We start from the raw sequence: 144,179 nt of genomic DNA, 5'->3' as shown, positions 1-144,179 counted from the left end.
GGAGCGAGGGTTTCAAACCTAACCTGGGATCGCACCTCGAATCCCCAGACATGCACCCGGAGAACCCATTCCAATGGTAGGATATCAAGTCCTGAAGTTCGAGTTCAAAGATCGCAGTGCAATGTGCAAACTAAGCATGGGCGAATTTTGGGAATTCGCAAAAAAATCCGCGAATTCGCAGATTTCCCCGCGAAATCGCAGATATTTTGGCAATTGCACTAGACTCAACTGGAGTACTTTCTACTGGCTAATCAGTAAGTGCTACCTCGTTGGGTAAATGTTCGTGCTTTTCCTACACTACAGCAGCGTAAAGGCCCGGTAGAGTTGTCTTCAGTGACCCCGTGTGTCTGTAACTTTGCCACCGCGCCCATAGGTGCCGAGGTCCCTCGAGTGAGCTGTCCATCACAGTGGGGGAAAGGGCGGGAAGAGGTTGCATAACCTAGTATGTGTGGGGCCGGGCTTCTGTGCGAGTTCACATGCCTCTTGTTTATAAAGGTCAGAGACTGATCAGAGCAGCAGATAAAGAGAAAGCAGCAAGTGCTACCTCGTTGGGTAAATGTTCGTGCTTTTCCTACACTACAGCAGTGTAAAGTTGTCTTCAGTGACCACGTGTGTCTGTAACTTTACCACCGCACCCATAGGCGCCGAGGTCCCTCGAGTGAGCTGTCCATTACAGAGGAGGAAAGAGAGGGAAGAGGTTGCATAGCCTAGTGCGTGTGAGAAGGGGCCAAACAGGCGGGACTTCTGTGCGAGTTCATATGCCTCTCGTTTATAAAGGGTCAGAGACCGATCAGAGCAGCGAATGAGGAGAAAGCAGTAAGTGCTGGTCACTGGAAGTACAGGAGCATTCCGCTTGAGAAACTTGTGGATGCCTAGACCCCATCACGGTTTACAGCTAATTGTAGACAGTAGATCTGGGGAGAAAGCACACCTGCCTAGCATCGACCGTGCTCACTAGATTCTTGGGCTGATTATAATGCGTTACTGAATTTGAGCTTCAACTCGGCACCTGCTTTATTTATATCTGTAAGTGCTTCCTGCTGAGGTTTAATTTTTGTGAAAGGAGCCTTGTTGCCTAATTGTAACTATTCTCTGACCCTGCTTCGAGGGTCAGAGCAGGGTCAGAGAATAGTTGCAAGTAGGCAACGAGGCGACGCTCAGGAAGCACCCACAGGGTTACAGCAGGTGCCCAGGTTGAAGTTAATTTCTTGGTAACCATTTTGTAAATGGTTACAAAGAAATTAACTTCAACTTGGGCACCTGCTGTAACCCTGTAAGTGCTTCCTTAGCAAAATTCGTCCCGCTCGCGGATTCGCGGATTTTGCCGTGATTTCGCGCGATTCGTGGATCTCGAAATCGCGGAAAATCCGCAAATTCGCGAGCGGAACGAATTTTCCGCCCATACTTAGTGCAAACTATATGTGGCCGAGAAAGGTCCGTCTGTTCTAGGGTGGATGGATCAAGGTGACTTGGGCATACAATTAAATCCAGGAGGGGACACACAAGTCCTGATGACCAGCACAGAACATCTACCGAATTTCAAAAAGATGAAAAGCAAATTCCCCAATGTATTTGGAGGAAAAGTGGGTAAGCTAGCGAAATTCACGCACAGAATAGATCTTAAGGAGAACGCCTCGCCGGTTTCCCACAAAGTAAGGAATATACCCATAGCGGTCAGGGATGCAGTACAACAGGAGTTGCAGAGATGTGAAGACAACGTGATCATCGAACCGATAACCTGCTCAGAATGGCTGGCCCTGTTCGTAGTGGCGATGAAACCCAATGGCAAAGTCCGTCTATGTGTGGACTTACGCAAACTGAACAAGTGCATCATCGTGGAGAAGTTTCCGTTACCAAGGATAGTAGAAATTCTGGCCAAAACAAAGAGGATAAGATGGTTTTCCACCATTGATCTCACTTCAGCCTATCACCAGATAGCTCTACACCACACAAGCCGGAAACTGACATCCTTCATAACACCTTTCGGATGCTACCAGTTCCGTCGGATGCCCTTCGGCCTGGCGTCAGCAGCGGCAGTGTTCCAAAAACCTATGCACAGACTGTTCAGAGACATAGAGGAGTACAGTACTTCCAGGATGACATCTTGGTGATGGGCAAGGATCAAACTGACCATGACAAAAAGCTGGCGAAGGTATTGCAAGTTTTGGAAGAAAATGGTCGGACGGCCGAGTGGGAGAAGTGCCGGTTCGGAATGACGTCAGTCACCTACCTAGGGTATGAGATCAGTGAACAGGGCATTACACCCAAACAAACCAACGCCAAGGCGATATGTGAAGCACCCGCACCGAAGAACAAAGAGGAAGTGCGGTCATTCTTAAGGATGGCCGAATACTACAGTAAGTTTGTACAGCACTTTGCCACCAAGACGCACCAACTGAGGCACCACATATGAGACAAAACAACATTTAAATGGACAGAAGAGAAACAAGGAGACATCCAGAAAATCAAGGATGACATCAGCAAAGCAGTGCCCCTTCAAGGATATGATCCACAGTGACAGTCCATATTGACTACTGATGCAAGCGAAAGGGGACTAGGGGCAGTCCTTATGCAAGAAAGGAATAATGGAGAGATGGAGACCATCAGTTTTGCGTTCACCCACAGAACAGAAATTCAGTGTGATAGAAAAAGAGATGCTGGCAGTCGTGTGGGCCATGGGGAAATTCCGCCAATTCTTATGGGGCATGAGGTTCCAGCTCAAGATAGATCATAAGCCCTTGGTCAAAGTACTCACGTCCTGCAGTCATGCTAGCGCCACACCCCGCATCGCCAAGATGACGCTGAAGCTGTTAGACTACAGATATGATGTGGAGTACATCCCAGGAACCAGGAATAAGGTCGCTGATTATCTCAGCCGAGCCTCAGCGATGGAAGATGCCCTGACCAGCGCAAACGAGGACGAAGTCCGTGTTACTTTTGCAGAAGACCCGGAGAAAGTGATAAGTGGTCAATAATTGAAAAAAGCCTATGAAAATGATCCAGACATCAAAGATGTCAAGGACTTCCTGCTACAAGGATTGCCCAGAAAAAAGCATCTCAGAGCAGAACTCAGGAAATTCTTCAAGGTGCGTGAGGAGTTGTCCGTAGGAGATCAAAGACATTCCTGTTTAGAGGGAACACAGTTGTTCCGCCAGCGTCATTGATACCGCACCTGCTAGCTGTATTGCATGAAGGACACCTGGATATCGTGAAAACAAAGATGAGAACATAACAGGTGTATTGGTGGCCGGGAATGGACATCCAGATCGAAAGGCATGTAAGGGAATGGGACCAGTGCCAGAGAGCAGACAAATCTCAGACCCTACTACGGCCATCCCTGGGGAAGTTCGACAACCCTGCCAATCCTTGGGAGGAGTTATCAATAGACCTTCTGGGACCAGTATTGGATGCACAGGTAACTCCGAAGTATGTGTGCGTTCTCATCGATAGGTATTCAAAGTGGCCAGAAGTAGACATACAGGAGGAGATGGACACGGAAACAGTCCTCAGATTTCTTACGGCCACTTTCCTCAGAGAAGGCATATCCCGCTCCATTCTGAGTGACAATAGACCCCAATTCACCTCAGAAAAGTGGTGCAAATACATGGAACGAAACGGAATCAAGGCAAAGCACACATCCATATACCACCCGGCGGGCAATGGTCTGGCCAAAAGGTTTATTTGGGTCATAATGGGTTCCATACAAGCCGCCATAGCAATGGGCAAGGATTGGGAAAAGGAAGTGCGGAGTATGCTGTGGGCCTACCGAATTACACCCACGGGTACGGGGTACGGTCCATTCCAAATCCCAAGAGGATGCGACCCTTTCACCAGGGACAATCTGGCGTGGAAGGAAAAGACAGTCACTAGTAAATGGTCACCAGCAGTGGTTCAGCACAACTTGGAGAGAGCACAAAGAGTATACACGGAGCACTACATAAGAGACGCAATGTGAAGGAGACCTCGCTAGAAAGAGGAGAGTGGGTCAGAGTCAAACTTGCCCAGTTGAGAAAGAAAGGGAACAGCAAATACAGCCTGCCCCGACAAGTAAAAGAGGTGTAGACAGAGCAGCATTGCTTAGCGACGGAAATGTCTGGTCACAGGATCGCATGTCCAAATGCAACAAGATATTGCAGTGGACCAGAGAAGAAGGATCAAGGACACAACAGAGCCAAAGCTCACCTACAGACAGCGAGTTAAGGCGCGGAGGAGAAGAAGACCCAGGAGATGAAGGAAGAGGAGTTGAGCATGAGGGAGGAGACAATCCAGTTGTGGGAGAACATCTGGAGAAGACTGGTGATGCCACGGAGAGAGAGAGTCCTAAGGGAGCTGGAAGGAGACGGTGAGCCAGGCAGAGAGCAACTCGGAGAGTTTCGCCTTCACTCCGGTAAGACGTACGAGGACAGGGAGAACTGTAGTAAGGCCTGCCAAATACAGAGACTATGAACTGGGGGAAGCAAAATAACTGTGACCCCAGAGAAATATTTCTGCAATACGTCTTTTGGCGTCACGTTGTGGTGCTGTCATCATGCAGACAACGTCCCGTAACCAGGAAATATAATGCTACACGTGTGGTGGACATTCCTGTTGAGCGGCGTGACAAATGCACCGGATACAGAGCACCTGATGAGAGTACCAGCAGGTAAGCGGAGCGATAGTTGTAGACTTATCGGGCCCAACCGTATGATTTTTTCAATCAGGGGCAAAGGTATTATGCACTCTAACCATTTTAATTAGGTCCATGATTAGTCAACATGCGAGCGAGGCACGGTGTTGCAACCCTTTTTCTGAATGTGGGACTGCCCGGTTATTCGCAATATAATTATTTTTTCAAATTCAACTACCGACATACTATAAGACAGGAGGCAGGCAGACGGTTGAGCAAAGGTATACAACGTCTTGTTTAATGTTATGTCTAGGTTTAGACATGGGACATTGAGCATTACCATGACACGCAATAGTGGCACTTGTTAGCAATGTAGTTCCTGTTTTCACAACTATTTGCTGCCAACTTGTGTCAATTTGGTATAACCTGATATGAGGTGGGCTACTTTGGTCTCTGAGGTCCTTGTTACTATAGGTATATTATCTGCCATTTCAGCCACAGCAGACAAATTATAAACACCATCTGTGTGGCTTCACAATTAATAAACACACCAATGTCTGCAATTTTTGGCCTATGTAGGCAATACTAATGAGAAGTGAATCTTATTATATGTATCATGTCTTCAGACTGAAAATGTTGACTGAGTATTTCCCCCTTTTTGTTTGTACCTGTGATTACAAAATAAGACTGGAATACTAGGATAATCTGGTAACCAAGCTCTCGCACAGCGAAAATAGGTCCGAGTCGACATGACCTGATACTCTATGGCTTAGAAAGAAACATATAAACAGGTGTGTATATGTGTTCACACACTGTCTAAGTTATGTGTAACAGATGGGACTGACTTGGTGATGGAATATGGTTTACCTCCTTCATATAATTAAAACAAAAATGCATTTTTTGATCCCTCTATACGGATTGGTGATATTCCATAATTAGCAAGATGACATGACTGACAACTACCTGGCTAACAATATTTTTTTGAAGTGAGACGGTGCAGTGAGACCTCACTATCATCATGTAGATATAAATAGGTATTAGCATATTGACTCCTGTCGCACCTTTGAAAACAACGGGGCACTCCTAGGTGTGTGCTGCATACACGGTGGTGCTCCGTGTTCAATATGCAGCTCCAGAACCCTCTCTCCCAGCCGGGTAAGAAGAAGCGGCACTCACGGGGTGATCGTCAGTTACAGTTTTATTCACAACGCTTCACAAACGTGTTTCGGGAAACTCCCTTCCTCAGTGTGTTCACGACATGTGAACCGAGGTAGCAGATACTTATAAACAACGTGCAAAGAGTATGAAAGTCGAGGTAGGACTTCTCACCCATCTCATTTGGTGAGCTGCTAATTGTAATGTGCAAATATTGCAGTTTTCGCAATAAATACAATATATACATTAAATACATTATAATTTCCAATCTATGCAACAATATACATCAAACATATAAAGACATATACTGATATGTTGTTCAGCTGGATGCTGAGATTTAATTCCGCACATTGTAAGTTAAGATCTAGCCGTGGATCGGCGTTTGGCGGTTCCATGGAATGGAGCCGCCATGTAACCTCTAATTTTGAAGGCGTATATCGGCATCTCATACATACTCCTCAAATTGTTTCTACTTCTTTGTGGACATAAATTATCAGAAATTTATAGGATGGGATGACTTAACTTCCTAGGTGGACAGCCAGTTCTTCTCCGCTATTCAAACCTGTAGGGTTTTTTTTGTGCAAATCAATGATGAACCTAGATTCCAACCTTCTAAGTTTCAGTGTCATATCCCCCCCTCTTATATGTACTGGGACATGATCCAATCCAAAGAATTGGAGTAAATCCCGATTACTTTGGTGTTTGATGGCAAAATGTCTCGCCACCGGATAAGTCATATCCTTGTTTGCAATTGCACGCATGTGCTCCAAGATTCTTAGTTTAACAGAGTTTATCGTACTCCCTATATATTTTAGCTTACAGCGGCAGATTAAACAGTAAACTACATGCGTTGTTTGACATGTGATAAATTTGTTAATGATCTTACGTTCTTTTAGTCCCGGAACATCATAGCCAAGCACTCTTTTGCTAAATGCGCAGGCTTTGCATTTTCCACACGCAAAAAAGCCCTTCATTTCTGCAAGCGTATTTGGTCTTGTTTTTGGAATGTCTAGGTGACTATGAACCAGTTTGTCTTTAAGGGACTTCGCTCTCTTGAAAGTCACTAAGGGCCCTGATGGAATGTCCATACCAATAATAGGGTCCGTTTTCAGTATATGCCAGTTTTTACGTAATGTGGCCTTCAAGAAGTTGGTGTCCTCAGAATAAGTCGTTATTAGACGGAACTTACCTTCATTTGTCTTTTTATTGCTCTCTTTCTTCAGCAGTTGTTCCCTATGTATTCTAGTTACTTTCTTCAGTGTATTCTTAAGATGTTTGAGATCGTAGCCCCTGGCTACAAACCTCTCTATGCTTTCTTCTGCTGCTTTCAAAAATTCACATTCATGGGAGCAGTTACGTTTAAGGCGCAACAGCTCCCCATAGGGGATACTCTATTTTAATTTTACCGTATGGCCGCTGGCAGCATGCATGATGCTATTGCCAGCGGTTGGCTTTCGATATAAGGCTGTGACGATTTCCTTGCCCCTAATTTCGATCCTCAGGTCGAAGTAGCTCAATGCCACCGACCTAATCTCGCCTGAGAACCGAAGATTGATGTTATTATCGTTTAGATGGTCTACATATTGTTTTGCACTCTCCACCGACCCCCTCCACACTAGGAAGAGGTTGTCAATATATCGATGCCAGGTAACGATGTTACTCGTCCATGCTGCGTTACCCGCGGACCAGGCCACCTGCTCCTCCCACCAGCCTACGGATAAATTTGCGTAGCTGGGGTGGCGAAGCAGGTGCCCATCGCGGTCCCCGAGATCTGCCTGTAAAGGTCCCCCTGAAAGAGAAAGATGTTATTTAACAGACAAAATTCGGTCATTTCCAATAACATTGTGCTGTGTCTAGCAAATTTCAATGGTCTCTTTTTAAGAAAATATTCTACTGCTTTTAAACCTTGTGAGTGTTCTATACACGTGTATAAACTCATGTCTCCCCCTCTTACACCTTCATCTGGACTTCTGCATCCTCTTCTGTTGAGTGGTGCTGCCAGAAACCATAACTGATGGGAATGCATGTGGTAGCCGCCCTCCCCAAGTTCTGCTGACACTGTGGGGCTACCCTCAGTGAATGGTCTCTTGGTACAGACCTCTGGGAACACCCCAAGATCTGGAGCTTGAAATAGGTATCCTGATCCTCCGCCCACCCCCACTTGTCCTCGTTCTCTTAAAATGGATTTGGGACCCAATCAACTCAAGGTTCTCCTTCTCTGTTGTTGCTTACAGCCTCCTGACTTCTTCATTGGCTCTGAGGGCTATCTGTAGGTTTGTTCTGGAAGCTTTCTTGCCCATATTCAGCCCCCTCTCCTTGTTGAACTGCCTCAGCTCATTCCCAGTGTAGTATGCTAGACAAGGTATCACAAGTGCAACAACACAGAGTCCCACATTGATGAAGGTGAAGCAGGAGTCGAATTTAGAAAAATTACCAATGGTAAGAAAATTGAGAAAAAAAAGCTGTAATGGTCTTTTTATAGCATTGTAGTGAACAATGAGTTACTATATGGTATTGCACAAACACAAGTCATATTCTCATCACTGATCATCATTGTTAGTAATGCGATTCCTGGTTGGCTGAGGTATGCACCCAGACCATGTAGGAACCACCACTCTAGTCAGGGTAAACTAGATACACACTAAACGATAACCTGTGCTCACCCTCTGATAGCTTGGCACAAGACAGGCTTATCTAAAGAGGCAATGTGTAAAGAATTTTTGCAGCACACACACACAGTAAAACGTTGAATACACTACAAAAAGACTCCACCCAGGTTTAAAAAAATAGAGAATATTTTTCTGAGCAAAATAGGGTGGAAAAGACAAAAATCCGATCACTAGTAGACGAGATATGAACATTTAAAGATTAAATGCAAAAATAGTGCTTAGAAGTCACTAGTGGTAAAAAGGTTACTTGAGGTTGCAAGGGACCGGTGCAAATCCAAAGGTAAGGCTAACCGTGATGGAGGGCAGGCCAGCCAGAGGATACACGCAGGGCCCACTGGTAAAGTACTTTGGGTGGAGCTAAGTGTTGATGCTGAGGGCTCGATGCGTCGATCCTTTCCATGCAGTCGGGTTACCGCATTATCTTTCAGCTTCGCTGAAGTGAAGCCAAACCATGCAGAGCGGCGTCATTAGGTGGCGCAGGCTGTAGAACTGCTGATGTCAAACAGCCTCTGCGTCCAATGACGATTTTTCGGTTCTGATTTCCGCAGTGGTGACAATACGTTTGTTCTGTAGGAAAAAAGTTGCAGAGCCCACTTCTGAGGCCTCGAACTTGGAGAGGCCACTTTAGGCAAGGGCAGGACTCACAGAAGGTAGAGTCCAGCAGCATCAACACCAACAAAATTGCAGTTAGTGTTTTGTATTCTGGACACTTCAAAAAACAAGAAGCAAGCTAGCAAGCCATGGAGATCACGGGGAGGGAAGGCAGAGTCTGGCTCTCCTTCAGCAGAGTCAGGGAGCAGCAGGCAGGAGACATCAGAGCCACAAGCAGAAAAGCAGTCCTCCCAGAAAAGTAGTCCTGTTCAGTATTTTAAGTTTCAGTTCAAGAAACAGAAGTGTCAGAGACCCAGTACTTATAACTAAAATTGCATTTGATCTAGGGGGTGACTTCAAAGCAGCTCTCTGAAGTTCTCAAGGATCCCTTTCAACCCGGTCTTGTCCACCAGGCCATCTTTGTGGGGTAAATCAGTGCTTTGAATGTGAACAGGACACTATCTATTGAAGTGTAAGTGTAAGTGTCAGCCCCTTCCATTCCTCCCTGCCCAGGAAAGACCCACCAGAATGCAGATGAATTCAGATGAGTGCTCAGAATGCAGGAGTCTCACCTTCCTGCTCTTGTGACTGTCTAGAATGAATGCACAAAATGTATCTGTCGCCCAAGCCAGACATGTATTGGAGACATGCTGTCAGGCACATAGAGCGGTAAGTGCAAAGAAAAGCCCACTTTCTAAAAGTGGCATTTCTAAAACAGTAATGTTAAATCCAACTTCACCAGTAAGGAACATTTATCGTTGCTTTCCAAAGATGTGAAACATGAAACAGCTACTTCTCCCTGGTCAGGAATTTCAGCTTAAAAGTGCATTAAGGAATTACCAATGCTGGACTATGAGAGGGGTAGACCTCACAGTAGTGAAAAACAAAATAGGTTGTTCGTCACTACCAGGACATTACATGGCACCCTGCCCTTAGAGTTACTTAGGGCCTACATTAGGGGTGACTTATAAGTAATAAAATAGGAGTTTAATGCTTTGCAAGTAGTTGTAAATACCAAGTTGAAGTAGCAGCAAACTGCACACACAGGCCTTACAATGACAGGCCCGAAATAGATTTGAAAGGCTACTTAGGTGGGTGGCACAATTAATGCTGCAGACCCACTAGGGCCCTGAGGGATAGCCTACCATATTCTCAGTTTTTGAGACTAAGAAGGAATTGTTTCAAAAAAGAGGATTACTTCTGTGAGGCCAATACTTTATTTGAGAAACTCATTTCAAGAGGTTACCCAAAGCGCTTGATTAAGAACTCTATGAAAAGAGCCTGGTACTGTCCTCGCGAAACTCTTCTCGAGCCCAAACCTAAACTACCATCTGAAAAATTGGTATGTGTAACCACCTACTCACCAATCTCCAACCGGGTAAAGCAATGCGTCAAAAAGAACTGGCACATTTTAAACTCAGGGTTGTTAAATTGGGATACTCCCCTCTTTGCCTTTAAGAAAAATAAAAATCTTAAAGATCAGCTAGTGAGGGCGGCATTACCTACAGTAAGAAATGTTACTCTCCACGACCATTGGCAACTACCACCACTCCGTGGCCACTCTAGGTGTGGAATGTGCATTGTGTGTGACTTCTCAGTAGATGGTAAAGAATTTGTCTACAAAGATGTGAGAAATGTATTAAAAACATTCACTAATTGTAACAGTCAGAATATCGTGTATGCCATTTTTTGCCCATGCAATAAGATATATGTGGGCCAAACCAAACAGAAAATTAAGCTGAGGATATCCCAACATCGGAGCCACATTCGCTGTAAAACACCCAATGCCCCATTGGTTGAACATTTCCTGGATAAAGGACACACGGAGAATGATATTCGTTGGACTGTAATTTCTCAGATCACCGTCCCACCCAGGGGTGGTGACCTCACCCGACTACTGAACAGAGAGGGGCTCAAATGGATATTGAAGACTGATAGTCTTAACTCTGGTCTCAACCTGCAAGATGAATGGACTGCTTTGATTTAACCTTAGGTTCTGAGTCTATCACCTTCTTACTCTACTGTATTAAATGTACTTTAATGTGATGTCTAGATGTTGTTCTTAAACATGTCACTGGCACTTCACTTCTCCACTATGCCCGTCGATTCGAGCCCCTCTTCTGTTCCTATGCCCTCACTCACCACTTCACTTTCACAACATGGCGGCTGAACGAGTCCGTTATCTATTTTCATGCCCCATTCCATTCCTTGACCAATCAGTGCAATTTATATTGCCTGCTTCCCCACTCGCTTGTGAGCACGCCAGGAAGGAAGATCCTCTACCGACTGACCCGGTAAGTTTACCTTTGGGTCCACCGGCAAACATGGCTAACTCCCCGGTCCTTATCCCCGTTTTTAATGCTTATTATTGCCCCCCAGGTTCCCCTGGCTGCCGACGGATACTGCTGAGTTCCGCGGCTCCCGCCGCCCGATTGTGGTAAGACTGTACCTCCAGGCACATTATTCACTACCGAGCCCCAAATCTGTTGACCTTTTCTTTTAATTCTTGCTCCCTTCCTTATCGTTTAGGGCGCTCGTTATTTTCAGCTGCCACCTATCTAGGAAACTGGTAAGCATCACACTCTCGGATCTTCCTAAGCGCACAGTCACCTAACGTGACTAGTCCGACTTTTTAATCACCTTGCCGTATTTGCCGCCACCTTCCCCGGACACACGATCTCTAATGGCTAGCTCGTTCTTAACTCTCGAACTGTACTAGCGTACAAATACGTTCTTTCCGCATTTGATCACCATGAGCTCGCCCACGATGCATGCGGTCAGTTTGCCTCGTACTCGCACCCCTGCACTTCGCCCCGTACTCACCTCTGTTCCTATTAAGGATAGCTCCGCTCCTCCTGCAACGTGAAGGGAATAGCTCACTTTTCATTAGCACCCATGCGCCGACTAGCATGACTTCACGCACTTTCAGCCTTAAAAACTGCATTAGCGCAATCCTTACCCTTATGTCATTTTGAGTCACAATTTCAGCCACTTAGTAATTCACCAATTCCCTCGTACCTAACTAGGGTCCACAGTCGTGTCGCACACTGGTCACCTTAAGTCACTTATTCTTGAAACCATAGTCCATGTAATTAAATGTACAATTTTCCCCTTTTTTTCCCCCCTTTTGGCATTTAGAGGCTATATCATTGTTAAGGCTTTCACTGTAACTGTCCTGATGATGGTCCCCATGATTTACCAGGGGTCCGAAACGCCGTCGACCTTTTAAGCACTAAAACAAAAACTTGATTACTATGTGTTCTGAGGTGCTTAGTTGTGATACTCTGTACAATTGCATTTATGTCAGAGAAACGTGTTTTGCCTTATAAAGCCCTTCTTTGCTTTCTATATCCACCCTTTGTACCCGTTCTGTAAGTGCTGGGCACAGGCTTGTGTTCCACACTGGTTGACCTGTGGAAGGAAAATTGAGTAAAAACTCTGAAAGATCACTGTCCGGCTGGACATGTCTCTCTAAATATAGATTGACTCTGTCTATGTTTTATTTGCTCTCAACTATTCTGCATGCATGGGACCAATGTTGTTTGAAAAAAGTATGTTCCCGAGGTCCCGGCTGACTGATTTGGGGCCCCTTGTTGTTGTAAAATTAAGCAGACCCACTAGTAGCATTTAAAGTACAGACCCAGGGTATATGATATGCCAATTTATATGGGACTTACACGAAAATCAAATATGCCAAACATGTATAAACAAGTTATACCATGTTTAGAGGAGACATTGCCTGCATTTTAGCACTGGTCAGCGGTGGTAAAGTGCACAGTGTCCTAAAGCCACCAAAAAGAAGGTAATAAAGAAGGTAATAAAGAGAGGATGAAGGCAAAAAGTTTGGGGTGACCCTACAGAGATGGCCATTTTCCAACAAGTTGTTATATGTTTTTGTAGAAACTATTAGAGAGCCAATGGGTAGTGGTGGGAAAATGGAGAATATTTACTTCTATGTGGGTGAGGTTAATGGGAATTTTAGGAGGAATTTAGTGAGACACGTGCCAATACCAAAACACTCCAGTAGTACTACTGACTAAAAAGGCTCAAATCTGCTTCTGCCAACCCTTGGAGTAAGTGACGCACCACTCTAAATCAACCACTGGTACTGCAACGCACTCTTATACAAATCAATGCGGGCAATATATTAAGAAAAATAAATGTACAAATATTTTTGAATGGCTAAATATTTTTATTTAAAAAAAATATATATAAATAGCTATGTTTAGGTACATATAATATAAAATACATATTCCACCAAGACGTCAAACCCATGTTTCGCATCTGTTACTGCTAGTAGGGGATGAGAGTGTAAATCAGGACTCTGCAGACCCATTAACAGGTGAAACTCAAATCTACATCAACTAATCACACACAGGCACAGGCAAAGAAAATCTGTTTTACCACACAAAATAATTGGCTCTCAAGTCAGACAACTCCACACTTGGGGAGGAGATCTCTACCAACAACAAGAAAAACAAACGGACATTCAGAATCAGGAAGAAAGCCATTCTGGAGCCATCCATTGCCCAAAGCACGATCCTTCTCCATCCTGCTGCTTCTTTTGCCTTATATTTCCCCAAAATGACAGAAAATCTGGAAGAAAGGGTCCATAGTTTTCCCCAAGAAAATTTGAAATCATCAGTGAGAGCGTCCACCAAAAGCATGTTTGTGTGTATGTTAGGGCAAGACAGCTGAGTAATCCAGAGCTTCACCAAATGTAATTGGATATTGGTGGGGTACAAGGTACAGTGTAATGGATGATTTCATGCGGAGAGCAAGGGAGTGCCTCAAGTGCTGGGAGGACCTCCTGTACTAGGCATGCGTGAAGGCGCAGGAGGTGCCTCTTGTACTCTCACAGCCACATAACCATTATCCCAGGCTCACACCACTGCACATAAGGGTACTGGAAACAGCATGGCAAATTCCCCATGCTCATCTGGAAGCCTATGAGCAACAGAGAGGTGATACATTTTATATTTGTCATAAAGCGTAGGTTAATATATGGATTGAAAGTCTTTTCCTGTCTTTTCACATTTTGTATGTCTTTTGTTCATGTGCATTTTACCTGCACTAAATGTATTCTGAATTACCTGTACTAAACATTGGACTCTAAATTCATGATTTCTTTTCATTTGGATTTTTGGATTCTTTAATTGGACTTGTGTTGAACATGTAGCAGGTTTCTTGTAAATTTGAATGGCAGGAGCACACGTTTGCTCAATAAACTAGAACTGGTGATTTTTAGTGTTTTTTTTAATAACGTCACAGATCATTTTCAGCCAATTCCCCTGATACACATAGCCTTTGGCTTTCTGCAGTGGGGGTTTAGCCACAGGGTCTCTGCACCTAATCTCCTGCATTTGGTTAGCCCCCTGCTGTGCACAACCAAGCCCCTACTGTGCTCTGCCTTAGTCGTAGTCTTAGGATGTACACACTGGGGGTCAGCCTAAGGTCCTGGTATCTGGCGAGGCTCTGCACCCAACCCCTCATAGACTGCCAATCACCTGCTGCATGCAGCCATTGTTTGTGCATAGTGGGGGGTTGCTGTAAACCTGGTCTCTGGCTAACCCCTGCACCTAACCCCCACGGGCCACTAATCCCTCACTGACCGATTCCTGTAATGCCTGCTACAACATTTTCTTCTATTTGGAGGCTGGCTAATCTGCTTGTCCGGTACCACATCAATAAAATACAATGGGGTGACCCACTTAATTGCAGAACCTAGGGATTAATACATTAAGTGAACAGTGGTTCTGCCACCTAGCAAGCTTTCAGAGAGCGAAAACACATTTTATGTAATATTTCTCTATTAACCCGTTTGCCGCGACCGCAATTTCGCTACAGTGCGGCACTGCCGCAAAACGGGCGAGGCCAAGTCGGCCGTTGGACGTGCGCAGCACTATGAAGGTAGTGCTCGCCACGTCCAACGGCCGACGGCAGCACTTAAGGGGTTAAGATGAGATTTTCATTTAATGATAAACATAAGAGCAACTCATAACTAAAGAAACTCTACCATAAACTAATCATACAATTCTGAATAGGTTTAGGATTTTTATGACAAAATCATAAAAAATAAGCAAAGCGGAAGGACTTTTGTATACACACAGATATATAGTGTATAACTACACTTATTAACGAATATGAGATGTGAAGTGAAAACAAAAATTTGTTTCCATATACATCACCACATAGTTAAGACATAACCAATACATATATAGCAGTCAGTCAGTCAGTCAAAAGCTTTTATTATCGGTAAAATACCATAAAAAGACACGATTACAGATAAAAATACACTATAAAAACTAATAGAGGAGAAATTTAAAAGTTCATACATTACAATTCAAGCAGACATTAAAATTCTTCAGGTAGTTAAAAAAGAGAGATATGAGATGTGTAGATCCATTATAAAAAGAAAAGGGCACAACCGTTAGACAGTCACTGACCATAAAGCATCATAGAAAATCCACATTTGTTACCATAGTATTCTACTTCGCAAATGGTAAACTGAGGGCATTCGATTTTAGTATTACACACCTCTTGTACCACATAGACTGGAGAAATCTAGCTGTAGCAAACACTATCAGGGGGGTGGTGTCATATTTAAGGAGTCTAAAGACCTTCCTGTAGTCCCTAAGACCCCTGGACCTATATAATTGCATGATCCATTTCTTACTTGCCCTGGCATAGGAGGGGCAGAAGAGCAGAACGTGCAGATCTGTCTCTCTGCTACTCGAACACCCAGGACATGAGCTCACAGGAGTTAGGGCATTCGACCTCTTATGTGTTGCAGCCCTCAGACGCAATGACCCGTGTCTAAACTGAATAAAAAGTTTCATAACCAGGGGAGGCTGGATGTCATCCAAAAATTCTTCAAAGCGAGGATGGGCCTTGATATCCAAAAAGATGTTAGTCAGCCTACCCTTGGAAGAATTAGTTATTGTAAGTTCCATTCGGTAGCTCCTTAGAGCCACATTCAGTGATTTCTTAGAGTACAGCGGACAGGTCTCTTGAGGGAACAACCACATGTCCCCCCCTACCTAGAGCATGGCAAAGATGCTTGATGTAGTTTAGCCAGGGAATTTTACCCAAGGTCCCCCTGAGCAGAATATCTCTCAGGTCCTCTCTGTAGCTCGAGAGCTCGGGGGTCGACCATAGGCGTCTCCAATACAGGAGGGGACGATTTGAGACAATCTCCTGGATGGGTACCAAACCTAGGTCCAACCGAAGGGGAGTCAGGGGGTTGCTTATAGGGAGTCTCAGTAGACGCCTGATAAAGCTGTTCTCAGTGAGGGATAGGCGGGCAGCACTACCATGACCCCATAGCTCTACGCCATAAAGCGCACCCCCTCTTGCCTGCGCTTTATATATCTCCAGAGGCGGGCTCATCATTTTGGAAGAGGTATTGTTAAAAACTTTTAAGAAACCACCAGATGATTTGGCCAGCTTCAGGTTGGCCTTAGCCATATGGGACCCCCAGTCCATTCTGTCATTGAGTGTAACCCCCAAATAATCAAAGGTAGACACTCGATCCAACACCGTTCCATCCATATGGGGGCAAGGGCAGTTGGCCAATTTACTGTTGTATACCAGGAAGACCGTCACCCAGGCCCTCGTCACCAGCCGACTGGACTACGGCAACGCCCTCTACGCCGGTACCACCGCCAAGCTCCAGAAGAGACTCCAGCGGATCCAGAACGCCTCAGCCAGACTCATCCTCGGCATCCCACGAACCAGCCACATCACCGGACACCTGAGAGACCTTCACTGGCTCCCCGTCAACAAAAGAATCACCTTCCGCCTCCTCACCCACGCACACAAAGCCCTACACGACCAAGGCCCAAGCTACCTCAACAGCCGGATCAACTTCTACGCTCCCAAACGCCACCTCCGATCAGCCAACCACGCCCTCGCCGCCGTCCCCCGCATCCGAAGAGCGACTACAGGAGGAAGGTCCTTCTCCTACCTGGCCGCCAAGACCTGGAACTCCCTCCCGACCGACCTGCGTCTGACCCAAGACCACCTCTCCTTCAGGAAGAAGCTGAAGACCTGGCTGTTCGAGCAGTAGCGGCACCCCCCCCCCCCCAGCGCCTTGAGACCCTACGGGTATGTAGCGCGCTCTATAAGTGTCACTGATTGTATACCATGAACTTTGTTGTGGAGAGCTTCATCTCTAAGTTCCTCAATCAGCAAAAGGAACAGAAAGCCTCTAATGTACGCTGTATGCCCGTAGATGATTTTGACAATAGGAGAGTGTCATCAGCGAACATTAGGGCAGGTATCATTTGCCCTGCTAAGCTAGGAGAGTCCAGGTCTCTAGCTCTCAGAAGGTGGTCTATCAACCCATTAAGGAAGAGGGAGAAGAGGGTAGGGGCCAAGACGCACCCCTGCCTCACTCCCTTTTCCACCGGCAACGGAGCCGACAGCTCCCCACTCCTCCCATACCTCACCCTGGCATAGGTGCCTTGGTGCATGCGTTTAAATAGGCGACACAAGTAGGCCGGGGCGCCCATCTCCAACAGTATAGCCCAAAGCTTGTCCCTTTGGACCAGGTCAAATGCGGACCGAAGGTCCACAAATATCAGGTACAAGCTACCAGCCCCAATAGAAACCATCTTCCAGTAGACCAACTGTAATCTAAACAGTTGGTCAATGGTGGAAACCTTTGCGCGAAAGCCCGCTTGGAGGGAGGTTAGGATGTGTTGTTCATCCATCCAACTCTGCAACCTTGTTAAAAGTAGGCGGGCAAACGTTTTCTGGATGGAGGACGTCGATCAAACTTATGGGGCGGTAGTTGGCCGGGACAAGAGGGAAGCTTTTTTGTGGATGGGGATTATTTCAGCTCCCAGTCAGGTGGGGGGTATCTCGAGGCCCTGTAGGATGGCAATAAAATAGACCCAGATGTATGGAGCCCAAACCTTTTGTTCACTTCGAAAAAGGTCGCCAGGGATCCTATCAAGGCCCGGGGCTTTCCCAAGTTTCAAACTACTGAGGGCCACCTGCACTTCGTGGAGGGTGCAGGGAAGACAAGCAAGGCCCAAGGCCTCTGGGAGCACTGGAACCAAAGAAGTTATTTGGGTTAGAGACTCTACTCGGAGTTCAGGATCACTAAGTGAATAGAGGGGCTTGAAGTGACCCAACCAAACCTCTTCACTAAGGTTAGGGGTGATGGCAGACGTCCCTTCAGCCGACCCAACTCTCACAAGATTCCAGAAAGACCTATAGTCTCGAGCATCCAAGGCTGCCTTAATATTTTCCCACCTTGCGGCCTCCCATTCGAACCTGGCCTCCTTAATCAAACTTTTGTATGTTTCCCTAGCGTTTCTAATGCTAGACTGGGACCCCTATTTTACCTCCTTTATCAGAGAATTATTCGCTAGCCTACAATTATTGTTAAACCAATGGTCTCGCTTTTTTACGCTTAGGGTCGGTGGAATAAAAGTAACCGGCCAGGGAGCAGATAAGCTTATGGATACACTGCAGACCCTAGGGGAGAAGATGGGGGAGATTGCAATTGGTGTTCAAGAGGTAAGAAACCTCTGTAAGAGAGCATACGACATGGCGATATAACTCCATATATATAAAAAACGATACAATTAGACACTGCGTGAGATACATGAAAAGTGTGATTCAACACAACCAGGAATTAATCCTCTTATTCACTCTTGGTCTAGTTGATCAATAACACTTGTAAGTATGCATCGACGTTTCGACCCCTGGGAATTGGTGTGATTGGGAAAACATTTACTCGGGGTCTTCCTCTGGACTAAATGAAATGATTAATTCCTGGTTGTGTTGAATCACACTTTTCATGTATCTCACCCTGTGTCTAAATGTATTGTTTTGATATATATGTATTGGTTATGTCTTAACTGTGTTGTGATATATATGTAAACACATTGTTTGTTTTCACTTCACATCTCATATTCGTTAATTAGTGTAGTTGTACACTGTATATCTGTGTGTATACAAATGTCCTGTTGCTTTGCTTATTTTTTATGATTTTGTCATGAAAATCCTAAACATATTCAGAATTGAGTTTCCTTAGTTAAATGAAAATCTCATCTTAATAGAGGGATATTACATAAAATGTTTTTTCACTCTCTGAGAGCATGCTAGGTGGCAGAACCACTGTTCACTTAATGTGTCCGGTACCACAGGCCAGATACCAGTCCCTCAGTACAGAAAGGGCCAAAAGGGAGACAGAACCTTCCTTGGCCAATTAGAGAGTCCTATTTTTGTTAATTTTAAGTACCACTGCACCATCCAGATACACCTATTTTGTAAATCCTTTCATGACCACCCAGAGCACCTCTTTAAACACACATTTATTTAAAACGCCTATACGAATTTAGACTAAATCACAAAAAGCATGCTTTCTGAGGAAAGTGCTAACTTTTTGCGATATTTGTTAGACTTCAGTTCAGTAATTTTTTCTGTACCTGCAACAGAAGTGTCCATGCCCTGAGCTGCCCTTCTTAACATGGAAGCTACCCATCATGCACAGCTTCCACTTTACAAATAGATATCTCACCTGTTGAGCCATCAGGCAGCAGCTGTCACAAACCATCGATACATCTTCTTGTGATTCAGGGTAGGGGACTTTCACTCCCCTCTTCCTTGAAAATTGGAAGGAGTTTCATTGTGAACACTGTGATGTGCAAACCTATTTTTTACTCGCTGTATCCATTTAGTACACAACAATTCTGTTATTTGCACTGAAACAAATGGCTTTCTGCTCACTTAAGGTTTTTTAATATAAAACATGCTTTTGCTTTGTACATCGGGCCTTCCTACCAGTGCCAGAGGGCCACCAATGTAAACAACAAAATATGTATTATCATGTAAGATAGTCGAACTCCTTTCCTTTTCTGATGATGTTTGCATTCTTCTACCTCTCTTTACCAATTGCAAAGCCAGCAGCTCGAATCCCAAATGTATAGTTTATATTTGTATCTAGTATAACATATTTTTGCCATGAATATTAATACATTCAAAATATAGGCAATTCACAAAAGACTGTTATCAATATTTAGTTTTTTGAGACACTGATAGATCTTTCTCCTTGCAATAATTGGCATATCTATCTCTCCATATGTGCATGAAGATCCCTATCGGAGACAGCAACACAGCATCATCAGCAAAGAGCAATGTAGACATTTTCTTATTACATATTTTGGGTAAATCAAGGTTGCACATGCCCAGATGGGCCTCTATGGGAATCCAAAATCTATCAACACATTAGCCTAGCAGGCAATAGTGGGCTCATGCCATTGTTTAAAAATGTAGTCCTACCAATGCTATCAGAATAGATTCATTATTTTGCAGCACGCTTGACTCATCTGTTCACCAGATTGAATGCTGATATAAGTCCTATAAATGTCAAATATAATGGTAGTCTTTTAACTTTGATGTATTAAATATGTATCATGTGCAATCAGATCGCCTGTTTGACTGACCCATTGACCTCTCTAAAGCCTGCTTGTAGTTTAATGAAAATATTTTCTGAATCGATTCAACTTTGTAGTTGGTTATGAAGCGCTCAGCCAAATATTTAGCAAAATCTGGGCCTGATTTAGATCTTGGTGGACGGGTTACTCCGTCACAACGGTGATGGATATCCTGTCCGCCGAAAAATATCCCATTACCTCCTCGTTAGTCTTCCTCGCCACATGACTTACATAGTGAGCATCAGCTCCACGACAGAACCCTCCAAAGCAAAAAAAGCCTCCCACCCCCTCCCAACATGGCCGACCAGTCCCACCTGACCTCTATAAGAGGCGGGCCGGCCCAACCAACAGCCTGTTTTTTTTGTTCTGCGCAATTCTCTCCAGAGGCGCTGTACAGGTAAGATGGGCCGGCGTTAGCTGGCCCTTGGGTTTTTGGGTTGAGGATCCTGCTCTAGCGGTCCCTGGTGCCTTTAAACCACGAATCCCCCCCCCTCTTCCTTCCCCCGGTCCTGTGGGGCCGGTTAGGTGCTGCTGTAGCGTGCCAGGGGTTTACAGGGGGGGGGGGGGGCGGCCGGGGGTGTGGGGTGTTGGTGCATTCTCGTGCCTCCCCCGGTCGTGACTGAAGGGCCCTTGCCCGTTGTGGGCTTCGGGGCCGGCGCTGGAGGTTCTCCGGGTGTGCTGGGGCTCCGGTTGCTGTCAGTGCGCAGGTGCGTGGGATCGCGCTGTTAGTGCACTGCCGCCCCTGCCTGCCGCGTACGCATGGCATGTGAGCAGGTATGCTTCTCTTTCCTCGCCATGACATTAGGCGAATTTGTGATCTCCGGGTGTCCCGGTTCTCTGTCACATGCCTGTGGCCTTGCGTGGGGCGCGTCAGTGCGCGATGCTCATACGGCGGGGCTTGCACTGTGTCTGGCCGGGCCTCGGCGTGCATGCCTTGTCACATTTAAACGGCGCGTGCCGGTCTGAAGGCTGCGGGGGCGGACGCGGTCCTACCTTGGTTTTCTGCGCCTCGGCGGCTCCGCTGACCGGGTCCGGCCTCTCCTGGCCTGGTTATCAGACGGCGCTGGTCGCTGCCGCCTGCGTTCGAAAAATTTTTGGCTTCCCTGGGGCCCGCGGCTGCTTGCCGCGCTGGGGTTGGCTCCGGGCGCGTCCCGCCTCTTGTGGGCGGGGTTGTGTTTCCGCCTGGGCCTGTGTTTTGTCCAATGGGCCGGTGGCTCTGTGTTTGGGCTACAGCCCCGGAGGCCGAGGTCTCGCCCGGGCCTGGGTTCGGAGGCTGGCGGGCTAGCCTTCGGGGAAATGCCGAGTTGCAAGGCCGAGACTCCTGTTGATGCGGGGATTTAACCCGGGGCCTCTGCCACTGAGCTGCATCCCCTCGACTACACACGGTCCGGACCGAGGGGAGGTCGCTACTGGCTGCGGGTTGCCTTTCCTTGGCGGCACGGAGCTGTGCTGGACGCCCTTGTGGTCCGGTGGGTCGCCTCCCGGTAGGTGATTGTTTTTTTGCTCTTCTTCCGACCACCTCTGCATCTTGGTTGACGTCCTCGGGCGGCTATGATTCTGCACGGCTGGGTTCCCCTGCTGGCGCGGCCGTTGGGTGTCACTTCTGCCACTGTTTGGGCGGACGAACGTGGGTTCTGCTCCCACTGATGCCGGTCCGTTCCAGCGTCCTGGGGGCCCGTGTTTCCCCCGGTGGGGGGTTGTACTGGGTGGTCGGTTCTTGGCACGCCCTGGGCAGTCAGGTTGGCTGAGTGTTCTTGGCTTCTGTGGTCCTGTGCCTTCTGGTCGCCTCTTGGTGGCGGGGGTCCTGGTTACTCATCGGTCGCCGTCAGTGGGCGCTTCGGCGTTACATAGGCGAGATGTAGTAGTGGAGTGGTGTGGCTCAGTGAGGGGCGGCTGGCCCTGGTACTGTGGTCTGGCCCGGGACCTGGATTCGGTTCCCTGCCTCGGCGGGTCTTGGGGTCCAATATGTTCCTCTGCCCAGTAAAATCTCGCCTAGGTGCCTGCTCCATTCTTGAAGTCCCACTCTGCGTCTCTGGGCTATAGCTTGCTTATTCTCCACACCGGCCCCCACGATTCTATGGATGCCTGGCCTCCTCCTTGGGGGTGTCCGGGTGTGGGCGCCTCGGAGGGTGTGCTGGGATTCCACCACGGCATGCGTTCTTGCACCTTGAGCGCCTTGGGGGTGTGTAGTGCGTGATTCTTGTTCCGATTTCCGCTACAGAGCTGATTGGCATGGCCCCTGCGCTGGGATGACACGCATTGTTCGTGATTTGTTCCGCGTTATGGCTTGTTGTCCCTCCACCGGCGGCGGTGGTGGTTCCCGGGGTTTCTCGGGGTGCGTTCTCTACGCATGTCTCCGGGCTCCCTTCCTCTGCCTGCGTCCGTTGTGCCTTTGTCACCTTTCCCACTCTGGTGGCCGTGAGGCTGGCTCGGCCGTCTGGTCTAGCGGCGTCCTTGTCGGCGGTGACGGCGTTTTCGGCGAATGGCCTACTCTGGCTGTCTCCGGTCCTTTCATTTGGGGCCCGCTCCCCCGGGCGCGGCCTTCCTTCGGACTCCCCGTCCGCCTGTGGGTGTGGGCGTCCTGCCCTTGCTGGGGTGGGGTCCTTCGGCCTTTCCACCCGAAGTCAGTCTTCACGGGGTGCGTTCGGGTTTGGCTTCCGGGCCCGAGTTTCGGCTCTTCCCGGTCTCGTACTGGTACTGCCGCTCCCTTTTTCGCCCCTAGATCCTGGCTTTCGGCCCTCTCACTCCAGGGGGTCCCCTGGGGGGGGGGGCTGTTGCCTCCGTTGCGTCCCATCTTGGGACGTGGCTGTCCCGGTTCTTGGGCTCTTCGGGACTTGCTGGCCGGTGTCCGGTCTTGCTGGTCTTGCGGACTTTCCGCGGGGCCCCACCTTCTCGACGGGGGGGGGCCTGCTCCTTCCTTTGTCTCGCCTGTAGGTTTTTTCGGAGACCAGGGGGTGGCCTGTGGGGCCGGCCTGCGAGTGGGGGTTCCCTCTCTCGGTGGCGGGTACTTCCGTTGGGCTTGCCTTCTGGCCCGTGGGTGGGAGCTGTGCTCCTGGCCCGCCTGGTGGATCTTCTTCGCCGGGTGTGGGTCTTGGTGTTCCCTGTCGGGACGTGTGATACCTCTCGGCCTCGTCTTTTTCGTGGGTGAGGCTTCACGTCGGGCGGTGTCTCTCCTCCGTCGGCTCCCTACTCTAGGTGCGGTGGTCCCTTCGGCTTCCGTCTCGGGCTTGTCCTCCTTCGGGGGTCGTGTGCCTGGTCCCGGTACTTCCCTCTGGTTCATTCAGGGGGGGGCGTCCTTTGGCAGGGGCGTTTGGGGGTCGTTGGGATCTCCTGCAGTCGCGCAACTCCTCGTGCTTCGGGGGTTGCTGGCAGTCCTCCTGGCCTGCCGTCTTTTGCACCGGTGCTTCAGGGTCCCCATGTCTTGGTCGGGTCGGTCGACCGGGTGGTGTTGGTGTCGCCGGTCCTGTCCCTTCGGGCTGTCTTTCCCCCGGGGTCCGACTAGGTGGGGGCGGATCGACTGAGTCGGATCTAGCCTTCGTTGCCTGGTCTCGCCCTGACCCCGGTGGTGTTTCGGCGCCTGGGGCCTCGACTCGGTCTGCCTCCGGTGGCTCTGTTCACGGAGGGGGACTCGGCCCTCCTGCCCAGGTTCTACTCTCTCCTCCCGGGTCCTTGTGGTTGCCCTGTCTTTCGCTTGACCTTTTCGGTCTGCTGTACGCGTTTCCCCCGCGCCCTCTGATGTCACGGGTCCTCTGCTGGATTCGCTTGGGCAGGGCCGGGGTGCTCCTGGGTGCTCGCTTTGGCAGCGCATGGACTAATATTGGGACGTTACAGAGAAGTTTAGCTTGGCCCCTGCGCATGGTTGACACGCAAATTCGGGAAGCGTTCCTGTTTTTGGTTCCCGGCGGGGTCCACCGCCCCTGGTACCCTCTCCTTTTGCGAGCTGGCGGTTCGGGCCTACTGGCCGATCCCGGATCTTCCCGTTCTGTGGTTGGGTCCCCCGCTCCCGGAGTCGGTGTTGAGCCGGCTCTTTCTGCTGGCCTGACTCCATCTGCAGGCCTGATTCTTGAGCGGATGGCGCTGCTTGCTCGGGGTTGTTCTTCTGGGGTTGTGGTTTGGCTGCTGGGCTCCCGCAGGTCTTCCACTTTCTCTTCCTGTGCCTGGCACTGGGCTCCCTTCTCGCGTTGGTGCGGTCGGCTTGGTGCTGGCCCCGCCTCCGTGGACCCCTTGCGGGTCTTGGATTTCCTGGCTGTGGGGTTTTCCTTGGGCCCGGTGGGCTGCCTTGCGGGCCTTCCGCAGTCCGGTGTTCGACGGGCTGGTTTCCCTGGTGGCTCGCTTGGCTCCGGAGTTGGTTTTCTCCGTCGCCCTCGGACGCTCTGCCTGTCTCCCCCTTGGGTTCTCTCTCTCGTTCTACGAGCTCTTCAGGGTCCGCCCTTTGAGCCCCTGGCCTCGGTGGCTTTGCGGTTCCTCACCTTTTAGGTGGTTTTTTCCTGGTGGCAGTGGTGTCGGCTGGGCGGATGGGCGTGCGGGGGTCGTGCCTCCGCTCCCCTCCCTTCTTGCGGGTTTTGCCGGACAGGTTGTTCCTCCGGCATGTCCCCCGTTTCCTTCCCGGGGTTCCTTCCCTGGTGTCCCGGGCTCGGGTGGTGTCTTTACCGCCTTTCCCGGCCGACAAGGTTCCTCTCTTGTCCGGGCTGGTTGTCCGGCGTGCTGTTTTGGCTTCTCTTGACCGCACGTCTTCCCTTTCCCGGGGGGGGGGTGGCCTGTTTGTATCTTTTGGTCCGGTTCGTTCGGGCCACTAGCCCTCTCTTTCCGCCTTGGTTCGCTGGCTTACACAGGCTATCTCCCTTTCCTATGCTTCGCTGGGTTCGGTGGGTCCGGCGGGGGTCCAGGGTCGGTCCTCGGGGAGTGGCTCTGTGTCCTGGGCCCCCTTCTTGGGTGTCTCCTCTGTGGAGATTTGTCGGGCGTCGACGTGGTCGTCCCCCACCTTGTTCATGGAACGCTATCGCATTGTCTTGGGGGGTGCTGTCCCTGGGGACTTCGCTGGGGCCGTTCTGGGTGCAGGTGCTGCGGCTCCTGGTTGGCCTACTTTTCCTTTATGTCTTGATTCCAGGTTTCCTGTGATCCCTGTTTTCGTTTCATTTATTCTAAATCGACCTTGTGTTGGTTTCTCTGCATCACCGTGTGGTGTTGTTCTTATGGTGGTCAATGAAGCCTTGTTGGCTTGGGTATTTGCTCACTATGTAAGTCATGTGGCGAGGAAGACTAACGAGGAGGTAATGCCCCGGTTACTTACCGGTAATCTTCATTACTCCGAGTATAGTCTTCCTCGCCACATGAATTCCCTCCCCCCCTCCCTGTCTAGCTATCGGCTTCATTGTTTGCTGGTAGTTCAGGCTGTTGGTTGGGCCGGCCCGCCTCTTATAGAGGTCAGGTGGGACTGGTCGGCCATGTTGGGAGGGGGTGGGAGGCTTTTTTTGCTTTGGAGGGTTCTGTCGTGGAGCTGATGCTCACTATGTAAGTCATGTGGCGAGGAAGACTATACTCGGAGTAATGAAGATTACCGGTAAGTAACCGGGGCATTATATCCTATGGGATTTATATTTCAGCGGACGTGATATCCATCCCCATTGTGAAAGAGTAATCCATCCACCACAATCAAATTCAGGCCCTCGGTCTAACAACAACATTTGTCAATAATTGGCAGGGTCCCTATTGCTGCCTTTTTAGGTTTCGCTGCACAGCACTTGCACTGTGCTTGCTAAATCTCTTGTAAAGAAAAAAAATCCTTAAGGGGCAGAGCTCTCTCATTACTTACCTTTACTTACTATTGGTTGGCTCCCATGACACTCTCATTTCCTTGCTTCCTATTGGTCTGTGCTTCCTCCTCTCCTCCATCCCTGCCATGGAGCAAGGACCAAGTACAGCTTACTGTGGCCAGTGTCCACTGGCCACAGGTTCCTGCAGATACTCTTTTGTTACTTTTGGACATGCACTCTTATTGAGGGAATGTCCAAAAGGAACTTTCCATCATGCCGCTGTGTTTCCCTCACCACATCCGTCCTCCATTCTTTTTTACCTACCCAGCGCTTGCTGTTGTCTGTCACCCACCCCCTGCCCTTCTCCCACGCTCCCTTGTGTTTAGGCACCCTTCCCATTTGTTGCTTTTGTTTATTCATGTTCACGTGGCAATGTATGTGGCACAGGGGTGGTCCAGTTTTGGTTGATATCAAGGCTGGGCATGGAGAGAAGGTAACATTTGTTGTTTAGGGAGTTAGTTACCAAACACGTGCACAGAGCTGAGCCTCTGCATATGTGCAGACTTTACTTAACGTGAGATTCATGTGTCATTTTGGCGTGTGTTTTTCTTATGATTGCAAACTAATTTTGGAGGTGGGGGATATTTGAAGCTGAACTTCTACGTTATAGGCACAGGGTTAAAGGCGTTTAGGTGGGGTTGTAGGTGTTGGATGTAGCTGCCAAAAATGATTGATTTCATGGTGTGAATTAAGGTGTTCTGCAATGTGTAAATTCACATGTGTTGATCAAAACAAAAAAACCCAGGGCGGAGGTATAATGGACTTGATTTAATTCGAAGGAATTAAGTCGGAAACTCTCTCTTATTTTGGAGCTATTCCATTGCAATTGCCAAAAGACAACTCTATATAAAGTATAATAAATTCAAGTCTGAAGTTGGAAAATCGATTCCTTCCCATTTGGTTTATAATATCACAAGGACTATAGAGTCATGATACTTTCGCAAATAAATTAATTGGTTACACACGGCCAGTGGTTCTATATTTTAAGGGTCTAGCTGCTTCAAAGACACTATCAGCCTAATTCATGAAGCTGAATTCGGCTCGCAAAGGGCCAGATTCTGAGAATCTGGTCCTTTGCCAGTGAGATTTTTGCATTTGGGATTCATCATCCCAAATGCAAAAATCGGTAATTGCGTTTTCGCAAATTTGCGATGGATTACATTTAAGGAATCTCTATTTGAGATTCCTTAAATGCAATTCATCATCCATTTAAAAATTGCGAAAACGCAATTTCGGGCCGCTATTTACCGCGAGGTCAAACCTCGTGGTAAATAGCGATAACTCAGAAAAATGCTTTTAAAAGCATTTTTCTGAGTTGCATGTTGCACACACACATGTCCTTTGGACATGTGTGTGCGCAACCCCTGTTCATATTAGCATTTAAGGGGTGCTACAGGGTGTCCTTTGGACACCCCTGGCACCCTTTCAATTGCTATCTTATTTGCGATTAGCTAATTGCTAATCGCAAATAAGGAATACTCCCCATTCATTCCTATGGGCCTTTTGGCCCTTAGGAATGAATGGGGAGTTATTCCTTATTTGCGATTAGCAATTTGCTAATCGCAAATAAGGAATTAGTAGGAATCGCATTTTTTTTGCATATTCCTACATGAATCCCGTTTTGCGAGTCCTTAATAGCGATTCGCTATGAATCGCTATTAGGGGCTCGCAAAACGGGAGTATGATGAATCAGGCTGTATGTATATATATAAAAAATACAACTCGCAAAAATAAACCCTAGAAGACAAATCCGTCCTCCCTACTCTGCTTCCTATTTTGGGAGACTAAATATATCTTCATGGCCTGACTGACCTGAGAATATAAGTCCGAAAATTCAAAATAACTTTTTGTTCATCCAGCACAGATTCTTCTCAGTGTTTGCAGCACCAGCTCGGAACTCCTAACAAATGTCAGAACACATCACTTTCAGGAAACAACTAAAACACAGTGATTACTCACGTTCTCTTTAAGACCTATCTCCACAACATGTGCTTTTATCAAGCCTGTTCCCTCTTTCTTCCCTTCACCTGTTTCCTGAGATATGAAGTATCACAGAACTTCCAAAGAAATGCATGTTGTTCTCTTAGGTAAATACTATGCGCCATTTCACTGTGTAGTTCGTTTTTCACGTAATGTGCCTAATAAATAGATTAATACATTAAGACAAACATTTTAAATATTAACAGTGATAATGGACTGCAAAGATGCTCTAATCAATACGTAGTCTAGCAACACTTGATAAATAAGTAACAAGCAGTATATGTTTGTAAATGGTATTTCCAGAGCACAAACCTATCCAAAATGCAGCCGAGCAAGGACATGTTTGCCTCTCTGTCCCTGTTTCATTAAGTTCTTAGCTAGGAAAAAAATAGCTAAACAAAGGCAGTAGAAAATAAGAGTTCTCGATGTACCTCCTAATTCTGCGGGTTTTGATTCCATTTGTAACTGAATCACCCACCCTAGTTAATCCATACTTTTGTATCCAATTTTTTTTATTTGGTTTTAATTTAGTAGTTGACAAATGATCATGTGCAAAATTAGTCTGTTTACAGCATAAAAGCAGTTCTTATGGTCATTCTTTCTGACTTTGGTTTTTGCTTTTTCATATTTTCGCTGTGCCGCGCAAATCTCGGAGGGTCAGTCGCGAGTGAGCTTCAGGACATTACTCCTTCTCAGCAAGGAATGAATCTCAAAAGAGACTTTTGAGTCTCAAATCAAGGTGAGCATGTTTTTAGGCTTCAGATCCTCTGTGCGGTACATCCTTTATTTTCTAAAATACATTCTGCATGAGCAAAGCAAGTCTTTGTTAGGTACAAGACATATTACAGTCTGTTGGAGTTTTTGGTGAGGGTGAAAACAATTCGACATTTCTTAAAATATAAATGCACACTTATATAGTACACAGAGCAAGCAGAATTGCTACTTGGAAATTAATTACGAGCTACTGGTACCACTCACCACCCTCAACGATAATCATTTTATTAACCTCTCATACAAGAGAGGTTGGCATCCAGGTTACAATCAATTCTCTACCTTGCTGACCACACCCACTGAGCAACCTCATTGTCTATGTGAAGTATTCTCTTCAAATGAGGATACAGGAAGCTGGTTGCAGTAGTTAAATAGGTTTATTGGGAGAAAGGAAATAAACCTCTTACAAGCTTGAGCCAACCGATATATCTGGAACCCTGGAACAACTCTTCACTCCGAGTGTTCCAGGTTCCAGATAGGAATGGAGAATACCACACATCCCCCTTCCTAGAAAATGAAAAATACACATAAGGCTCTAAGGAAAGGGTGAAACAGCACTCAACTATATAAGGAAAAAAACAATAATGCAAACATAAGTCTAAACCATAATAATATACAAGAAACGTAAGTCTCCGAGAAAATCGCAATATGAAGATGGATAAAGAACATTGAACATTCTTAGTAAAAATAACAGATCACTTATACATAACAAAATCATTGTGCCGTGAGGGTGCCTGTCTAGCTCTTGATCTCAAATATTCTCAGGCACTAACCGCACTTGAAGGATCTTGACTTTTCTTGCGCCAATTGACATCAACAGATTTACCTTGACCTTTGTTAATTGAAAGAGGAGAAGACTGGGAGCCATTAACATTAGAAACTCTCACAACTTTTGAAAGGCTCCAAACATTCCCATCAGTCAATTCCACAACCTGCTTACCAAGCCTGACCACCTGCATAGGGTTTGAAAAACGTGACTCACCACAGCGAACAAACCTACCTTTTTTAACACGAACCCAATCACTAACTTTAAAAAGTAGAGAACAAGAACTGTCAGAAGTCCTACAAGTGGAGGCCCTACAAGAGCTATAAGGTCTCCTTGGCATGGAGAAATTGTCAACTTTATTTTTAGAACTAAGCAAATCCCTCATCCACTGCTGATTTAAATTGCAACATCCTTTCCTTCCACGCATTTTCTCAAAAGGTGATAAATCACCGTCACTCCGAGGGGTATTTCTATAATTCCACAACAACTTGCTTACAGCATCATAACAGTTTTTACCATTACACAAGGCAAGTTGCAAACCTTCCTTTAGAACTCTAATCCAACGTTCCACAATACCATTAATAAATGGATAAAAGTCTCACTGCTGAATGTTGAAAAGCGGGACTTTCGGCAATCAGCAGAGAATCGTCACGATGAACTTCGGTGATACTGAGAAGAGAAACGCCGGTCAAAAGTAGATAACGGTAATCTTGATCTGCGCGAAAGCAGGGCTTCAAGCTTGTAGCTACTTCAGTCGTATCCCATCCTCGTCGCCAGTGAAGTATTCTCTTCAAATGAGGATACAGGAAGCTGGTTGCAGTAGTTAAATAGGTTTATTGGTAGAAAGGAAATAAACCTCTTACAAGCTTGAGCCAACCGATATATCTGGAACCCTGGAACAACTCTTCACTTCGAGTGTTCCAGGTTCCAGATAGGAATGGAGAATACCACACTATGTCAGTGAAAATATGAAACAACAGAGATGAATACGACAGCATTATATGGTGAGCAATGCCATTAGTATGTTTAATCTTACTTAATTGATAGAGTACTTTAAAATAAATGCTGTTTCAAAGTACCTATGGTTAGTACATAGCCAACCTGCTAGATAACAGATGTCCATGTATGCATCACATGGCCTTCCAGATACAGAATCTTAGAGGAACACGCATACAGACTATAAAATATGAGTTTATATATAGAGCAAAAAGCCTAACAAGATGGCCTACAACATACCAATGTTTGCTCAAATGAAGAATTTAATTAGCCAGGTACCTATGCTCGTACTGAGAGCCAAATAAATATTTTTCTACGGGTCTGAAGAAGTCCAAAGCAAAGCAGCAAGCCGCTAACTTCTTGGCCTGGACTCTCATGGATAGTCTTTCATCTATCCAAAACTCTAGGCTCTTTACTGCTGGGGCAGGAGTGGGGAGGGGCCCTAAGTTAGCTGGGTAGGTGAGCTCACTCCAAAGGGAGGGCTTGTTTCCCATACCACAAGCTAATTTTTCTCTCCGTTCAGTTTTAAACCGCTGTCCGACATCGAGTTGGTGACGTGGTTAAGACATGCATTTATCTAAAGGTGTTCTTGATGTTGGTAGACAATGAGATTACAAGTTATGTTTCATCTGCAAAGGAGACTAGTGCGAACCTATGGCTCTGTTCTATTTCTGCCAGTGGACATACATAAAGGTTATAAAGGGTCGGACTTAGCAATGATTCCTGGGGTGCATTTTAAAGCTTAGGTTGCGCAGCTTGAGGAATCTCCCTGGAATTGGAAACTTCTCTGGTCTAGGAAGTTAGATAGCCATTTATGGGCGATTCCACCTATTCCAGCCTCTTTTTATCTTCTGATAAGGATTGGATGTGATACTGTGTCAAAGGCTGAACTTAGGTCAAGTAAGATCCTTGCTGCTGAACTAACCTGATCAAGAAGAACCCTCAATTCTTCTGTTGTTGCTAAGAGGGCAGTGGGTCTGAAACCGGTTTGAGTTGGGTGCAGAATGTCATGTGTTTCTGGGAAGTTGGAAATATGTTTGTTCACAGGCTTTTCCAGGATCTTGCTTACCCCAGGTGGAAGTGAGATGGGGCAGTAGTTCTCCACCAGTTGTCAGCAGTGTTTTTTTAGAAGGGGTTTTACCACAGCATGTTTCCATGTCCAAAGGACCATTACGCTGTCTAGTGCCTGATTGGGAGGTCAGGACATTCTTCCAAGATGATGCTTCCCCCTTTCCCTAAAATGTCTGGGGGACTGGGTCAAAGGGTGACCCTGATTTGATCGACTTTAGGGTCTCCTTAGTAGTATCAATACTCAGTTGAGAAAATGTAGTTAATGTGAAGTTTGGCATTACTATGTCTGTGCTATATATTTTTTGAGTGGAGTTTGTGGGGAGTGTTAGTAAGATGTTGTTCACTTTCCTCTGAAAGAAGTTAGCTAGCATGTTACATCTATCATCAGAGGGTGTAGGCTCTGTGTGGGTCTTGTTCGGCATCGTAAAAGTATTTAACAACTTGAATAGTTTATTTGAGGAATTTTGAGCATTTTCTATTTTGGTGGTAAAGTACACTACTTTGGCTTCTCTAATGGCATGCTAATATTTTTTCATTGAGTTTTTGTAAGATGCCTTACTTACCACATCATATGATTTCTTCATTATCTTTCTGCTCATTTGGCTTCCTTTTTGTCCTTGGCCATGTCAGCTGGAACCACAGGGCACAACGTTATGGGTCTCCTGCCCCTGTGGCGTTAATAGGGATTGAGGAGTACATCAGTGAGCCAGTTTAGAATTCTTTTTTATATCTTTTATCGATCCCTCCTTTCCTTTTTGGAGTAATTTCTCCTAGGGAGCTCTCTCATGTTGTGGCATCTAATTTGGACCAACAACGTTTCAGTCTGGTGGGTTGGGTTTGTTTTTCTAACTACCCTAAGAAACTCAGCTTACAGGGAACTGAGTGGTGGTTTGACTAGCACATAGGGACAGAAATATCTGTTGAAAGATCCCCTGTGTTGGTGAAAATGGGGTCCAAAATATGGCCTAGTTTGTAAATGGGCAACTGTTTGAACCATTTGGATTGCAGCCATATCTTGTGTGACATTTCTTATGTTTTCAATGTTAACTTTATCAAAATGTATGTTAAGATCACCTAGCACTGTAAAATCGTATATATTTAGGCCGATCTCTGCAATCATTTCTGGGAGTGCTGAGTTGAACTAGCTTGTATAGCCAGCGAGACAATATATTAGGATGCTTAGAGGCTTAGAGGCATGGAACTCCAATGGAAATTGCACACACTTGCTTCCAAGAAGCTTTATAGGGGAAAAAATGCCCTCTTATAAAGTTTTTAAATATTATCGCTACCACCCCCCTCCGCTCCTGTCTTTGTGGTTGCATCTTTTGATGGCATGTCCTTGGGTAAGAGACATGGTTATACATGGCTGAGAGTCCTCTTGCAACCAGTCTCTGTAATAAAATAAACGTCAGGTTGCTTTTCTTCTAGTAGTATATATAATTCTATAAAACGATTGGGCATAGAGCAGCAATTTAATATCATCATTTGCTGCTCTTGTGAAGGCCTTCTCAAATGAGAATGTATAATACTACATCGTGTAGTCTCACTATTTCCTGGCTTCCATTTACAATGGCTGCAAACCATGGATACATTTTCAGGAATCAACGTGTGCTGGCAAGGCTCACCTGGTGAGGTATTAAGGGCAAGGTGTTGTTCGTGGAGAAGATCATTCTCACTGGTGGCTGATGGGTGCGGTTCTGGCCCATGGCCCCGGCTGGCCGCAGACGGGCATATTCGGGCGTACCTTTGGCGTGCCAGCGGCGCATCTGCGTCCCGGGCTGCATTAAATACCATGCAGAGATTAGGCAAAAGAAAATAAGCTAGACCGCAAACCCAATATGGTGACTCTAATGATTATTGTGGCACTGAACGCGGCCAATAAGGGTTTAAAATGTTAACTAGTGGACCACCCTCCCATTAAAATACAAAATGTTTGTTTGCGTTAAAGCTTAATGTACACCAAAGTGCAGATGTGCGGTTTTAAAAGGAGGGCTTCAAAAAGCGACAGAAGTGGAGAGTAAGAAAATAAAAAAAAGCTAACCTGTCCTTCTCCAACAGATTCACTTTTGATGGAGGTTTTAGGAGAATGCACTAAATGTAACATCAAATGCAGTGCAAGAGCAGATCCTGGGCTGCAACTTTGTGCAAATGTGCAACACATAGCCTCAGAGTGATACAGTAATTACTGGCCACATGATAGCGCTTTGTTTCTATTTACTTTGAGCCATGTAGCACAGCTTTCTGTGCAGCCCTGCAATATCTTTAAAAAACATTGACAGCGCAAATAGGTATTGCGTAGGCGAAACCTATTAGCTTTGCCAGGGCTTGCTTGTGTGGGGAAATGATATTTGCAGGTTGCCATAATGACAAAATGTATTAGATGACAGGATTGCATTAAAGTCCTTTATTAAATCTTATCCCCATAGTCTAGGTTCAGCAGGTCAACAGAAATGAAGTCTGTGCCAAAAGTTTTATTTGAATTTTGTTGTATAAAAGCTTTACCTCTAAGGGTGGTATGGACAAAGAAGGATTGCAGTTAGCTTCAGGAATCCCACCATGACATATCATGCTCACATTATTATACCATTGTGCTACTTTAACCATAAAGCTTCTTGCAATGTGTGATCCATGCATTTGCACCAATATGGCGCTCATGTTATATTACTCCTCCGCAATACCCATATAATACAGCTTCCCTGAATGTTCTCACATTTTGAATCCTTGCAATGAGTCTTAACTAATTCCACTGTATTTCTTGCCCATTATATTTTTTTCTGAATTACATGATCATGACATGGAGCCACCTCAGATGGAATGTTTTTCAAAACTGATATACTCACCAGCTGCGACTGGAATACCTACAACCCTCTCTGTGCCTGACCTGATGATCTAGGACCACCTCCAAATATGTCTAAGGAGGTAAAAAACCTTGGAATTATCCATGATAATAAACTGTCAATGAATCCACATGTGAATAAGGTAGCTAAATCAAGCGTTTTTTGCAATATAAATACTGCAACTCATTTTCTGGCACCTAGGATTCCCACACAGGGTTCAAGCTATAATATCTCTTATCCTATCAAAGCTCGACTACCCTAATGGGCTGTATCATGGCTCAACTTTGTCAACTATAAGAAGACAACAAAGATTTCAGAATGCTGCCAGTAGACCCCTCCTCCATGTAAGGCCACAAGCACACATCTCCCCTGATTGAGGGTGCCACTCTGGTCACCAGTTGCACGCGGATCCTCCTTCAAGCTGCTTTCTGTCCCACTCAAAGTAATGCAAGGCAAAGAAGATAACCAAATTCATATACTCCAGAATAGCTCCCCATCTTACAATTTCTGCATGCAAATAAAAAACCACGGGTAAAACATCTTTCTCTGTTTAAGCAGCCAAACTATGGAATTCTTTACCCTCAAGCATAAAATCTACAGACAACCATCTCCATTTCAGAAGATTAGACAAGAGGTGTCTCTTCCCTACATGTCGAATTTACTCACAAATCAAAAATATAACACAAAGGAATACTCAGAGATGACAAACTATACGTCTCATAGTATGGAAGAGAGCTGTTGTTATACATGTACACGTCATTGTACTTTGATCTTTGTCTCATGTTATAAGTATATACATTCATAGAAGGGGAAAACTATACATTACACCACAAGATGCATGTGTAAATCAGACAATGTCAAAATTGCTATTTCTATGTACATTTAGGTGCATATATAGAGGGTAATGCCTGTTTCTAATAACTACTAATGACTACAATAAGTAACATCTATTTTTATGTTTACATAAGTTAATTTCAGTTATTTGAAGCTTTAAAAAAAGTACCAAAACATAAATGTGGACAGCAAAACATTTCAATATTGCTGCTTCAATGTACATATGGATATTTATATAGGCGGGTTTCATCAAGCAAACAAAACTTTACCCAGCATCATGTATATATATAAATATGTAGATGTTATTTACATTTTGCTATTAAAAACAAAAAAAACTTCCATCCTTCACAATCCTCCTCTCTCTGTCTCATCCCAAACCTTTATGACAACTATGAACTCCCAATCATCCTTCTCAAACTTTCACCCCTCCTTTTTAGCCATTACGTCCAACTAACAAGCACACATGATCACCACTTACAAAAAAAGTACTACTTCTCCTTTTAAATTCCATTCTTATCAATGTATCCCTACTCCAAGCTCTCCCTTTTCAAATTCATTTGTATCATTCCATCCCTGATACAAACTCTACTAAACACAAATTAAATCAAGAGCACAAACCTAACACAACTAATATACAAGAAAAAACAAAACAAATTTTACTTACTTACTAACTACTAATCTTGGGTTCCGGAGTAGCGTGTTACTTGCCGAAAAACCACTTCAATGCCTCATCAGGGGTAATATGCACTATATAAATACATTTAAAATTAAAATTAGAATGACATAATCATTTGTATGACCTCCCCTTCTCTTCCTATAGAGGAGTGCCCATGGATTGAGAGGTACATTCATATCAGTAGCCTTGTACCATGTTGTTGGCTCTCTGGTTATTAAGGCGGGAGGAAGTAAGGAGGTTAGTGCTTTTGTTTTGGAGACTGATACTTCGGTTATAATGTGATAATTTGAGATGATGCCTGAGATTTATATGCTTTTTTAGGTCGAGCCTCGTCAGCACTTGCACTGTCTGCAAGACCTGTTGTATCTCTTCAATCAGCTTTGGCACACCCACCGATTTCCATTGGTTGCTATCTGTGCCCTTTAGAAATGCAGTCTTGTTGTTGGTGCATTTGTTTAAATGCCCCTCCTTTGTGTGCTTAGCTCTCTCCCTGGCAATTTCACTACGAGAACATTTTTTTTGGCTATCACACTGTTATAGAGTGTAATGGCCCCTCCTCCCTCCTACTAAATGGGCATTGCAGCTTTTTGTCCATCATCACTGCCGTCTCGGAGATCCTCACCTTAGCTGCACGATTCGTTCCTTCCCACTGTCGTCATGAAGATCCTCCCATCTGCTGCACGATTTGCTCTTTGAAAATAAACTTCATGTTTAAGAGTGGCAGCCAGTACCTCTCTTTTATCGGCACAGCGCCTCCTTAATGGCCACCACACTTCATGTTTAATAAAGAACAGCGGCCATGAAGTGGATATGGAGTTGATAAAAGAAAGCACAGCACCCGCTTGTTGTCCTTGTTTTCATTACCTACCTCGTCCGTCTCCCTCATCACAGTAACATAGGAGCACCCAGTGATCCAAACACAGCATTCACCCAATCCAAAAAGGTCCTCACCCAAGATGGTCGCCCTGCAGGAAGTACCTGCCAGCTGACCTATAAGGGTGGAACATATATATATATATATATATATATATATATATATATATATATATATATATATATATATATATATATATATATATATATATATATATATATATATATGAAATGAAATAATTTTGAAACAATTGACTTATTAGTTTTGTTTATCTCGACAATACCAACTAGTCTCAATTTTCATTTCAGTTTATTGGCATTTGTATCAATGCCCACTTGGGCAGGATGTGATGAAAATGGTTGATTATATAAACATATTGCCACGCTCCATGAACTGTATGAGCTAAGCTGATATCGAGCAAAATAAGTTTGGTTGTCTCTATAATACTATGAGGCTCTGTTCATGCATTGTACATGTTATTTTAACAGTCACAACATTAGAGTAAGATATATGGTTGTAAAGTGTTGCCACAGTTTAATTTAATTTGAAGTATCATTTTTCAACAATGGACTTATCAACAATGTTAAAATCTCTGTTCCAACATGTCCGCTGCACTTATTTCACTTGGGGGTATGCACAGGAAGTCCTTCCTCTATGACTATTCATTGAGAATGTAAAAGGACTATTGTTTTGAATTCACAACAAACGTGAACAAGCCGTGTGGTGAAACGCGTTGTTTGTTTTTTGCTGCCGATTAAATATTTGAAGCACAGCAACTCCTGGCGTGTCGTTGTACGTTTCTACGTATGGGAGAATCTTTGGTTGGAAATATTGGGTTTCCGGGACCCTAACAACGACCCACTCGTGAGTGGGCACTGGCTGATCACCGGAACTCTGTGTTTTGTTGTTTACTTTTGCCGGTCCGCTCCCCTGCTCGAAACAAACCTTTTGAGACATCTCTTATTGGCGGTAACAAGTGATAGTGGAACCGCACATTGCCATTCAAACAGAGGAAGCAGCGATTTTTTCATCATTGGCGAAGACGACCGAAGGTACGGAGGATTGTGGTCCTGGTAGTTCCAAGTCGCCGACGAGATCCAACGCGGAAGAGCGAGCTGGGGCTGTGGTCTACCTATAAGTGAGTGTGCCGGGGGCGTGCGAGTGAGAAGGATTGCGGTCCCTGTAGCTTGCGGCGTCCGCGGCATCCATAGCGGAAGGTAGGACTGGAGTTGCGGTCCGCAAGTACGTGCGGATATTGGAAGCGGGCGGACACAGGGCGCTTACAGCAGAGGTAGAGTCCGACTAATAAAAGGAGGAGGCGTCCTCTGAAGTCAGCAAGAGTTGCTACATTCTCTTAGTGCGATATATTCATAATGGCAGCAATGGACTCGAGACGCAAAGCGACAGCTGACAAGCTATTTTTCATGCAAGGTGGGATCTCTACGGATCCAAAGACACACGCAGTAAACATCAGCAAGGAAGTACACATACAGACTTTACTTTCCAAGTTGGAAAAACTATACAAAAAAGAACTTGGGAAATGGTGGGAGGCGGAATCTCTTCAACGATACATCGACGCTGGAAGAGTGCCACGAGGCCTTAGAATTTTCACTGTCCCCACCTTTGAAGATCCAGACCCTGACATGCTGGACGAGTGGTCAAACAACTCCGCTGCATGTTCAACAACTATGATGCGCATCCTGGTCAAATATGCGCTAAAAGATCGAAAGAAACTTTTAGAGCAAATTGAAGTACTGATTGCGGAGATAATTCCTATAAAGGGAAAGGATGCTTTTCATGAATATGCAAAAAATCTTGAGGTTAAGATTCAAAAACTAGAGGAAGAAATCACTGCAAAGAAACAGCGTAAATTCCTACGGGACTATAAAGATTATCAGGCGGGCCGTACTTTAACCTTCCATCGAAAATATGATCACCTTTTTGACAAATCAGCCCCTAAAATGACAAAAAATGCAACAATAGTGACGCAAGTGGAATCGGAAGAAAGCGATGTTTCAGATGGGAGCTTACAAGATCTCTCTACTGCGGGTTTAAATCAAAATGCTGTGGATGATCAAGAAGAAATAAGGAAGCGTTTTTTGTTACAGTTCCAAGTATTAAATCAGGGACGGACAGATCAACAACAAGACCAGGGAGGTCAAAGAGGACGCGGCAGAGGAAATCGGGGAAGACCGAAAGGAATAAGAAAGCAAAAATCCGACAGCAACGCCGCAAAACAGCCCGTGGGAATGACGACAAGGGGCAGCAAGACACAAGTATGACGGTAATTAATCTATCCACCAGGGGTTTAAATGTACATGAACATGAGGTACTTTCCTTGGGATTATCGTTTTGCCCCTCTAACAATCTAGATTATGCTCAAACAAGGATTGACTTGTTTTATTTTTCAAGAAAATTGAAATTGAAAAAGTGGTTTGAAACTCATCCACCCAATCCTCCGCCCATTGGGGGAACTAATCTTGAAAATAATTTGGATCTAAATGACATAGAACTGATGAAAATTATTTCCTCTGGCAATATTGATGGTAATGAGTTTTTAACTGATGATGAAGTGAAATCTAAATTTATTCCTCAGATTATGTGTGAGGCAGTTGAAGTTTTTGAGAAGGGTGTTCTTTACGGCCTGAGAAAATTGAGATCTGACCGTATGCCTAACAACAAGAAAAACCTGTCATTTGAACACCATAAAGCGATTAAAAGCCTAAAAGAGGATGTTAACATTGTTATCCGCCGGGGGAGGAGCCACGATGGCGGCCAAAACGCCCGGCTCCGCCGATCGCCCTCGCCTCCCGCACCATCCTGGCGTACATCCTGCATCCCGATTGCGGCCTTATACAGTTGAAGGTGTGTGGAGCCCGGCTGTGTGACTCCGGCACGGAATACACTCCTGATGGCTGAGAACCATCGTCCCAAACTTCCCGGCCCTTAAAGTGAGCGAGCCGGGACCTCGAGTGGCGCAGCGGCCGGCACTGGATTGAACAACATCGGCTCCGATCGGCCATGTTAGTCCGGTGACCCAGACCGGGACTTGTGAATGCACACGGCCATGGACGGTCGATCAAAGCCTGGCGCTGGAGCCCCCGAGCAGTCCAACAAAGGTTTACGCCGGTGCCTGTGATTGCGTGCAAACTCAGCTGCACCTTTCGACACACGGCCAGGATTTGACCTATTTCGGAGACTGCCGGTGGCCGACCAATCTCCTTGAAATGCTGGTTTCTATGGGAGACTCCGACTGCAGCAAGTAAGCGACTTGCAGCGCGGTGGGTGTTCGTGGACCGAGTCTGCCTGATATGACTCGTTTGTTTGTTACGAGAAGTGATTGATTTCCCGGCTGCCTGTGGGGCTTGCTTCCTTTCCTGATCGGAGGTTCCCCGGAGGAGAGGTTTGCTGCGTAAATCAGTGAAGGGGCGATGGAACCTACAGTGCAGGACATCCTTCTGGCCCTCACAGATCTGCACTCGGCTTTGAGATGTCGATGGATGGTCGTGGACGACCCACAGACGGCGGCAAGGTACACAATGATGGGCGGACAAAATGTCGATCGGGAGCCCGACCTTTCCCAGCTTGCTGATGCTGAGGACTCCCTGGAGTGCGTAGAACTGGAATGTGGAATCAGTGGGTCATGTGGCCGAGCCTGTGTGTCTGCTGACTCTCCTACCCTCCAGCCGGTTGTCTCCTCTCCTGCTTTGCAACACCCAGTTTTTCCGGCGACTAATGTGACATGGAGATGCATCATCACATCGATTCTTTTGCTTTTATTTGCAGCCGAGCTGGCTCCGACAGGGATTGTGGACTCACATAACTTGCCTTTCCATGTTGTGCGGCGCTTTACTACCTCAGTTCGGACCGGCCAGGGCTGAACCTGGTCTGTTTATGTACTTGGTGGATGTTTCTGGTGCCGGACTGTAACATGGCTTGTGACGGTGACTCAGAGTGATTGGGATGACTGTACACTGCTGTTTGCCCTCCATCATGGCGGGCTTACATGTTTTTCGGGATGGGCGTGTTTGGGGCCGGAGCTAGGGCCCTCCTCCTTATTTCCCTTTTTCAGGATTTTCTGGGGCGACAGGCATGCCTATGGGGGGGGGGGTGAGCCGTGGCCTTCCGCGGCATGCAGGGTGGGTGGTGGGGGACGGGACGTATTTTTGTTTCTTCTTTGTCTCTATGGCCCTACTTTTTCTTTCTTCTTTTCTTGTTCTTTCTTGGTACATCTTCTTTTTTTATATATATTTCTTTACAGTTGGAGACGGGGGTTCGGGTTCCTTGGGAGGATTATTGCTTGTGTCCTTTAAAGCTACGGAATTTTGTTGTTGTTACTCGCTTTCACGAGTGGGACACTGTGGTTCGGTGTGATCGTTATTGGCTTTTTATCCTTCTATTGTTCTCCCAATGATGCGTCCGATCGAAGGCTAACATCCTGTCATGTGAATTGCTTGGTATGCGATGCTGTAATATTGCCTGATGTCCGATCCTTCAACTTTATTATAAATTGGACTCCTCCTATATCCTGTAATATTGTGGACAATTTTGCTCGTCGATCCTGATTTAATGTGGCTGGTCTGGCCGAGGAACACTGTATTATTATCCCTTGCTGCGTGATATTTTGACATCTGGAATGATATTGCTTAGTGGCCCCTCGGCCTATACCTGCTTTGCACACGATGTAATGCTGAGGTTTTCCAAATAAAAAAATTTCAAAAAAAAAAACATTGTTATCCGCCATGCGGATAAAGGTGGAAATGTTGTTGTATTGGACAAAAATAAATATCTAGCGGAAGGGTACAGACAGTTGGGAGATGGAAACTGTTATGAGTCAAGCTCGTTTTCTGATTTTAGACAGACCAAAAGCCTGTTTGAAATCAAGCTTCAGAACTATAGAGACAAAGGTTTACTCACATGGGAGGAATATTTGTTCCTCAAATGTAATCATCCCAAAATCCCTTATTTATACCTTCTCCCCAAAGTGCATAAAAACGCCACGAATCCACCAGGGAGACCTATAGTGTCCTCTATGGGTTCGTTACTTGAGAAAACTACACAATACATTGACTACTATCTTAGACCCTTTGTAGTAGCCCTGCCCACATACCTGAAAGATACTACTCACTTTCTGAAAAGCATAGAGGGTATTGTCTGGGAGCCAACTTACATCTTGGTTACCCTAGACGTTAGTAGCCTATACACGTGTATCAAGCACAGCCTGGTACTACAAGCAGTGAGACATTTTTTGAAATCTAGATCCATTGCATTTCTGGAACATTCTAATATGCTGCTAGATTTGATTGAGTTCTGCCTACATCACAACTTTTTTATCTTTGATGAGTTGATATACCGACAGTCACAGGGCACGGCAATGGGCACCTGCTTCGCCCCCAGTTATGCCAACCTTTTTATGGGTTGGTGGGAGGAGCAGGTGTCCAACGAGGTCGCCGAATTTAACAACCAGGTTGTCCTGTGGCTTAGGTATATCGACAATATCTTTCTGATCTGGGACGGCACTAAGGAATCGGTAAATAGATTTGTGTGCCAGCTTAACAACAACACACTAAATCTTAGATTTACTGAACACATACATGGATCTAAGATTGAGTTCCTAGATGTCACCATCGAGATACAAGGGACTACGATGACTACTAGACTCTATAGAAAGGCCACAGCTGGCAACAGTCTCCTGAGTGCAAGAAGTGCACATTCAAGAAATCTCATTGACAGCATCCCCTATGGGGAACTGCTACGTGCTAAACGTAATTGTAGTACAAAAGAAGCATTTGAATTAGAAAAAGAAACAATGATCAAACGTTTCAAAGAACGTGGGTATAACAACAAAACCATACAAGGAGCTGTTGCTAGAGCAGATACGAAAGACAGGAAGGACCTTCTGGATACTAATAGAGAGAGTAATAGTGAATCTAACATCAGATTCATTACAACCTTCTCAGGCCAGGCAGCTGAAGTAATAAGGATCCTTAACAAGCACTGGCATGTGCTGTTAACCGATCAACACCTTAAACCTCATTTGAACCACAAACCAGAAATCACTTTCAGAAAGAGTAAATCCCTGAGAGACGAGTTTAGTCCAAACTCTGTAACCAGTACTACCAAATCCAAAGATATACCTGGCTTCAGGTGTTGTAGGTCATGCAAGGCATGCCGTAACAGCATTAATTGTAAAGAAGTAATTGTACCCACTTCGGGAAAAGTCTTTACTATACAGAAGACCATGACATGCAATACTATGTACTGTGTATACTTGCTTATCTGCCCCTGCAATAAGTGGTATATAGGAAGTACCACTCTGAAAGCAAAGGAAAGAGTGTTACAACACCTCAGAGCCATTAAAAACAACAATGCACAATACCCTGTGGCCAGACATTTTTTCGAACATCACTTTCAAAATGAAAATCTGCTAAGAATGGTAGTAATGGACAAGGTGGATCTGGGGATACGTGGGGGGGATAGAACAACATGCCTCCGCAAAATGGAATCCAGATTCATTATAGATTTTGAATGCATGTTCCCTCAGGGTTTGAACAATCATGAAGAACTTTCTGTCCATCTTGAAAAATGAACAATGAAAAATGGTTATTGAAAAATGAATATTGATAGAATGATTCTGAAACTGAGCAGGTGTCTCACTCAAAGCCGTCTTTTTAAACTGTACATTTATGTTTTAATTCACAGAATTGATTTTTTGCACTTTTGGACACTGGAGTAGTAATAAACAAGAGAGTCCATTAAACCAATAAGGCCAGGTGGCACAGGAGATACTTACCAACCATGGTACAAGCAAGAGAGACTGAGACTATAATGAACCATAAAACATCGACACCATAAACTCTTTGATTATAGGAACTTATCATGTTAATAATTTGGGACTTTTTTGGGACGAGATTCCATGTGGTCATTACTACAAACTTTACTTGTGTGCAATCATGCATTCACGTATTGTATAATGAAATCATTGCATGCCCACTTGGGCTTAATTTCAAAGAAATGAAATAATTTTGAAACAACTGACTTATTAGTTTTGTTTATCTCGACAATACCAACTAGTCTCAATTTTCATTTCAGTTTATTGGCATTTGTATCAATGCCCACTTGGGCAGGATGTGATGAAAATGGTTGATTATATAAACATATTGCCACGCTCCATGAACTGTATGAGCTAAGCTGATATCGAGCAAAATAAGTTTGGTTGTCTCTATAATACTATGAGGCTCTGTTCATGCATTGTACATGTTATTTTAACAGTCAAACATTAGAGTACGATATATGGTTGTAAATTGTTGCCACAGTTTAATTTAATTTGAAGTATCATTTTTCAACAATGGACTTATCAACAATGTTAAAATCTCTGTTCCAACATGTCCGCTGCACTTATTTCACTTGGGGGTATGCACAGTAAGTCCTTCCTCTATGACTATTCATTGAGAATGTAAAAGGACTATTGTTTTGAGTTCACAACAAACGTGAACAAGCCATGAGGTGAAACGCGTTGTTTGTTTTTTGCTGCCGATTAAATATTTGAAGCACAGCAACTCCTGGCGTGTCGTTGTACGTTTCTTCGTATGGGAGAATCTTTGATTGGATATATATATATATATATATATATATATATATATATATATATATATATATATATATATATATATATATATATATATATTCACTAAAAAAACCATAGGTTTTAGGCCTTATATAGTTAGGAATTAACATATAAAAAACCATTGAAATTCCTCCTATATAGTTAGCTGGACATTTTATTGATATAAAACCTATGAAATTCGACATATAGTTAGGTCCACTAACTATATATTTCGCGCATCCGCAATCCAATGCTGATGATGTAACATATTACATCATTCATGACATCACTGATGACATCACTGATGACAGCTCATTTAACATCAATAATTACACCACTAATGATATACTTCATGTGATAATAGAATGCACCTCCTTACACTCTAATACACCTAGTGTAAAATACAAAGTATCATTTTTGAAACTATTGACACACAATACCATTTACTACATACCCACTAACTAATTCCTATGTCTATGTGATAATACAATGCACCTCCTTACACTCTAATACACCTAATGTAAAATACAAAGTATCATTTTTGAAACTATTGACACACAATACCATTTACTACATACCCACTAACTAATTCCTACGTCTACATGCACATTCATTCATTCACCCATAAGGTCATTCGTACATACTGTCACTCATCATTGCAACACTATCATATGCACTCATACACCTATGCAGACACTCACACACTGCCACTCATCCATGGAGTTACTCACACACCTACTCAGTCCTGTAAAGAATCAATCACACTTTGATTTCTTGATCTATACAGTTAAACACAGAACAGCTTACATTTTCACAGATATACAAACACATACTTACTCACTTATACAATCAAATCCTTCATCCATACTCTTATACATCCTCTCATTCTTCAATATGTAAAACATATTTAAACTTTACAAAAACACACAGACACTGGATGATGTCATCAGTGATGTCATCAGTGATGTCATGAATGATGTAATATGTGACATCATCAGCATTGGATTGCGGATGCGCGAAATATATAGTTAGTGGACCTAACTATATGTCGAATTTCATAGGTTTTATATCAATAAAATGTCCAGCTAACTATATAGGAGGAATTTCAATGGTTTTTTATATGTTAATTCCTAACTATATAAGGCCTAAAACCTATGTTTTTTTTAGTGAATTACATTGGTTTTTTAAAGGCTAATTCCTAACTATATATAGTGTATAACCTTTGGTTTTTTCAGTGAATTTCATTGGTTTTTTAAATGCTAATAAATATATATATATATATATATATATGAGGAATTTCAATGGTTTTTTATATGTTAATTCCTAACTATATAAGGCCTAAAACCTATGTTTTTTTTAGTGAATATATATATATATTTTTATATATATATATATAAAAAATTAAGGGAATAGATTTCCAGCAAACTTGGCAAAATTGTAGGGACTGTTTGTTTGATGTGCCTTTGCAAGGCCTCAAGATATGTGCACGTGTGGATTTTGTCTAATTAAGGTTAAAAAATATATATATATCTGTAAGCGTGCTCCGGCACGCTTACGTTACGGGTTTTATTTGCGCTGCAGAGCCGATACGTCATGGTTATGCGACGCGCCATGAGGCGTCTCACGTGGCTACGTGATACGTCACGTAATAAAGAATATATTTTACAGCTATAGATATTAGCTTTTAAAAAACCAATGAAATTCACTGAAAAAACCATAGGTTATAGACCATATATAGTTAGGAATTTGCATTTACAAAACCTTGAAAATTCACTGAAAAACCATAGGTTAGAGACCATATATAGTTAGCTGGACATTTTATTGACATAAAACCAATGAAATTCCATATATAGTTAGTTGCACTAACTATATATCGCGCACCCGCAATCCACTGCTGATGATGTCACATATTACATCATTCATGACATGGTCAGTGACATCACTGATGACATCACTGATGACATCTCAAATGACATCACTGATGACATCACTGATGACATCACTGATGACATCTCAAATGACATCATCTAGTGTCTGTGTGTTTTTGTAAAGTTTAAATATGTTTTACATATTGAAGAATGAGTGGATGTATGGAAGACTGAGTGTGTGTGTGGCTGGCTGGGAGGTGTGTGACTCTGTGCATATCAATGTGTACTTGTATCAGTGATTGTATAAGAGAGTAAGTATGTGTTAGTATATGTGTGAAAAGTATGGTGTTCTGTGTTTAACTGTATAGATGAGGAAATCGAAGTGTGATTGATTCTTCACAGGACTGACTAGGTGTATGAGTGCATATGATAGTGTTGTAATAATGAGTGACTGTATGTATGAGTGATTGTATGGGTGAATGAGTGAATGTGTGTGTAGACGTAGGAATCAGTGAGTGCGTATGTAGTAACTGGTATTGGTGTGTCATGATGTCATCAGTGATGTCATTTGAGATGTCATCAGTGATGTCATTTGAGATGTCATCAGTGATGTCATCAGTGATGTCATCAGTGATGTCACTGAAGTATGGTGTTCTGTGTTTAACTGTATAGATGAGGAAATGGAAGTGTGATTGATTCTTTACAGGACTGACTAGGTGTGTGAGTAACTCCATGGATGAGTGGCAGTGTGTGAGTGTCTGCATAGGTGTATGAGTGCATATGATAGTGTTGTAATAATGAGTGACTGTATGTATGAGTGATTGTATGGGTGAATGAGTGAATGTGTGTGTAGACGTAGGAATCAGTGAGTGCGTATGTAGTAACTGGTATTGGTGTGTCATGATGTCATCAGTGATGTCATTTGAGATGTCATCAGTGATGTCATCAGTGATGTCATCAGTGATGTCATTTGAGATGTCATCAGTGATGTCATCAGTGATGTCACTGACCATGTCATGAATGATGTAATATGTGACATCATCAGCAGTGGATTGCGGGTGCGCGATATATAGTTAGTGCAACTAACTATATATGGAATTTCATTGGTTTTATGTCAATAAAATGTCCAGCTAACTATATATGGTCTCTAACCTATGGTTTTTCAGTGAATTTTCAAGGTTTTGTAAATGCAAATTCCTAACTATATATGGTCTATAACCTATGGTTTTTTCAGTGAATTTCATTGGTTTTTTAAAAGCTAATATCTATAGCTGTAAAATATATTCTTTATTACGTGACGTATCACGTAGCCACGTGAGACGCCTCATGGCGCGTCGCATAACCATGACGTATCGGCTCTGCAGCGCAAATAAAACCCGTAACGTAAGCGTGCCGGAGCACGCTTACAGATATATATATATTTTTTAACCTTAATTAGACAAAATCCACACGTGCACATATCTTGAGGCCTTGCAAAGGCACATCAAACAAACAGTCCCTACAATTTTGCCAAGTTTGCTGGAAATCTATTCCCTTAATTTTTTTTTTACTGTTTCTCTTGGTTTTCCCCTTGTTACGCTTACCGGGACGCTACCCGGTACGCGAACCGGACGCTCCAAAAACACAAGATGGCGGACTCCCGTTACGCTGCCGGTTAGCTGCCCGGTTCGCGTACCGGGAAGCGCCTCTACCGCGAAAAATCGCGGGGGACTTTAATATCCCCCTCATCAATCCTAGGGGGTCAGGAGGGGTTTACCTTGCCCCCTTTCCTTCATCTCCCCCTTCTTTTTTCACCACATCTTGTCTCTCGAACCTACCGAGAGACAAGATGGCGGCCGCTCCGGACTGTTTACAATGTTGACAGCTACGCTGCCGGTTAGCTGCCCGGTTAGCTGCCCGGTGAGCTGCCCGGTGAGCTGCCCGGTGAGCTGCCCGGTGAGCTGCCCGGTTCGCGTACCGGGACGCGCCTCTACGGCGTAAAATCGCAAAAAAAAAAAAAATATATTTTTTGCCCCGCGGGGCACTTTAATATCCCCCTCATCAATCCTAGGGGGTCAGGAGTGGTCTACCTTGCCCCCTTTCCTTCATTTCCCCCTTCGTTTTTCACCACATCTTGTCTCTCGATCGTACCGAGAGACAAGATGGCGGCCGCTCCGGACTGTTTAGAATGTTGACAGACACCGGAGAGCCAATCAGCTTCGCTTCGCGAAGTTCCGTTACGCGTCAGGTACGCGAACCGGGGCGCTAACTGGACCGCTGTCACAGATATATATATTTTTTTAAACGTTCATTTCTCAAAATCCACTGGAGCACATATATTGAGACATAGCAAAGGCACGTCGGGCAAACCATATCTACAATTTTGCCAAGTTTCATGTAAATCTATTCAGCCGTTCGAGCTAAAAGTGAGTCCAACCGCCCTATGGAAAAATGAATGGGAAAAACGCGTTTTGGGACCCCCCTTTTTTCTCGGCCCCCCTTGACGAACCCCCCCCCAAATTTTCAGGGGCTGCTCAGAAACAAAATGTGCCATTTTCCTGAAAATTTCAGCCAATTCCGTCCACAAACGCCAAAGTTATTAGACATAGAATTTTCAGAAATCCCATAGAGAAAAAATCCTAACTATATATACCCACTGGCTATCGCCAGTAGGTAATATACATATATAGACATATATAATCTGCATATCTATATAAATATAAATGCATGCATACATATACATATATGCATACATATGCATGTTATTTACATGAAAGTTTTAAAAACACTAATAAAAGCAAAGCTAAAAAGCCACCTCATTACAAACAGAATGGCTTTAACTTAAACGAGGGCGAGATCTATTGCATTTTCAATGCTTGTTTACTTTGGTTCTACCAAGAAGGCATTCAGATGTGTCACACATTTGCCATAAATTCTGAATGTTAGCACTCTAGTTGCTCATTAGATCACTGTAGTAAAGCTAGTGCTCACCAGGGAAGTCTGCTGCTAATCATGGTTTGCAGCCATTTTCCCGCATTTTTTATCCCGCAGACTTTCAGTCCGCATACCATTATCCCGCAAGGTCATTGACCTCGCATACCATTATCCCGCATTGTTTCAAAACGCATGTGCATTTATCGCGCATGCCTTTACAAAGAATTACGTTTTAAAGGCATGTATGGTAAATGCATTTGCGTTGTGAAAACCACGATGACGAGAGAGGTAAGTGGGTTTGTGTTAATTTTTTCGTGGGTTAGTGATTGTGTAGTGTAGTGTAGTGTTGTGTAGTGTAGTGTTGTGTTAGTGTAGTGTAGAGTTGTGGTGGTTGTTTAGTGTAGGGTCATGCTGGGGGTAGTGTTTTAGGGTTTAGGGTTGTGTTGTAGTGTTTGCGTAGTGTAGGGTCATGCTGGGGGTAGTGTTTTAGGGTTTAGGGTAGTGTTGTAGTGTTTGCATAGTGTAGGGTCATGCTGGGGGTAGTGTTTTAGGGTTTAGGGTTGTGTTGTAGTGTTTGCGTAGTGTAGGGTCATGCTGGGGCTAGTGTTTTAGGGTTTAGGGTAGTGTTGTAGTGTTTGCGTAGTGTAGGGTCATGCTGGGCGTAGTGTTTTAGGGTTTAGGATAGTGTTGTAGTGTTTGCGTAGTGTAGGGTCATGCTGGGGGTAGTGTTTTAGGGTTTTAGGTAGTGTTGTAGTGTTTGCGTAGTGTAGGGTCATGCTGGGGTGTAGTATTTTAGGGTTTAGGGTAGTGTTGTAGTGTTTGCGTAGTGTAGGGTCATGCTGGGGGTAGTATTTTAGGGTTTTGGGTAGTGTTGTAGTGTTTGCGTAGTGTAGGGTCATGCTGGGGGTAGTGTTTTAGGGTTTTGGGTAGTGTTGTAGTGTTTGCGTAGTGTAGGGTCATGCTGGGGTGTAGTGTTTTAGGGTTTTGGGTAGTGTTGTAGTGTTTGCGTAGTGTAGGGTCATGCTGGGGTGTAGTGTTTTGGGGTTTTGGGTAGTGTTGTAGTGTTTGCGTAGTGTAGGGTCATGCTGGGGGTAGTGTTTTAGGGTTTTGGGTAGTGTTGTAGTGTTTGCGTAGTGTAGTATCATGCTGGGGCTAGTGTTTTAGGGTTTTGGGTAGTGTTGTAGTGTTTGCGTAGTGTAGGGTCATGCTGGGGGGTAGTGTTTTAGGGTTTTGGGTAGTGTTGTAGTGTTTGCGTAGTGTAGGGTCATGCTGGGGGTAGTGTTTTAGGGTTTTGGGTAGTGTTGTAGTGTTTGCGTAGTGTAGGGTCATGCCGGGGGTAGTGTTTTAGGGTTTACAGTAGTGTTGTAGTGTTTGCGTAGTGTAGGGTCATGCTGGGGGTAGTGTTTTAGGGTTTAGGGTAGTGTTGTAGTGTTTGCGTAGTGTAGGGTCATGCTGGGGTGTAGTGTTTTAGGGTTTTGGGTAGTGTTGTAGTGTTTGCGTAGCGTAGGGTCATGCTGGGGGTAGTGTTTTAGGGTTTACGGTAGTGTTGTAGTGTTTGCGTAGTGTAGGGTCATGCTGGGGGTAGTGTTTTAGGGTTTAGGGTTGTGTTGTAGTGTTTGCGTAGTGTAGGGTCATGCTGGGGGTAGTGTTTTAGGGTTTAGGGTTGTGTTGTAGTGTTTGTGTAGTGTAGGGTCATGCTGGGGGTAGGGTTTTAGGGTTTAGGGTAGTGTTGTAGTGTTTGCGTAGTGTAGGGTCATGCTGGGGTGTAGTGTTTTAGGGTTTTGGGTAGTGTTGTAGTGTTTGCGTAGTGTAGGGTCATGCTGGGGGTAGTGTTTTAGGGTTTAGGGTAGTGTTGTAGTGTTTGTGTAGTGTAGGGTCATGCTGGGGCTAGTGTTTTAGCCAATTCTGTCCTTAAACGCCAAAGTTATTCGACATAGAATTTTCAAAAATCCCATAGGAAAAAAATCCTAACTATATATACCTACTGGCTATCGCCAGTAGGTAATATATATATATATATATATATATATATATATATATATATATATATACATATATATACATATATATACATATATATATATATATACATATATTACCTACTGGCGGCAGCCAGTAGGTATATATAGTTAGGACGGTTTCCCATAGGAAATCCTCAACATTCTATTGGGAATAACTTTGGCCCTGGTTGATGAATCTTCGCAAATTTCTCAAAGAAGATGGCTCGCTCCGCTCCGCTCCTTCCCTGAAAATTTGGGGGGGATTCGTCAAGTGGGGGCTGAGAAAAAAGGGGGGTCCCAAAACGTGTTTTCCCCATGTTAATTTCCATAGGACCTTTAGACTCAGCTACAGCTTGAACCGCTGAAGGGAATTACACCAAACTTGTCAAAATGGTAGTGTCTGGTATGCAGATCACACTTTTGGTAAAATAGTGTAAATCCCTCCAGTGGTTCCTGAGAAAATTAGAAGAGAAATCAATGATATATCTATAAGCGCGCACGGGTGCGCGCACCCCGCGATTTTTCGCGATTTTTTTTGGGGGGGGGTTGGGGGGATTCTCTCTTTCATTTTTATGTTTTTAATTTAATTTCGAGGGTGCCCACCCCTCGTTTTGCACCTCGAGATCACCGCCGCCGCCCGAGCCGCCTCAAGATGGCCGCCGCCGCATGGTTGTGGGCGGGGCCGGGAGGACGATTTTGATAGTATATAGTTGCTGCTGCCATTGGCGGTCCATGACTACATGAAGAGACAAAGTCATTGTACTTGCACCTCCGGATTTGCTACCAGTGGGACAGGTTGGCTGGAAGTAGGGGCCAAAGACTGTTTATTTGCCCTGCATTTTTTTAAGAAGTGTGGAGACAATTGAGAGGTGTTGTGATGGGAGCCTGCTTCTCCCCCAGCTATGTGTGTTTACACGTGGGCTGGTGGGAGGAGCGGGTTCTGAACGTGACACATCAGAAGTGGGTGCAAGAAAAGATCATTAAATATCTTAGATATATAGATGATATCTTTATAGTATGGCAGGGTGATTAGAAAGAAGCTATCACATTCATTAAGGAAATCAACAACAATTCCCTTAACTTAAAATTCACTTCTCACATCAATGCCAAACACATTGAATTTCTTGATGTTAAAATCTATATCGATGTATTCAATAGATTGCAGACCACCTTGCACAGAAAGCCTACCGCAGGCAATACTACTCTGCATGCTTTAAGTGTTCACCCCAAACATACTATTTACAGCATTCCTTTTGGTGAAATTATACGGCTCAAAAGAATTTGTAGTTCTACTGATGACTTTGATAGATGTGTTAATGAATTACGAGACAGATTAAGAAATCGAGGCTATTCAGACACTATGTTTGAGCAGGCTTTGGCTAAAGCCAACTCAAGAACAAGGGCCAGTCTCTTCCCGTCTGAAACTATCAATAGTGAGGCCACTATATCTTCACCCGAAACAATCGATTTGCAAAACGATTGCCCTAGATTTATAACGGCCTTTAGTGATCAAGAAGCTAAAATTAGACAGATAATTAACAAGAACTGGTCTATTGTACTCACAGACAATATTTTAGGGCACATGTTACCAAACAAACCTTTGATAACCTTTCGCAGAGCACGCAGCATGGGAGCCAGCTTGGATTTCAGCAGTCCGGAACTGAAGCATAAGACTAACTGGTTACAACCTGCAGCCGGGTTCCGCAAATGCTCCAGCTGTCGGGCCTGCAAGTTTGGCATAAATAAAACCCATTATTGTACCCCCTTTAATTGTACTGAAATTCCCATCACAGGCAATTACACTTGCAAAACTGAGTTTGCTGTTTATGTCCTGACGTGCACCTGTGTGCCATTCTGCATAGCGATCCTGCCTACCCGGTGGCTCGTCATTTCCTTAGTAAACATAATAAGGATGTCAATTGCCTGACTTACTACGTAGTGGCAGTGGTACCAAAATTATTAAGGGGAGGTAATAGAGAGTTGAAATTGAGACAACTGGAATCCAATATGATCCTTGAATTTGACAGTAAGTGGCCGAATGGTCTCAATAATACTGAGGATTTACATAACTTCTTGTGATGTATATTATCTGGATTCCAATCTCTAGTTTCCTTGCTCTCTTAATGTGCCCCTAGCCCCACGGTAGTCAGGTTCCCTGTTACCTGTGGGGGTATACTTAATGTCTGTGATCAATTGGATAATGCTCTATTTTGGATATTCTGGTTCATATTGGCTAGTCAGGTTCCCTGTTAGTCATTATTAGGTTATCAACAGCGCTACAGTTACCTCCAGTGTATATAGATATATTTATTATTCTGGTTTTTATCAGATTTGGGTATATATGGTTTTATACACTAGGTGTTTTACTCACTTTTTTATCATGATAAATTATTCAACCAATTTTGTAATGTTTTAGCCTTCATTTAACAAAATGTGACATTGTTTGTTCCCAATTGTTAATATGGCATTTATCCATTGCAATTACAGGTTTATTTTATCATGCACTACAGCACTTTATCCCACTTTATTTGCACATTAATTACAATTTTTCGCACTTTAGGCATTGACTAAGTATTACGATAATAACACCAATAGTTCTCCTGTTTTGCCCTACCATCCACTGGTATTGTTGATATACATATGTGCATAAACATCTTTTTACTCGTGCTATATTAGAACACCGTGGTACCGTTATTAGAAATAAGGATTCACCCTGTTATAATAATCTGTATTGATGTTATAATTATGTTTCTGATTTTATTGTTAATATATATTTATATATGGTTAACTTTTATAATTTGTTATTTTGCTCATAAGATATTGAATGCACAGTATGTTTTCCATTTCATGGTCACATGACCATTTTTGGAGGCGGGCTACAGGAGGGTCACTAGCATTACAAAAAGCAAAAAGTTACATTTGGTCTTTTGCATGTGAACAAGGGCTGTTCCAGCCCGAAACGCGTCTCGCCCTTCTACCCAGCTGAGAATGCAATAAAGAAACCTGTAATTCATCCTGGTGGTCTGTCTCCTGCTTGCTTCGCTGATCCGATTTAGGGTTGGAGGTGGCGTTTGGAGTTTTCGTGTATATATATATATATATATATATATATATATATATATATATATATATATATATATATATATATATATATATATATATTCAATGAAAAAACCATTGGTTTTAGGCCATATATAGTTAGGGATTTGCATTTACAAAACCTTATTTTACTCGCATAAAACCATTGAAATTCCATATATAGTTAGATGCGCTAACTATATATCGCGCACCCGCAATCCACTGCTGATGATGTCACATATTACATCATTCATGACATGGTCAGTGACATCACTAATGACATCACTGATGACAACTCAAATGACATCACTGATGACAACATTCAGTGACTGGAAGTTTCTGTAAAGTTAAAATATGTCTTACATATTGAAGAATGAGTGGATGTATAAATGTCTGGATGAAGGATTTAGTAGGTGCATGACTGACTGTATGAGGGAGTGATTAAATGTGTCTCACTGAGTGCATAGGTTAGTGATTAAACTGTATTAATTTGTGTATCATTATATCTGTTGTTCTGTAAACTGCTGCATGTGTTGATCAGTAGCTATATAAATAACTATATGGGTTATTGATTGGTTGCTCAAGTATTTGTATGGGAGACTGAGTATGTGTGTGGGTGGCTGGGAGGTGTGTGATTCTGTGCATAGATGTGTAAGCAGTTGATTCACTAGGTGTATGAGTTCAAGAGTGCATGTGGAAACAGCTATATGGGCGGTTGACTGTGTGCATGAGTGTATTGGTGAGTGAATGGATATCTCAGTGCTACATGTCAAAGTAAGTACATATGTAAAACACAGTACATGTGAGAGTTAACATATATAAATAACTGTGCATAACAGCCAGTGAATGTGTGAGTGGCTGTATGGATCATTGTGAACATGTATCAAGGATTGTATAAGAGAGTAAATATGTATTAGAATATGTTTCAATAAGTAAGGTGTGTATAACTGTATAGTTGAGGAATTGGAGGTGTGTTTGATTCTTTGCATGACTGTCTAGGTGTATGAGTAACTCCATGGATGAGTGACAGTCTGTGAGTGTCTGTTTTCACTGAGTGTATCTAAGGATATATCAGAGTCTGTAGAGGTTCATCGTATTAACACATGAATGATGTCATCTGTGATGTTGTCAGTGATGTCATTTGAGTTGTCATCAGTGATGTCATCAGTGATGTCATTTGAGATGTCATCAGTGATGTCATTTGAGTTGTCATCAGTGATGTCATCAGTGATGTCACTGACCATGTCATGAATGATGTAATATGTGACATCATCAGCAGTGGATTGCGGGTGCGCGATATATAGTTAGCGCATCTAACTATATATGGAATTTCAATGGTTTTATGCGAGTAAAATAAGGTTTTGTAAATGCAAATCCCTAACTATATATGGCCTAAAACCAATGGTTTTTTCATTGAATTTTCAAGGTTTTGTAAATGCAAATTCCTAACTATATATCGACTATAACCTATGGTTTTTTCAGTGAATTTCAATGGTTTTTTAATAGCAAATATGAAAAGCTTTAAAATGTCAAGTACGTGATAGATAAAAACATTTTCGTATTTATGCACGCTGATGTGCTTTGAACGCTGCACCCCCCCCTCCCCTCTTTTCTCTTATTAGTACTCTCTCTTTGCAGATAGTGAACGGTAGTTAACACAGACCTTTACCCCCGTTGTAATCCGTCGTACCTGCTTGTCTCTCCATTTGATTGATTGTTATCCAAGCATTTACTGTTTTACAATTGATTCTCTTTAGTTCATTCTCTATTTACAAACAAGCACAAAGTCGCAATACTCTGTTTAGTCTTTGCAGATACTGAAAAATCGAGCAAAATCAGTAGGCCACTAATTGGATCTCTTTTTGACCTCGCTAAAATAGAAATATTAGGAACAACCCTTCATGAGAAATACGAAAATAGTGAGATGAACTTAGCTCCACACCATGAGGGCTGCAAGACAGCTCGACTCCGTCACCCACCCCGCCCAAAATAACGACAAACCCTATGCAAATATTAAAAATATAGACAACACACCAGCAAAGAAACAGAGTAAAACATTTTATTAAATAACTATTTACATAACTATTTTATACTTTTTATTGCCCGATCCGGCTAGCTCAATCGATCGAGGATGAAACTCATGCACTCTGATAGCAAGCGTTGCTACTGATGCTATGCAGACCAAAACTGGTTTTCAGTTTGTACATTTTTCTAGATTTTTCAATCCAAGGTTGGTTGACTTTGTAGAACGATGGCTTCAGATTTACAACATACGGTGTGGTGGCGCGGACTGGGAGGGGGCGCTTCGCTCCTGCCCCCTCCCCAAGTAAGATTTTCATACGTGAAAGTACGTTAATGGTTTTGGTCCCTGAGTTGCTTCAATGCCACTGCCATTCTCAAATGGCATAAGTTCTGGATGTTGGGTGCCATAGTTCAGAGTTCTGAGCAGCGCTTGTAACACTGTCTGAAGCTTATTTCCACCTACTGCAGCTTCACTATTCTCAAAGTAAGTGAGTGTCGTTTGTGGACCTGACTGCATTAGAAAACAATGTGATATGAAACCTTCCTAAACAGCTTGACGGAGGCCCCCGAGGGGCGGTGTGATGGCCATGGACTCGGAGAAGACACTTGGCTCCGACCCCCTCCCCAAGTCTTATAGCACCGGTGTAGCCTGAGATCGCCCCCGACATAGGGGGCCGGCTCTCGGGGTCCGGCGGAACTTTTTGCCTTTTGATGACTCTTCTATTCTGGACCTTGTCCCACAATCCGTTTGACCTGAAGACACGCTGTAGTGGGGCGCCCCTTTACCGTTTCAGTTGCCATTCCGCCCGCTTTTGAAACACTGTGCCTCTTCCGCCATTCAGCTGTTTACCGCCCGCTCTTGCGACTACAGCGTCTCGCTCACCATGTAGTTGAGTTGCTCCCGCTCTTGCGGTGCAGCGATAGGCGGCTGCCACAGGACTCTCAAAATGGCGGCCGGCTCTTCGGATTTGGGCCTGGTCCACTAAAATGGCCCTGGGACTCCTTGGAACTCGGACGCTTCCCTGATAGGGCTTGGGTCCCATTCTCGAAAACGTCCCCTCAGCCGTGAAGATTCTACAAAAGTCTTGGGGGCCCCCGACTCCCGCAGGCTTCTGGTGGGGAGCGGCTGCCATGTCTGCTCGTGAAATGGCCACGACGGAGCTACGAGATGGTAGTGCTCTCATGCTGACGCCAGCTTTAGTCTGAAACATCCAGAAACACTGTAGACTACCAATTCGATCAGTTCCGGTAGCGCCCCAACATGACCCGGAAGAGAAGAACTTGCCCTCCCATCTTTGACTGATGGTTCTTGTTGCCTGTCCCCTCTGTTGTCATTTAACAGAACTTTTTGGACTGCTGAAAGGGGTTGTGTTCCGAACGCTGGTTGGTGGAGACATTTTGACTATATTCTTGACCTACGTTGTCGCGTAATGCGTTATATGACACGCCGCGTTAGCGCACCCGGAAGTGATCCGAGGCGCGGCGCGCAGCGCGTAACGTAAGCATAACAGGTCATGTGACTTGTTAATAAAACTTTTCATTGGTTCATTTTACTTTTGTTATTTTAATAATGAAAAGCTTGGTCATATGACCTAAAAATTACGCTTTTCATTGTTTTCGAACATTATTTTTTTTTAAACATATGTTATAATATTCCAGGCTAATGTACTTTCCCGGAAAATTTACAACTGTCCTGCAAGTAAACTATATTCCTTTTTCGAGAAAAAGGGCGTTTCTTCGTTCCATGACGGAGCCGTTGAGTAAAAGAGATTCGGCCTGCTGTCTTAGTCGCCGATACGCCTGACTATCAGATTCTTATCGATCACTTTATGTTGCAGAAATGAAAAACACAACTGCCCTTGACCATTTATCTTTACTGCGTTCCTACATATTATACCTTTTATCTGTCATGTAATTGGACTGCTTTATTTCACTTGCCTTTTACTGATTCGAAAACAGTGACTAAAAGTAAAAACTTTACCAATGTAAATACTACTACAGTGTTTTGTTTTAAAAACCTTTATTGTGAAAATGTCAGTATACAAATACGGGCCTATAACCACATGGGCCGGCCACGGAGCAAACTGAAATCGTATATGATGAGGAGACATTTACACTGTAGAGGAACGTAACGAGCAGGCCATTAGGTTGGAAGAACTAAGGTGTCTAACAGTTGCGGAATCGGTGGACGTACATTTTGTAATTAAAATAAGACAGGGCCACTTACAATAAAATTTTCTAGATATACATTTGCGGGCAAGGAGTTACGAGTCCCATTTATACCGGCGCCATTTTGGGCGAGGCCGGGCAGGTCCAAGATATAGTCAAAATGTCTCCACCAACCATCGGCCAGACCAGAACCCCTTTCGGCCCTTTATGCTACAAGATGGTGTCTTCCATTCAGAAAATATTGTTGGCAGCATTTTGGAAGGAAACAGAAACAGCCGTTCTCCTAGTGAGTTTCACATTGTTACATTCAGGAAGAATGTTGAAGAGTAGTATGTGGAAAATCCGAAGCCATTTTTCTACAAACTCTCAATCAGCCTTGGATGGAAAAAAAATCCTGAAGAATGTACAAACTGAAAACCAATTTTTGTCTGTATAGCATCAACAGCAACGCTTGAGTCAGCTTTGTGTCAAGCCGCCATTTTCATTCAATCAATAGCGTCCCCCTGCACACATTCAGGGACCTGGTCGTGTCTTCAGATGAAACGGATTGTAGGAAAAGAAGCAGAAAGGAAAAGGAAAAAAGTTCCGCCGGACCTCGGGAGCCGGCCGCCTATGTCATGTGCGACCTTTGGCCACACCAGGGCAATAGTGAAGCTGCAGCAGGTGCAAATAAGCTTCAGACAGTCTTACAAGCACTGCTCAGAACTCTCAACTGAGGCACTCAACGTCCAGGACTTGTCATTCGGATCTTGGCGCCTTGTGCTGGTTCCGACCTATTCACACATCGGTCCACTACTGACATCACCTCATAAGCCAACGGGGCACCCCACGCCGACTTTCGGCGCAGCATTGTAGGATGGCCACACCAGTGCGGCAACTCGCTGGACACCACCTCGGTGCCATCCGGATCTCGGCGCGTTCGAGTCACTGTACCGCAAAACTGACCGGAACTCAGCTGGACACGCCGTCTTTCGGCGCAGCATTGTAGGATGGCCACACCAGTGCGGCAAGTTGCTGGACACCACCTCGGTGCCATCCGGATCTCGGCGCGTTCGATTCACTGTACCGCAAGAGTGACCGCAACTCAGCTGGACACGCCGTCTTTCGGCGCAGCATTGTAGGATGGCCACACCAGTGCGGCAATTTGCTGGACACCACCTCGGTGCCATCCGGATCTCGGCGCGTTCGATTCACTGTACCGCAAGAGTGACCGCAACTCAGCTGGACACGCCGTCTTTCGGCGCAGCATTGTAGGATGGCCACACCAGTACGGCAATTTGCTGGACACCACCTCGGTGCCATCCGGATCTCGACGCGTTGTGCTGCCTTCGGCCTATTCGCACATCGGTCCGCTACTGACGCCGCCTCACGTGCCAACGGATTTTCTACGCTTTTTGTAGCCCTATGCCGCATAACAGGTCATGTGACTTGTTTATAAAACTTTTCATTGGTTCATTTTACTTTTGGTTTCCTAAAGATGGAAGGCTTGGTCATATGACCTAAAAATAACACTTTTCATTGGTTTAGAACATTTTTTTTTCCCAAACGATGAAAGCCCCACCTTGTTTCTGGATCATTCAGACTGAAGCTGGCGTCAGCATGAGAGCACCACCATCTCGTGGCTCCGTCGTGGTCATTCCGCGAGCAATCATGGCAGCCGCTCCCCACCGGAAGCCTGCGGGAGTCGGGGGCCCCCAAGACTTTTGTAGAATCTTCACGGCTGAGGGGACGCTTTTTGAGAATGGAGCCCAAGCCCTAGCAGGCAAGCGTCCGAGTTCCAAGGTGTCCCAGGGCCATTTCAGTGGACCAGGCCCAAAACCGAAGAGCCGTCCGCCATTTTAAGAGTCATGTGGCAGCCGCCTATCGCTGCACTGCAAGAGTGGGAGCAACTCAACAACATGGTGAGCGAGACGCTGTAGCCGCAAGAGCGGGCGCAACTCAGCTGGATGGCCGCCACCTGGGGAGGCCCGTTCACGCTGCCTCCCCCACGCCCCCCCCCCCCCGGGCCGCCCCACGCCAATTTTCGGAGCAGCATTGTAGGATACCAAAACCAGTGCGGCAGTTTACTGGACATCACCTGGGTGCCATCAACATCTCAGCGCGTTCTGCTGCCTTGGGACTATTCGCACAACAGACCGCTACTGACGAGGCCTCCCCCCGCACCACCCGGGACGCCCCACGCCAATTTTCGGAGCAGCATTGTAGGATCCCAAAACCAGTGCGGCACCCAGGCGACATCACCTGGGTGCCGTCAAGAACTCTGCACGTTGTGCTGCCTTGGGACTATTCGCACAAAAGACAGCTTCTGACCATTGTTGCTTTTTTGGGTGAAAAATGTTTAAATGTTTTTACAGTTTTTGTTCCGTTCATTATATTTAAAAGTTAATAAAGTTTTATAATGTTACTTTGTTGGAGTGTTATAAAAAAAATTTTAAACGGGTGAATGGGGCCTTGAATCGGGTTATTGTCATGTTTGGGCTTTGCAAGTGTACTGCTACAGGATCGGACATTTCAAACTCAAATGCACGTTCTTTTTCTTACCTTTCCGAAGCATGGAGCGCAATAGCAGGCAGAGAAAGGGTGATGCACGTGTTGAACACTACCTGACCTGGCAAGTTGCTGGCAGTGCCCCCCCGCCCGCTCCTGAAAGAGGGCACACACACACCGCCGCCCGAGTACTTCACAAATCTTTAAAAGACCATGCGCTTGTTCATGAGGCTTAAATGGTTTATCACCTCTTCTAGAACACCTGCATCGACCCTCTGACGTTTCCTGGAAAAAGTAGCACGTAACACAATACCAAGCCCTGTCAGCTGAAACCCCAGAGAAATCATGGGGCATATTATCAAGGGGGTTTATTTCCGCTTTTTTGGCTTTAAAAGCCAAAAAAAAAGAGATAAAATTATCTCCCTATTACCAAGCTGTCGCTAACACCAGTTAGTGACAGCTAAAAGGAGATAGCGACCATCTTGGGCCCCGCTTTGCATGTCAGTGATATTTATCACTAATGACATGCAAAGTGGGCGTGCCAAGATTTTAGCGACTGGAAACAGTCCCTAACCATCGCTATCTCCTATTACCAACTTTTGGAGATATTCGCGCTAAGCGCGAATATCTCCAAAACCTAACACCTGCCCTGAGCAGTTTTTAGCCATGTTATCCAATGGGAGATGGATAACATGGCTAAGAGCATTTTTTGTCTCTAAGCAAGTTAGAGACAAAAATTATCGCTAGTTGTTGGTAATATCCCCCCGGGTTTTTCCTTGCAGGAATCGGGAGGCGGGAGACTAGCACTGAAATCAGTAGTCTCACGCCTGAATCGGGAGGGTTGGCATGTCTGGATACTCTACAGCTGGGGCCATAAACTACATCCGCAGGGCTACGTGATAGCCTGGGTCCGGCCTGGACAATCGGACACAGAGGAAGAGGAGTGTCAGAGGGTGCGTTAGTGAATAGGGTGAAAGGGAGGTGTCGGGCGGGCACAGGGTGTGATTCTCAGAGAAGAGCAGCGCAGATGAGGGGAAGTATATGGCCCATGCATGAGAGAGAGAGCGGGGGTGACCAATGCGTGGGGGAGATGCTTGCGAGGGTGGGGAGCCATGCTGAGGATCGGCGGCGTGCAGAGAGTGGCCCTGGTCAAGGCATCTAAAATGGCTGCCGTGCACGACAAAATTGTGGCATTGGACAAAAACGCACAATGGCGCAGACAATGTTTATCAATAAGGATTCATTTATAACAAAATATTTACTCGCAGTGACAAAATGGTGGTCAACACTTCCTGATTTCCATCGAATCGAACGTTAACAAACGTCACGCAGCAAAAAAAAAAAAAAAAAGCTCACGCACAGAGCAGTTTTTAGACATGTTATCCAATGGAAGGTGGATAACATGGCTAAGAGCATTTGCTGGATAATGCATGAATATCGCTGACTTTTCAGCGATATTCATGCATTGTGGCCGATGTGCGGTGATAATTTTTGTCTCTAAACAATTAAAACGAAGCACAAAATGGCGAATTCCCGTTTCGCTACCAGTTTGCGACCCAGTTCGCGGCCCGTGAAGCGCTTCTACCGTGAAAAATCATTTTTTTTTTATTTTCCCCACGGGACCCTTTAATAACCCCAACAACATTCCTAGGGGGTCAAGAGGGGTATACCTTGCCCCCTTTCAATAAATTCCCCCTTCGTTTTTCACCTCTTCTTCTCTCTCGATCCTACCAAGAGATAAGATGGCGGCCGCTCCGGACTGTTTAGAATGTTGACAGACACCGGAGAGCCAATCAGCTTTCTGCGCGCAAAGTTCCGTTTCGCGAAAAGTAAGCGGACCGGAGCGCAGCCCGGAGCGCTGTTACAGATATATATCTTGGTTTGAACGTTAATTTCTCAAAAACTACTGGAGCACATATATTGAGACCTAGCAAAGGCACATCGGGCTAACAGTCCCTACAATTTTGCCAAGTTTCGTGCAAATCCATTCAGCCGTTCGAGCTAAAAGTGAGTCCAACCGCCCTATGGAAAACTCAATGTTAAAAACGCGTTTTGGGACCCCCCTTTTTTCTCAGCCCCCCCTTGACGAAACCCCCCCAAATTTTCAGGGGCTGCTCAGAAACAAAATGTGCCATTTTCCTGAAAATTTCAGCCGATTCCGTCCACAAACGCCAAAGTTATTAGACATAGAATTTTCAAAAATCCCATAGGGAATTAATCCTAACTATATATACCTACTGGCGATAGCCAGTAGGTAATATATATATATATATATATACATATATATATATGTATATATATATATATATATATATATATATATATATATATATATATATATATATATATATATATATATATATATTATATATATATATATCAATCACAAATTGCCATAAGCATTCGCCAAAGCACTCGACAATGCTCTGGACCATCCGGCCTTCTTTCAAATGCATGCCTTCTTGCTTCACATATATAAAATGCCTGACGCGTTTCAGGGTCGAAGACCCCTCTTCAGAGGCTGCTAAAAACACACACAGGAATCGCTTCACTTCATTTCCGGCTGTATTTAAATGTCAAGCCCCCCAGTGGGCGTTCGTTCATTGCATCGTTACACTGGCAGTTGCTGGGACTTGTAGTCCGTGAGGCGAAAGTCATTAATTCCTTTAGTAGGTTTGTGTGTGGATTTTGAAATCACGCTTTTCATTAAATTACCTTTGTAGGTCGTGTCACATTTCAGCATGCTGCGTTATTTTCAGAGCGCTGTGCCCACGAGTCAAGAGGGTGAATGACTCGAGCCTCATCCTGCTGGATAGCGCTTTTCTTCCAACAAGCGATGGTGCAGTGGCCACGGCCGGGCCGCCGTGCAGAATTACCAATCACAAATTGCCCTAAGCATTCGCCAAAGCACTCGACAATGCTCTGGACCATCCGGCCTTCTTTCAAATGCATGCCTTCTTGCTTCACATATATAAAATGCCTGACGCGTTTCAGGGTCGAAGACCCCTCTTCAGAGGCTGCTAAAAACACACACAGGAATCGCTTCACTTCATTTCCGGCTGTATTTAAATGTCAAGCCCCCCAGTGGGCGTTCGTTCATTGCATCGTTACACTGGCAGTTGCTGGGACTTGTAGTCCGTGAGGCGAAAGTCATTATTTCCTTTAGTAGGTTTGTGTGTGGATTTTGAAATCATGCTTTTCATTAAATTACCTTTGTAGGTCGTGTCACATTTCAGCATGCTGCGTTATTTTCAGAGCGCTGTGCCCACGAGTCAAGAGGGTGAATGACTCGAGCCTCATCCTGCTGGATAGCGCTTTTCTTCCAACAAGCGATGGTGCAGTGGCCACGGCCGGGCCGCCGTGCAGAATTACCAATCACAAATTGCCCTAAGCATTCGCCAAAGCACTCGACAATGCTCTGCACCATCCGGCCTTCTTTCAAATGCATGCCTTCTTGCTTCACATATATAAAATGCCTGACGCGTTTCAGGGTCGAAGACCCCTCTTCAGAGGCTGCTAAAAACACACACAGGAATCGCTTCACTTCATTTCCGGCTGTATTTAAATGTCAAGCCCCCCAGTGGGCGTTCGTTCATTGCATCGTTACACTGGCAGTTGCTGGGACTTGTAGTCCGTGAGGCGAAAGTCATTATTTCCTTTAGTAGGTTTGTGTGTGGATTTTGAAATCATGCTTTTCATTAAATTACCTTTGTAGGTCGTGTCACATTTCAGCATGCTGCGTTATTTTCAGAGCGCTGTGCCCACGAGTCAAGAGGGTGAATGACTCGAGCCTCATCCTGCTGGATAGCGCTTTTCTTCCAACAAGCAATGGTGCAGAGCATTGTCGAGTGCTTTGGCGAATGCTTAGGGCAATTCAGGGTAATGCAGGGTGGGTGGTGGGGGACGGGACGTATTTTTGTTTCTTCTTTGTCTCTATGGCCCTACTTTTTCTTTCTTCTTTTCTTGTTCTTTCTTGGTACATCTTCTTTTCTTATATATATTTCTTTACAGTTGGAGACGGGGGTTCGGGTTCCTTGGGAGGATTATTGCTTGTGTCCTTTAAAGCTACGGAATTTTGTTGTCGTTACTCGCTTTCACGAGTGGGACACTGTGGTTCGGTGTGATCGTTATTGGCTTTTTATCCTTCTATTGTTCTCCCAATGATGCGTCCGATCGAAGGCTAACATCCTGTCATGTGAATTGCTTGGTATGCGATGCTGTAATATTGCCTGATGTCCGATCCTTCAACTTTATTATAAATTGGACTCCTCCTATATCCTGTAATAATGTGGACAATTTAGCTCGTCGATCCTGATTTAATGTGGCTGGTCTGGCCGAGGAACACTGTATTATTATCCCTTGCTGCGTGATATTTTGACATCTGGAATGATATTGCTTAGTGGCCCCTCGGCCTATACCTGCTTTGCACACGATGTAATGCTGAGGTTTTCCAAATAAAAAATTTTCAAAAAAAAAAAAACATTGTTATCCGCCATGCGGATAAAGGTGGAAATGTTGTTGTATTGGACAAAAATAAATATCTAGCGGAAGGGTACAGACAGTTGGGAGATGGAAACTGTTATGAGTCAAGCTCGTTTTCTGATTTTAGACAGACCAAAAGCCTGTTTGAAATCAAGCTTCAGAACTATAGAGACAAAGGTTTACTCACATGGGAGGAATATTTGTTCCTCAAATGTAATCACCCCAAAATCCCTATTTTATACCTTCTCCCCAAAGTGCATAAAAACGCCACGGATCCACCAGGGAGACCTATAGTGTCCTCTATGGGTTCGTTACTTGAGAAAACTACACAATACATTGACTACTATCTTAGACCCTTTGTAGTAGCCCTGCCCACATACCTGGAAGATACTACTCACTTTCTGAAAAGCATAGAGGGTATTGTCTGGGAGCCAACTTACATCTTCGTTACCCTAGACGTTAGTAGCCTATACACGTGTATCAAGCACAGCCTGGGACTACAAGCAGTGAGACATTTTTTGAAATCTAGATCCATTGCATTTCTGGAACATTCTAATATGCTGCTAGATTTGATTGAGTTCTGCCTACATCACAACTTTTTTATCTTTGATGAGTTGATATACCGACAGTCACAGGGCACGGCAATGGGCACCTGCTTCGCCCCCAGTTATGCCAACCTTTTTATGGGTTGGTGGGAGGAGCAGGTGTCCAACGAGGTCGCCGAATGTAACAACCAGGTTGTCCTGTGGCTTAGGTATATCGACAATATCTTTCTGATTTTGGGACGGCACTGAGGAATCAGTAAATAGATTTGTGTGCCAGCTTAACAACAACACACTAAATCTTAGATTTACTGAACACATACATGGATCTAAGATTGAGTTCCTAGATGTCACCATGGAGATACAAGGGACTACGATGACTACTAGTCTCTATAGAAAGGCCACAGCTGGCAAAAGTCTCCTGAATGCAAGAAGTGCACATCCAAGAAATCTCATTGACAGCATCCCCTATGGGGAACTGCTACGTGCTAAACGTAATTGTAGTACAAAAGAAGCATTTGAATTAGAAAAAGAAACAATGATCAAACGTTTCAAAGAACGTGGGTATAACAACAAAACCATACAAGGAGCTGTTGCTAGAGCAGATACGAAAGACAGGAAGGACCTTCTGGATACTAATAGAGAGAGTAATAGTGAATCTAACATCAGATTCATTACAACCTTCTCAGGCCAGGCAGCTGAAGTAATAAGGATCCTTAACAAGCACTGGCATGTGCTGTTACCCGATCAACACCTTAAACCTCATTTGAACCACAAACCAGAAATCACTTTCAGAAAGAGTAAATCCCTGAGAGACGAGCTTAGTCCAAACTCTGTAACCAGTACTACCAAATCCAAAGATATACCTGGCTTCAGGTGTTGTAGGTCATGCAAGGCATGCCGTAACAGCATTAATTGTAAAGAAGTAATTGTACCCACTACGGGAAAAGTCTTTACTATACAGAAGACCATGACATGCAATACTATGTACTGTGTATACTTGCTTATCTGCCCCTGCAATAAGTGGTATATAGGAAGTACCACTCTGAAAGCAAAGGAAAGAGTGTTACAACACCTCAGAGCCATTAAAAACAACAATGCACAATACCCTGTGGCCAGACATTTTTTCGAACATCACTTTCAAAATGAAAATCTGCTAAGAATGGTAGTAATGGACAAGGTGGATCTGGGGATACGTGGGGGGGATAGAACAACATGCCTCCGCAAAATGGAATCCAGATTCATTATAGATTTTGAATGCACGTTCCCTCAGGGTTTGAACAATCATGAAGAACTTTCTGTCCATCTTGAAAAATGAACAATGAAAAATGGTTATTGAAAAATGAATATTGATAGAATGATTCTGAAACTGAGCAGGTGTCTCACTCAAAGCCGTCTTTTTAAACTGTACATTTATGTTTTAATTCACAGAATTGATTTTTTGCACTTTTGGACACTGGAGTAGTAATAAACAAGAGAGTCCATTAAACCAATAAGGCCAGGTGGCACAGGAGATACTTACCAACCATGGTACAAGCAAGAGAGACTGAGACTATAATGAACCATAAAACATCGACACCATAAACTCTTTGATTATAGGAACTTATCATGTTAATAATTTGGGACTTTTTTGGGACGAGATCCCATGTGGTCGTTACTACAAACTTTACTTGTGTGCAATCATGCATTCACGTATTGTATAATGAAATCATTGCATGCCCACTTGGGCTTAATTTCAAAGAAATGAAATAATTTTGAAACAATTGACTTATTAGTTTTGTTTATCTCGACAATACCAACTAGTCTCAATTTTCATTTCAGTTTATTGGCATTTGTATCAATGCCCACTTGGGCAGGATGTGATGAAAATGGTTGATTATATAAACATATTGCCACGCTCCATGAACTGTATGAGCTAAGCTGATATCGAGAAAAATAAGTTTGGTTGTCTCTATAATACTATGAGGCTCTGTTCATGCATTGTACATGTTATTTTAACAGTCAAACATTAGAGTACGATATATGGTTGTAAATTGTTGCCACAGTTTAATTTAATTTGAAGTATCATTTTTCAACAATGGACTTATCAACAATGTTAAAATCTCTGTTCCAACATGTCCGCTGCACTTATTTCACTTGGAGGTATGCACAGGAAGTCCTTCCTCTATGACTATTCATTGAGAATGTAAAAGGACTATTGTTTTGAGTTCACAACAAACGTGAACAGGCCGTGAGGTGAAACGCGTTGTTTGTTTTTTGCTGCCGATTAAATATTTGAAGCACAGCAACTCCTGGCGTGTCGTTGTACGTTTCTTCGTATGGGAGAATCTTTGATTGGATATATATATATATATATATATATATATATATATATATATATATATATATATATATATATATATATATATATATATATATATATATTTATATATATATATCAATCACAAATTGCCCTAAGCATTCGCCAAAGCACTCGACAATGCTCTGGACCATCCGGCCTTCTTTCAAATGCATGCCTTCTTGCTTCACATATATAAAATGCCTGACGCGTTTCAGGGTCGAAGACCCCTCTTCAGAGGCTGCTAAAAACACACACAGGAATCGCTTCACTTCATTTCCGGCTGTATTTAAATGTCAAGCCCCCCAGTGGGCGTTCGTTCATTGTATCGTTACACTGGCAGTTGCTGGGACTTGTAGTCCGTGAGGCGAAAGTCATTATTTCCTTTAGTAGGTTTGTGTGTGGATTTTGAAATCATGCTTTTCATTAAATTACCTTTGTAGGTCGTGTCACATTTCAGCATGCTGCGTTATTTTCAGAGCGCTGTGCCCACGAGTCAAGAGGGTGAATGACTTGAGCCTCATCCTGCTGGATAGCGCTTTTCTTCCAACAAGCGATGGTGCAGTGGCCACGGCCGGGCCGCCGTGCAGAATTACCAATCACAAATTGCCCTAAGCATTCGCCAAAGCACTCGACAATGCTCTGGACCATCCGGCCTTCTTTCAAATGCATGCCTTCTTGCTTCACATATATAAAATGCCTGACGCGTTTCAGGGTCGAAGACCCCTCTTCAGAGGCTGCTAAAAACACACAGAGGAATCGCTTCACTAAATTTCCGGCTGTATTTAAATGTCAAGCCCCCCAGTGGGCGTTCTTTCATTGCATCGTTACACTGGCAGTTGCTGGGACTTGTAGTCCGTGAGGCGAAAGTCATTATTTCCTTTAGTAGGTTTGTGTGTGGATTTTGAAATCATGCTTTTCATTAAATTACCTTTGTAGGTCGTGTCACATTTCAGCATGCTGCGTTATTTTCAGAGCGCTGTGCCCACGAGTCAAGAGGGTGAATGACTTGAGCCTCATCCTGCTGGATAGCGCTTTTCTTCCAACAAGCGATGGTGCAGTGGCCACGGCCGGGCCGCCGTGCAGAATTACCAATCACAAATTGCCCTAAGCATTCGCCAAAGCACTCGACAATGCTCTGGACCATCCGGCCTTCTTTCAAATGCATGCCTTCTTGCTTCACATATATAAAATGCCTGACGCGTTTCAGGGTCGAAGACCCCTCTTCAGAGGCTGCTAAAAACACACAGAGGAATCGCTTCACTAAATTTCCGGCTGTATTTAAATGTCAAGCCCCCCAGTGGGCGTTCTTTCATTGCATCGTTACACTGGCAGTTGCTGGGACTTGTAGTCCGTGAGGCGAAAGTCATTATTTCCTTTAGTAGGTTTGTGTGTGGATTTTGAAATCATGCTTTTCATTAAATTACCTTTGTAGGTCGTGTCACATTTCAGCATGCTGCGTTATTTTCAGAGCGCTGTGCCCACGAGTCAAGAGGGTGAATGACTCGAGCCTCATCCTGCTGGATAGCGTTTTTCTTCCAACAAGCGATGGTGCAGTGGCCACGGCCGGGCCGCCGTGCAGAATTACCAATCACAAATTGCCCTAAGCATTCGCCAAAGCACTCGACAATGCTCTGGACCATCCGGCCTTCTTTCAAATGCATGCCTTCTTGCTTCACATATATAAAATGCCTGATGCGTTTCAGGGTCGAAGACCCCTCTTCAGAGGCTGCTAAAAACACACACAGGAATCGCTTCACTTCATTTCCGGCTGTATTTAAATGTCAAGCCCCCCAGTGGGCGTTCGTTCATTGCATCGTTACACTGGCAGTTGCTGGGACTTGTAGTCCGTGAGGCGAAAGTCATTATTTCCTTTAGAAGGTTTGTGTGTGGATTTTGAAATCATGCTTTTCATTAAATTACCTTTGTAGGTCGTGTCACATTTCAGCATGCTGCGTTATTTTCAGAGCGCTGTGCCCACGAGTCAAGAGGGTGAATGACTCGAGCCTCATCCTGCTGGATAGCGCTTTTCTTCCAACAAGCGATGGTCCAGAGCATTGTCGAGTGCTTTGGCGAATGCTTAGGGCAATTTGTGATTGGTAATTCTGCACGGTGGCCCGGCCGTGGCCACTGCACCATCGCTTGTTGGAAGAAAAGCGCTATCCAGCAGGATGAGGCTCGAGTCATTCACCCTCTTGACTCGTGGGCATAGCGTTCTGAAAATAACGCAGCATGCTGAAATGTGACACGACCTACAAAGGTAATTTAATGAAAAGCATGATTTCAAAATCCACACACAAACCTACTAAAGGAAATAATGACTTTCGCCTCACGGACTACAAGTCCCAGCAACTGCCAGTGTAACGATGCAATGAACGAACGCCCACTGGGGGGCTTGACATTTAAATACAGCCGGAAATGAAGTGAAGCGATTCCTGTGTGTGTTTTTAGCAGCCTCTGAAGAGGGGTCTTCGACCCTGAAACGCGCCAGGCATTTTATATATGTGAAGCAAGAAGGCATGCATTTGAAAGAAGGCCGGATGGTCCAGAGCATTGTCGAGTGCTTTGGCGAATGCTTAGGGCAATTTGTGATTGGTAATTCTGCACGGCGGCCCGGCCGTGGCCACTGCACCATCGCTTGTTGGAAGAAAAGCGCTATCCAGCAGGAAGAGGCTCGAGTCATTCACCCTCTTGACTCGTGGGCACAGCGCTCTGAAAATAACGCAGCATGCTGAAATGTGACACGACCTACAAAGGTAATTTAATGAAAAGCATGATTTCAAAATCCACACACAAACCTACTAAAGGAAATAATGACTTTCGCCTCACGGACTACAAGTCCCAGCAACTGCCAGTGTAACGATGCAATGAACGAACGCCCACTGGGGGGCTTGACATTTAAATACAGCCGGAAATGAAGTGAAGCGATTCCTGTGTGTGTTTTTAGCAGCCTCTGAAGAGGGGTCTTCGACCCTGAAACGCGTCAGGCATTTTATATATGTGAAGCAAGAAGGCATGCATTTGAAAGAAGGCCCGATGGTCCAGAGCATTGTCGAGTGCTTTGGCGAATGCTTAGGGCAATTTGTGATTGGTAATTCTGCACGGCGGCCCGGCCGTGGCCACTGCACCATCGCTTGTTGGAAGAAAAGCGCTATCCAGCAGAATGAGACTCGAGTCATTCACCCTCTTGACTCGTGGGCACAGCGCTCTGAAAATAACGCAGCATGCTGAAATGTGACACGACCTACAAAGGTAATTTAATGAAAAGCATGATTTCAAAATCCACACACAAACCTACTAAAGGAAATAATGACTTTCGCCTCACGGACTACAAGTCCCAGCAACTGCCAGTGTAACGATGCAATGAACGAACGCCCACTGGGGGGCTTGACATTTAAATACAGCCGGAAATGAAGTGAAGCGATTCCTGTGTGTGTTTTTAGCAGCCTCTGAAGAGGGGTCTTCGACCCTGAAACGCGTCAGGCATTTTATATATGTGAAGCAAGAAGGCATGCATTTGAAAGAAGGCCGGATGATCCAGAGCATTGTCGAGTGCTTTGGCGAATGCTTAGGGCAATTTGTGATTGGTAATTCTGCACGGCGGCCCGGCCGTGGCCACTGCACCATCGCTTGTTGGAAGAAAAGCGCTATCCAGCAGGATGAGGCTCGAGTCATTCACCCTCTTGACTCGTGGGCACAGCGCTCTGAAAATAACGCAGCATGCTGAAATGTGACATGACCTACAAAGGTAATTTAATGAAAAGCATGATTTCAAAATCCACACACAAACCTACTAAAAGAAATAATGACTTTCGCCTCACGGACTACAAGTCCCAGCAACTGCCAGTGTAACGATGCAATGAACGAACGCCCACTGGGGGGCTTGACATTTAAATACAGCCGGAAATGAAGTGAAGCGATTCCTGTGTGTGTTTTTAGCAGCCTCTGAAGAGGGGTCTTCGAACCTGAAACGCGTCAGGCATTTTATATATGTGAAGCAAGAAGTCATGCATTTGAAAGAAGGCCGGATGGTCCAGAGCATTGTCGAGTGCTTTGGCGAATGCTTAGGGCAATTTGTGATTGGTAATTCTGCACGGCGGCCCGGCCGTGGCCACTGCACCATTGCTTGTTGGAAGAAAAGCGCTATCCAGCAGGATGAGGCTCGAGTCATTCACCCTCTTGACTCGTGGGCACAGCGCTCTGAAAATAACGCAGCATGCTGAAATGTGACACGACCTACAAAGGTAATTTAATGAAAAGCATTATTTCAAAATCCACACACAAACCTACTAAAGGAAATAATGACTTTCGCCTCACGGACTACAAGTCCCAGCAACTGCCAGTGTAACGATGCAATGAACGAACGCCCACTGGGGGGCTTGACATTTAAATACAGCCGGAAATGAAGTGAAGCGATTCCTGTGTGTGTTTTTAGCAGCCTCTGAAGAGGGGTCTTCGACCCTGAAACGCGTCAGGCATTTTATATATGTGAAGCAAGAAGGCATGCATTTGAAAGAAGGCCGGATGGTCCAGAGCATTGTCGAGTGCTTTGGCGAATGCTTAGGGCAATTTGTGATTGGTAATTCTGCACGGCGGCCCGGCCGTGGCCACTGCACCATCGCTTGTTGGAAGAAAAACGCTATCCAGCAGGATGAGGCTCGAGTCATTCACCCTCTTGACTCGTGGGCACAGCGCTCTGAAAATAACGCAGCATGCTGAAATGTGACACGACCTACAAAGGTAATTTAATGAAAAGCATGATTTCAAAATCCACACACAAACCTACTAAAGGAAATAATAACTTTCGCCTCACGGACTACAAGTCCCAGCAACTGCCAGTGTAACGATGCAATGAACGAACGCCCACTGGGGGGCTTGACATTTAAATACAGCCCGAAATGAAGTGAAGCGATTCCTGTGCGTGTTTTTAGCAGCCTCTGAAGAGGGGTCTTCGACCCTGAAACGCGTCAGGCATTTTATATATGTGAAGCAAGAAGGCATGCATTTGAAAGAAGGCCCGATGGTCCAGAACATTGTCGAGTGCTTTGGCGAATGCTTAGGGCAATTTGTGATTGGTAATTCTGCACGGCGGCCCGGCCGTGGCCACTGCACCATCGCTTGTTGGAAGAAAAGCGCTATCCAGCAGAATGAGGCTCGAGCCATTCACCCTCTTGACTCGTGGGCACAGCGCTCTGAAAATAACGCAGCATGCTGAAATGTGACACGACCTACAAAGGTAATTTAATGAAAAGCATGATTTCAAAATCCACACACAAGCCTACTAAAGCAAATAATGACTTTCGCCTCACGGACTACAAGTCCCAGCAACTGCCAGTGTAACGATGCAATGAACGAACGCCCACTGGGGGGCTTGACATTTAAATACAGCCGGAAATGAAGTGAAGCGATTCCTGTGTGTGTTTTTAGCAGCCTCTGAAGAGGGGTCTTCGACCCTGAAACGCGTCAGGCATTTTATATATGTGAAGCAAGAAGGCATGCATTTGAAAGAAGGCGGATGGTCCAGAGCATTGTCGAGTGCTTTGGCGAAAGCTTAGGGCAATTTGTGATTGGTAATTCTGCACGGCGGCCCGGCCGTGGCCACTGCACCATCGCTTGTTGGAAGAAAAGCGCTATCCAGCAGGATGAGGCTCGAGTCATTCACCCTCTTGACTCGTGGGCACAGCGCTCTGAAAATAACGCAGCATGCTGAAATGTGACACGACCTACAAAGGTAATTTAATGAAAAGCATGATTTCAAAATCCACACACAAACCTACTAAAGGAAATAATGACTTTCGCCTCACGGACTACAAGTCCCAGCAACTGCCAGTGTAACGATGCAATGAACGAACGCCCACTGGGGGGCTTGACATTTAAATACAGCCGGAAATGAAGTGAAGCGATTCCTGTGTGTGTTTTTAGCAGCCTCTGAAGAGGGGTCTTCGACCCTGAAACGCGGCAGGCATTTTATATATGTGAAGCAAGAAGGCATGCATTTGAAAGAAGGCCGGATGGTCCAGAGCATTGTCGAGTGCTTTGGCGAATGCTTAGGGCAATTTGTGATTGGTAATTCTGCACGGCGGCCCGGCCATGGCCACTGCACCATCGCTTGTTGGAAGAAAAGCGCTATCCAGCAGGATGAGGCTCGAGTCATTCACCCTCTTGACTCGTGGGCACAGCGCTCTGAAAATAACGCAGCATGCTGAAATGTGACACGACCTACAAAGGTAATTTAATGAAAAGCATGATTTCAAAATCCACACACAAACCTACTAAAGGAAATAATGACTTTCGCCTCACGGACTACAAGTCCCAGCAACTGCCAGTGTAACGATGCAATGAACGAACGCCCACTGGGGGGCTTGACATTTAAATACAGCCGGAAATGAAGTGAAGCGATTCCTGTGTGTGTTTTTAGCAGCCTCTGAAGAGGGGTCTTCGACCCTGAAACGCGTCAGGCATTTTATATATGTGAAGCAAGAAGGCATGCATTTGAAAGAAGGCCGGATGGTCCAGAGCATTGTCGAGTGCTTTGGCGAATGCTTAGGGCAATTTGTGATTGGTAATTCTGCATGGCGGCCCGGCCGTGGCCACTGCACCATCGCTTGTTGGAAGAAAAGCGCTATCCAGCAGGATGAGGCTCGAGTCATTCACCCTCTTGACTTGTGGGCACAGCGCTCTGAAAATAACGCAGCATGCTGAAATGTGACACGACCTACAAAGGTAATTTAATGAAAAGCATGATTTCAAAATCCACACACAAACCTACTAAAGGATATAATGACTTTCGCCTCACGGACTACAAGTCCCAGCAACTGCCAGTGTAAAGATGCAATGAACGAACGCCCACTGGGGGGCTTGACATTTAAATACAGCCGGAAATGAAGTGAAGCGATTCCTGTGTGTGTTTTTAGCAGTCTCTGAAGAGGGGTCTTCGACCCTGAAACGCGTCAGGCATTTTATATATGTGAAGCAAGAAGGCATGCATTTGAAAGAAGGCCGGATGGTCCAGAGCATTATCGAGTGCTTTGGCGAATGCTTAGGGCAATTTGTGATTGGTAATTCTGCATGGCGGCCCGGCCGTGGCCACTGCACCATCGCTTGTTGGAAGAAAAGCGCTATCCAGCAGGATGAGGCTCGAGTCATTCACCCTCTTGACTTGTGGGCACAGCGCTCTGAAAATAACGCAGCATGCTGAAATGTGACACGACCTACAAAGGTAATTTAATGAAAAGCATGATTTCAAAATCCACACACAAACCTACTAAAGGATATAATGACTTTCGCCTCACGGACTACAAGTCCCAGCAACTGCCAGTGTAAAGATGCAATGAACGAACGCCCACTGGGGGGCTTGACATTTAAATACAGCCGGAAATGAAGTGAAGCGATTCCTGTGTGTGTTTTTAGCAGTCTCTGAAGAGGGGTCTTCGACCCTGAAACGCGTCAGGCATTTTATATATGTGAAGCAAGAAGGCATGCATTTGAAAGAAGGCCGGATGGTCCAGAGCATTATCGAGTGCTTTGGCGAATGCTTAGGGCAATTTGTGATTGATATATATATATATATATATATATATATATATATATATATATATATATATATATATATATATATTTATTCCCATTATCGGTTGAGGATGAGGGAGGTTTTTTCTGGGGATTTTGGTTCTGCTGTCCATGCGGCTGTTTACTGCTTGTGTTTCTTGCCTGCATTGATTAAAATGTTGTAATATTCTGGCATCTTGGTGTCTGTTCCTTGTTCGTATTTCGCTTGGGTATTCGCTCCTATGTTACTGTGATGAGGGAGACGGACGAGGTAGGTAATGACTCGGTTACTTACTGGTAATGTTCATTACTCTGAGTCATAGTCTCCCTCGTCACAGTCTTATTCCCTTCCACCCACCCTTGCTGGGGGGACGAAGAACAATGGGTTTTGCTTTATATTTCAGGATGTTTCCTGTATAGGTCCCACACTTATAGGTCAGCTGGCAGGTACTTCCTGCCGGGCGACCATCTTGCGTGAGGACCTTTTTGGATTAGGTGAATGCTGCGTCTGGATCACTGGGTGCTCATATGTTTCTGTGACGAGGGAGACTATGACTTGGAGTAATGAACATTACCGGTAAGTAACTGAGTCATTTCCAAGCACTGCTTCGACAAAGAGTTTAACTTCCTCTGAGACAGTGCAATTTATCATGTAAGTGACCGGTCTTCCATGGCCATGGCTTGTAGTGTAGTTCCTATATTCCCAATAGGCTCTGCGCATTGGAATAACATAAACAACAAGGTAGACGTAGGACTGAGGTCAACTAGGTCTCTATTGAATATGTTAGACTTGAAATGCCAGCTAGCTCAGAGGTCACTAGAAACTTTCTCGAGTAAACAAGAAGGTGTTAACTTTCTTGAATAGACAAGAAGGGATTAGTTTCTGACAACCGCATAAACATGACAACTTTGCTCCCCCAGAATAAGGAGTACATCTCCAGAGTCGCGGAAACAATAGATAGCTATTTCACTCAGTTAATCGTGCATGCTTAGTTTCACCAGGAGTGCAGAGAAATAGAGAGACGGGCGTTTTCAATAAAAAAGGGTATTTATTGAGCAGTCTTCTTTCTCATGCAAGAGAAGTGAATTGCCACAATTACAATACTTGTCATAAAGTAAAGTGCGTACAGTAAAATGAGTATTATGAAATAATACTGTAAAAGCATTTATATGGTTTCTTAACAAATAAGATACTTAAAATGGATAAAATACATACAATGATTAAATAATGACTAAACGTACTCAACTGGTGTTTCTAAGATACGCTACCCCGGTGTACCTAACCTAAGCCTAGTACAGGGAAGGAGTAGATGAGTTATTGGTTTTGCCAAGAATCTGAATCAAGAATTCTCTATGGGTCTAATCAGCTCCGTACCTTGGTTACAGAATGAAGGAGGTCTTTTATCTCTTTCTCAAGACTCAATCTCCCAGCAACCAGCAATGGTGACAGGGAAACACTGGAGCTGGATTTCTCGGCAGGAGAAAAGACAACATCTCTCTCAGTGCATCAGCAGGGAGGGTCGGCTTCCTTCGGCACTCGCATCAGCAGGGCGTTGGGCAAGTAGATAGCTGATCTGCTCTAAACCACCGTGTGTTGCTTAAGGCAGATGCTGGTATATTTATACCTGGAAGGTGCCGAGTTTGACGTAAGGTTGGATATTAGGCGTCAATAAGAACTCGCAGTTCTTTCAGGACTCCAGGAGTTCTAGGACAAATCCATACAGAAGCAGGGGGAATTCTCGGGCTGCTGGAGGCTTGGTTTGTTTGTTGTGCTTTCTAGGAGTCTATGGGAGTAGCTTTGCCGTATTTGGACTGCATTGGCTATGTCTTAATATGGATATGATGCTTATGCCTGTATAAGGGTATGATTTTATATAACCACATAAGGGCATGAAATCGGGAATATTTACTAGAGTCCTAGAATCATCTACAACAGGCAGCCTTGAATCTTCTTTTGTTTCAAAGTGTCTTCTAACGTCTGACACTGCCTTGATTTTATCGCCAAGGTGCCCACTTCATGGGCTTAACGTTTCAGTGTGCAGCACTTCTTTAGCTTCAAGTTGTCTGTACTTGTAGTGGTAGGGTCCACAGAGGTCGAGGAATGTGGAATCACTCTTTGTCTCTTTGCAGAAAAGCGCTGCAAACTCATCTATTGCAGACTTTTAGAAAACCCGCTGCCCGACAGGTGGGAGTCTGGGCTGCAGGAGCTACATGAACAGCGTATGCTGGGGTTTCCGTTTGGATTAATCAGGTCCCACATCAATCATGGTCACTTCACAGCAGATATTTTACCTTGACTTCTATTTCTGAAGCTGGGGTTGATGGCTCGTCTGACCTCAAGCAGCCTTTAGAAGATCCTGATGGAGAAGAGCTGGAGAGCGACGAAACAGGTACAGCATAGGTACAGTGTCAACATGTGTGTTGAAGACTTCCAAGCTGTAGTCAAACACCTATACCACAGGTCTTTATATTATACACATCCCTACAGAGAAATTGATAGGCTGCACACTCGACAGTACTGTCATCTGTCACTATTGAATAATATTGTGCAGCACACTGAGTTCTCTTATTCACACTGCTTTCTTTGTGCATCAAACAAACTCATGGGTTTATCCACGCCTAACATGGGAGGCCCTTTGTCACATTGTGCGGCCTTTTTGATTCACAGGTTCAAGTTTGTGATATCAGTGGTGTATTTGGATGTAACCTCGAAGATGGGAATCGTGGTTCGGAAAGTAATTTTTTTTATATAGTTTTATTTAGCGTGAACTTCACCCGAAGGTATCAGAGAACTTTCTATGAGCACCAATTGCATTACAGGCGAGACATTACAAAGAGTTATGTATAACATTGTGTGGTTATACTATGCAATTTCCCCCTCATGCTCATCAGTATAGTTGTGTTGTATATTTCTTAACCTTCGTGTCTTAAATAACAGACTCACATGTCCTCTGCTGAAATTAATTTATATTTCCCTTTACTAATTGACCACTAATCCTTTTTGGGATTTGGAGTAGAGTGCTACTCCCTGAAAAGCTTTTCGACTCTTCCTCAGGGGTAGTAAGCGCTATATAAATGCAATTACAATAAGGTTAATATGTGAGGGTGCCCTGCTTCATGTTGTAAAAACAACAATTGATGGACAGAATGCAGAACAATGTCATACATTCTGACATTGTTCTGCATTCTGTCCATCAACTGTTGTTTTTACACGTGCTTCATGTTCTAGCACAGCACCCTCTTTTATCATTACTTTTTTATCACCATGGTGGCGTCTAACCTTTATGTGCATGGGCGCTGCGCTTTGTTTAAGCAAGGGCATCTGCTTTCATATTTTCCCTTTCCCCTTTTTTGAGATGCATGGAGAGAAAACTTATTTGAACATAATAACAGGATGTTAAGCTGAGATCGTCACACAAACTTGGTTTCCAATGTTATAATTTACAGCTCTAGTCGTATTTGCTCTAGAAATAGAGGGGGTCATTGGGACCGCCTGCCATAAGGGCGGGGGTCCCGTGGGGGGTACTAGGATGCGCCCGCCACTGTGGCAGGCGCATCCTTCATTTTTAGCATTGTGGTGGGCGATGCTCTCAGCACCGTCCGCCACCATGCTAAAAATGCATGAATGCATTTGCATTAACAAAGCGGCAGGCACCGCGAGGTGCCTGCCGCTTTGTTAATGCAAATACAGGGGGGTGTGCACCCCCACCTCTCCTTCACTCCGGTGGCCCGCAGGGTTCCCCCGAAGTGAAGACCGCATGCCTTTCCGCCATGGACAGGCATCGATTTTGGCCCATCATAATATGGCTGGCGGTGTCTAATAGACACCGCCACCATATTAAACCTGTTCCGCCCCGGGCCGCAAGGCGACCGGGGCGGAAAAGCGGCAGACGGTCTCTCCGTCCACTGCGGATCCCCCAGCCATCCTAATGTGGGGGTCATTTCAGTGCATATGGAGGGCGGATTCCCCCCGCTAGGGGGGGGTGGCTACCGCCAGCCTGTCGGGGGCAATCCGCCCGCCATCCGAATGGGCCCCAAAGTTTATGCTGCCATTTGATATGGGCATTTTTCCATATTACATTTAAATAATTATGGCAGCATGTAATTTCAACTACACTACATAAAACTTCTCAACATATACTGTTAATAAAAAAACAAAATTGCTGTATCTAACTTCAACTGTTTCTCCAAAAAGAAAAATATCTCACTACTTCTTTGTCTATCTTTCCTCTCTATAACGTATCTCTCTCTTCACTAACCCACTCTTTTCTCTCCAACTATCCCTTTATCCCATCTTTTTCTCTCATTCATTCACACTATATACACCTTATTTCTCTCACAAAATATGTGTTTGCTTTCACTAAGATACACAAACAGCTCTACATCTCATTTCTCTCTCTTTCTCTCTCTCTCACTCTTTTCTCTCTATTTTCTATCTATACATGTTCTCTCATAACTGACTCACCCTCTCAATTATCTCTCTCTGTGCTCAAACTACAGTCCCTGAGACGGCAGGAGGCAAACTGCGGTAACGTTTCAACCAACTCGGGGTCTGTCTTGTTTCCTCATTAGCCCTCCCAGCCTCTTCCTCCTCCTCCCCAGACTTGTTAGGTCCTGCTGTGTCCTTCCTGGGCTTGGGCTTAAGCTCTGCAGGAGGATTGACACTCGAAAGCAACATAACATTTTAAAAATCAGCCCATACATTTGTGACATGGGTTAAGCATCTGCTGTAAAGCTCTGAGAGTAAACATGCAGACATTGGCTCGAATTTTGGCAGGCCTACCTCAACCTTAAAACCATCCCCTGGTCAGAGAGAAAATTGATATTTTGCAGTTCTAACAACATTGAATGGGTGAACAGACAATTTTATTTGTTGCGCAGTGTACCAAGATAAATAATATAGCTGTGAAATTGAATACATCAACATACGTTCAACAACACATATTTTCAATGCACTACATGAATTCCCACCAAACACAGCATACATCCACAACACACTGCAACATACATACTACACCACAACATACATCCACTCCTCATCATACCATACAATTCCAAAAAAACACACACAATTCGACACGACACAAACCACTTCAAATACATTCCACATAATAACACACAACACAACAGAAATCCTGTTCACAAAATTACAATAAAGTCCATACTGTATAAATGCACTCACCATACAGCCACTATATACCACTTACCAACATTCAACATAAAAAAATCAAGATTATTCCACATTATTCCATTCAACATATTTCCACACACTATCACTTATTTCTACACCACACAACTAAACTTCACACAATTATATTAAAACCCTCAAACATTCCACAATACACAATGTCACTACACATCACATATTTTTACAGCACACCACATAACTCCTCTACACACCACATATATTTAAACCACACCACAAAATTAATAATTCAGACTACAAAATATAACAACGTACCACGTAATTTCAATTACACTACATAAAACTTCTCAACACAGAATACCACTCCACATAATTCTACTACATAACACAGATTCACACTACACATAATTCCACTACACATTCCACATAAATAAACTCCATACCGTAACACATTATTACACTCAATATTCTTTCATATGGTGCCACACATTTTCACACCACACAATTCAACTAAACACAATTCCATTCTACCCACATGTATTCCACAACACTTACTTTCACTTCACAACACAATTACCCACTAAACACAACTTAATTCCATTACATATACCCCAATCACCACTTTTTCCAGTCACTTTAACTACATCTAGTTCTTTCATCCCATTTTTGCGAGCACGTTTTACAACGCTTTCCAACAACACCACCTCAGTCTTTCTCCACCTCATTGTCATTTTAAGAGCCTTACAATATCTCTCCAGACAAACACTCACATATCCATGATAATTTTGTTCTAGTTTATGACAGAAATAAGTATACGAATATTGTTCCACATGTTTGCAAACACTTTTAGGTCTAACCTAGGCAGCGCATGCGCTGCTCTGCGAGACATGTTCGAAATCTGGGCTTTAATTCGCCCCTCGCTGGCGATTTGTTCAAATGTGTGGCTTTCACAAAACTTGCTTTTATTTGGTTTATGGCCTTTATTTGTCACACATTTTCAGGTCTCGCTGGTCCCCTAGAGTATTGGCCTATTATGTGTACCCTTTCTTTAAAGGCTTTTTACCTTTCTGTTTGCATGCTAATTTCTTTTTTATGCAGGCTAAAGCAATTTGTAAAAATAAATCCTTTTTGGTCTTATTATATGTCCTCTACACAGTGCTGTAGCTGCTTCTCTGGTTCCAGGGGTTATTCCTCATTCTTAGTCCTCTACACACTGCTGCTAGCTGCATTTCTGGTCTCGTCGGTAAATCCTCTTTTCTAAGTTCTTTAGGCAGCGCTACAGCTGCATCTCTTTTACTAGTGGTAATTCATTATTCTTAGTCCTCTAGACTGCTCTGATAAAAAGCTCTATAATTTACTACTCCAATATCTATAGCTTTCACAAACCTGAGACAGATTGCATTCCAAATGCTTGTTCTTTTTTGTCTGCTTCGCAGTTTTTCTCATTTTCCACCTTTTTGTGTGGATGAATTTAATGAAGTTTCAGCTTGAGTGACGCTATCACACAGGCAACTGTCCTTATGGAGTATAATTAGACCTCTTGCTTGATTTTCTCTTTTCAACTGGTTAACTATATTTGGGTTTGCTTTGACTGTTGTTGAAAAAGCACCCAACTCAGGCTCCGCAAAAAAGCATTATTAAAGAATAAGTAACATTGCTCTACTTCTTATGTTTGTTTTTTGTCCTTATGTTCTTCTTGGAAGAATCAATTGCTGTGCTCATGAGAAGGGATTCAATGATTACTTAATGTTTTGCTTCGTTCCCTGCCCTGTCAGACCCAGTTGAGCCATTGTGCTGAGTACTACTTCTTGTTGTTGGTATTGATTTGTTTGTTTCAGAAGTATTACATAGTTCCAAGCATACTTTTTGCTGAGGCCGCTTCATTGATTAGAACAGTGGGAGTCACTACATCAGATCTCCTGGGAAAAATTACGGCATTGGCTTGAGTTGAGTCATTGTGCAGAGGGTTCAGTGTAGGGTTTTCATGTATACAGGACGAATGGCGCCTGGACTGGTAACAGTAGGTATTTAGTAAAAAGCAACAATAATGAGACCGTGATACAAGTTCAGAGGAGACCCCAAAACCTATGAAGGGAGTGGCAAAGGCCCACTCCGTGAATACAACAAAAGGATTACTTGTTTATATTCTCACATTTTTGGATTTGTTGCACGGTGTTTACCTTCTCTTTAAACTCAAGTTGGATCACTCCATATGACAGTTTGTGTTTCGGGTACATATAGAGGCTTCATTTGTTAGCATTGTTTGTATATATGTTAGAGAGTCTCTAAGTCTAACAGATATGCATGTATATACCACAATTTTACTATCTTTTCATTAATGTCGCTTTTGCATAATACTAGGCCATAGGATATTTACCTACCTAGTTGTTTTGGTGTAACCATGTCCTGATTTGTTCAATCTTTCTTTCTTCGCAGTATCATATTGACTTTTGAGTCTAGAATTTCCGCACTATGGTTTTAGCCTATTAATTGTGCGATGTCACCAATACCATTTCTTTAATATGTTGCTTTCACTTCTATAGGGTTTCCACTCAGGTGAGGTGTTTTTCCGCGCAATTCACTTCTTGGTAGCTAATGTGTCATGTGTATATGTCCATACTGTACCATGTCTTTCATTCTACCCCCAGCCCTGAAGAGTCACAGGTTCACTGCCCAATTGAAAAAACATGTGTCGGCTGGTTGTTTTCTTTGATGTCACCCTTCCAGAAATGAAGGTCCAGTACATTTCATTTTGAAAGAAACCATTCAATTGTGTCTACCTTGTTTCACTTGCTACGATTTTTTTTCGCTTTTGATGACATTTATATATACCTGTATTTATCAATAAAGGACTAGCTTCGTTGTGTATTTAGGGAGACTCAGTACGTACGTATGACGGCAAACCACTTGGTTTGGTTGTTAAGCCCTCACCCACCAACCTAGTTGGTGGCATGCTTCATCATCGGGCCCACCACAGTGACACCAAATGCAACCCGGGTGTGCTTCGACTCCAGATTACTGAGGAGCTGGTATACTTCTCTGAGTGTGCTGTGAGGGGGGTGTGTAAGAAAGTGATTTAAAAGCTATGCAGTGGGTCCCAGTTCCCGAGGGTATATAGGTAACTTTAATATCTGGGCCCCTGCTAGCGAATAAAAAGGCAGTCGGACGCAGTGGAGTGAATTATGAGCTCCCACGTCCTATGTGGTCTACATGTTTCAGCCAGGCCTTTTATATTTACATCTGGCTTTCCTCAGGACCAATGAGTGTGTGGGTGAAAAAACTATAAATTATATAAGGTTATATGTGTTGCTAAAAAGTGTCGCACACGCTAAGGTGCTATACGTGTATGGAGGGGGATTCCCTCCGCTTTACTGTACACATAACATAAAGACACAAACAGACGTACAGGGTAGAGTCAATAAGTATGGTATACTTAACTACACAACGTAGTGCCGGCAGTTTAAGGTGTGTGAACGACCTTTACCGGCAGGTGGAACGTGGCCATGAGAGTTTCATGGCGGTTGTGACTATATAGCTGTTAAAAACGGGGTAAGTGGTGGGCTAAACAGCGAGATAGGCAATGGGTGAGAAACAGGCAAGAAAATTTCTTTTTCCTCACACTTGCTATTTGCTGTTAAAGCCTCCTGGGTCACCTGGCAGGGGGAGAGAGGACCCTAGGTATTGTAGAAGGCAAAGGTTAGAGCCGGTCCTGTTGGGAGAGAAAGCTGCTGCTTACCTAGGCAGTCGCGGTGAGGTTGTCTCTATACTCACGAAATTATCGGTCTGCGAGCTCCATGAACCTGTAGTCCTGCTGCGGTGTCCCGAGTGACTGAGTGGTTATCACGGTCGGGTATTTATAGCCCTTCGGAGTTGCAGCACCTGTGGAGGGGTGGGGAGCAGTGGGCGCAGCCATGTAGAATGCGCCTATTCATTAAGTTTACTGCGCATGTGTGCGTGATCAGTGTAGGTACAGCGTCGCACTGTGCACAGTGTGTGTTAGGAAAGAGCATGCGCATTAGCGCTGGTATGTGGGTAGCGCATTATGGTCACCCATTGTCTATCTCGCTGTTTAGCCCACCACTTACACCCCGTTTTTAACCGCTATATAGTCACAACCGCCATGAAACTCTCATGGCCACGTTTCACCTGCCGGTAAAGGTCGTTCACACACCTTAAACTGCCGGCACTACGTTGTGTAATTAAGTATACCATACTTATTGACTCTACCCTGTACGTCTGTTTGTGTCTTTATGTTATGTGTACAGTAAAGCAGAGGGAATCCCCCTCCATACACGTATAGCACCTTAGCGTGTGCGACACTTTTTAACAACACATATCACCTTATATAATTTATAGTTTTTTCACCCACACACTCATTGGTCCTGAGGAAAGCCAGATGTAAATATAAAAGGCCTGGCTAAAACATGTAGACCACATAGGACGTGGGAGCTCATAATTCACTCCACTGCGTCCGACTGCCTTTTTATTCGCTAGCAGGGGCCCAGATATTAAAGTTACCTATATACCCTCGGGATCTGGGACCCACTGCATAGCTTTTAAATCACTTTCTTACACACCCCCCTCACAGCACACTCAAAGAAGTATACCAGCTCCTCAGTAATCTGGAGTCGAAGCACACCCGGGACGCATTCGGTGTCACTGTGGTGGGCCCGATGATGAAGCATGCCACCAACTAGGTTGGTGGGTGAGGGCTTAACAACCAAACCAAGTGGTTTGCCGTCATACGTACGTACTGAGTCTCCCTAAATACACAACAAAGCTAGTCCTTTATTGATAAATACATATTAACCAGGGGATCCGGACTGGCTTATCCAGTCCACTCTCTCCCTTTTGATTTGCTGATTTATATATACCTACCATAACGTGTGCACAGGACTTTTGTTGAGTCATTGTGCAGTCCACCAGATTTGGTCAGTACTTGTAGAATGGAAGTTGATAGCACAGAGATGTGGTCTGAGCCCTCTCTAACAAAGAGATAATAGAACTAAATATTATTTGCAGTGCCTGCCTTGATTCAGAGACAAATACACCCTAATCTGTGTAGGATAGGTAAGAAATCAGATTCACTGGTATTTTGCTGAATGCTCCTTTCACCATCTGAAGTTCTGTATGTGTTCTGGAGTTAGAAATGAATGTGGCCTATAGCCTTCGACGGATGATGCAAAGAGAAAATTAATTATTTATTTAAATTTCCATTGTCCGTCAAAATCCCCCCTCACCCGGCCCCACCACCCCACTGCTCTTACCTGCTCAGGACGCAGCTGCTAAAGGTCCTATGGGGCATCTGCGAAGTTTACCCCTGGGTGCTGACAGAGTCCAGGTGTGCTCTGTAGGTGAGGGACTGGTTATCTGCTCAGATGCTTCCTGTTGTGCTAGGTCGGGAATGTTAAGGGAGGATCCTTTGTGACCTGGGTCCAGACTGAGAGCCCTGTAACCACCACGTGAAGCACGTCAGGAATATACTTGGAGTTCAAATCCTGATAAAGTTTGCAAGTGTCAGGCCAAGTACTAAGGATTCTTAGATATGTAGTCGCTATGTGGGCATCAGTTTATATATTATATATTTGTAGATTTATATAGCACAGCTTATCACCCCTGAGGGTATCCAGGCACTGCCCATGGGCATGGAGAGAGTAAGTGATCTGCCCCAAATCAAGTCAAGTCAAGTCAAGTCAGATAATTTATATAGCGCGCTACATACCCAGAGGGTCTCAAGGCGCTTGAAGAAGGGTGGGGAATTATTGGTCGAATATCCAAGTTTTAAGTTGCTTTCTGAATGCTGGGTGGTTTTGAGTGAGGCGAAGGTGAGTGGGAAGTGAGTTCCAGGTTTTAGCTGCCAGGTAGGAGAAGGATCTTCCTCCCATGGTAGTTTTGTTGATGCGAGGTACAACAGCAAGGGCTTGGTTGGAGGAGCATAGCTGGCGGGAGGGGGTGTAGAAGGAAAGTCGTGTGTTGAGGCATTCGGGTCCAAGTTCGTAAAGTGCTTTGTGAGCGTGGGTTAGGAGGCGGAATGTTATCCTCTTATTAACTGGGAGCCAGTGGAGGTTTTTCAGGTGACTAGAAATGTGGTCTTTACGCGGGATGTCTAGTATGAGTCTGGCTGATGCGTTCTGGATGCGTTGGAGTTTTTTCTGAATTTTTGCGGTGGTACCGGCGTAAAGGGTGTTTCCGTAGTCCAGGCGGCTCGTGACCAGTGCGTGGGTGACCGTTTTTCTAGTTTCGGTGGGAATCCAGCGAAATGTTTTTTTGAGCATGCGAAGAATGTTGAAGCAAGATGATGAAACGGCGTTGACTTGTCTGTTCATCGAGAGTGAGGAGTCCAGGATGACGCCCGGATTCCGTGCGTGGTCTGTCGGGATGGGTGCTTTTCCGAGGGCCTCTGGCCACCAAGAGTCATCCCAGGCGGCGGGGGAGGTACCTAAGATAAGGACTTCTGTTTTGTCTGAGTTCAGTTTCAGACGGCTGTGCTTCATCCACTCGGCTACTTCTTTCATTCCTTCATGTAAGTTGGTTTTGGCGGTGTTCGGGTCTTTGGTGAGTGAGAGGATCAGTTGAGTGTCATCAGCGTAGGAGATGATGTTGAGGTTGTGTTGGCGTGCGATGGTCGCGAGGGGGCTCATGTATACGTTGAAGAGGGTGGGGCTGAGTGAAGATCCTTGTGGCACGCCGCAAATGACTTCAGTGGCCTCTGATTTGAATGGTGGAAGGCGGACTCTCTGAGTTCTTCCGGTAAGGAACGAGGTGATCCATTCTAGTGCTTTTCCTTGGATTCCGATGTTTCTGAGGCGTTGTAGCAGGGTGCTGTGACAGACTGTGTCGAAGGCTGCGGAGAGGTCAAGGAGGATGAGGGCGACTGTGTCTCCATTGTCCAGTAGAGTACGAATGTCGTCTGTAGCTGCGATGAGTGCGGTCTCAGTGCTGTGTTTTGCTCGGAATACGGACTGTGAGGAGTCGAGGGATTTGTTGGTTTCGAGAAAGGCGGCGAGCTGGTTGTTGACAGCTTTCTCGATGACTTTGGCCGGGAAAGGAAGGAGCGAGATGGGGCGGTAGTTTTTGAGTTCGGTGGGGTCAGCTGTGGGATTTTTCAGAAGGGCACTGAGTTCGGCGTGTTTCCAGATTTCCGGGAAGGTGGCGGAGTTGAGGGAGCAGTTGATGACGTCTCGGAGGTGTGGTGCAATGATGGAGTCTGCTTTTTTGAAGATGTGATGAGGGCATGGGTCTGTGGGGGATCCTGAGTGGACGGAGTTCATCAGGCGGATGGTGTCCTCAGTGGAGATTGGGTTCCAGTCATAAAGGATGTTCAAGGGGGGTGAAGGTACGGCAGAAGGTTGGGTGGGTTGGTCTCCGGGTTGGTTGTTGAAGCTGTTGTGGATGTCTGTGATTTTGTTGTGGAAGAACGAAGCTAGGGAGTCGCAAAGGGTTTGAGAGGGAGTGATGTCGTTGGAGTTGGCTGAGGGGTTGGTAAATTCTTTGATGATGTTGAATAGTTCCTTGCTGTTGTGGGCGTTGTTGTCTAGTCGGTCTTTGAATGCGACTTTCTTGGCAGTTCGGATCAGTTGGTGGTGTATGCGGGTGGCGTTTTTGAAGGCGTCCCTGGTGCTGGTGTTTGGGTCTTTTTTCCAGGCCTTCTCAAGGGAGCGACAGAGTTTCTTGGATTTCTTAAGATCATCGTTGAACCAGGGAGCGTTTTTGCTGCCTAGTTTGCTTTGACGTTTTTTCAAAGGTGCTAGGTTGTTGGCGCTGTTAGTTAGCCATTGAGTGAGGTTAATGGCTGCTTGGTTGGGGTTCGAAGAGTGGGCAGGGGGGTTTTGAAGAAGCGATGAGGAGATCGGGTCAATGGTGATTTTGTTCCAGTTTCTTCGCAGAGTAGGTTGAGGATGGTTGTGGGTTGTGGTCTTTTTGTAGGAAAAGTGAACGCGGCTGTGGTCCGTCCAGTAGAGAACTGTGGTGTGACTGAAGGAGATATGTTTGCTGGAGGTGAAGATAGGGTCGAGTGTGTGACCAGCGTAGTGAGTGGGGGTATTAACAAGTTGTTTGAGCCCGAGGTTGGCGAGATTGTCCAGAAGGGTGGTGGCGTTTCTGTCGTTGCTCTTTTCCCGGTGAAAATTGAGGTCTCCCAATAGAATGTAGTCCTCGGAGGGGAGGGCGTGTGGGGTGATAAAGTCAGTGATGTCTTCACTGAATTTTGCACGGGGTCCAGGTGGCCTGTAGAGGAGGGTGCCTCTGAGTGTGGTCTTGGGGTCGGTGTGGATCTGGAAGTGAAGGTGTTCGGCGATCGCGAGGTTGATGTCTGAGCTGGTTGAGATGCGGATGGAATTCTTATGGACGATAGCGATGCCTCCTCCTGTTTGTTTGGTGCGGTCCTTACGGATGATCTTGTAGCCGTCCGGGATGGCAATGGTGATGTCTGGGGCTGATGAGGCGTTCATCCATGTTTCTGTTAGGAAGGCGACGTCCGGAGAGATGGTGTCTAGTAGATTCCAAAAGTCGATGGCGTGTCTGTGGACCGAGCGGGTGTTGAGCAGGATGCATTTAAGGTGGAGGTTTCTGAGGTAAACAGCATGTAACTCTTTAATTGTACCTCCAAACTGACGTTTGTTTTCTGTACTTCACTATATAAGGGCAGGAGTGGGCCGGTGTTAATGGAAATAGTATCAAAAGTGGGAGTGGCGAGTTGGAAAGATGTATATGCCCCTGCCTGCAACTTTGTAATGCTCACTTCCATATTGCGCTCTTCATAACCCCAAAACCAAATACAGATGGAGTGGTAGGGGAGGTCCAGCAGAGTTGTCTTTTCACATCCTTTTAGCTGCTGTATTCCCAAATATTGAGGAAATCTCTAAAACTGCCCAGTGGTTTTCTGATTTTTCACCTCCACAGATCCCTTACTATCTTGCGGTTTGAGCCCACTCACTGGGGTCTGTATAGGATACATAAATGTACCTACTGCAACAACACCACTGCTTTTGGATTCAACACTCAAATATACATACTACACATCTAGACTAGGCCACACTGACTCTCCATGAGAGGGTCCAAAAGTGCAACTAAATGTTTTGAAAAATAAAAATATTTGTGACATGTGAGCTACTTTTTCCACTTTTGAATGTAACTGTGTACAATTTTGTTACAAGTGGGCCAGTGATGAAATCTTTAGGTGACAAAAAATTGTGTTTCTGCTGAAAGAAGTAGTGAGGGAGTTAAGAAGTCTGAGTGGTTTTATGAGGAGAATGGTGGGAGTCGTATGGAGGGGAATATTTATCCCAAAAAATAGTTTGAGAGTAATGTTTTCTCTGCCTCATTAACTCCGAGGCTTAGTTATCCTATTTTTTCTAGTACAGTATAGATATAGTTCCTAATAGCACGGTAATGGGCGCTAGGTTTGTTGCGACACAATGTTTCATTTGGACAGTGATGTTTCAGCTACGAATCCTTGCATTTTACTGGAAGGAGAATGTTTATTATGGTTTCATGGCTTAGCATTGCGGCTGCTGAAAAGTTAAATACTTGGTTTATTTTGTCAAAATACTGAGAGATTGATTTTCATGAGATTTTCCTGAGAGCTGTCAAAAACCTAGAGTTTAGTATCCTTTTGACATTAACAAATGTGCTTTCAAATGCACAACTACCTGATTTTAATTAACGAAACCTGTGGGTAACTTTCTGAACATCCTATAGTGAAAGGCTTACACATTTAACGAGGATCACACTCTGTATGTTCCTAATTCATGCTGATCACACTCCCAACTGCAGTGCTTAATAGGCTGGGTGCTTTTGGAAACAAATATATAGGAACTATGGGGAGCCGTTTATGGTGCCTGTCCCCCTGTCACAAGTGTCATTGTAGGCTTCCTCTCCTTCCGCAACGGATGAGTCTCACCTTTTTCCCCCTCCTGTATATCCACCTGTCATATTCGTTTAAAACTTTAAGGGCCAATTATAAGAGAGGATTGCATAGCCCTTGCACCACACAAGATGATTCAAAGGCAATGCATGCCCTTAGTGAGACTCATTATGCCACGCAGATCCGCCTTGTGTGGCTCTGCGTGGCATAGTTATTCTGCAGTAACACAACTCAATGCAAGTTGCTACCTTGTGTTACACTGCCCTTGAAAGGCGTTCCGTGGATGGAAAGATGATGTTCCCATGTATCTACCCATGTTTTTGGCACATTCCCAAATTTACTACCAGTAGTAAACCTGGGAATGCACCAAAATTGTATGCCTTCCCATATGAGGCGCAACACGGAGAAATAGCTTTAATTCTCCTGGTTTATTCCTCTTTCCACATGTGATGCATGCAACACACACTATGCTCCCTCATGTACCTACCCTACCACTCACTTATTACCTACAATTACGCTATGCCCAATGCACTCTCCTGTTCTTACCCCTTGTCTTTGTAAAGCGCTCTGATATCTGCAAAGATCATGTTCGCACTATATAAAACTTTCGAAATAAATAAATAAATAAAGAGGAAAACGCCTCTAAGGATTGTTTTTGTGCATGAAGGGATACTTAAAAATCCTGCCTGCAATCTTAGTAGATATAGTGCATTTGCTGCCCTCTGCAGGTGACAGTGCAGCCAGTTTCATGTGCATTGTGCTGTGCCACATCTCCATAAATCTTGCCCTAAGTTCATCCATTCTAACTACTAGGCTCGAAATAGTAAAGGAATCGCTCTCTGTTGCTGCCCGCACTGTACCTCTGCGGTGGGTGTGCGAGAGAAACCTAAGTTGCCTATCCCACTGCCTTGCCTCTTTCCTAATTTTATTTCCATGCTGTTCTGTCATTTCAGTGACGTAACTGGTGAGCAGGTTTTTTAAGGAGTCAGAGGGAATGGGGGTCTTTCTATAAACTCTCTTTTGAATGTGCAAATGTAGTTTGACCCCAGTGATCACGTGGGTCAAAGAAATAAAGGAGTTTGAGGCTAGGCGCGGTCAGTGAGATACCACTTCATGCCTGACAGCGCTGTAAAAAACCTCCCACATCTCCATTTCATCATTTATAGGCCTCAGAAAGAGTGGTACTTACAAACTTCAAAGTACTGAGTCATCATTGGCTGCAACACTACACTGGCGACGAGTGGGTTGTTTATGTGATTCCCGGTATGCACGCTGTAAGCTGCTGTGTACCTTCTAGGGGTGAGTGGTGCTCATGCTGCTCACAATCAGTGTTTCGATCCCCACACTGTGTGTTCACAGTGTTCGTAGCCCTCCTGACCTACGTCTGCTGCGGTCTATCAGTTGCTGTTGCTGGTATCCTGCTGTGCCCCTCGGCTGGTGCCTCACACCTGCCGCTGCCGCCGACAGCCTGGAGATCGGACTGCGGTGAGAGCAGCCATCTGAGCTGTGAGTGTGCCCTCTACTGGCCTGCACCCAGCGTCGGATTGGTAACGCGGGCATCGGGCAATGCCCGAGGGGCCGGCGTCCGAGTTCTGCTGTGGGCTGCTTTTTTAGCAGTCTTGGGGGCCATTTGGGCGCTGTCTCTATTGTGAAAATACAGCCAGCGGCCCAGTGGGTGTCTGAGTGGCCTCTCTAGAGGCAGAGGGGCGTCATTACCTCTGTTTAGCAACAGACAGAGGTGTCACTCCCTTTGTCTAGCTGGCCGGCCCATTAATGTGCGCAGATACTGAGCGGGAACAGGGGGCCTGAGAAGAAGTGGCCTCACTTATTTCACCAGTGTAAACTAACGCGTGCATTTTTTTACCGCCCCTTAAATTTTTTTTTATAAGATTACGCCAAAGCAGTGATTTAAGGAGTGATTATGCAAATGTGGGCCGATTTTATTTTTGCGTGCCCGGGCAGATTTTCAGTCCCAATCCAACCCTGCCTGCACCTCTCTGTACGCTGTACTCAGAGCTGTCCCCTCTCCACTCCGGGCTTCAGTGTTTCCAGCATGCATCCTCGCTGCCGGCCTGCTTTGCTCTCTCTCTCGCCTCCTTAAAGGGCTGCGCTGGCCTGCGCTGCGACGTCATCACCCCCTAAGGTCTGCCTGAGTTGCCTGCAACAGCAGAAGCAAAATAAAAACCAGAAAATAAACCGACGGGGACCACACCCACATTGCCTGCAACAGCAGTGATGGAACCAATAAAACAAAGGGCACAACACAATGCCACCTCAAGACAGACAATAAACCACAAAAGTAAGCTCATCATCTACCAGCATTTGCCCGGCGCACGAAAAAAATAAAAAAATAAAATCGACACTATAGTAATACGTCATTCATGGCTGTCCACTGGCTGTTCTGACTCCTCCCAGCTCGTAGTGTGCTCCCTTCACCCTGTTACCTTTGAAACAACCAGTGCTCCACGCCTTCTTCCTCCGCAATCCTTGCAGAAAGTGCAGTACAGTGGTTTTCACACAACTTTCAGCCATGGCAAACATACCACCTGTTAAGCCATTCACTATTGAATGTTCTCCGTTTCCTCAGGTGCCCAGATATAAGGATTGGGTAGGAAGAGTGCTGCAGTTCTGTGAAGCTACCAAGGTAGAGACTGTGCAGGACAGGCCATGCTCCTACACTTAGGTGGCAATAAAATCCACAGAATCTCCAAGACACTCACAGAAGCCGTGCCTAAAACACATCTTACCCTCATTGCAGCTCTGAATGCCTACTTCGAACCAATGTCCAATAAAGATTATGTGCGGTACATATTTCGGCAAGCCAGGCAACAAGCAGAAGAATCTATTGACATCTTGTACACATGATTAAAGCACCATGGTGAATGCTGCACTAGAGGTACAAGAGAGAAGCAGTGATATAGATGATGATGACAATGAAGAACACACCATCCACTCCATATCTGCTGTTGGCACAGAATCCCAGGGAACATGTCAACTTCCCCATTGCCAAATGCTTGTTGGAGCTGATACAACAACAGCAGTAGTGGACCTGGGGGCGTCCATCAACATAATGTCTTCCAAAGTTATCACACCAGACAACCAACCCTGTGTCGACACCAGTGGTCAAATTAGTACACCTACATTCAAGACAAGCCCCTTGATGCAAAATGAAAGTTGTGAACGATGATCGCATATGGATCTCAATCAGCAGATTCACAAATATATGTTGCTGAAGACAGCCATGACATGCTACTAGGATGTAGAGCAGCGGAAGCCTTTGGCATCGTCTGTTTTGTACTTGGAGTATACCAAGAAGCCATAAACGACACCCTTAATGAGTTCCCCAGAGTATTTGAAGGCATCGGAGTCGGATACCTGCAAGGCATGGTGATAAAATTATACATAGATCTGTGCAACCCATAGCCCTCCTTCACCAACGTATTTCTTATTATCTGAGGCATCAAGTTGAAAAAGAACGAGAAAATCTTGAGGCTGCCGGCATAATTGAGAGAGTGACAGGGACCCCCATGGGGTCTCTGATAGTATTGGCAAGGAAGCCCAAATAACCTAATTAGGTCTGGATATGTGTAGACATGCGTATAGCCAATGTTGCTATATGGAGAGAGTGACATCTAAAGCCAAAAATAGATGACCTCATTGGTGATCAGTGGAGCCAGCTGGTTCTCCAAACTAGATTTGCGCTCTGGCTATCACCGTCCTTGCAGATGACTTCCACCATATAACGACCTTCTCTACTTACATAGCACTGGATGCTGTAAAAACCAATCAATGGGCTGTGTTCAAACACCATTGTGCCCAGCTTACTCCCGATGACAGACGCATTATGGATAGTCTTTATCATGTCCGCCAAGAACTGAGTGCTGATCCAGATAGTTGTTTTTTGAGGGGACATCACTTAGTCATTACCGCCAGCATCCCTGACCGGGTAGTTCAGCTCACCCATGCTGGACACCAGAGTATGGTCAAGACCAAAAGTCACCTATGAACCAAGGTGTGGTTCCCCTTGATGGAGGAAAAAGTCAAAGTAATGATAAGGTTTTGTGCCTGGTATCAAGCGTCAGGTGAAGCCAATCCGCTGGCTCTGGTGATGACTGAAGTAGGACCCCAACAGCCTTGGTGAGTGTTAGCCTTGATTTTGGGAGCCTCCTAGATGGAAGTCACACCATGATTATAATCAATGACTAATCAAAATACCAAAGGTGGAAGTATTCTCCTCTCTAAGTGCAAGTGAAGTACTACCCAAGATTGAGAAAATCTTAGTGATGCATGGCTTGATAACAGTATTACAAACTGATAACGGTCCACCGGTCCAAGGCCAAGAGAAGGCAGCCTAAGTATGGTCACTGGATATAACTCACAAACAAATCACACCCTGTTGCCCTCAAGCCAACATCGAGGTAGAAAGAGTCCGGAGAATCTTAAACAAGGTGACTCAGATCGCATATGCCAGTCAACAAGATCCTGAATTGGCCATTTATTCATTTTTGCGAGATTGCCACCATGCTCCACACTCCACCATGGGCGGGCTCCTGGGCATCTCTCTATGGGTAGAGTAGTAGTGGGCATAATCCCTCATTACCAAACTTGGACACCTGCTCCAATTGTCCTACTGCACATGAAAAGACAGAATGCCAATGATTGAGCCAGCCAACGCTGGCATGCGATAACACCTGCTCTCAAGGTTGGAGACTTAGTTCTCATTAACCACATCGCTGCTGTGGTTATTTTTCCCCTGTGCTGGAAATTGCTATGATCCTGTATTCATGACGAGCTCAGCTCGTCATCAGCACAGCTCAACTGTGCCTCATGACGAGCTGCGCTTGTCATGAGCATGGAAGGGGTTAAGGACCGATTCACAGGAAGCAAATTCAGACTATATTTTGAGTGTTTCCCTTGGACCATTATCCACGTACATAGTACCACACTCGTCAGGGGACTAAAGAGGTCACTTGAAATGTGTCAGAATTTAAGAGATTTCATCCCAGTGCTGAGTTTTCCAGGGACCTTGGTGGAAGAAGTCCCCAGGTGGATGAGCATGATATGGTGTCATAGGCAGGAACTTTGGTTTTCCCTCTGCCAGTGTAAGTTCATGATACTCCTGATCCAGTCTCCATTGCACAAGGTAGTAAGTGAGTTGTGAAGCTAGCACACCCGAACAACCCAGTAATATTGCCACTCACACCAGATATGAATTGAGAGGGAACCCAGCCCTTCCAAGAGGCTGACGGATCACGAGGTGCCATAGATAGGTATATGGATCCAGGTAACAGAAACTCTGATCATTAATGTAAGGACGTGTGAATTTTATTACTCCTTGCTGTGTGGTTCAGTTAAGCCTGGTGTAATCGTGCTTCGCATTTTAGAGATCACTGCTAATTTTTATTTTTCAGGACATTCATTTATTTTGGTAATACCTGTACTCTCTTTTCTATTCATATATTTTGGGGAGGAATGTGGAGTGATATATATGGAGCGCAGGTTTGTTTAAAGAGACAGAGGGACTAGTGGTCTTCGTGTAAACCCGCTTTTGAATGTTTAAATGTAGTTTTACCCCAGTGACCATGTGGGACATGGAAATAAAGGAGTGTGCGGCTAGGGGTGGTCAGAGAGTGACCCGCTGATGCGTGACACCGCTGTAAACCACCTACGTTTCAGTGTCATCATTTATAGGCCTTAGAACAAGTGGTACTTACACACTTGAAAGTCATCATTGGCCACGACACAACACCTGCCTCATTATGGAACACTTACACTGACTGACCCATGTCCTGTACCTGTCCCAGGAAGTATGTTGCTCCATTTCTATCCTATCTTTCGCCCCTTACTAATCAGTGGGAGAGGGATAGGTGGGGGATGGGTAGCCTATAGTTAGCGTAAGAAATCTGCAGCATATACAGGAGATAATAGCATAAGAGCTGCACAATATTGCACCTGTGCTGTCAACATGAGGAGAAATATAGCTGGTCTGCTGTATCGGTGCAATATACCTTGAGCAACTTTGCATTGTTGATTTTTGTCCTGCACTAACATTAGTATTGCCCAGACAAGAACCTCCTAGTGACAGGTAAATAGAATTCCCCAAGCACTGGCAAAAGGTGTGAAGTGCTATGTAATTGGTGTCTGCCACAAGACAATGGGGCTTTTGATTCGGTGGCCACTGCTGTTAGGCAACCCTTAGCAAGATAAGGACATTTATTTACAGGAGATGACACTGCCAAGAGAAACTTTCCTTACACGCTACTAAGCCTTGTACTTATCAGATACATGCAATTAGAAAAGGGAGATATTTACAGCTGGGTCACATAAAGGGAGGCTTGGCCTTCTGCTATCTATCTTTCATGCCAAATAAATGTCTTTCAATTGATACATTGGCACCTCACAATACTTGCAGAAGGCAACAGCTGGATTACCAATTAGTGTTTTATTTTGATTGAAAGAAGGTTGTCCTGATTTGAATTGGTGGAGACAGAGGTAAGCTTACAGAGCTCAGTAGATGTGACTCCCTTGTGCCACTTTGAAAAACTCAGAAAAAGAGCATTCTGGTAAAGCCTCTAGTAGAAAACACTTGATGTCCTATAAAATCGAATGTAATAGATGGAAAAGTATTTCTGCAGAGAAAGGCTTGAAGGTCAACACTAAACCCTCCTGAGTTACCCCTATACCCCTATAAACTGAAGCTCCTATAACCTGTGAATCAGAATGTTCCTGGAACCTGAAAAGGGCAAGAAGAGGTTGTAGAAGGCATACTTCAGTCAAGCGAGGAAGCATCAAGGGAAACCTACTTCTTCTTGAATCTAAACAGCTGAAAACCATTCATATGGGTCAGGGAAACTGACCTTCTGGAAGTCCACAGGAACAAGAGGACTTGTGTGTCTTAGGAGATGAACCAGCAGACATATGGGACTGAACTTTGTAGACCTTGCTCAAGGAAATAGTTGATAAGTCTGTCTCACACTGCAGTCCATTGCTTGTCCTCTTGTAATGGTTCATGAAGGTCTGGGAACTTTAGGAGTGACCAGGGATAAGATATTCAGTTTTTTGTGATGTTAGGCATTTTAACTTTTTGAATTCTTGGAGAACTGTGTCTAGGTGCCAAGATTTTCTGCTGAAAGTGAACTCTTAGATGGTAAGATCTTTGCTGCTAAGTCCAAAGCTCCAACGATGCAGCAGAAACCATATATCTGACCGTAAGAAGCCCTGCCTGACCATGGCTTCAAACTTTGACTTCCTGACATATATTGTGGTCCCAAAAGTTCCAATGAACAATTAATTAGTGAGAAAAAGCATCAAAGTGATCCCAGTGGAAAAGGGACTATCTGGGCTACAGTATTCTGGATCATCCCATTTGTATATGTTGGTACCAAAGCACAAAGTTCAAAGCTTCAATGAACCTTGGATATGATGTATCAAAACCCATGTAGCCCACCTGGGCCACCTTTTTGCCTTGCCCTACTTCCGGATTATAACTTTAATCATAAAGACTAAGTAGTAAGTTTAAAGGTATTGACCAAGGCAATCAATTAGGGTTTTTCATTATCTTGTTCCATCATGGTCACCATGAAAAGATTCTTGGGACACTTTTACTCCTGCCCAATATATTATTTTTGGCTTTTCAGTTCCATATTGAGTTCTAAAAACACTTTATGTCATTCATTAAAAAGTAATATGTCATAAAACCCGTACCTGATTTTTGTTGTTCTCGTGTTGTTTTCATCATTCAAAATTAATCTTTTTTGCCAAATTGATCTGAAAATATTATTTGATTAAATCCCTAATTACAATGTTTTTGTGTGCAGAGACATGCTCACAAAGGTGAGCTGAATATTCCTCAAACAATCCTGCCTCTACCATCTAGGCACTTGTTTGTTCAAGTTTCAGGGAGCTCTGTCAGACCTGATATTAAGGCTAGTCACCAGGGAGAAGCTGGTCTGAAAATCATCGTGGAGACACAGTAGGACTTCTGTATAACTGCTGAAATGCAGAGTGAATCCTGACATAGTACAGCAGCGGACACTTCCGGAAGGCTGGCAGGATCTTGGACCAATTAATTGGTGTTGCAAAGAGATCACTAACTAGTAATTTGGAGTACTGTATCACAAATTTAATTTAATTATAGACTCAACAAAGACACCACTTGTTATCATCCTTTCCTGATTAATACAAGCCCTTTTGGCACAACAACGCTCTGGATCTTCCTTGGATCACTAAAGAGGCCCTTATTTTCCTCTCATTTGGATCCGACTGGCCCATTTCTAACACGTCATCCCACCTATTGTACAATGGTGGGCTTTAGGTTGCTCCCTCCTTGTCCTTGGAAGACCCCACCTCAAGGGTAAATTGGCCTCTCCACCTTCTTAGGGACCAACACGTTGACATTTCTAATTACATCGACCTGTACTGGGATAACCATCCACATCTCTATAACAAGGAATGCATTATGCTGTATCTTATAACTGTGGATTACCATTATATAAAGTGTTTCCAGACAGGCTCTAACTGAATTGTTCGTATGGATTGGCACTTGAATTCCCTATTACTTTCTTATCTACTCACAAGCACTCTACTCAGCACTTACCTTCCACTCATTGTGGAGCAACTTTGTGATATAATATATTGTATAACTTGGTATTCAATACAAAATTGTGAATTCAATTCATTGAAGTGTATGTTATTCAAAGTGTTGGGTACAATTTATAGTTTAGCTTGAATAGTTCCCGTTGGGACAAATTGTGTTTTGTACCATACCTTACCCAGGTCCTACGGTCTACTGGGTTTCCCCATTGATTTGTAATGCTCTTTTTGCACAAGAAGCAGGCAATTTCCCAAAGAATTGTGTGTTAAGTTCAAGTATTACCTACAATTACAAGAAAACAGCACAATAAAATTATAAAACCAATTTACAAAAATGGAGAAAAACGTAATAAGCAAAAATACAACAGTACACCCAAACAATCAATTAAAGTTAGAGAAGGGGAACAGAAGATATGCATTTTTAAAGTTGTAAGCCAAAAAGCTTAGAGAAAAAGTAAAGTGCCAACGTAAGGTATCAGTTTGCAGTTGGCGAGACGTATGAGCAATTTCAGGCCAGCTGCAATGGATGGGTAAGTAAGACACTCGAGTCACACTGTTCAAAGATTTTTACACACCTTTTGGTTCTTAAAGTCTCCTAGCATAGCAAGGTCAAAGTCTGATACCAGTAACAGACAGAGAACTGCCCTATTTAGAGCTCACGGTCAGCCCAAAAGTGATCTCTACTCTTTTAGAGGATCTGCTGCCATGGCAGTTCCTTTGAACTACCAAATGTTTTGTGGAGAGGTGCCCTCAGTTTTGACTCTGTACACCCAACTTTTTGATTTTCAAAAACAAACTCCCAAAGTGGGAGTTTGTTTCTGAAAAACAAATAACTTGTAACTCCCAAGAAGTTATTTCCAAATGTGGTATGTCACTGCCAGGTTATCCCTGATGGTGATAGACAGGAAAAAAGAACATATGACTGTCAGCTCAAAATAGGGTGAGTGGTGTGATGCCCTTACTCCAACAGCCATCAACCTAACTGGAGTGGGCGGACTGAGGGTTTGGCAGACAGAGTACTGTGCCACTTTTGTGACAGAGTACCCTGTCTGCCGAACTCCAAATCTGGTCCTAAGCCTGACTTTTCTCCAACTGCTGGGAAAATACCTCCTAGTCCCTCCTGCAGTCCTTAGTTCCTCTGGCCAGTCTTCTGGGCACCAGGTCTCTCTCTCCATCCAGATCCAGGGGTGGCCTTAGGCATATGCAAGCTGTGCACCTGTACAGGGCCACCAAACCCCAGGGGTCACCACGCCAATATATATCCTTAATGTAATAATCCTCTTAGGATGGATACATATTTGCGTTGCGGCCCCTGGCAGGGATTTGGCGGCCTCTGGCTCTGTTCCACTTCCGAACACCCTGACCCCCCGCCCCCCCTCTTCACTGGCCTACGCGCTCCGCCCCGCCTGGACCCCCTCTTCCGGGGCCCCCTACCTACGCTCCCTGCCCAGGGCTGCCATGAGCCTAGAGCCGCCCCTGCCAGATCCAATACATGGTGGTCAGCTGGGCCTTATTGGAGTCAGGAGTCCTGCTTCTCATGCCCTTACAACAAGGGGCAAACTCCAACTGCTTCTCTATAGGGTTTCATGGTTAATAGCCAGACATGTTTAATTTGTCTTATATCAAATACTTTTCCAAAATGTTCCATAAAAGTGTTGAAATTGTTAAGAAGACAACGGTTTTCATTAATCGAAGTCACGGCCCATATTATTACCTTCTTGTTAAGGTACAAGAGAAGAAAATGTCTGATAAAAAGGGTTGCAGAAGTAAAAATCTAAGTAGAGAGACATCTGACATCCTGATATGGAGAGGGAACCGAATGTATTCCCTAAACATCCTTGAATAATCAGTAGCGTGTGTGATTGTAAAGTTCGACAGTGGGAGAGTGCAACTGATTTCACTATCTCTCGCTCTTCGTTAGTGATCATAAGTAAGTGAGGTAACACTGTCTTGCCTTGCAAGTCGTGCCATTAGCAAGAGCAACAACTCCTGATAATTTCACAGTTTTAAAAGCAGAAAAATAGGCATGAACTTTGTTTCTGCATGACATTCCTCCTCTAATACTATATTTGAGGTAACATCACATTGACTAGATGTGGCATTGAAATTAATGGTTTGTGGTAATACTGTGCACTTTCTGACCTTCTCTAAATGAAACCTTTTCTAAATGAGGGAATTAGATTGAAATAAAATTGACCAAAACTCGCTGTGTATTGCCAGCTCAATAAAAGTATAAAACCACATAATGTATTAAAAATAATGTGGTTATAACATATACCAGCAGTAAAAAAGATTTGTTAAAGGAAGCAACAAAAAAAAAAACACAGAACAAGCACCCTCGTTTATAGCAGTGCGTTTAGCACTATATCACAGTGGTAGCTTCAGAATTTAGCTGTGAAAGCACACAGTCCTGCACTCTTAAGGCTCACGGACACTGCCGTTCGCCAACATAAATGCCAAGCAGACCGCTGTTCTGACAATAAAGGCACACAAGCAGATCTGGAAATTCAGCGCGGATAAAACCTTAGCAGTTAGCCGATAAGAAGCACATAAGGCCCAGGGGTATCACCGCATGCTCCACCATGTAAAACTACTCGGCAGCAGTTTTCCAAGAAACCCTTTTTTCAAGGTATTGATGAAAACGATTGAAGGGCGCATTTCTTGGACTATTACCAGCCAGGGGGAATTACTCGCTTTTTCATTCAGCATGCCACCTCCTACAGAAACCAGCTGTAAGCAAATCAGCCTAGCTTCTGCTCCAATAGGTACAGCCCAGCCTGAACTGCCACACCTGCCGATACCATCGCAGATAGGGGCTCACACTGAAGAAAACACACAATTGATGGGTGAAAAGCTCGAAGTTTTTCCAAGCATGTAGTTATAGACAACATGCAAAAGATGAAGTACACATAAAACTTAAAAGATGCCAGCTTTAAGTGCAAATGCAACCACTCGAGCGACTCCCTGCAGAAGTAATGGAGAAACAATTAACATAACTCAGCTTCAGCCAGCAGGGTACACATCACTTTGACAGTCCACAGAGGCCATTAAATTGCACTTTTAGAGCTGCCTCGGGTTGCTACTCACACCTAAGGGCAGATAAGCTATCAAGTGGATGGTACTTTCAAATGTGCAGCTGAACAAAGCAGGGTAAAAGATGCCCCTATTGGAATTGCTAAAGCGACACAGACCTGCACAAACAGCAGATGTGCAGGCAAGACTAACCTATTCATGCAGAATCCTGTGTCACGGCATGGCATACCCATGTTAAAGGCCAGTTGAGTCTCAATACATGGAAGGAGATATAGATACTGCTACTATGATGTGCGAGGCAAGACAACACCAGGAAACACACAAGTCTCAGGACAAGCATACAAACCTGTTACAAAAATTCATGCTTCATCACTTGCCGCCAACAAACAGCAAATACACATTAAAGCGAGGACCAATGATACCCCATTATGGCGGAATGAGGACATTTATCAGAATGTGCTACTCCCCTGAATTGACTGAGATCTTGAAAAATCACTCAACACATGTCAAATCTATCTGAGGGTAAGGATGGAATTTAGCAAATATACTAGCAATACACTATAAAGTTATGACCAATAATGTCTTATTGCAACCTAAACGCAACCGAACGAACTGCCAAAAGGGGGAATGTTTCAGAACTGGTTTCTCTCCTGAGTGACTGAGATCTTGAAACAACACCCAACCCACTTTTGATTTAACTCCGATTAAGGTTGTACTGAACCTAATTGGGTAGATGGGAACTTTTATAAACATTGTATGGGAATGCCCCAAAATAAAAATAAAAACATACTGTCTAGAAGTTTAAACAAAATGCACCCCTGATACTACTAGGAATATGGGATAATGTAATCAACTAAGGATCCACTGTCGCGAAAAGACGCATCGCTCAAAACATGGGCAGTATAGGAACACTGCGAAAGCAAGACTAGGAGAGAGGAATTAACTGGTGTAAGACGACAGAGAAAGACGTGTTGAGGCAGAGGATGCCCCAATAAATATTAGAAGATCTGTGGGAATTAGGAGCTGGACGGTGGTGGAGACTAAAAGGATTGTGGGTCTCTCCTGTCCACCCCCCTTTTGTTCCCCCCATGAATCCCTGATGAACGGTCTCTGGAAGTAAAACATATAAAGAAGGAGACTAAGAGGATTGCCGGGCTGTCACATTCCATATTCAGATATGCTGGAAAGTAGAGACTGATACACCGTCAATTATGCTTATTATGCGTATCAGTGGATGAATGTATCTCTGAAATGGTGTAAAGTATAATGGGCATATAACGATATTAATTGCTTCTTATTGTTGCATAACTTGAAAATAATAAAAATATTGTTTTTTTTTAAAAAGGTGGTGTAAGGGTAGATTTAGGCTAAGGTAAGATGTTTTACATAACAATCACCAACACACAAGATTAGTCTTAAGACCAAATGTCTCTTCAATCATTCTTCTTTCTGATTGTGTTTTACAGAAGGTGATGTCCCTTGAACTATTTCACATTAGTATTCAGAGACAGACCATTATTTAGTTAGGAAGAGAATCAGTTCATAAAATCGATTTATATCTCTGGTAAACAGAAAGTGACTTAGAACAGAAAACACTGGAAATGTATAAAAGGAGCTGGACTTTTCATAAATTATTTCATATAGTAAATCGTACCCTTAGGCTTTCACCCACTCTTCAGTGCCTCCTTGCTTCCCAGATAGATTTGTTCTATACAAGTACCATCATAAACAAACCATTCATATGCCATTTTCTTTTGCCTGCTTCAATAGGACTAAAAATAAAAACTAGAGCAATTTGGGGAATCTGTTCTATTCTGAGGATCTTAGGCTCAGACATCTATTGTCAATCCTCTGTGTAGACGAGGGAGGATGTGCAGGAGTTGGACTTATGCTATTGAAGAACTGTTGATACTCACTTACTGGGTCTCAGTGGCGGGGGAACCGCCCAAGTCTTCCATACCCTCCTTATTTAGTAAAAGGAGACACAGGAGCCTTCGTCTGCAGGAGGAACCAAGCTTTATTCGAATAGCCCGGGCTATGGAACAGAGTCCCAAGCTTGTTAGAAACAAGACTGAGGAGGCTGCTGCTTCACTCTACAGCTTACGGGCCTTATATACACATTTCCCACCTTAGGAAACCAGTTTGGGTGGGGGCCTGGCGCTCCCGAGTCAAAAATGCAGTTGCACCATTCTTTGTTCAGGCAGGACAGGGGCTGCAACAGATGGTACAAAGATTACAGACAGGTCTTGCAAAACAGGATATGTACGTGAGAGAACAGACAGATCTTGAACAACAGGATATGTGCAAAAAACAAGTTCTGGGACGGTGGCGTGACCAAGTCTTGTGAAACAGGATGGATGAGTGCCCTTTTTCAAAATTGGCTCAACCACACGGAGCAGGAAGGTCAGGGTGGTCGTGACAGCTAGAATTTCAACAGACATCAGCAGAAATGACCAGGAGGGTCGTGCAGAGGTGTTTGACACGAAATGGCAATGCAAAAGCAATGGAGTCATGACACAAAATGGATGCCGACAAGAAGGACACTTTTCCTCAGACGCTCCTTTTGCCACTAAGTGGCAGATACTCTAGGAGATGTCGATATTCATAAGATCATCTGTTTCTTGTTGGAGCATCATCTTCATATTAGTGTCGTGAATGTTAGAAGGGTGAGGCTTGAGGGCCTGAACGCACGTTGCACAGAGCATTGGCAGGCACTGAATATACAAACAGCAGGAGACTAGGGCAGCCACGTCCAAGGCAAGGAACATGAGGACCCTCCATCCCCATTGGTAAAGGAGGCCCAAGATCCAGCCTGTGAAGGACTAGTTGACTTCATCCTGATGAATTTCAGAAGAAAGGTGATGCAGACGTTGGATGCATCATATATTGTGGGTGCGTGATCAGGAATGTACACACAGCAGCTGGAGCCAATCAATTTACACACACCACCACGATCAGCGAGGATGATGTCAAGGACCATACAATTTTGAAGTGTTACAAGGCGATTTTTCTGTAGCTCTGCAGTGATGTTGATGAGAGCACCAGCTGTTTCTATGATGGTAGCCTCAAGGACCCTGGTCAGTCCTCTTATAGCTCGACTGTTTGCCATTGGGTCCCAGAATGGGAGGAAACCCTTAAAGAAGTCCCCGGCTTCCTGGCCTACTGTATCCTCAGCCGATATGACACCCCTACGTGAGCGGCGCAAAGTGCCCTTCATCAACAGGTGGTAATCTCCATGGGTAGAATACATCGGTGGAAGGAAGAAGGCCAGATAGCAGGTACCAGACCAGTTACGGGGAGCCAAGTGTAGGCTGCTGTGCCACAGATAAAGTAGGTGTTGGGGGACACCACAAACTTTGGAGGAGACATAGAGTTCAACTTTTTAGTGATGTCACAGATACTAGTACCAACTTTCTTAGTTCCTAAGCCATGGATGCAGACACGGCCTGCTCATTTATGACATTTAGAGTGTTTTGTAAATCTGGTAGTAGCCCTCTGGCGCGAAATTTGGTAAATGTTTGTCGAGAAGTTGAGTTAAATACCACCATATCACCGAGCTCATCCAGTGGTAATAGCAATGTGGATGAACTGGTCAGGCAAAAAGGGGTATTGGTATTGCCAGACCTGTTTCGCCAGAAGTCATCTCGAAATGTTCCAAGGGCAGAATTGGCAGTACCATTGACAGTATGTCAGGAATCCTGTTGTTGCCACTATATTGGGTAAAGAAAAACAGCAGGTCACAAAGAGGTTTAGAACAATTATCAAACCTAGCTTGTTAAACATTTGGAAAAAGCTTAGCGTGAGGAATTTCACACAGTAAGATGGCCGCCGTGTTTTCTGCAGTCTAATTTTCATTTTCAAAACACCTGTGAAGTCACTAATGGTTAAGACAGGTGTGCGCGCTTCCCGTGCGCACGCGCTTCCCGTGGCGCACTTCAACTGAAATCTGGAGAGAGTAGTTTGGTTTGCGGTTCCTCCGCACTTATTTCAAGTGCGTAGGTTTAGAGTTCATAGTTTTCACGAAGTTTACCTAGAGGGTGAATTCCGACATTTCCAGAGTACTTACGGGTTTCCACGGAGGCTGTCAGAGAAGTATCTGACGTTTTCGTGAAGTCCGTTTTGAAGCAGCGTTGTGACACGGCACTGGCAGAGAAGCTCTTACCTTCTTCGCAAAGGAGGGTAGTCAGCGTAAGTGCAGAGGAGAAACGGAGCAACTTTCAAGTAAGACGTATTTGCCATACCTGCATTCACCGCTCAGTTTGCTGTAGCAGCCAGTCCCCCTGCAAGGTCTTGGACTGAGACTTCCCCTTGCGCTTTACCTTTTCCTTTTCCTTCTCCCTTCTTTCCTACCATGTTCCTTTTTGCGCCTTGCTTCATCAGCGATTGGAATCAACGTTCGCAACAATGCAAGATACAGAACTATCTAAATACTAAGTCAAGTGTATATAAATATCAGTTAGGTCATAAGGAAACTCCCCGTCAGGTTTACAGGTACAACACATTTCAGTATCGTTAGTCTATTATGCTTTCATTGCATAGTCAAACATTTATTGTCGTATTTTCATTTGCAGCTGCAGGGAGTCAGTCACAACATTAAGACAACTTTAGAAGAGGGGCCATAACTCTTTCTAAGACTGGTAGGAAACTCTCTGCTTATGGTAAATGGCATATAGAGTTGTAGGAGAGAAGTTGTTTATCTTTTGCCCCTTTTTTGCATTAGGTATCTTCTCCTTCCTGAAAACTACAAGAAGAAGATCTGGGAGCCGAGAGTGAGGAGCAGTGTCAGAAGGAGTTGTCTCTTCTTTCTCTTCCAATTCCCCTTTCCCCTCTGTTAGTGTACTTGCTCTGTACAGTTGAGCGAGGATACTGGTAGAGGGGCATTGGGAGCTATCGCCACTTCTGCCTCCGTGAAGATTGGAGCACCTTGACAGATTGAAGTGCCCAAGAAGCTTTCTTCACCTGGGTAGATTTGCGGAAGGCTTTAATCTAAAGGCGTTAGGCGCTATATTAGAAGGCATTCAGAAGGAAGTAGGCGCAGTTAGAGAGGAAAATAAAAATTTGAGACATGAGTTATCAGCTTCGTGACAGGAAACTCACTTATTGGCACAGAAGGTAGAAGGGTTGGTTTTGGGTAATCCTGTGTTTCTTCTTCACCTCCACCTCCTGCGCATCAAGCTAATCAACAGTCGGTAGCACAGGTTATACACTCTGTCTCCCCGATTATTCCTTTAGCTCCCCCAGAAAGGTTTCATGGGGATCCACAAAAGGCTAAACTTTTTTTGATGCAATGTTCATTACATTTTATGTGTCGAGACAATTTATTCCCTGATGCGAAGACTAAAGTGGCTTTTATTTTATCCTATCTGGGTGGAGATGCTGCTAATTGGGCAATGCCATTAGTGTTCAAAGATGATCCCTTTCTTTATGATTTTGAGTTATTTAAGACTGAATTCTTGAGAATCTTTGATAGAAGAAAAATTTCCCAGGCCACCGATAATGAGCTGCTGAAACTTCGTCAGGGTTCCAAAGGATTTGGTGACATATTTGACACAGTTTAATAAACTTCTTGTGGAAACCAATTGGCCCGAAGAGAAAAGAGCCGCCCTTTTTTATCGAGGGTTGAGAGATGAAATCAAGGATACCCTGGCTCAAATTCCAAATCACCCAACGGAATTATCTGCTTTAGTGGATTTAGTGCTGGAGATAGACTTTCTTTGGTCGGAAAGGAAAGGAGAAAAGAAAAAGGAATCCAAATGGAACATTCCTCATTTTGATAGAGCTCGCCATGAAGTTGAAAAATCTTCAGAATCTGTTTCTGAAGGCGAACCTATGCAGATTGGAGCAGTACGCGGGCCACTAAGTAAAGAAGCGAAGGAGCAACGTCGAATTCAGAAACTGTGTTTGTACTGTGGAATCAGTGGTCATTTCTTTAAAGAATGTCCAAAAAGACCAAAGTTTCCGGTGAAGGGAAACGCCAAAAACCATCAGTAGACGGGATCGCTCTGGTGGCGCAAGAAGATAAGACGATCCCAGAAACTCATCAAATAATCAACACATTGCAGACTTTAGCCCTCCATTTTGTTCTTCACATGACAATCAAATTTCGTGAACACCAGAATCTTGGAGGAGCTATTATGATTGATTCTGGTGCTACAGGCAACTTCTGTGACCTCAAATATGCTCAGTGCATGGGCATTCATGCTATTTTAACAGAGAGAAGTGAACCTGTTCGTGCAGTAGACGGTACCAACTTATCGTCTGACCCAATTATCAGTCACACACAATCTTTGGAACCTATCCAGGCTGATGGTCATCGGGAAGTGTTACAATTTAACCTTATTGATGCACCCCAATTTCAACTTATTCTTGGATTACCTTGGTTAGCGATCCACAATCCTACCATTGATTGGGAAAATCGAACTGTTGAAATGAAGTCTTCTTTTTGTTCTGAATATTGCTATTGTGCTTCTGACAAATCTCTTGAACCTTCCCAAGCGTCTTTATTATCCTACGGAGGAGATTCTATCGGAGTGTTTAGTACTGTGGAGATTCCTGCAGAATACCAAGACTTTCAAGAAGTATTTAGTGAAGCAGAAGCCAAACAATTGCCTCCGCATCGTCCTTACGACTGTGCCATAGACCTGGAGCCAGGATCCATCCTTCCTTGCAGTTGTATTTATGCATTAACGGAAGCTGAGAATTGCCATTTGAAAGAGTATTTGGATAAATACCTTGCCAATGGGTTTATTAGACCCTCCCAGTCACCGGTTTCGTCTCCTTTATTTTTTATTCCTAAGAAGGAGGGAACCTTAAGAACTTGTATAGACTACCGTGCCCTGAATCGAGTGACAGTGAAGAATCGCTCCCTTCTTCCATTGATTTCAGTCCTTTTGGATCAGATTAAGGAAGCTCAAATCTTTACGAAATTGGATCTAAGAGGGCCATATCATCTTATTCGAATGAAAGCAGGACACGAGTGGAAGACAGCATTTCGAACCAAATTTTGATTGTTCGAGTACTGTGTGATGCCTTTTGGGCTTTGTAATGCCCCCGCTGTTTTTCTGCATTTCATCAATGATGTGATGGGAGATCTCATTGATAAGATTGCGGTAATTTATTTGGATGATATTTTGATTTTCTCTCAAGATCCACAGCAACATCCAGAACATGTGAGAATGGTTCTCAGTTGCCTTCGTTCCCATCATCTCTATGTCACGCTTGAAAAATGTGTCTTCAGCTCTCCTAGAGTGGAGTTCCTGGGTTTTGTTCTTTCCCCTCAAGGAATTACCATGGATTCCAAGAAAGTGTTGGCAGTGGAAAGTTGGCCATCTCCCATGAGCGTAAAGGAGATTCAAAGGTTTCTTGGATTCGCTAACTATTATCGAAGTTTCATTCAGGGGTTTTCTCAACTAATTGTACCCATCACACGTTTACTCAAGAAAGGAGCGAAATTCCAATGGTCCGAAGAAGCTGAACAAGCATTTGCACTGCTCAAGAAGAGTTTCACCACTGCTCCCATTTTACTGCATGCTGATCCCACGGAGCCCTTCTATGTCGAAGCAGATGCTTCAGATCAAACAATTGGTGGGGTCCTGTCTCAACGTCACAAAGAAACGGGGCAGTTGCATCCAGTGGCATTCTGATCTAGAAAATTGAGTTTGGCAGAGATTAATTACACCATTGCTGAAAAAGAATTGTTGGCAGTCAAAGATGCTTTTGAAGATTGGAGACACTATCTGTTAGGGGTCAAACATACTGTGACAGTTTTTTCTGATCATAAGAATTTGAAATATTTGAAGACAGCAAAGACTCTCACTCCTCGACAACTCCGATGGTCCTTATGTTTTGCAGATTTTGATTTTGTAATCATATTCCGCCCTGGAAAAAAGAATGGAAAAGCATATGCCTTATCTCGGATTCTAACTGAAGATCAAGAACATTCTGTGGACCCTCAGCCGATAATCCCTGAGACTAAGATTGTGTGTACAATATCCGTAGACAATATGCATGAGGAGATTCGAAAGGAATTATCTCCTGAAGCGATGGAATTTTGGGTTTCACAAGGAACTGGAAGAAGAATACAAAATAATCTACCCTATTTTAAGGAAGCCTTGTATTTACCCACTGAGGCATTACAAGAAAGAGCTATGAAGGAATGTCATGATCACCCTTTGGCTGGGCATAAAGGCAGAGCCAAAACCTTAGACTTGTTGCAGCGCTATTTTTGGTGGCCTGGAATGTCTTCTCAAGTGAAACAATATGTTCTGACTTGCGAGTTTTGTGCTCGTAGTAAACCCACCAGGCAGGCACCTCAGGGGTTATTGCAACCATTACCCACACCTCCCCATCCTTGGCATACAGTAACTATGGATTTAATTGTTGAATTACCTCTTAGTCAAGGGTTTAACCCCTTCCCTGCTCATGACGAGCTCAGCTCATCATGCAGTACACTGGTCGTGTGCTTATGACGAGCTGAGCTCGTCATGATCAATGGGAAAGAAGGATCTGCAGCGCAGGAGGAAAATCTCCCTAGCAGCCAAAGTGTTAATACCATCCTGGTTCTGGTTGACACCTTCACCAAAATGAGTCATTTCGTCCCACTAGTTGGTATACCCACTGCATCTGAGCTAACAAGGCATTTCAGTGAACACATAGTAAAACTACATGAAGTCCCTAAACTAGTCGTTTGAGATAGGGGTTCGCAGTTTGTGTCCCATTTCTGGAAGGCTTTCTTACAAGGGTTAGGGGTGTAGATTAGACATTCTACTAGTTACCACCCAGAAACCGATGGTCAATCAGAACGTGTAAATCAAGAGCTAGAGCAGTTCCTTAGGCTGTTTCTTTTGGATCAAGGGGGGGAATGGTCTAAGTTGTTATGGATGGCGGAATTCGCATTTAATAATGCAGAGAATATGTCTACTGGATATTCTCCCTTCTACTTGAACTATGGGCGATATCCGAATCCTTTTCAGACTCACATTGATTTAGAGGTACCAGCAGTGGAAGGACTTATGAGAAAATTAACTTCTATTCATAAGTCAGCTGAAGCTAATCTGATAAAGGCAAAAGAGCATTACAAAAAGACATGCAGATAAACATCGTAGGTCAGCCCCTGAATATCGGGTGGGAGATCAGGTTTGGTTATCCTCTCGTAATCTTCATTTAAAGGGTAATCGAAAGTTTCAACCCCGATTTGTTGGTCCTTATCAGATTGAACAAGTGTTGGGCCCAGTTTCACTGAGATTAAAATTACCTACTAGTCTAGGTATTCATCCTGTTTTTCATGTCTCACTTTTGAAAAAAGCTGCACCACATACTAGGTTATTGAAACCTCCAGCTCCCCTAGTTATAGATGGTCACCCAGAATACATAGGTAAAGGCATTTTGGATTCAAGATACACTAGAGGACAGCTTTACTATCTGATTGAGTGGAAGGGATATGGTCCTAAAGATAGGTCTTGGGAACCTGCAAGAAATGTTCATGCCCCTCAATTGAAGAAAAGATTTCACTCACAGTATCCACATAAGCCTGGACCGATGAATCGGTCTTTGAGAGGGGGTACAGTCAGGAATCCTGTTGTTGCCACTATATTGGGTCAAGAAAAACAGCAGGTCAAAAAGAGGTTTAGAACAATTGTCAAACCTAGCTTGGTAAACATTTGGGAAAACCTTAGCGTGAGGAATTGCCCACAGTAAGATGGTCACCGTGTTTTCTGCAGTCTAGTTTTCATTTTCAAAACACCTGTGAAGTCACTAATGGTTAAGACAGGTGCGCGCGCTTCCTGCGGCGCACTTCAACTGAAATCCAGAGAGAGCAGTTTGGTTTGCGGTTCCTCCGCACTTATTTCAAGTGCGTAGGTTTAGAGTTCGTAGTTTTCACAGAGTTTATCTAGAGGGTAAATTCCGACGTTTCCAGAGTCCTTACGGGTTTCCACGGAGGCTGTCAGAGAAGTATGTGACGTTTTCGTGAAGTCCGTTTTAAAGCAGCTTCGTGACACAGCACTGGCAGAGAAGCTCTTACCTTCTTCGCAAAGGAGGGTAGTCAGCGAAGTGCAGAGGAGAAACGGAGCAACTTTCAAGTAAGACGTATTTGCCATATCTGCATTCACCGCTCAGTTTGCTGTAGCAGCCAGTCTCCCTGCAAGGTCTTGGGCTGAGACTTCTCCTTGTGCTTTACCTTTTCCTTTTCCTTCTCCCTTCTTTCCTACCCTGTTCCTTTTTGCGCGTTGCTTCATCAGCGATTGGAATCAACGTTCGCAACAATGCAAGATACAGAACTATCTAAATACTAAGTTAAATGTATATAAATATCAGTTAGGTCATAAGGAAACTCCCCATCAGGTTTACAGGTACGACACATTTCAGTATCGTTAGTTTTTTATGCTTTCATTGCATAGTCAAACATTTATTGTCGTATTTTCATTTGCAGCTGCAGGGAGTCAGTCACAACATTAAGACAACTTTAGAAGAGGGTCCATAACTCTTTCTTAGACTGGTAGGAAACTCTCTGCTTATGGTAAATGGTATATAGAGTTGTAGGAGAGAAGTTGTTTATCTTTTGCCCCTTTTGTGCATTAGGTATCTTCTCCTACTACAAGAAGAAGATCAGGGAGCCGAGAGGAGCAGTGTCAGAAGGAGTTGTCTCTTCTTTCTCTTCCAATTCCCCTCTCCCCTCTGTTGGTGTACTTGCTCTGTACAGTTGAGCAAGGATACTGGTAGAGGGGCATTGGGAGCTATCGCCACTTCTGCCTCCGTGAAGATTGGAGCACCTTGACACAGTATAGGACTCCTGCATCAACATCCACCATGCTAGACAGGGCCCAGAGATGGAGAAAGGATAAGGAAATAATGGAACAAGTTTTGTCATAGCATGTGGCATCAGACCACATACCCAACAGTTGGAAGTATTTATGATCAGCTGATGATGATGTAACATCAGGGCAAAGATGTTATTGAAAAATTCTGCACGGCGGGGCACTTCGTGGGTTGGAAAATGTGAAATACTGATGCTCTACAGGAGGCGGGGTAGGAGTTGGTGGGGTAACAGGATAGTAGATCAGTAAAATCCAGCCGATGATAGACAAGGTGATTGAGACAAACAGCGTCACCACGGGGACCACAAAGCACTTGCTATGTAGGAGACTGACATATTGTTTCTGGACTTGGGTGTATTGGACGGCTGCCATTGTACTAAGCCTGGGACCACTAGCGGCTGTCTGTGATTGGTGGTTGCTTCACTGGATGCAGGTGCCAAGATCCCTATGGCGTACCATAGTCTGACATACCTGCACCGTTCTTAGCCGGGAGATCACAGCCCTACAGCCTGTAGGCACCTGAGCGAAGTCAAGGGCAAGCCTTCCTTCTGGAACGTAAGTTATGTCGGGTAGAAGTAGGCCCGGGAATAATTGTTCCTGATGCTGAGCAGAGTGAGGGGAGTGTTTTCTCTTTCCCTTCAGTAAACTGTCACTCTTAGCTTTCGTAGATGTGGAATGTAATCTTGCTTCACTGAAGGGAACAAACGACGGGACTATTTCTGTCTGTGAGTCTCCTTGTCCTTCTCTCACCCATAGGGGAGAGACAGAGGCACTCGTCTACAGTGAGTGGCGTGGATCCAGTTCTTCCGTCCCTCAACTTTCACGGCGGTGTGGGTGGCCAGTAACACCTGACGGGGCTGTGTCCAGCGGGGCTCGAGGCTCTCAGTAGGTTGAAAGTGTCAAATCAGGACCCAGTCGCCAGGTTGGATAACGTGTCCTGGGCCCTCGCTTTTATCAGGTATGGCGTCCTGCACCTGGTGGTAAAGAGTATGAAAAGTGTTAGTTAAAATGTACAGATAATCAGTCAACATAGGGTATTCAACATCAGACAGTTTCTGGGGCCGTGGAACACCCCACACATTGGAAAGCCTCCTGAACACAATCTCATGGGGAGATAGGCCTATCCTGGTATGGGCCATTGTCCTTGACAAACAGCAGGGCCAGGGGCCGAGCATCAACCCAAGTGACACCTGTCTCGGCTACAATCTTGGCCGTTTTAGTCTTTAGGATGCAATTGTACACCTCCACTAGACCTGCTGATTGGGGTGGTTAGCTGCATGAAATTTTCGTTTTATGCCCCGTGCTCAACAGACATACTCCATTATTTGAGCCGTAAAGTGTGTCCCATTGTCACTCCAGACCAAACGGGGCAAACCAAATCGTGGGAAGTATTCTTTCAATAGTATTTTGGCGGTAGTTATAGCAGTACAGTCTTTGACAGGGTAGGCCTCCACCCATCGTCTGAAGGTACAGACCACCACCAGGACGTATTTTAAACTGTTACATCTGTCCATCTGGATATAATCCATCTGGAGGGCTTTGAAAGAAAAGGTAGGGGGGAGAATCCTCCTCAAGGGGTTACTGTGCCTTTTCCCGGGTTGTACATAAGGCAAATCATGCAAGTTTTGACCATCCTCTCAGCATATGCTGGTATCTTTGAGTTATACCAGGTGGGTTCCAGCAACTTGCAAATCCTTTTCGCACTAATATGAGCAGGGCCATGGGCCATCGTTACTACTGGAGAACCAGGCCTTATGGGCCTGGGGGCGCAGGACACACCTTAAATCCCCGGGTTCACCTGCCTTGTCGAACAGAGACACGAGACACTCTGTTGAGCATGGTAACTAGGTTTATTAGCTGCAGCCAAGCACAGTTATCCCAGAAGTTACACACAAGGTGGGTTCTGAGGAGACTGCCACTTCAATCCGTGGCGCACAATCTTTTATAGGAAACACATTTACAGAATTCACTCCTTACACATACAAAACGGACCAATCAGAAAAGTTGGAAAACAAGCTATCAAGTATCTCAAATACGCCCCTTTCTCAGACTCTGTGTGTTACCCCTCCCAACAATTTAATCAGTAATGGTTGCAACAATCCAATTTGCAGGTGGCAGGACGTATTTGTGTGCCTTTAAGGATAGCTGTGTAACAAGAGAATACAAAGAAAGAATAGTGAAGGCCGGTCGGATAAGATAATGTGAGGAAAGAATAGGAGAAGGCAAATAGTCAGTCGAGACGGGGATCAGACAAACCAGACATGGATTAACGAACTCGGCCAGACCCTGACATCGGTTTCATAAACAAGGGCAATAGAGTTATTCTTTAACTGAAAGGACACGCAGCAGCTGGGAAAAGCAAAAACATCACGTTCGCCGTTCGGCCTGAGTGCGGGCAACACAAAATGGCGACGAGACACAAAATGGCGGCTAGATACGGAACGAAGTCAGAAATCAAAGAACCTCAGACCCTCCTTTTGCCATTATTCAGGCAAAACACCAAGGACTCAAGTTAGTCTGAGTCGATGTCAATGGCGATGAGGTCATCGATCTGTTGCTGTAACATCATTCTAATATTCTCTGTTTTCTGTGACACAGTCTTTGGGACACACATGGTAGCACAAAGACCACAGATGGCAGGTCCACACTGTACACAGAGACAACCAGAGAAAATTATGGGCAAAACCATTCCAAGGAAAGTTAATATCTTCCATCCCCATGTGGACAGTAGTCCCCAAAACCATCCCATCACAGACCACTCTCCTGTGTCCTGATGTATAGACTCGGACATGATATGTAACTTGGAGATAGCTTGGTATACCGTAGGGGCATTATCAGGAATGTAAACACAGCAACTAGACCCGATCAATTTACAAACTCCTCCACAATCTGCAAGGACAATGTCTAGAACCATTCAGTTCAGCAAAGTCATAAGGCGATCAGCCTGAAGTTCGGGTGTCAGATTACTCAAGGCTCCAGAAGTTACATTTATGGTAGCCTCAACAACACAAACTAGTTGTCTAATGTCTCTGCTATTGGCCATTGGTCCCCTGAAAGGAAGCAACCCTTTAATAAAGTCACCTCCTTCTTGTCCTGCTGTGTCTTTCAAATCAATAACTCCTCTGCCATACTTTTTCCTATGATGACCTGAAGGAGCAGTATATGTCGGAGGAAGAAGAAAAGCCACATAACAAGTTCCTGAAAACTAAGTAGGAAGCCATGTATAAGCTCTGTCATGGCAGATAAAATATGTGCCTTGCGATGGCACTAATGGTGAGGGAATCTGAGGTGTATAGACATAAGTATGAGAACAAACACTCCTTTCCTGTTGCTTCTTGACATTCTGACCATTAATTTGTAGACAGAAATTACCTCGATGAGGCACAGTACAAATTGGTGGGGATCTCTTTCGCCTGCCCTTATCCGTGAGGCTAGTAACATAACGAGTTATATTCCAGCCATCATATGCTCTTTTCTCATCCACTGGAATCTTACTAATCTCAGCAATTCTAGCCATAGCCACTATTCCCTTTGTCAAAGAACTATGACTGAAATCTGCTCCACCACCATATGGTCTACCAGGAGGATACCGTAGTTGATTCTGATAGACATTAGAAATCATAGCCAGATAAGCCCAAGCGGAGCCTTCATAGGAAAACGGAAGGACCAAATATGGCATCCCTCTCTCTGTATTATGAGGCATGAGCCCACAGACCCAACAATCAGTGGTATTCATTACCAGTTGATGCTGATGCAATAACTGAATAAATTAATTATTGAAATATTTGGTTCTCCTAATCTGTTCGTGTTCTGGGAATGTATGAAACTGATGTGGAGAGGCAGTAGTAAAGAGAGATAAAGAGACAGAGGTTGGAACAGGTGATGGCTGCATAGTATAAACAACCCAACTTACACACACTAATGAAACACATGAACATATTAAAATACATAATATTATGCCACACGGACTAACCAAGTGTTTCTTAATTTTACTCTTCATTTTCACTTTTTGGTCATTAATTTCCACTTTCGTATCCATACTCTAAGGCGTTGCTCACGGCAATCTTCCTAGATCACTTAGCTGTGGTTGTTAGCCATCCTATGACACTGCAAGTCCTGCAGACCTATGTCACTACTCAGGTCACAGCTTAAGTCTCCTACCGTGACCCTGCAACTTGATGGATAGTGGAAGAAAAAATAAAGTGTCTCTCAAAAAAGGAAAGAAAAAAACGTAATCAGAAAAAGAAAAATTCAACTATCCTTTGCTGTTCTTGGTCGCAAATTATACCGAGTCTTATTAGGGATCGTTTGCTCTTTAAACAAAGTTTCTGGGTTGGCCGTGTTCAATCGCAGGTGTGATGGCACAGCTTCTTGTAACACGTCGTCGTCTTCTTTCCCAGAGTTCGTTTGGTCCAGGCTTGCACTACTGAAAGGTACAAATCGAGGCACTCTTTCGCCTTCACTGTCACTCATGCCCCTACGAACCCATTGATCAAAAGGTAGAGGCAAAGGTACCCTCTTACAGTGCACGCCGTGGACCCAGTTCTTTTTCCCGACGACCTTTACTGCTGTAGGTGTTGTCAATAAAACTTGCCGCGGCGGGCCCCAACGAGCTTCCAGACTCTTTTTACGCTGAAAATTCTTCACGCAGACCCAGTCACCGGGTTGGATGGATTGACCTGGGTCCAGAGAGGCCTCTGGCAAAGCGTTTTGAACCTGTTGATGAAGAACACGTAATTTAGTGGTGAGGTCATGCAAGTAGTCAATCAGCATTGGGTATGGGATATCAGAATACTTTTTAGGTCGAGGGAATCCCCAAACATTAGCTGGGCGCCCAAAAACGACCTCATACAGACTAAGACCTAAACGAGAATGCACAGTAGTTCTCGTGGACAGAAGTGCCAATGGTAAGGCATCAGGCCAAGCAAGACCTGTGCTGGCCTGAATCTTTGCCAATTTGAGCTTGAGAGTGCCATTATAGCACTCTACCAAACCTGCTGACTGAGGGTGGTTTGCCGCATGGAATTTCTGCCTAATACCAAGACCTATACATACTTTCTGCATGATTTGGCCTACGAATTCACTCCCATTGTCAGACCAGACAATGCCCGGCAAACCAAACCTCAGGAAAAACTCCTTCAAAAGGACTTTGGCAGTAGACAAAGCAGTATTGTCCTTTAGGGGGTAGGCCTCCATCCATCTGGAAAAGGCACACACCACCACCAGAACATACTTGAGGTTATTACAACGATCCATATGAATGTAATCGATTTGTAATACCTCGAAAGGATAAATAGGAGGAGCAAAATGACTTGCTGGAGTTCGGGTTCCCTTTCCTGGATTATGCATTAAACAAACAATGCACTGCTTCACCACATTTTCTGCACATTTAGGAATTCCTTCATTCTGCCATACTGGAGCCAAAAGTTTATATATTCCTTTTGCACTGATGTGGGCTGGACCATGCGCCATAGTAACTACAGGTAGTAAATAGGCGTCTGGTAACAGCCAATGCTAATGTTCTGACAATTCCGTCCAACACCCAGTCGAGTCCAACATTCCCGTACTTTCTCTCCACTTACTCAATTCTTTCTCAGTAGCCTCTTCCCGAATCATTCTCACACTTTCTATCGTGTCCTCACACATTCCTCCTTCTCTGACCCATCTTGCAGGGCCCGCAACACACATGCGACGTGTAACATCTCTCGCTGTTTCCTTTGCTACTTCATCTGCAAAAGCATTCCCACGACCCACATCGTCAGTAATCTTCTTATGGGCACTACACTTGATTATTGCTATCTGTGTAGGCAAAGCAAGTGATTCGAGAAGGTCAGTCACCAACTGACCATGCTGAATTTTAGTCCCATGGGACATGAAGAATCCTCTTTCCTTCCACAAGCCACCGAAACTATGAGCCACACCAAAGGCATATTGGCTATCAGTGTAAACATTCACTCTCTTTCCCTTAGCCAACACACACGCTCTCGTCAGGGCAATTAATTCAGCTGCTTGGGCTGAATTCTGTGCAATACGTGCTGTCTCCACTACCGTATACAAGGTGGTGATGGCATAAGCTGCAGTTGTCTCTCCATTTGGAAACTTGAAACAAGACCCATCTACCAAGAGGATCCCATCCGGGTCCACAAGTGGCGTGTCTTTTAGATCTATTCTGCCTCTCATTTCCTCCTCTGTTCGGAGAAAACAGTCATGCTGTTCTTGAATGCCTTTCTCGTCCGGAATGGGCAACAATGTTGCTGGATTCAGAGTATTACACCGCTTGATGTGTATATGGCTGGCCAAGAGCGTCAGCTCATATCCAGACAAGCGAGCACTCGTAAGGTGTTGTGTCTTAGTCCTATTCAAAAGAGTATCTACTGCATGTGGCACCATGACAACAAGAGTGTTATCTAATACCAATCCAGCAGATTGACGGATAGAGATTGCTGCTGCTGCTGCTGCTGTAGCTCTGAGACAACTAGGCAACGCCTTGGCTACTGGATCCATCTAAGCCGAAACATAGGCACATGGCCGTTGTTTGTCTCCAAATTGCTGCGTTAAAACTGACAATGCGCAACCTTCTTTTTCATGAACGTAGAGTGTGAAAGGCTTACTAAATCTGGAGTACCTAACACAGGGGCAGAACACAAGGCAGTACGTAAGTCAGAAAAACTTTTTGGACATTCATCAATCCAAGGAAGAGGTTGTGGTGTATCTTTCAACGTGAGTGCCAATAGAGGTTTAGCCAGCAAGGAAAAAAATTGGGATCCATTGCCTACAATAAGAGGTAATGCCCAAAAAGGCACGCACCTCCCTTTGTGTGGATGGCACAGACATTTGTGCAATTGTTTGAATTCGTTCTGGGGTCAACCGCCTTCCCTCCTTCGACAAGAGATGACCTAAATAGGTAAAATCTTGGCGACAATATTGCAACCTAGAGGGGGACACCTTATGATGCAAGTCAGACAAATGATGCAACAAAGAAACAGTCTCATCCCTACAGATATCCTCCAAATCAGCAGCGACCAACAAATCGTCAACATACTGAATCAAAGTGGCACCTGGGGGAAAAATGAAAGCATCAAGCTGGGATTTCAAAGCTTGACTGTAAATGGAGGGACTTTCACAATAGCCTTAAGGTGCACATTTGAACCTGAAACTTCGACCTCAGAGAGAGAAACCAAAAATGTTCCTGCTTTCCTCAGCAATAGGAATGCTAAAGAAAGCATTCTTGAGGTCGAAAACCGAAAATCATGCCGCTGAAGCTGGTATCATAGTAAGCAAAGCAGTGATATCTGGGACAACAGGAAACTGGGGGACAACAATCTTGTTGACGTCCGAAGATCAATCACAAAGCGATATACAGGAGGCTGAGAAGGGTCAGTACGTTTAAGAACAGGCAAAACAGGACTATTGCACACATTTCCTCTCGTTTCTTCCACCACACCCTTCTGAACCAAATCATAGATAATAGCCAACAGAGCTCGTTCACCATCATTAGAAACCTTATACTGAGGAACACGTGGCAATTTAACATCACTTTTAATAGTAACCACGTAAGGTGGAATCTGTAGCAGACCAACATCATTCGGACCTGTAGCCCAAAGCGTAGCAGGGAGAGATTGCAATTCAGGCGGAAACCGATCTTTTGATAGATATGTAGGGGAGACCAATTTCTCACCCAAGGTAAGATGCACACCAGAGGGGGAACAATACAACGTTGCATGCAGGCGTTTCAATAAGTCCAAACCCAACAAATTTTCTCCGCAACCGGTCGTTAGAATAACCGGAGCCTCCAATTCATAAGGACCAATCGAAAGAGGCAAAGGACAAGAAACCGGGTTAGCAACTGGGGCGCCAGAGAATCCCACAGAAACATTTGTTAAGCCAGACAAAGGTACCCCAGGGAGTTTGGAATGCATGATAGAACTTCTCATCGCACCAGTATCCAAGAGAAATGGCTCTGCAACACCCAATGCAACTACTTCAACATAAGGTCCATTCTGATCCACTAGAACTGAATCGACTCCCTTACTTTGTCCATGGCTGTCCTAACTAGATTGAAAATCCTGAACCTCACTCTCAACACAATAATCGTCATTGTAATATTGCGCAGACTGAGTATTCTGCTGATCAAAATAATTCAATGAATTCTGAGTGGGAAAGGAACGCTGTCCCTGAGGCAACGCACCTCGCCCTCTACCTCTAGGTGCTGATTGAAAACCACCACGACCTCACAACCCTGGAAATCCACCATTACGCTGCAATAAAAATGGACAGCTATTCTTAAAATGACCTTCCTTTTTACAATAGGCACATTGATTAGGACCAGCAAAGGTCGCGGAACAAAAGACTCAGGTTTCTGTAACAACCTCTGAGGCTGGAGAGGCTGTTGAAACTGACGTTGGCCAGAACGAGGGGGATAAGCCTGTTGAAGAAGAATCTTCGTTTTTAATTCCTTAGTCTTCTTCCCCATCTTATCTTTCTCTTCTTTATCCCTATTCTCATAATACTGAGCAGTGGCCAATATCTGTGCAGAAGAAGAAACAGCCCAAGAACTTTCGGAGTCTTTCAACTTATGGGACAATTCAGGAAGTAAATTAAATACGAATTTATCCACAAATAATAGCTGTACCCCTTCAGTACTCATATCCTGACCACTGTGATCAATAAATGTCTACTCAAAACGAGTAAAGAAATCGGAGACACTCTCATCTTTCTTCTGCTTACACGCAGCTAACTTATCCCAATTAACGCATAAGGCAGGCATCATTGTCTTCATTAAAGTGATTATTCTACCAGGCAATTGTGTAATCAAATCATCTGGTTTAGCACCACCCACTTGTGCTGCATCCGCGGCGACTATATCGGCCCAACTACCACCTAAAGCTTGGTCCTGGTCCTCTCTAGGAATCCGAGCCCACAATGCTTGTGGAACTACATTCCCCATCAACATATCAATATCGGCCAAATTCATGATACATGCATCAACAGTCTGGGAAAGCTCTTTATAATATCCAGAAGGATTTTTACGAGGGTCCGGTAAAGACTGCTTAAGTGCTAAACCTTCAGCTCTCTTCCAAGGGACATGTACCCATATACACTGGAAATGAGCAGGAACACCCACTTGCGGAACTGCTTCTCTCCTGACTGGAGGAACTTGCCTCATAGGATAATTCTTCGTTCTCTGTCTAACTGCAGGATCAGGTTCAGGAATAGTCTGGGACGAATATAACGATCTGAAAGCAACAAGTGTCTTTATAGCGTCCTCAACTTCAGAACCCACAAAAAGTCCCTTATCAAACCTGTCCTGTATATCTAATAGACCCTGAGGAGTTAAATCCAACTCCATATCCTCCCATACTTTGACAAGAGCGTCGCACATGACATTAAAAACATATCTCTGCGTAGGCGCATTCCACTGGGAAAAGGTACTCAGAATATCGGGTACGCTATACAGTGGACCACTCATCATCCATTTATGAGCAAGTGAGTTGAATATAACTTGTTCGTCAGAATCTGGAATTTGACTACGGGATTGCCTTCGAGAAAAAGCAGGAGTCCTAGTAAATGACCCAAGAAGGGGAGAGAAAAGACCAGAAACAGTATCAAGGAACCGAGTACGAATCGGGGAAGAAGCAGAGAGTAAAACTGGAGATGCAGTATTAAGCAAAGGAAGAGAAGAACTAGCCATTACAAAAGAACCCGATGGTGAAGGAGACTGAGGTACAGAAGTTGGTGGCAAAGGAGGTGCAGGTGGCAATGCAGGAAGAGGCAATTGTGGAGGAGCCGGAGCACCTGGCTGGACAACAGGTTGCTGAACAGGTGGCAATAATACGGGTGCATTAGTTCCCAGTACATAAGGTGGAGGTAATCTCAACAAATGAGACATTAAGGGATCTTCGTCAGGGTCTTTACTCTGTGGAGAAGTAGGCAACACAGGGTAGCATCTATCTATTGCCATATGATGTTGTCAGTCTAAAACTTCAATTGCTCGCTCAGTCTCATTATCCTTGAATTGCTGGGCAGCCTGTATGATCGTCATATCTTTCGCTTTTCTATCTCTTTTTGCCTGCTTAATTTCTCTCTGTTTGGCTTCCTTACGCCAAAGGCGGAAAGAGTCAAACATTGCCGGCCGGGCTTTTCTTTAAAATAAATTGCTTCTAAATGATCTAAAACATCAGGCTCAAAACTACCATTGTGGGGCCATCGTAAAACACCATCTTTTTTCGTGTATCGGATCCATGCCTCATTAAAGGCAATGGGGCCAACACCATGTTTAGAATAGAGCTCATAAGTAGGAGTTCCAACCGGAGGAATAGGACATGAGTCCTCGAGTCGGGAATCCCTAGTACAGCAAAAACAACAGAGTTTCCTAAATCCGCTCAAACCAGGCATTTTCAAGCACACTGGTCCGTTTACCAACTTCATGGAGTGAAAGCAAAGAACACGGTACAAATGTACTCACCCCTTGGCTTCGGCTACTGCAATAGTCAAAAACAAAACAAAGAAGTGGGCGCTCCCCACGAATACTTAACTAAATGGTCTTCTCACGCCAACAGAGGTCCGTCTAACGTCTCGCGATACCAATCATCACCAGAGGGTCCAAGGCAGGGCGGCAGTCAGGGCAGCAGTCGTCAGCAGCCGTCGGAAAGGAGTAGCCACGCTGCAAAAGACCTTCGGTCCACTTCGACATACAGGGGTCGCTTGACTTGGTCCGCGAATCCTCCGGAATTTTCTTGCGGGGCTTCTCACGACCCTCGGGCAGAACCGCTACCACTGAAACCGCCCCAAGTTGGGCGCCAGTTGGAGAACCAGGCCTTATGGGCCTGGCGGCGCAGTGCACGCCTTAAATCCCCGGGTTCACCTGCCTTGTCGAACAGAGACACGAGACACTCTGTTGAGCGTGGAAACCCGGTTTATTAGCTGCAGCCAAGCACAGTTATCCCAGAAGTTACACATAAGGTGGGTTCTGAGGAGACTGTCACCTCAATCCGTGGTGCACAATCTTTTATAGGAAACACATTTACAGAATTCACTCCTTACACATACAAAACGTACCAATGAGAAAAGTTGGAAAACAAGCTATCAAGTATCTCAAATACGCCCCTTTCTCAGACCCCTTGTGTTACTCCTCCCAACAATTTAATCAGTAATGGTTGCAACAATCCAATTTGCAGGTGGCAGGACGTATTTGTGTGCCTCAAAGGGTATCTGTGTAACAAGAGAATATAAGGAAAGAATAGTGAAGGCCGGTCGGATAAGAAAATGTGAGGAAAGAATAGAGAAGGCAAATAGTCAGTCGAGACGGGGGATCAGTCAACCCATACATGGATTAACAAACTCGGCCAGACCCTGACATCGGTTTCATAAACAAGGGCAATAGAGTTATTCTTTAACTGAAAGGACACGCAGCAGCTGGGAAAAGCAAAAACATCACGTTCGCCGTGCGGCCTGAGTGAGGGCAACACAAAATGGCGGCTAGATACGGAACGAAGTCAGAAATCAAAGAACCTCACTACCGGTAGCACATGACTGTCGGGCAACATCCATTGTCTCTCCATAGTGATACGGGCCAAACAACCATCTATTTCCTTTACCGCTAAATTCTTCATCCACATCCTCAGCTCCTCAGGGGTAGCATGGGACTGAAAATTGATTACACTATGTACAGTATCTTCAACCATGCCCCCCTTTGCCACCCACCTGGCGGGAACTCCCACATACATTCCTTCCTTTTTCTTAAGAGCTGTCTGGCTGGCTGTCTGTCAGCCAGGTCATTGCCTTTTCCAACATCATCTGTCACTTTCTTATGCGTTTTACATTTTATAATAGCTACCTTTGTCGGAAATGTCAGAGAGTCTAATAATCTGTGAATTAGGGGGCCATGTTGAATTTTTGTCCCATGTGAGGTTAGGAAATTCCTTTCTTTCCAGAGTCTCCCAAAGTTGTGAGCCACCCCAAAGGCGTACTGGCTGTCAGTGTAGATATTAACCGTTATTTCTTTGCTTAACTCACATGCTCTAGTGAGGGCCACAAATTCTGCAGCCTGAGCAGAGCACTGCGGAATCTGAGCTGTTTCTACTATTTGGTCTAATGTCGTGAGGGCGTAGGCGGCTGATGTGTTTCTATCTGGCCCTCTGAGATATGATCCGTCCACATACAGTGTACCTTCTGGGTCTGCTATTAGGGTATCCTGTAAGTCAACCCGTCCATTTGTCTCCTCTTCTGTCCTCAATATACAGTCATGTGGATCTAAACAGGCACCCTGAGTATCCAGTGGGAGCAATGTGGCTGGATTCACTACAGTCCATCTCTTAAAGTTAATGAGGTTGAAAAAGAGTGTCAATTCATATCCTGTGAGTCGTGCGCTAGTGAGGTACTGTGTCTTGGTGTTATTAAGGAGGGTATCTACAGAATGGGGAACCATCAGAGTCTAGGGGGAGTTCATGACGATCCCCGCACTCTGACGGACCCTGAGTGCGGCCGCAGCTGTTGCATGTAGGCATCCTGGGAAAGCCCTCGCATCAGGATCTAAGGTGGCTGAAAAATAGGCACATGGCCGATGGTGACGTCCGAATATCTGGGTCAAGACAGCGCATACACAGCCGCCTGTCTCATGTACAAAAAGAAAAAATAGTTTGTTATAATCAGGAGTACCGAGGACTGGAGCAGTACACAGAGCTCTTTTTAAATCCTGGAAGGCCTGCGTATGCTCTCTAGTCCATGGAAAGGAACTGTCTGATAAGTCTTTAGTGGTGAGGGCAAGAAGAGGTTTGACCATGGCCGAAAAAAATTGGAAATCCACTGTCTGCAGTAGGAGGTTAGACCTATGAAGGCTCGCACCTGCTTTTGTGTCCGTGGGGCCGCCATAGCATTGATAACGGCTACATGATCAGCGGTGAGCTGCCTTCCCTCCTTCGAGAGGAGATGACCTAAATAGGTCACCTTCTCTTGAGAAAACTGAAGCTTTTTAAAGAGACCTTGTGGTTATGGAGGGCAAGGTGGAGTAACAAGCAGAGATTAGCCTCTTTACATGTCGGGCGGTATTTGCAGTAATGAGGTCATCAACATACTGCAGCAGTGTGGAATTATCAGGGAGTTCCAAGGAATCTAGTTGACTTTTGAGAACTTGACTTTAGATACTGGGGCTCTCGGTGAAGCCTTGAGGGGTGCGGCAAAATCTAAAGCTCCGCCCACCAAGGGAGAAACCAAAATAATATCTGCTGTCAGGATGTATAGGAATGCTGAAAAAGGCATTTTTCAGGTCTACGACAGAAAAGTGTGCGGCGTCAGAAGGGACCAACGTCAAGAGGGCTGTAATGTCGGGGACAACAGGGCATTGGGAGATCGCTATTTTGTTAAGGGCTCTCAGGTCAATCACAAATCTGTATATTTTAGGGGAGAGAGCATCTCCATTGGTCTTTTTAAGAACCGGAATAATGGGACTGTTACAGATATTACCACGTGTCTCCTCCACTACGCCCTTGTCCATCAATTCAGATATTATTGTTAAAAGGGCCGCTTCTCCTTCCGCGGGTAGTCTGTACTGTCAAAGAGGGGGGAGAAGTGCGAATCGTGAATGCGTACCACATGAGGGGGTATGTTGAGACACCCCACATCAGTGTCTGATGATGCCCAGAGGGAGGAAGGTAAACACTGCTACTCTAGTGGAAGAGGACCGGACAGATACATATAGGAGGCTGCGGTGGGGGAAATTGTTAGTGATACACCTTGGAAACTATATGATATGGTCGCATACAGAGCTTTCAGTAAATCCATGCCTAATAAGTTTTCACTACAACCTGTAGTAAGGACTAAGGGAGCGTCAACATGTGCTGGGTCAATATTGAGAGGGAGGGGTTCAGAGACAGGGCTGGTCACGGGTGTTCCTGCAAAACCAACGGAGACATTCATTTTGCCAGAAAGGGGTTACTTCAGGACTGACAGACGTGCAATAGAAGACCTGGTGGCCCCAGTATCCAAAAGAAAATTCTGATCATTCCCATCAACTGATATTTGAACATACGGGCCCCTTTGATCCACTGGAATTTGCACGCTTGTAATACCCCTTTCCTGGCTGTCCTATGCTTGATAGAACCCTTTCTCATCAACTTCGTCATAATCATCATTATAAGAAGTGAGTGTTGTTTCGTATCCATCAAACCTATTGGCCGGGCGTTGCCGGACAGGAGCATCATCCCTGGACCTACGTTCTTTGTCCTGAGGATGGGGCGGGCCATAGTCCCTAGTAGGCCTCCCCTCCCTAGGAGCGTAAGGCCTAATCTTCCCTGTTCGGATGTTTTCAGCTAATACGGGACACTCATCTATCCAGTGGCCGTACCCCTTACAATAAGCACACTTATCTGTTTGGAGGGCTCTACCGTGTGTTGAGGGCCTGGGGGGGGTAGACTGGCAAACCCTCGGACGGGGTTGGGTCTGAAATTTCCGTGGGCATCAGGACCTCAGGAAGGGTAAGCCTGCTACAGAAGTAACTTAGTCTTAAGATACCTAGCCTTCTTACTTTCCTTCTCTCTATCTTCATTCTCCCTATTCTCGTAATACTGGGCCATAGCCAAGACACCAGTCATAGTCTGGGCAGACCATGTACTCTCAACTTTCTTGAGCCTGGCGGAAATCTCAGGAAGCAAGTTGCTGACAAACTTATCGACAAATACTGGGCTAGAGCCTGGGATCCGGGGGTCCAGCCACTATGTCCCTTATATTCTGTTTCAAAACGGGTACAGAAGTCAGCCACACTTTCATCTTTTCGCTGCCTACAGGCATTTATCTTATCCCAGTTGATGACTGTTTCTGGCAAAAAAAATTCATAAGCGTTATTATTTTACCGGACAAAGTCAGGATGGCAGCTTCTGGCTTAGTCCCCCCTATCCTTGCGTCTTCCATAGCTTCCAGATTAGCCCATTTACTTCCCAGCTCTATTTCATGGTCAGTATGTCCAATTTCATTCCACATTTCAGTAGGAACGACTGTACCAAAGAGCAAGTCGATGTCTTCAAGAATACGTGTACCAGCAGATATTATCTGGCCTAATTCTTTGTAAAAGGCAGCTGGATTTTTTCGAGGATCTGGTAACTACCCTTTCAACTGCATTACCTCTGACCTTTTCCAAGGGACATGAACCCATATCCTGTGCCAGTGTGCTTCGACAGCCCCTCGGCCATTATTTTGGGCATCAGTGAGTGCGTAAACAAAGACAGGGGCTGCCTCTCTCATTGGCATAGCTGTCTGTAGAGGGGGTTTGGGGAAGGCGGTCATATCACGGTAAGCTATCAAAGCAGACATAGCGCCAAACATCCCCTCTCCCTGTACATCGCCTCTTTTTATTTGCGAACTGAGGTCCACTAATCCGGCGGGTATTTGCATAAATGAATTCTCGAATCTCTGCATAACCAAGGTACACATGCATTCAGCCCAGGTGGTCTGTTCCATATTCGTCCACTGGGAAAAGGTGGACCATATTTCTTTAAATGGATAAATATTCCCTCTATTTATCCAACATTCACACTGTAGCTTTTGCAGGCCATCTTCTCGAAGGGACGAAAAGCTGACTGCAGAGCACAAGGTAGCCAGTCGGGGGAATTCAATAATCTATATAAATCCTGCCTAACCGTAGACCACAGGGAAGAAGGGAAGGGGCGGTCTGGGGTAAAGCTGCAGGGATTGGGCGGATGGGGACTTGTTGTCATTCCCGTGGTGAGGACAGGGGTGGTGTGGGCAGTCGGTGTCGTAGGCGTCAAAATAGGTGGGGTCGGTGTGACGGGGGAAAGAGTAGGAGGGGCAGTGGGAGCGGTAGTGTGCAGCAGGGCTGGTGCAGCTGCATGCGGGCTGAGGGTGCCAGCGCAGGGTACATGGGGCATAAGCAGGAGAACTTTCCAAAATGGTATCGAGCAGGGAATCGCCCTCTTCTCCCCTTTCCATAAAGCTTTTTCCTTTCTCTCCCCAGGCCTGGTAGCACTTCTGCACCCACGCCCTATGTTCCCTATCAGCTATCTCTACAGATTTTTCCATTCGGTCCTGTAAGTGCTCCCTAGCATGGTCAACCATGACATCCTCTCTCGCTTCCTTTCTAGTGCCTTTTCCCTCTTTGCTCTCTGCTCAATTTCCTTCCTCCACAACCTGACAGACTCAAACATCGAGGGACGAATCTTCATGTTTAAATAGCTGTTCCTCTAGATTTGCCAGAAATTGTGGGTCAAAAGACCAATAAGGCGGCCATTGCAATTCTGAGTTACTTTGTTTACTGTATTTGGTCCAAAAAGGTGAAAACATTATAGCAGAAGGACCATGTTTAGTATACATGGTGTGACCAGGGGTCACCTCTGGAGGAAGCGGACAGGCTGCCTCCAGCTGGGAGTCCTGCGCACACATACAACAACATAATTTCTTAAACTTAGTACTGACCAGCATGCTTGTAAACAGATAACAGACAACAGCGGGTTTAAAAACTCACCTCACTGTCTTGGCTTTTGCAAAAGTCAATAACAGCAGAATCATTTAGACTCGGGTGATCAGCTCACCCTTACCTGACAGGGGTAGTTCTCTTCTGCAGACGTAGGGCCGTGTCCTGCTCCAGAAACCACTTTGTTAGGGGACTCCCGCGGGGACGCGGTCACGTGGCCCAGACGGGGTAGGAAGGAACAGCGGCCAAGTCGTTCGGCTACCGGACTGCAATAATCCCTTGGGTAGGGTCCCTTCCGTTGGAGTCTCTCCGTGCACCTCCTCACATCCACCGAGCCTGACGTTCGTGCTCGTGGAGTCCTTATTCGGGCGCCATTTGAAGAACCGTTTATACCCACTTACTGGGTCTCGGTGGCGGGGGAACCGCCCAAGTCTTCTATACCCTCCTTATTTAGTAAAAGGAAACACAGGAGCCTTCGTCTGCAGGAGGAACCAGGTTTTATTCGAATAGCCCAGGCTATAGAAAAGAGTCCCAAGCTCATTAGAAACAAGACAGAGGAGGCTGCTGCTTCACTCTGCAGCTTACAGTCCTTACATACACATTTCCCACCTTAGGAAACCAGTTTGAGTGGGGGCCTGGCGCCCGAGTCAAAAATGCAGTTACAACACTCTTTGTTCAGGCAGGACGGGGTCTGCAACAGATGGTACAAAGATTGCGGACAGGTCTTGCAAAACAGGATATGTACATGAGAGAACAGACAGATCTTGAACAACTGGATATGTGAAAGAAACAAGTTCTGGGACAGTGGCCAAGTCGTGGATGTGTGCAGGAGTTCAGTCTGAGGGTGGTGAGGCCAATTCTTGGTTCCCCTTTTTCGAAATTGGCTCACCCACAAGAGCAGGAAGGACAGGGTGGTTGTGACAGCTAGAATTTCAACAGACATCAGCCGAAATGACCAGGAGGGTCGTGCAGAGGTGTTTGACATGAAATGGCAATGCAAAAACAATGGAGTCATGACACAAAATGGATGCCGACAAGAAGGACACTTTTCCTCACTATCCTTCTACATAAGCATTCGGAGCTATCTCTATAATGTTGCACAACTGCATTGGTCCTCCAAGAATTCCAGGTCCATTCTCCTCATACATGGTATTAAGGGACTGTCTCCATAAAGTTGCACAACAAATCTTATCCACGGAAAAGCCAAGATTCATCCTCCTCTTACAAGTGTAATAAGATGACATCTGCATGGTGATGTTCAACTGAATTGATTCTTGAAGAAGTCCAGATTTATTGTTCTGCATATGTATTAAGGGGCCATAAGCATAATGTTGTACAATAGAACTGATCCATGTAAACGTCCAGATTCATAAACATTTGACTTAGCTTCACAAACGCATCTATTTATGGAGACAAATTTCCAGCCTGTTGTGTAGATCCTACTAATCCGTAGGATCTGCATATTGTTTGGACAACATAACTAAGGGCTTGTTGCCTAGACTGATTCTGGACACCCCCGCAGGATATGTTAGCCTATAGACCAGCTAGCTCGCAGTGCCACTGTAAGTCCCCCTAACCTACGAGGAAGCGAACAGTTTCTGGCAACCACTAAACATGACAACCCTGTTTCCTCAGGAATTGGGGAAACAGTACAGAATCTTTCGTTCAGTCACTCGTGCACACTTGTTCTCAGGGAAATATAGAGAGAATACACCGTGGGACGTTTTAAATAAAATTTATTGAACCAACCTTATTCTTGCATTAAATACGTGTGCTGCACTGATTAGGATAAAGAAGCAAATAAATGTGATTTACAAACACCAAAAGAGTGACAGTAGATGCATTTCAACCATGGTGCTGAAGCAATGATTACATGCAGGCATGTATGCAAAATGGTAATGTAACGTACTCCTACGATGCGGACCCTACTCTAAGTGTACCTAGAGTGTGTGTAGGTGTTGATCCAAGAATCCCCCTAGGGATGATCCAACACCATTACCTGATAGGCGAGAGTGAAGTACCCCGTCTGGGTCTCGAGTTGGGCACCACTCACCGAATGTCTGACTGGTGCATGGTGATTTCTAAGCATGCAGGTACCTTCAGTGTCAGCAGAAGTGCCTCCTCTATTAAACTAACGCGATGCCAATGATTTATAATAAATAGCATTGGATTAGTGATGTTATGGATATGTGGATAGCGCTGCCGCCTCATGGACGATTTTTATGCCTAGTGTGTAGATAGACTTAGAACAATATGTTCAAGGCATCGTGAAAATGTTGTGCAAAGCTGGATGTGTAAACAAAGAATTTTCAGAGAAACTAATCCAACACTGTCATGCATGCAAATGTGTGCAAAAGTTCATAGCTGAAATGTTATTTTCTCGGGCAATGTTGTTGTGTGGCGTTTTAAGCTCCGAGTGAATTTTACCGATTCATGCCCTTAGAAAGGTGCAATTTACATTGCCCTTATATAGGAATAGAAATCAAGTCCTTATTTAGGCATAGCCCATGCTACCCAAATACAGGAATGTTTACTCCCACCAGTACCAAACGTCATAACGATTTCTTGGAAAATCAGCTTAAGCAGTTAGGGAACTTCCCCTTGCTTGAATATTGATCTGTTCAAGAACTCAGTTACTTTATAAAGAACAACTATTCCCCAGGGTTCTTTCATGACGTTCATATGCCCGACTTTACGTCAAACTATCGCATTCCTAAACACCGTCAAGGTATAAAAAATACTTACACTTGCTCTAGCAAGAAACGGTGGTTCAGAGCAGTTCGAAGACCTACTTGCCCAACGCAGCCCGCTACAGCAAGTGCAGAAGGAAGCCGACTCTGCAGTTGACGCACTGATCAGGAAGCTGCCCTTCTCCTGCCGAGAATCCAGCTCCAGTGTTTCCGGCTCCCCTTGCGGGGTGTTGGGAAATCAAGTCCCGAGACAGAGATACCAGACCTCCTTCATTCTAGCCAAGGTATGGAGCTGATTAGAACCTAGAGAAACCTTTGGTAGATTCTTGGCAAAAACTAAACCTATGCTACACAATACTTACTTCTTCCCGCATACTAGACTTAGGTTAGGTACATTGGAGTAGGCGTATTTTAGAAGCACCAGTTGAGTATTTTAGTCAATATTATTTATGTATGTATTTTTATATGGCTTAGAAACCATACAATGCGCTTACAGTATTATTTCATATTACTGTTTACGCTGTTCGCATTATACTTTGCAGTCTGCATAACGATTGTAGCAGTTCACTTCTCTTGCATGAGAAAGAAGACGGTTCAATAAACCCTTTTATTGAAAACGCTGTCTCACTATTTCTCTGCAACTCTGTAGAAATGAAGCATGCAAGATTGACTGAGTGAAATACTTATCTATTGTTTCCGCGACTCTGAGAGATATATTCGTATTCTTGGGAAACAAAGTTGTCATGTTTATGCAGTTGTCAGAAGCTAATCCCTTCTTGCGTATTCGAGAAAGTTTTGTGTGACCTCTTAATTAGCAGGCACACACACAATTAAGTTTAGTATATTCGATAGAGACCTCGTTGACCCCAGTCTTAGTCTAATCTATAGGATATATTGTTCCAATGCGCAGAGCCTATTGGGAATATAGGAACTACACTACATGGCGCCCAACGTTTTGGTAAGGCACTAATTTAATGCTAGATACTAAAGCAACTCAGTTGTGCTTTTCTCAGAGACCCCTTTTTCCGTAATGCTCGAATAGACGTCTGGAGTGAGTAAAGGGATAATATCTGCCATAGCTGAGTAGGACGGAAAATCCTATGTATTAGTTTTTGGTTTATTCAATGTTGAAGGATACAGTGTTCCAAAATATTGTGCACCTTATCTTTGTTTCCTTGAAACTTACTTTGTAAACCTTCAGTCAACAAAATGGCCGACAAAGATAATCCCGGGGCCAGTGGAGCTACAGGCGACAACGCCGTACAAACTTTAAACTTTACAGGTCTCCAAGAGATCGACGAGTATGCTATAAGCATTCCAGAAGCCATTACTATAAAACTCATATGAAATGGCCTATTTGCAAGGGTAGTTTTTGTGATAGAGGCACATGAATATCACCAGACAGAGGTATTCTATTCATGGATAGTCTTCCCTGAAGCAGATCCAAGAACAAAAGCGTTTCACTTCTACAAAGAAGATGAACCACCAGAAGAATACATTCCTATTGAGGTTATTGAAATTCCACTAACTTACCAGGAGCATGAGCTCTGGTTTAAAGGCGCCCAAAAACATATACATCACATTATCAGGCTCAGTCCACTAGGTAGACCAGGAGCAACATGGCCGGTATTAGCCAGCTATACACCACGTCCTGCCATTGAGGAAATGTCGGATGAGGAACTATTAGTTCAACTAAAAGAGCTGATAAAAATGTATAGACAATTGGTTCAATATGTCATGCGGACTTTTACTGTCCAAACGGCAATAAGGATTCCACAACACACCCCTTCAGTGGCGTCACTAGGGTTGGTGTCACCCGGTGCGGGTAACTCATGGTGTCACCCCCTGACCACTTACTGCATGGACCTCATGTGCCATCAGCGGGTTTGCCTTCCAGTCTGCACCCTTTCCACTGTTTACCTAGGGGTACCCTGCGCGAGTTTCAGGACGCTCATCTGCGTGTCCAGCGTTGTCCCCTGTATTTTGCGAGCATTTGTGCCTGTATTTGCTCAATATAAACTCACTTGACGGCAGTTTGGTTCACTCTGCGTCTGGGCGTTATACTTAATTCACTGGTTTCCACCGTATTAAATTATTCTCTGGTTCAGGCCTTTCCTGAAGCCACTTTTAATAACCATTAACTCTGTGTTGATACAACCATTGCCAGGCAGTTTTCTGTGTCTCAACCCACTGCCCACTAAGCAAACTAAAATGATCACCTTATTGTAAATGGTTCCATTTACTCTGTAGCGCCAAGAGGCCTGCATAGTTAATGTGTGCCATCTGACATACATTGATAGTGAAATGAATGTCACAGTGCCCAAGTAAGGACCGGAATCATCCTTACAGGTTTGAAGTGGCTGTGTGGCCAAGTTCTCCTTACAGTATCCGTTCTCTCTTTATTATACATATTCTTTGCTTTACTTTTTGCTCTCTCGCCTGCCCACCGACCTCTCAATTCTCACTGTAGCCTATCCTTCCATGTCCACTCCTTCCTTACACCCTCCTTTGCCATTATGTGTTCTCCTTTCCCTCCCTAGTCGATATATACAGTCTGGAATGTTTCTGAGTTGCATGTATGAACTTTAGATGCCTTAGACGTAAAAATGCAGCTACTCTGCTGCGTGCTGAGCCAGTGCACCTGATCTAGTATGGGCCCAGATGTCTACATAACATAAAAGCATAAGAACTACAGCCCCAGGCTGTCATGGTATTTCTTAAGAACAACACTAAAGTGTAGAGTCCTGCTGAAAAAGGTTCTGCTTTCTCTGACAACACACCAAAAGCAACTGTATGTTAGTCAATCTGTGATGTTTTGACATCCCCACCTTCTAGTTTGCTGTACTGTCACTTTTGTAAAGTTTACTCTTCTTTTTGTCAAAAATGATGAGAATTAAAGTAAATTAAGCACCATAACACGTGGTAAAGAAGACACGAATATCTGACACAAATAGGTCTCGCTTTTGGGACCTAATAAGTGTTTACCCATACAGCACATTATCCTGGGTGCAATGCCACTAGGGATTGGATAGCTATACAAATACTACCTACTGGGTCTTACAGTCTTGTTCTAGGTTTCACTACAGTAATAGTGCATAGATACATTCATTCAGGGCTTTCAGTGGGATGAAAAAACGGGGGGTCTCTCAAAGGGGCGTGGCCTATATAATTAAGGTTGTGACTTAAAAACACCTAAGCTAAAAACTTGTGCTTAGCATAGTGTGCCTCCTGACTGGTATTTTGCCTTTTCTATCAATGCATTCAGATATATAATATAGCAAGTAACATTATACCTACTAGCTACCAAAACGTCATCTCACAGCACACGGAGGGCAGCCATGATTACACAGATGAATGTCATTAAGCAGATGAGGAGTTAATGCAGAGCATTCAGGTCACTCACTGCCTGTCAGTTTCACAATGTACCCCAAGACCGACCAAATGTAGGAATAACGGCAAGTTCGCTTTTCTATAATATCGAAGGCTTCATTTTAGGTACGACACCAATTTTGAATGGCAGAAAATACCAGGTTTTGCTCCATCTCCCTAGAAATGTTTCTTCTGTGGCGCTACAGACTGTTTTTGTGGAGTAATACTGCACTAATGTGTGAGTTCAAGAAGCAAATATATTTCTTCCAATTATTTTGCTCGAATTATTGGATCATATTCGAAGTGCAAAACATTTTACGTTTGTTGGTTTAGTAAAAAAAAATCATGTAACGCCAATATTCAGGGGGAGTACTGCTACTGTAAATCATTAATACGGATTGGATTAGTTATGCAGGTAATCGATGTTGAAACAAGGGTTCTACTTCTCCCCCTCCCAGTCGAGCCTCTATGGCGCCCCTCCCTTAATGTCTTTACCTCCCTCTGATGTCTCAGGTGTTCCCGCCTTCGCACGTTCTGTCCCAGAGCTCGCACACAATAGTCTGATAGAAGAGACATGAAATGAGGTGACAGATACGCCGCCCACTGCTGCCTGATACCAAGCAGTCATGTCCGGCTGCCACGCAGCCTAAGGTTATGGCCCTTTCACTGCAATAACGCAGTTAAACGTATATCCAAACGAAAGGTAGCAATGCCTATGCCCTGAGCAGCAAAGCTTTGCGAGACATGGCTGTCACAAGAAGTGAACAAGATTACATTATATACACATACCAGGGGCCTAGCTAGAGCTTGAAATGGAAATATAGAAGTGCAGGCACTCTGGAGCAGAGTACCTGCGTGTTTCTGAGAAGTGCCGGTGCTCTCCAAGTAAAAGTATTGCATTTTTCTTGGGAAGTGCAGCAGGTACACTCCCTCTCAAAATAAAAAAGTGCCGGACAGTACTGGCTCTACTTACAAGAAATGCAAAATCCTTACCTTAGTCTGCACACGAGGTCCCGCGGGCCCCGGCCGGTCTCGGAGGCCCCCCGCCTGTGAGCCATGGTGTGGGGGCACAGTCAGGAAAATATGCGGTAAAACCCCGAGCCGCGGGAGGTAAACCCCCCGGCTGGGCCAGGGTGGGGGATCGGCGTGCCCGGTACTCCTGGGTTCAGTGGATCATCACGCCAAAGCATTCCCGCCGCTCCTTGCGTGAGTGACGTATGGAAGTTGAACGTCATTGACGTCCGGACGCTGATGTCGTACAGCAGCCTAATAATAATCTTGGGCTGCGGCTGGGTAATGGGTTGGGTGACACCGTGACCGTCACATGGGATGACACCACCGTGAGCCTCTGCTCGCCTCCTGATATTTAGCAAAGCAATACGATTATTTAAAGCAGAGGCTCACGGTGTCACCCCATGTGACGTGTCACCCGGTGCGGTCCGCACCCCCCGCACCCTTCTAGTGACGCCACTGCACCCCTTACCAGGGGAACATAAATAAAATTACAATACAGACTTTACACTCAGTTGTTGGTAAATTACCCGCAAAATGGGAACAAATTCCATTCTGGATAGCTAAAAAAAATTCTCAAATTGAGGCACTATTTCATGATACTACCCCTCATGAGAAACACAGAATTCTAACAGTCTGTTTACCTATGGGGATCGCACCACATCTGGAGGACTGCGACACTTGGGGTACAGTCTTTGCTGCAATCTACACCAAAACACATGGTGTTTCATCTATGGCGGTAATACCGGACGTCCTGAAACAGATTCAAAATGAATATGGGGCAGAGAGGTATGAAATTGTTGAAAGATTTCAAACAGGTATCAGCAATAATATTAGCTAATATTAAAGGTGAAGCAGCATCCGTGGCGATCCGCCAAAAGCTAAGAGAATATGATATAACTGAGCAACCACATGAACTGGCCAGAATAATTGAAAAATCCTATGATGAATTAGGAAGAGACAGCTTGGGTGGGAAACCAATTAAACCTCAACTGTCAGAAAGTCCTGAAAAGGTCTTTATTAAAAACACTCCTGCTCCTCCTAAAAAGAAGTGGCAGAACACTAAACAAACTTCTAAAGAGAAGAGTTCTCAATCCAGAGGTAGGTCTCCTCAAAAGGAGCCCTCTGAAAGGAGGTATAACCTCAGGAATAGGGATAATTTGAAAAAACCTGATAGATATCAAGATACTGATACACGTTCCTCTCTTACCTTTCAGACTTCGTCACAGAAATCCAAAAGAAGAGTACAGTCAGAACAAAAGGAAGAATGCGTGAAGTCCAAAGACGATCAACACGTTCAGAAAAATAAGAAAACTCAGTTCACCAAAAAGAAGGCAGCAGGTCTAAAAATCGAACATGCCGAGGATCTTGAGGACACAACTCAAGAACGGGGAATGGGCTCAAACGATGTTGGACAGCACAGCAGAAGTCACCATAGCTTGCAAGAACTTGAAAGATCAACTGGAGACAGTAGACTTGAATGAGTACATCCAAGTTGAAACTGCAGATACCAGGGTTAGTGTCCCACATAAGTTATATGAAGTAACACTCCAGATGGAGGGGGACATAACAAGAAAAATGAGAGCACTCTTTTGGGAGCGACTCTCTCAGGGTTAGGACATTATTCTAGCTGAACAAGACTGGCCACCTGAATTTGTCAGGGAGTGCCCACATGGCAAAGAAATCATTATGCTAGCTTTCTCCAACCACATTCAAATTCATTTAAAATATACCTATGCTGGGAAATGGGCAGTAGCCCAGGCTCCTGCATTATTCAAAAATCATGTAGGATGGGATGAGGATTCTCCTCACCATAAAATCCAGTAAAAAAATCAACCAACTGCACAAAGGCAGTACCCAATTAAGCAAGAAGCTAAAAAACAGGTCAGGGAGATATTAGATCAACTTGAATACCAAGGGGTGATTGAAATATGCACCTCATCTATTAAACAATCCTTTGTTTCCTGTCTCCAGAACCAGACAATACATATCATCTAGTTTTGGATTACAGACATCTAAACTCTTGTTGCAAAGCTTTTGCAGTACAAAATGCACACAGTGCAGCACTAATGAATAACATTGTGCGTAGAAAATACAAAACCACATTAGATATTTCTAACGGTTTCTTCTGTCAAAACATCGTACCCAAAAGTAGGTACTTGACCGCTTTCTCAATTATGGGGACACAGGGTCAATTCTGTCGTCTCCCCCAGGGATTCAAGAATAGTCCAGGGTTATTTTCAGCCAGGGTAACAGAGTTGCTACAAACCTATGATGATGATGCATTATCATATGTCGATGACATCTATCTAACAGACAATGACTTGGAAAGGCACTTTAACAGGGTGAACACCATAGTATTGGGCTTTGCCTCTGAAGGGTTTACATTCAATTTCAAGAAATCAAGAATTGCCCACCTCAACATCCTTTTTCCAGGATACGAGTTATCAAGTGAAGAGAAAAGCCTGGTAGCAAACTTTCTAGAGAAATGTGCGCTGCTCCAACCTCCAAAAATGCAGAAAAACTTACAGTCGATATAGGTTTCCTGAATTTTGGAAGAACTTACATTCTAAACTACGCGGAAAGGGTTAAACCTCTCTATGAATTAATCAAACCTGATTTCAAAACAGTTAATTGGACTCAAAAATACACGGAAATTTTATGTTCATTGCAAACAGACATGTTAGCAACAAAACATTAACAAACACGCCTAAATGTACGCAACTTTGTGAACCGAATCATTCCAGGACAATGCGGATTCACATACTTAACCTTTAACAAAGGTAAAAAAGTACCAATAGCTTACAAATCACATTTGTACACACAAGCAGAAATGAAATTCACTTCAACAGAAAAAATTCTGACAGCGGTTCAAACTGCAGTAGCAAAAGAAAGAGCCCTTGCACAGGGTAAGCTCATAATGGTGGTTACTCCTGTACCTGCCTTGGAGGCAGTGACGAAAGCGAGCATTCCGAATGCTAAAGCTTTACATCCGAGATGGATACAATGGGTTAATTCTCTTGCTGCAACAGACGTTGAATACATTCTTGACTATATGAACAAGAATGTCCTCTACCTACTGAGATTTTGTCTCTAGAGCAGTATGAATGTTTAATTTATACTGGCGAATCAGCCCTACACGCTATGGAGGGTAAACAAGCTTATAGTGCTGCGTGCGCGATCGTTAAAGATCGCTGGCGAGATAGCAAATTCCGTCCTATGGTCACTAAAACACAATCTCTAGGAGATTGTACAGCTGAGCGAGCTGAACTACAAGCATTCAAGATGGCGCTTGAAAATATTGATTGCAAACTTCCCACACTCATAGTGTGCGATTACTATTATTGTGTTCAATCTTACAATGAATACTTGCAAAACTGGATTCAAAACGGTTACAAAGATGCAAAAGGTGGCACAATCAAGCATAAATTGCTTTGGGAACAAGTAATTCAGTTACGACAAGAACTACAAAAGGCTCACGTGATACATACACTGAGTCATCAACATGATGGCGTTCACGCTGCAGGGAATTCATTGGCTGATGAAGCCGCGAAGGCAGCTGTGCAAACGGCTTCCGTAGCTGCAATCACTCGTTCAAAAACAAAAATAGACGACAACATAATGCTAGCTGTCAATGCAACAAGCAAAGACAGTGGTAAAACATTACCAAAAGGATTTCCACTCAAATACTCATATATAACTGATGCAAATAATGTTCCTTTTGCCCGAATCCCTGGAGTGGGGGATAGAGTAATTCCAAATATGGAACATAGATTAGGACTAATGTTAGCAGCACATGAAGGGCTCGCCTCTGCACATGCAGGTGTTTCCGCCACAGTGTCATTATTAAAACAGAGATACTGGTGGCCACGGATGAGGAATCTGACAAAATATGAAAGTCTCTACAGTAAAACACCCTGCGCAGATGCCCCTGTTAATTTCAGATAAACCATTAGCTTATGTTTACCTCAATCACTGCGGTCTCTTACAGAGGGATGGTAACTATAAATATATAATGGTCGCAGTAGATTTGTGTTCAAGATTCATTTGGATTTGGCCTCAGTGCTCGGCTGACGCTCAAATTGTTATAAAAGATTTGCGAGTCTTTATCGGCACATACGCAGTCGGGATGCTACATTCTGACCAGGGTCCTGCATTTAGCTCTCGAGCTTACAAGGAGGTAATGGCCAAATTGGGAATTGCTTTGCGGTACTCTAGTCCATTCCATCCTGAGGGAAATTCGGTAGTGGAGAGAAAAAAGCGGGACATAAAGCAATCTATAACAGCTAGGGTATTAGGCTCGGGTGATGGGTGGGTTAAACATCTAATAAGTGTCCAACGTAGTCTTAATAATCTGCGAAAAACCTTTCTCTAGGGGGTATCACTCCATTTGAAATCCTTTTTGGAACAAGAATGATTATTCCGGATCTCTATTGTCAGACTTCAGTGGTAGAACAAAAACCCTTTGATATCAAAGATCGTTTGGCTGTTTTGCAGGACTTAAATGAAATAAGGAAAAGCCAAAGTAACATGTTCCTGAAGCCAACAACCACTGAAGAGAAGCCGACTGTCCCAGCAAGACTTGTCTGGATTCTAAAAATTGGGGATCTAGTCAGAGAAAAGATCGCGACAAGAAGGTATTTGGGCCTTCTTACAGACAACCAGTACCTGTCCTAGCAATCCACGGATCAAGAACAGTATTGCTGCCGCCCCTTGCTGGTAAAAAGAAGAACAGGTTTGTGTCCATCGACCTGGTCAAACCACATCATGTAGCTGATCAAAAGCAGTAGGCCAAGAGGACTCCAAAGATGTAGCAGACGCCCGAATCTGGCTTCTATCCAAGAGGTTCAAACTGAGAGACTCATCACCTTTGAAGAATCTGCAGTGCGAAAAGAAGGACTATGCAACAAAGCCATGGAACTTGTACCTCTTGAGACCCAAATAACAGTTCGTCAAGAAACGCCTGTCTACAATGAAATAGCATCTGACTATACAAATGTAACAAGTGAGCAAGTGGTTATAGCGATTTCAATGAATCTGGATGCAATCCTTACAATTGACAGAACTGCCTCTGGCTATTTCATTAACTTTAAGACGTTTTCCGAGTATCCCAGCAAACCTGAAACAACGCCAGTAAAAACAACTTTGAAAGAACAAGCAACAGAACTTTTTCATCACCTGGACAAGACTTATCTGGTTTCACCATGGATTGAACTTTGGATTATGTTGGGTGTACTTTTTCTTCTACTTTGGTTGACTCTTGTAATAACTTTGGGAATGCTGATAAATGGAAGATATGTTAAAAAGGACACAGAAAGTAAGAACATCAACTTACTCCTCAAACCACACAAATCATCACATTGTGAACAAAGAGACTAGTCATCAGTGAACATCACAGCAGTTCCTATACCTGGTGGTATAACTTGGGACAGAACTGATTAGGACATTTTCGGTACGGCGGAGCTTTTGAAGATTCAACACCAGTTCAAGTTTTCCTTGATTGACTTTGTTTCATCTAGTACCTTTTCTGATGATTGGCACTTTGAGACTGTTAATAATATGATGTCAGACTTAGAAATGTTTGCCAAATTTACTAATCATGAATACTTAGAAGGTTCATCAGATTTTGAACAAATGTATTGTTATAATCACTATGGTCATCATTTCTTGCACAAATCTGCAAATCCTAGAAATGTACTGATGTATAACCAATGAGAACATTGTCCTACGCTACCAAAGGGTAGCTCAAAAACGTTGTATGGCAAATTTCCATACTTTTCAGATTTTAATGTTTCAAATCCTGAATAATTTTACTTTAAAAATGTTGATAGGACAGGAATGAAAATTATGTTGGCAAATACCAAGCAAATTTATTCTGCGGCTTTTTATGCTCAGCTGTCTTCGTTAGGTTTCGACTTTTGGAAAGACAACATTGAGACAAATACTGTCTGGGGCGGAAAAGACTGGCAGGTACAGGGATTGGAAGCTTTATTTAGAGCCTGCATCATCCCAGAACAAATAATGTTTTGAATGACACTGTCCAACAGACATCCTGTCTTGGGTTAGCCAAGATCAAGGAGTTAAACAAACCGTCCATACCTACACCTACATCTGATATCAATAACACTTCAGAGGGGTAGGTCAACGTACATACTATTTTGCATCACAACAGAACAGATCCAGATTGGAGTGGGGGAAAGAAGTATTTCTTAGTGGTAAAAATTGTGAAACGCATTAAGCGGTTCTCTCCTTTGTCAGGGTATTCATTTACACAGGCCTGCGATGGTTCCTCTAACAAGTTATCCTGCCACCTGCAAGGTTCACCAGCTGCAGTGATTGATCCAGTTTTTAGGCAACTTTCTAATGGAAGTTACATTATGTTGAATGATCAGCTGCTGTGGCATGTTGCCAGGTTTAGCCTATCTCGTAACTGTGTCAGCCAGGGTCACTTGCTGTATGCAAGTATTGTTTCCAAAAACCAAGACAGACCGGGAGTCGCCTTTATAGCCATCACTGGACATCTCTTCTATAGAAATTGATACTTTAAGTGGAATGAAAGCCATTCTTTTACAGAAAATTGTGCCACTGACCTCGGCCAAAGAGACCTATGATCTGCAAGTCGCAAGATCTTCTGCAGAGATACACACCCTATTAACTACAAATTGCCCTGTACATTTCTCAGAAATGTTAAGTCGTATCTTAAACTTGTCTGATACGGGTGGTATTGTACATGTATTTAAGACAGTTTTTTCGGGACTGTTATCACCTTTCTGAAGCAGTCCTAGGCATGTTTCCGAACTTCGTGAACTCTGTGTTTGGCGGACTACCTCTCATTTTGGGATTCGCTGCAGGGATACTATTTTTGCTCCTACTGCTTTGATATGGCAAGTCAAGTCACCAGCGATACTACCCAGTTCACCGTGGAGAATACTCTACTGGCGATGAAGTGCAGTGAGCGCATCATCCACATTTTGGGATTAACTCATTTAAGAGAATTGAATACCACATGGTTTATGTCATTCAGACCAATCTGGTAAGATTACATCTTACCTGTTCTACGATGCCTGCTATTTGGAGAAGAATGCGTGCTAGACATC

General features: G+C 44.4%; 1 non-coding gene across 1 annotated transcript; it reads left to right on the top strand.

Moving 5' to 3' along the window:
• Window positions 1-24,258: 24,258 nt before the first annotated feature.
• LOC147724203 (U6 spliceosomal RNA) lies at window positions 24,259-24,365 on the top strand. The gene has a single exon (XR_015295369.1). It is a non-coding gene; the product is annotated as a U6 spliceosomal RNA (small nuclear RNA).
• The last annotated feature ends 119,814 nt before the right edge of the window (window positions 24,366-144,179 follow it).

This window comes from Lissotriton vulgaris, chromosome 4_1 (genome assembly GCF_964263255.1).
Source record: "Lissotriton vulgaris chromosome 4_1, aLisVul1.2, whole genome shotgun sequence".
Lineage (NCBI taxonomy): Eukaryota > Metazoa > Chordata > Amphibia > Caudata > Salamandridae > Lissotriton > Lissotriton vulgaris.
Note: the sequence above shows the minus strand (reverse complement) of the source record. Positions and strands in the feature narration are given on the sequence as shown.